The sequence below is a fragment of the Ziziphus jujuba genome, chromosome 8 (assembly GCF_031755915.1).
Source record: "Ziziphus jujuba cultivar Dongzao chromosome 8, ASM3175591v1".
Classification (NCBI taxonomy): domain Eukaryota; kingdom Viridiplantae; phylum Streptophyta; class Magnoliopsida; order Rosales; family Rhamnaceae; genus Ziziphus; species Ziziphus jujuba.
In genome coordinates this window covers 23,011,729-23,121,607 of record NC_083386.1, presented here as the reverse complement: position 1 = coordinate 23,121,607, position 109,879 = coordinate 23,011,729, and the positions used below count along the sequence as shown (strand labels likewise).

Genomic DNA, 109,879 nt, shown 5'->3' with positions numbered 1-109,879 from the left:
TTGATGATTTATAGGTAATTGAATAAAAAAAATATGCAGGATGAAAAAGATATAGATAATAATAATAAAACTTTCTGGTCTTGAAAAGAGCAAATATCTTGAAAAATGAGATGGTCATGTCAATCCCAATCTCCAGTATCCTCCATTGTTCGTTGGTTTTTTGCTTTCAATAAATAACATTTTATGCATTAAATTTTTTTTTTTAAAAAAAAAAAAATCAACCCTAATTCAGAATGAGAAATAAGCAAGAAGAGAATAAAAATATTTTAGTAAAATTAATTTTTATGGAACTGTATATAGTTATTTTAGAATTGTAAAAAGAATTTTTATTTGTAAGAGATATATAATTTTGAGATAGCATGAATTAGGGATATTTCAAGAATAAATAATATTGTATTAAGTAATTTTATATTTTTTTATACATTTAAGTAGTAGTATATAAAAAATAAAACTGTAAAAAGTCATTTTGGAATTGCAAAAAAAACCACTTATAAAAATTACAGGAATGTACAAAGTTTTTTTTTTTTTTTTTAATGGTGTAACTAGTGCTTCTCTAAAAATAATTATATAGAAAAAAAAAAAGACAGAGCTAGGATCAGGTTTTAAATATTCAAAAAAATTTCAATTTTTTTTTGAAATTTCTATTTTTTAAGTGGTTGAAAAAAAATTTAGGTTTTAAATAGAAATGAATAGAATTTCTATAATATTCATTGAAATTTTTGAAATTTTGCCAAAATTTCCATGAAAATTTTTATCAAAATATCTACATCAAATCCTTAACAATCTATAATATCCATCAAATTTCAAAAATTTTCATGAAAATTTTGGAAATATCTATAAAATTCTTAAAATGTTTTTTATAAAAATTCAAAAATATTATTAATGTTTAGTAAATTATTTTACCAAATTAATTTTAGTAATAGTTTTTTTAACCTTTTAATTATTTTTTAAGTAGTTAATAATATAAATAAAATTAAGTGAATTGAATTCAATAACTTTAATAAGTTATATTCATTAATAAAATATATATATATATATATATATATGCATGGTATACATTTTCTATAAGATGGATTCCTTAAAATCTTATGATTGTAAGTTAATAATTGATTATATAAGAATAAAAAATAATAACATAAAATAATAATATGTAAATATAATATTATGTAGAATTGATATTGGTAACATTTAAATTAATAACATTAAGCAAATAAAAAAAAAATGATATAATATATTATACTAAACATAAAAAACAATTATATTTAATACAAGATTCTTATAGTTGGCATATTTATAATTACATGAAAAATTATTAAGGAGATATATTTTTTAATAATTACTTTTCACATTTTATATTTCAAAACGAGAACAAAAAAGATACTAATAATTTTCAATTATCTAAGAATTCTATGAGTATTGAGATGATATTTATGAAATATAATGTAATTGTAATAATTGTTTTATCTTAATTAATAAATAATTTATCAAATATATATATATTGGTATATTTTTATCAACAATAGTTTATTGATGATCATTATCGCTTACTATTGATTAAATTGATTAAGATAAATATAATATCTATTCAATATTTTTACAATTTTTATAATTAATTTGATAATTGATTATTTAAATAAGTTGATGCTAAAGTTTTAACAAAAATTTATATTTTTTAAAATAAATTTTCATCATTTTTTGTATATTTTTATCAATATTTAATACTTTTCAATATTTTTATAGAAATTTTTATATTTTAAATATTTGATATTTTCACGCCATCAATATCAAAATTTTTGACAGAATACTGTAACTAACATGAGTTAGGCTAACTATTGTTTGATTTTTAAATATTAATTATGACATCTACAATTTTGACTTTTAACTATATCGTGTACATAGGACATATTGTTTATCTACTATAACAGCAAGTATATGTGTATAATATTTAAACTGGTGTACTCATGATAATAAATGACAGCTTCTTTTCAACTATTCAAGTTCATTATAATTTTGAACTTTGGCTATCATTAGGATCCCAAAAATAGATAGATTAAACCACATAATTTTTTTATTTATCTGATTTGAGATTTAGAAAATTGTAAAATTCATCAACGCAATTTTTAGCCTTTAATATTCCCCAAACTTAGGGTAAATTTGGTTGGAAGATGGTAATTCTTAAAAAATAAGGATTAATTTTTCTTATGAATAAAAAAAAAAGAAGGAATAGAATAGTTATTTGTATTTTTTAATTTGCTAACAATAACAAAAACTTAAAAAAAAAAAAGGCAAAAACATAGTGGAAAAACAAAAAACGAAATAATAGGAACGTGAAAAAAAAAATTCTAAAGTAGCATTTTTTTTTTATTCTTTGAATTTTGATAATACAAATTTTGAAATTTTCAAAAAAGGAATAGCAATCCCTTATTTTAAGAAATTGAAATTTATAAAAATAGATAAGTTTAATTTTAAAAATCTAACTAAATAAAAAAAATATGCCAATTTTAAAATGCATCTTGTTATCCACCGTTTAATATATAAACCAAATATGTTCTTAAAATTTAATATGCAAATGAAATATAATTATGTAATCTAATAATATATATATATATATATATTTATTTTGGGTCCGATCTTTGAAATACTAATGGCCTGTTTGGTCATATTTTCTGTTTTCAGTTTTTAAAATATTATTTTAAAAAAATAAAAATAAAAATAAACTGTTTTTATTTGTTTTTTGAAAATAAAGTTGTTTGGCCAGTGATGTTTAAAAATAGTTTTCAAAACTGAAAAAAAAAATAGAAAACATCATTTTAATGTTTGAAAATAGTTTCCAAAACTAAAAATAGGAAAATAGAAAACATCATTTTAATGTTTTTTCAATTTTTTTTTTTGGTTAATTTGTTTTCTAAAACTATTTATAAAAACTGATGGCCAAACAGGTAATTTTTTATTTTGGAAACAGTTTTCTGTTTCCAAAATAAAAAATTACCTGTAGAACAGAAAACTGTTATAAAATCTAATGGCCAAACAGGTCCTAAATATTGAATGTATGCTCTTTTTTTTTTTGGTAAGTATAATTATTTAATCTAATAATAGAATTTTTTTTCTTTATTCAGATTTAATCCGCTCACCTAAATTCACGCTTTAAGTGCTAAAGACTCCTAAACTGTCAAAGTGTTAGATTTCTTTACGATCTTTCCCCAAACAAATCTGTTTTGGCCACAATCCTAAAGAAAATTAATAATAATAAAACAACCATACAGCTATGATAGGTTTCTCTCTCATGCCAACGTGGCATGAAAAACTTGCTTTCGTAAGAAATTGCAACTTAAAGGGACCAATTGCTTAATGTTCTGATCGGTCGACATCGTACGCCCATTGTACTGGATCAATTCTTTTTCCATTTGAATCAGCGTTTGGGGGTAACTTTCCTGAACGGTTGCCCCAATCAAGGTGGTTTTTTAAAATTTCAAAATATTAATTTTAATTAATTCAAATACTTTCCATAAAAAAAATAATAATAATAATTCAAATACTCTTAAGACTTGTAATGCAAGGCAAACGCTGCCTATATAAAGGCATGTAATCTTTAGGGTTCTTCACTCGTTTTCCACAGCCAGTTGAGAGAAAAGCTGCCGACCCAAAGAAAAAAAAGAAAAGAAAAAGAAATTAATAATAAGGTTGCAGAGAAAAGCTTGGTTTCGTCGAGGCATTTTTATATAGCTTTCCTTTTTACACTGTTTTTCTTCCTAACAATTTTATTTTTCCTGAAACATTGTGATTGTTTGTTGTCGTAAATCTATTGCCAGTTTACATGTTTTCCTTTTCTTTTTTTGGTGAATACATGTTTTCTTTGTCTTCTTTCAACCTTTTTATGCTATTTATTATAAAATAGGTACCTATAAATAAATTTTTTTTTTTTACTGGTTTAGTTCGATCATACACTTTAAAATTTTACTGAAATTTAGGTCTTGTTTGATCAGGTTTTCTATTTTCAGTTGTTAAAATATTATTTTACAAATAAAAAATAGAAAATTGTTTTTATTTGTTTTATAAAAACAAAGAGTGTTGGTTAATGATATTTGAAAACAATTTTTAAAAAAAGGAAACCGAAAATATCATTTTAATATTTTTAAATTTTTTTTAATCTGTTTTTTAAAATTGTTTTTGAAAATTGATAGCCAAATGAGTTTATTTTTGTTTTGGAAACAGTTTTATAAAACAGAAAACGAGTGGGCAAACAGGCCTTTAGATTCTTTATTCATGTAATTTTGGTTCTAGACTTTTATATACTATTTTATTTTGTATTTACACAATGTTTATCATGAATTTGTCAAATTTTTTACAAACCCTTTTATTTTATTTTTTGGTAAGAGTTTGACAATTAACCAATTATCACTCTTTTAACTATATTTTTACTTTGAGTTAATTGTATTTTGGAATCATCAATTTTTAAATTTTTCTAATTTAGGTCCTTAATTTTTTGATTTAGCAATTTAGATATTTTATTTTTCAATTTGTTATAATTTTTATGAGATCAAGGTTTTTTTTTTTTTTTTTTTTTGTAAAACCCTAACCCATTATAGTTTTTTACTTGTTATCTCAGATTACTTGCTAACTTCGTTAGTCTGTAGAAAAAAGTAACCTTGTAAGTATACAAATAAGTAATAGGTTTTTCAATCTTATATCACAGACAAAGAAATCAGAAAGAAGTTTCTTTTCTTGGTCAAAGAATTACAATAATTTGGACCTTTCGTTGTAATTTAGACCATGTTTGATTTTTTATTATAGGGATTGTATTAATTTTTAAACTATAGTGTACAATATTAAGATTATTTTTAAAATTTTGCATTTTGATCCTCTTTATTAAAAAAAAAAAAAAAAAGGAAGATTGATGTAGGTCGCCTTATGAAATTTCAAATTAAAAAATTACTAAAAATGTAAATTTTAAAATTAATTTTAGGATTTAAAGTTTAGGGGTTTTGAAAATTGATACGGTTTTAATATAAGTTATATGAGATGGTTTTAATATAAGTTATATGAGATGACAGTTAAGCCTAAAATACAAAAGTATCAAGTTGCAACAAGTTAAAAAATCAAATTACAGAAAACTTACCAAGCAAGTCCACAAAAGGTAATTAATGTATGATAAAAGAATAATTTTATTTTTGGTTTTCTTTTTAAATGGCTGCTTTTTTTTATTTTTTTTGATTGATTACATGCCTCCAGGCATCCTTTGTTCTCCGATAGACTCAACCCAGCATAAGAATTTTCAATGCCTGCTTATGTATGGAAATATTTTTTTACTTTCCAAAAATCAAAATTTATTCCTTTTGATAAAAATAAGAAAAGAAAAAAGAAACTGTTTAGAATTGGATAGGCTTCTGAATGACTCACATCCAATCTGATGCCCCCTTATTTAATTTTTTTTTTTCCCTTGGCAGCGAACAGATTGGAACCGCCGTTTGAGGGACCCACTGACTCAGACAATCTGCACCTTTTGGTCATTGGCCGTTCATAGTTTTAACGCTTCATATAAATTCGTCTCTTTCTAGGAGAGTGAGAGTAAGAGCAGCTAGAGAGCGTCAAACTTTTGTCACCTTTTCGATCAAAATTTCTTCTCTCTCTATTTTGTTTTTGTTGCTTCGTATTCATCGATGTCCGTTGCATTTTCTTGGCACTGAAGCAAAGCAATCTCACTCTAAGATTTTGTGATCAGGTTTGCTCTTGCTCGCTTAGGTTTTTATTTTTATTTTTATCATATCTTGTTTAGTGTGTTAGTCTTTTAACTTTTTATAGTATCTAATTGGTCATTGATGAAAGTTTTATTTTATTTTTGATTTGTTGTTATTATTATTTTGATGTTGGGGGTTGTGGGGGAATCGAATCGGGATTATTGCTTGATGAAAGTTCTTTGAAGTTTCAGTTAAGTTTTATGCTTATTTTTGTTGAATTTATTTTATCAAAACTTGTATTTGGAGTGCCTCTTTCCTTTTCATTTGCTTAGATCTATTATTTTCCTTCCCTTTTTTTTTTTTTTTTTTTGGTTAGTTCTTTAAAATTATTTTAAGTCCCGTCTTTGCACATTTTGAATTCATGTTAGCTTCTAAATGATGATATTTCAATTCAAAGAAGAAAGAGATCATGAATTGCATCCAAAATTCAAGCGGCGGAAAGTTGCTACTGTCAGAAACTTTCCCATTGGTTGTGGAACACTTGCGAGCCAAATGCCTACAAGCAAAGGTGAAGATGATGATGGTGATGCTCCTTGTGCTGCCCCTCTGCCCCTCCTGTAAGGGAGAAATTCAATCTTCCATATCCCATGAGGCACAATTTTCCCACACATGCTATTGCCCCTGCAAGTAGTAAATTTAATCTTCTAGATCCAGATAGATTAAAAGATAATAGTAAAGGTGATGTTGTTCCTGTGAGACGCGATTTTCCTACCAATTGTGGAAACTTTGTTTCCCTTTCTTCAAGAAATGTATCTCCAAGCAATTTGGGGATGATAGAGAATCGTAAGCAGTCAAAGGCTTGTTTTAGCTTGGGGGAAGATGATGCTCGAAGAGTAGCTTCTCCATTGGTTATAAAAAAGGAAGTTAAGGACGTAGTTGTTAAGCAGAGATGCGAAATTTCGTATGTTTTGGATGATGAAGCTTTAAAAATGCGTGAGAATGTCATAAATGCATTGAATTTGTTCCAAGATATACAAACTGAGTTCTTGCATGAAATGATACCGAAGTCAAAAAAACAAGGTCAAGCACTTTGTAAGGTAAATTATAAAGTGACAAACGCTCTTCACAATATAGGGAAATGTGTTAATGTAAGTAAGCTATTAGGGCTTGTACCTGGAGTTAATGTCGGCGATCGGTTTCAGTGCAGGGCTGAGCTAAAAGTTATTGGCCTTCATCATGATTTCCATTTTGGTATTGATTATATGGAGATCGATGGAAAAATTTTGGCAACAAGCATTGTGGATGCTCATCGCTATGATAACGTTCTAAAATCTTCTAGAGTGTTGATTTATTCAGGTGAAGGTGGGAATCCTTCAATTACGGGGAAGCCACTCAAAGATCAAAAATTTGTAAAGGGTAACCTTGCATTAAAGAATAGCATGGAAGCTAGAACACCAGTGAGGGTCATTCTTACTAGCAAAATTTCAAAAAAATCTAACGTTGTGGGTACAAGTGGAAAGGAGATTGAGCGTATGATGTACATATATGATGGTTTGTACATTGTGGGTGAATATTGGAAAGAGAGAGGAAGATTTGGTAATCATGTTTATAAATTTAAAATGGTAAGAATCGACGAGCAACCACCATTTGATATGATTAAACAAGCGGTGTAACACCCCCTACCAAAAAATATACATGATTAAACAAGTTTGACTAAATTGACTAAGTTTAACCAAGTTTGACCAAGTGAACAATATATGGGTGCAAGTTGACCTTTTCAATAGCCAATATTTTTGGTTTAACTGAGGTACCATTGTGTAGATCTCGTCGATATGAGTTCATAGACTGGCGGCATGCCAAATTCTGAGTTACGAATAAAAAGTTATGGTTCTGAGAAGTTTTAAGCATAAGTTTTAAATCAGTGTCCAAACCAGTTCTCAGTTTTTATCTGTTAGTGACCCAAGACTTTATATAAGCCTAGGTAAGCATGTCAAATAGGAAACAAAGCCCAAAATACCCATTTCTTCTCCAAAACCCGAGAAATTCTCTTTTCAGACCCGTGGGTCCGAACTGGGTCGTTTTGACCTGTTTACCGTCGAACCGGGTCACCGCCGTTTTGCCTATTTTCGGCCAACCACCACTTACACGTGCTAGCCAACTAGAAACGTCACTTGAAGTCGAGCTCAGCTGTGAAATTTCACGGCAAGAAACGGTCGGACACGCCCAAATCGGGCCGGCGAAGTCCGCGGCGGCCAGCGAGGTGGGTTGCCAGATTTTCTCATTTCTTGGCCATTTCAAGCCAACCCATACACCTTTTCCACTATCTAAGACCCTTCTAAGCTCATTTCCGTGGTTATTTTGTCCAGATTCCTCACCGTTTGAAAGATCCGACAATGGAAAGTTCGGCCGATGCTTCAACAGCGTTTTCCGGCCATAGGAGGAAACTTTGGACCAAGGTGAGCATACTGATGAGTTCTTTGTCTCTTGGGATTTTTGTCAATATAAAGTTTGTGAATTTTGGACGTCGTTTGATAATTTTTCCATTTTTGGATCAATTAGTTAATTTTCGGATAAGTTGGGGACTGTGTTTGAACAAAATTGGTCAAATTAGTTAAAATTGGAGTTGAATTAGTGAAATTGGTATTATTAGGACCCATTAGGTGGTTCAATTTCGAAATATTAGGCTTCGGGTGAAAATCTCCAATTTTGGGTACTTGGTCCTAAGGACACTCAGTATAATTGGACTGTCCGGTATCCAATTTATGCAATTTTGTAGTACTATAAATCATTTTGAGACATTTGAGCTATACAAATGTCTCTGGTTTAGTTGTTTGGAGCCTAGAAATATTTTATTATATTACAAGCACTCGAGTTGAGCCTGGTGGCGATCCTGTAGAGGAGCAGCCGTGAGCATCTATAGTACTGTGAGTGGTTATTAGTTTTAAAAATATTTTGGGTATATAGTATAACATATATATGTGGTTTGACTATTTTACTTATATCTATCGTTTGAATTGAATGTTCATTCTATGGATGCATGAGGATCTGCTTTTACATATATATGTTATCATTTTATATGACTTTTGTCAATATTTTAAACATTTGGCAATTCTAATGAGTTCATGAATGAACTTATGGTAGTTAAATATTTTGGTATTTGAATTGATGTTTTAAATCACTTTGGAAATTAATCGATTTGAGAAGGCATATTGAAAATTATATGATTTTAAGCATGTTCAAATATTTTATAAATTTTTAGATGCTTAAAATCGATTTATGGTGAATATATTTCACTGTGGTATTTTCTTATCTTAGTAAGAAATCATGATTTGAAGTTTTTTTGAGATATTTAGACAAGCGGTTGAACGTGAATATTAAATTATGATTTATGATACAGTAAGATACTGTATTGGTTATTTTAAATTGATGTATCGTATAGTACCAGAGTTTGGTTTCGTATTATATTACAGTGCGCTGGGTTTACCACGGTGCTGTGAGATTGGTTTCATCCAACGGTTATCTATTATTACCATGGACTGTGAGGTAGGGTATATCCGACGGTTTATTATTATTACCACGGTGCCTTGAGGTTGGTATCATCCAACGGTTTATTATTGCCACGGACCGTGAGGTTGGGTACGTCCCGACGGTTAATCGATATTTCCACGACACCTTTCATATATTGAGGGTCGTGAGATGGGTGCCTTCCACGGGTTACAGATTGGTACATCGTTTGGTACATTGTGTACCTTTGAACATGTTGTTGATTTGCAAACATTGTGGTGATTTCTGCATTTTCATATTTATTTGATGGAACTGTATTTATTATATTTTATGCTTAAATATTTATATCTTGATTTGAGACATTTTATAATATTACAATGATTGTCCATTTTATATTTGAGCATCGGTTTTATGATATAGTAAATTGGGATACAAGTTTGGATTTTGTTAAATGATTTTTAAACGGGAAACTTTTCAAACGAATGGAACGAGAGGTCTTGAGAGAAAGATTTTTCAGAAACAAATTATTATTTTTCTATTATACTATGCCACTCACTGAGATTTCTTTATCTCACGTTTTATTGTTTTAAATTCGTTCCCTTAGGCCCAGACAGCTAGTAGCAGTCTACCTCGCTCACAGCTTATCGTTTTGTTCCTTCCACGACAGCAGCCGTATTTATCTTTCCTTTATCTACTATTATCTTCTGAATTTATGTATTACTTATTTGTACTCCTACACTTCGTTGATACTCTTAGAATACTCTGATTTTAGATATGAGACTCAGTAGAGACCATGGTACTTATGCGTGTAGCTATGGCCTGTAGTACAGTAGGCCGGTCGTAGACTTTACTCTGTTGTGGATTTATTTTTTTATTTTTTTATATACATATTGAGGTATCATTGTTATCGCTTGTGTTTGTTGTCCACGTTTTAAGATGAGGTTCCATTGGATATTCTCTAGGGATTGTCCAGTGGGACTTCACTAGGCGGGGCCACCCGGGAGAATCCTAAGAAGGTTTCCGGGACGGATCCTGTCAAGCGGTGTGGAAGGTAGACTGCTATTAACAGTCTGAATCTAGGAGAATGAATTTAAAATAGATAAAACGTGAGACAAGATATTCCAGTAAGTGGCATAATGTAATAGGAAAATAATACTTTATTTTCATAAATTTTTCTCTCAAAACCTCTTGCTTCACTCTTTTGAAAAGTTTTCTGTTTAAAAATCATTTCATAAAATCCAAATTTGAACCTAAATTCAATATAATAAAAATATAATAAAATTGATGTTCAAAGGTATAAAGTGAACGATCATTATAATATTATAAAATATCTTAATCAAGATATAAATATTGAGCATAAAAATATTATAAATACAATTTCACAAAATAATTATGAAAGTGCAGTAATATCCACAATATTGGAAAACCAATAATATACTGAGAACATAGACAATGTACCATACGATATACCAAAATCGTAAACCGTGGGATACACCCATCTCACCATCATTAATGTACGAAAGGTGTCGTGGAAATAGTAAACCATTGGATGTATCCAACTTTACGGTCCGTGGCAATAATAAACTGTCGGGATGAATCCAATCTCACGGCCCGTGGCAATAATAAACTATCTGTATGAACCCAGTCTCATAGCACGTGGCAATAATAAACAGTCAGGATGAACTCAGTCTCACGGCACCATGGCAAATCTTCATGCTATAATATAATACTGATCCAACATCCTGCTACTATATGATACATCAATTGAAAAAAATAAACAATACAGTATCCATAAACAATTTTATGAGACTATACTTTTTCATAACAATACTATGTCATAAATCATAATTTAATATTCGAACTTAACTGCTTATTTAAATATTTCAAAATTTTCAAATCATCATTTCATGCTAAAAATAAAAACACCACAATGAAATATATATCACCATAAAACAATTTTAAGCACATAAAATTATAAAATATTTGAACATGTTTAAAATCTCACAACATTATCATAACAATGAGCATCAACAATGCTTGTTGCCAAAATTTTTCCATCTATCTCAATATGATGAATACCAAAATGGAAATTATGATGAATGAAAAAAATTTTAGCTTTGCCCTACACCAAAACCAGTTACCAACCTCAACTCCAAGTACAAGCCTTAATGGATCATTTAGATAACACATTTCTCTATCTTCTTAAGAGCATTCGTTGTTTTATAATTTACTTTGCTAAATGCCTGACCTTGTGTTTTTGACTTCCAGTATTATTTTGCATGCAAAAACTCAGTTCATATATCTTGGAACAAATTCAATGTGTTTATGACTTTTTTAGTCATCTTTAAAGCTTCATCATCTAAAACATACAAAATTTCACGTATCTACCTAAAACTACCTCCTTAACTTCCTTATTCATAACAAGTGAGGAAAGAGCCACTCATTGAGCATCTTCCCCCAATTGAACACAAGCTTTTGTTTATTTGCTGGTCCAATCCAAATAAAGACAATCCAGATAGAAGCAGAGATCATTTGGATGAAAGACAATTCGAATATAAAGCAGAGACCATCTAGATGAAAGAAAATTGAAATTGAATGCATAAACCACTCCAAGGCAATTTGGATGGGAACAAAAGGCTAAAGTGTGTTAAGCCAAACAAGTTACAATGGCGATAGCGATGAAGATGCTGGACAAGAAAAGTCTCGGTACTTTCAATCTTGACAATGAAAGGAAAAATAAAAAAGTTAAAAAGACATTTACTTTCACTACGCAAAAATTGATATCTAATGACACTCACTTGGCGACGCTACGAAACAAACACGTCTGAAAAAACAAAACCGCGACTCTGAGATTAATGCGTCAGTAAAAATTCAATAAATATACGACGCACTACATACATTGTGCGTCGCCTGTTCTCTCCTCCCTTTTTTTTTAGTTCTTTTAATTAATATAATTTTAATTCAACAACAAATAACCCATAAAAATATTAGAGCAATATAACTGAGATTGTTTTTTTTTTTTTTTTTTGTTATATGTGCAATAGGCGACGCACCAATAAGATTGTGCGTCACCTGTTCTCTCTTTCTTTTTCTTTTTTTTTTAGATCTTTTAATCAATCTAATTTTATTTTAATACTAATAATTAGTAAATATATTAGTGCACCAAAACTGAGCTTTTTTATATATATATATAGTTAACAGACGACACACTCTTCACTTTTTTTTTTTTTGATATTTTAATCAATCTAATTTTATTTCAATAATAAATGACTAGTAAAAATATTAGTGCATCAAAACTTAGCTTTTTTTTGTTTTGTTATATATAGTTAATAGCCAACGCACTATTTAGATTGTGCATCGCCTGTTCTTTCCTCATCTTTTTTTTTTTTTTAGTCTTTCAATAATATAATTTTATTTCAACAAAAAATAACCAGTAAAAATATAAGAGCGCTAAAATTGAGCTTTTTTTTATTTTTATATATAGTTAAATGGTGACGCACTATTTAGATTGTGTGTCGCCTATTCTCTTTTTAAGTTTTTTTAATTCTTTTATTTTTATATAGTTAATAGGCGATGCACTATTTAGAATTTGCATCGTCTGTTATATTCTCACCCTTTTTTTTTTTAGTTCTTTTAATAAATCTAATTTTATTTCAATAACAAATAACCAGTAAAAATATTAAAAAGCCAAAACTGAGGTTTTTTATTTTTTTTATTTTTTTATATAGCTAACACGTGATGCGTCGTTTCGTCCTTTTTTTTTTTAATTTCTTTGTTTAAACATTTAGAAACCCATAAAAAAAAAAAATCAAAATAGGACATAACAAAAATTGAACCTAGACCTCCTACACTCTCAAGATATCACCATACCACCAGGCCAAATCACTTGGATGTACTAATACAACAAAAACTAGCTAATATAGTGTCAAGCGACGCATTATTTAAACAATGCATCGGCAAATAGATGAACAAGCGATGCATTCTTCGACAAATGCGTCGCATGTTCTTTTTTTTTTTTTCAATTTTTTTGTTTAAACATTTTTAAAAAAATAAAATAAAAATAGGGCCATAACAAGAATTGAACCCAAGTCCTCTTACACTTTTAAGAAATCACCATACCACCAGAATAAATGACTTGTATATACTAATACAATAAAAACTGATTAATATAGTGTTAGGCGACGCATTATTTAAAGAATGCGTCGCCAAATAGATGAACAGGCGACGCATTCTTCAACAAATGCGTCGCCTGTTCTTTTTTTTTTTTTTTCAATTTTTTTATTTAAGCATTTAAAAAATAAAATAAAATCAAAATAGGACCATAACAAGAATTGAACCCAGAACCTCCTACACTCTCAAGAAATCAGCACACCACAAGCCAAATAACTTGTATGTACTAATACAACAAAAACTGGTTAATATAGTGTTAGGCGCCGCATTATTTAAAGAATGCATCGCCAAATAGATGAACAGGCGACGCATTCTTCAACAAATGCATTGGATGTTCTTTTTTTTTTTTTTTTCAATTTTTTTGTTTAAACATTTAAAAAAATAAAATCAAAATAGGGCCATAACAAAAATTGAACCCAGTACCTCCTACACTCTCAAGAAACCACCACACCACCAAGCCAAATGACTTGTATGTACTAATACAACAAAAACTGGTTAATATAGTGTTAGACGATGCATTATTTAAAGAATGCATCGCCAAATATATGAACAGGCAATGCATTCTTCAACAAATGCGTCGCTTGTTCTTTTTTTTTTTCAATTTTTTTGTTTAAACATTTAAAAAAAATAAAATCAAAATAGGGTCATAACAAGAATTGAACTCAGGACTTCCTACACTCTCAAGAAATCACCACACCTGTCAGGACCCGTCCAGAATTCCTCCTCCGGAACCCTAGACAGCCCTGATCCCAGGGAAATACCACCGAACCTTCCAACGGAAAATCCGGCAGCACCTCCCCTAAGGGATTTACTTACCACAAATTTACCTGCACTGAAAACACACTTCAAAAATATCCCCTTATTCCTCCCACAAACTACAAATTGGTTCCACAAATTGCAGTACTTAAAAAAATAAATACAGTAATCCAGTGCAAAATAACTACAACAAGAGTGAAAGAAATATTACAACTGCAATAAAAGAATAACAGGGTACAGCACGACCTAAAACAGCGAGGAAGATCAAGTCCGCTCCGAGTGAACACCGACAACCTGGTACCTAGAGGAACGGAATTTAAGAGTGTGAGATGCTAATCATCTCAGTGAGCGACCCTACTACTATACCATATAATATCACAGTAATAAGTATAAATAATAATTATTTGGAAATAATATTTTCTCTCAAAACCCTTACAATTCTCTCAGTTGGAAAGGTTCCCCTTTTAAAACAATTTCACAAAACCCTTTATCCATATTCCCCGAAAACCAAGACATCAATTAAATACCAGAAGCGGTAACAATTATATTTTTAATTCCAATTCAGTTTCCAAACATTTTATTTTTAAAACACAGTTCTGAAAATCATTTGATGCACCCACTATATACCAGTGGCGCCAACAGTACCCAGCGTCCCAAGGTACCGCCAGACAGGAGGTTATAGAAAGAAACCGGCATACGGTCGCGTGGCGTCCCACTGCGCCGCTGCTAACCTGGTGTCCCGGCCAAAGGGGGGTGGCCGCCCTCTCCGATGGCATCCACAGGACACCTCATAATATCAACCGCGCGCTACTCACACCCACCTGCGCGCTAATCACATCACCTGCGCGCTAATCACACCCACCTGCGCGCTAATCACAACCGTGTGCACACTAACCATATCACATATACCATATCACATAATCAGAACACCAGTACGTGCACGGTGCATCTAAAAATTATAAAATCCATAAATTTAAATCATAAAACAAATTTCACATTTTTCATAAACATAGCGGGCATAATCCATCCGCTTGAACCGGGAAATTCTCCACAATTTCCTTATAATTAATACCATAAATCCCATGATTTTCAAATCCACCAACTCCCAAATCCATCAATTCAAATATCCACATTTTTTCCAAGCATAAATAATTTCTCGAAATATCATAATCAAATCCCATAATATTTTATGGGCATATTTCATAAAAATTGAAATCACCAACATAACCAAATATTTTCCTTGAAATATTTGAAAATCGAATCGTGCCCAATTTACCATTAAAACCACACCAATTTCAAAATCCTCAAACCATAAAATAATTCCACATGGCATAAATTGTAGAATTCGTATTTTCTTAAATCCAATAAATTCATAAATAATTCTACAATAAATCCAATAAATATTTGGCACATAGAAAATAAATTCCAAATATTTAATTCACACATAATATATTCATCAATTAAATTCCCCAAAATTAATTTGAAGGTGGGTCACTCACCTGGAGCACGCAATTAACCCATGATCCACTACGGGATCAATTCTACGACTCACCGGTGCTCCTAGAACAAAATTCACAGACAGTCAAATAAATTAATATTTTATTCGGGTAAATAATACCTGGTACCCGGGGGGTCAAAACACAAACGATATCTAGAATTTACGAGTTATATACCGAATCGAAGCTCGAGTGATGCTAATCACAGATCCGGTCTTAATTTTCGATGATCGTACCCGACGGGGTTTGAATTTCGTCGGGAAGCTTTTCGGGTTTCGGCTCCGCAATTCTCCCAAACCGTCGCGAATTGGCGGAAACGGAAGTCGGATTTGGGTTCAGGAGGTCGAACACTGCGGACTGGAGCTGGCCGGAATTTTTGAGGTACTCGCCGGAACAGTAATTTCCGGCGGGCTGCCACGTCACCGGCAACCGTCGCCGGAACAGTAATTTCCGACGGTGGCCGTTTGCTGTGAAATTTTGCAGATTTGTAGATCGTGAGGAGAGCAATCCAATGGGACCGACGGTGAGCAAAACGGAGGTCGGACGGCGGAGAAATCACCGTTTGAAGATTTTCGACCCCTCGCCGGAAAACGCTCCGATCCCGGCGCGTCGGTGGTCCGATGGCCGTGATTTTTGGTGGGTAGGCCGGACATGAGGAGAGGATGCTGGGTGTATGGCGCGTGTACTGTATACCGGCCGGAATAGTGCCGATTCGCGGTGGCCGGCGGTGGAGGGGAAAAATCGCCGCCAAACTTCGGACGTCCGATCCGGGCGCGTCCGGCGGCCGTTCGCCGTGAAATTTGGAGGTTTTGCCGGAAATGAGGTGGGCAAGCTTTCTGTCCGGCGCGTGTACAGTAACTCGGCCGGAACAGTGGAAAAATCCGGTGGCCGGCGGTGGCTCTCTCTCTCTCTTTCTCTCTCCTCTCTCTCTTTCTCTCTCTTCTCTCTCTTTCTCTCTCTTCCCCGAGTGTTTTAACAAATAAAACCCCTGCGTGACACTATTCATGCCACGTGGACCAATCAGAAACTGACACGTGGCGTTTCACTGTTCACGACCCAAAAACATTAAAATAATACGGTATCCGGTAAACTTCAAACGTCCATAACTTTTTAACCACAAGTCCGATTTAAGCGTGCCGCTAGTCTATGAACTCGTATCGACGAGTACTTTACAACCATACAAGAGTCAACTCACAATTACATCACAAGAAAAAGTCAACTCCCGGCACCTTTTAGACAGTTTACACTTCAACTTGTTTTGCCCATAACTTTCAAACCGTAGCTCCGTTTTCGACGTGCTACTAGTCTACGAACTCAGGGCGTCATGCACTTCGCCACGGTACCCTAGTCAACTCAAAATTCTCACCGAGTCAAAAAGTCAACTTTTGACCCCCTTCGGTCAACGGTCAACGGTCAACCTCGGTCAACCTGCACGGATTCCGGTGCGATTTGGGACGGGGTGTTACAACACCACCAGGCCAAATGTCTTGTATGTATTAATACAACAAAACTAGCTAATATAGTGTTAGGCGACGCATTATTTAAATAATGCATCGCCAAATAGATGAACAGGCAACGCATTCTTCGACAAATGTGTCGCTTTTTTTTTTTTAATTTTTTGTTTAAATATTTAAAAAAAAATAAAATCAAAATAGGATCATAACAAGAACTGAAGCTAGGACCTCCAATACTCTCAAGAAATCACCACACCACCAGACCAAATCACTTGGATGTAATAATACAACAAGAACTAGCTAATATAGTTTTAGGCGACGCAGTCTTTTAAGAAAGAGTCGCTAAATAGACTAAAAGGTAACGCATTTGTAAATAATTGCGTCGCCGTTTCACCCAACCAATTTTTAACTCTTTTTTCAATTTGAAAGTTATTTTTAGTAATTTTTTAGTTTTGCAAATATGCTTTTTTTTTTAATTTGTAGATGACCAATTAAAAACTTATTTAAAGATTATAAAGAAAAAAAAAACAATTTAATAGACTTTCAATTTTTAAAAACAAGTAAACTATCAATGACCACAAACACATGAACGTTAAGCTTATTTAAAATACTTATCTAGATAAATTGGTCAATAAATGCTTGTTGAATTAGAATTCTATATTCGGTACCCTATCTCAAATTAGGTCTTGAGATATTTTGTTCCTTGTCTATACACATATATGTATAACTGAGAAGAGCATTGACAAAATTATTTTCTATTTTTAGATCAATGGAATTTATGTTCATTGGATTGCTACATGAATATATTTGTAGATGAACAATTAAAAAATTATTTAAAGATTATAAAGAAAATATAAAAAAATGAAACAGGCGACTCTTTTTTACCATAATACATCGCTTGATCCCAAAATTTAAGAACAGAGACCCTTTTTGAAGAGAATGCATCGTCTGTTCTCTCAATTAAATAAAACCAAAAATTTTTAAAGACATGCAAATTTTATAAAGAATAAAGATGTACTTGAAAAACAGAAAAATAAACAGCAATTTTCGATATTTTGCTTCGCATTTTTAAAAAATATTTTCAGTTTTTATTTGTAGATGAAAAATAAAAAAATTAATCAAAGAAAAAAAAATGCAATTGGAAGAAAAGGTGCGTTCTTGCCATTTTTTGAACATGATTGGCATGTTTTAAAATTTTTACGTGCTCCTTTGGATCCATTTTTTTCTTTTTTAAAACTACATCAAGTACACTACCTAATCGATATTAGATTTAGAAGCAATCTAAGAGAGACTTGAAGAGTGAGATATTTCGGGTTTCATTTTTCATTTGTCTACATTGTCGTCGGTCGAGAAGCTGGATTTGTCTGTGTCACTCTCGTGATTTTTTGGTTTTCTTCTTTCTTTGTCTCCATCGTTTAGGTGAGTTTTTTTTTTTTTCTTAACATGAGGTGGGTTGTTTTTTTTTTTTTTTTTTCATTTTAACTGCTGATTAGGTTCGTTGGATTTTATTAATCTTGCTTTTGTAGAAATTATGTTTGTGATATTGCTTGACATTGTTTTTGCTAAGTTCAACAAGTATTTTATGTTGAAGATCAACTTGATTCAAGATGGTCTATTATTTTAACTTCATCACAACATCGTACTTTTGTTGAAGAAGATGTTCTTGGAGATACAAAGATGGCTCACAATCCATTTGTCATATAGTTGCCAAGTATCGATGAAAATGATAATGAGGATGAATGTGAGAGTGACTATGTTTGTAATGACTGTGAGGGGAGAAATGTGCATCGTCAAATCTTAAGAACAATGATAATATTCTTTAAATTTTCATTTACTAAATTACAAATTTAATAATGATTAATATTTTATTTATTTTGTATAAGTATTAATAACTTTTTTAATTTTTCTACATGCAGTATGAGGATGTAATATCGTCAATAAGAGGATGTCAACTTCCATCTCAATGAATATGCATTCATAGAAGTTTAATTAATATTAAATTTGTTATGAAAAATACAATAGCTTACAAATTATGTAAAATATGTCAATGAGATGATATTTAATTTATTTGATAATTAATTTGTTATGTCAAAATATTTATTTAAAATTTTTATAATCTATTTATTTTGGATGAAGCTAGTTTTCGTTTTTTTATATTTTAATTATTTTTATATTTTTACTATTTTAATCACTTTTCACAAAATTTAAAAAAATTTAAAAAAAAAAAAGAAAGGGCGACGCATTAACAAATAATGCGTTGCTAGAAGTGTCGATGTGTCGCTAAATAGGCGACTCTATTAAGGCGTCGCTAAATAGGCGATTTTACTAATGCATCGCTAAATAGTCAACTTTATTAATGTGTCGCTAAATAGTCAACTCTATTAATGTGTCGCTAAATAGGCGACTCTATTAATACGTCGCTAAATAGCCGACTCTATTAATGTATCGCTAAATAGTCACTTTATTAATGCGTCGCTAAATAGGCGACTCTACTAATGTGTTGCTAAATAGTCAACTCTATTAATGCGTCGCTAAATAGGCGACTCTATTAATGCGTCGCTAAATAGGCGACTCTATTAATGTGTCACTAAATAGTCAATTCTATTAATGCGTCGCTAAATAGGTGATTCTATTAATGCGTCGCTAAATAGGCGACTCTATTAATGTGTCGCTAAAAGTCAATATGTGTCGCTAAAAACTCAGATATAGGCGACTCTCATACTGCGTTACTTGTTGTCTTATGGATTTAGCAATAGGACGTTAGGCGACACCGTACGATACGTCGTTATTTATTTTGTGCGATGCATTTATTTCATCATTTATCAATGCGATTCTAATAGTGTTTTTTTTTTTCTTTTTTCTTGTTTCGAAATGGTAGGCACAACCCACCACTTTTACATTTCCTTGTTAAAATATATATACATAGTCTTATATTCATAAGACTTTTATCAATCAATTATATACTTCAGAATTTATTTTAATTTTTTATATATTTAAAGAATAAGATATAAAAATGTAAAAAAATATCATTTATAAACAATAAAATTTTCTACTTTAATTTTAGAGTTATTAATAGATGTTATATATTTTTAAATAAACATTACTTGCCTAAAACAAATTATAAGAATGTATAATAAAAAATATTGAACACATTTAAGTCGAAACTATTTTTACAGTTAAGTTGACAAATGCTCAATTTAATATTTGCAGTTTTTTTTTGTTTTTGTTTTTTTTGTTAGTTGACAATCTACCAATTATTAGCTTGCTGATAAAATTTCTTTACTTTAAAAAACTTTACTATGAGAAACTCCATAGGAAACGCTTTCATCAACTATAGGTGCCAAAAAAACGCTTAATCTGTTCAACTGCACAATTAACGGAAACTACTGGAATAGATAATATATAGCAGAATATTGAACTATTATTGCAATCCTCAAAAAAAGTATGAGAGCTTTAGGAAAAAAAAGAAAAATGAAATCAGAAATGTATAATAGCAGACGAAAAATTATCACTGTATTATGCTTTTGCAAGATCTGGGTGTTCTTTGTAGCAGAAAATAGATTTGCATTTCAAATTAATATGCCAACTTTGAATGGCAGATAGTTTTGTTTTAATATTCCATACAGCTCGATTCTTTAATTTGTAGTTAATTGAATACTTTACAGCTTTATAATATTCCCTAGACTCAATAATTTTTCTAAAGCAAGATATATGAAATCCAATTTCCTGGACAGATTATTTTATTGAATTGTAAGGTATAGTCTTCCAATTAACCAAGTACGCTTCAAAGTTGTTATTGAGGCGTTGAAATAGATCTTGTGGAGGAAATTTTTTTCCATACCTCAATAATGTTCATTTGTACTTTTCTCGGACTTTTTTCATTCTCTTTTCCTACCTTAACATCCGGGGCTTTTTTTTTCTTTCTTTCTTTATTATTATTATTTTTTTTGGGTGGGGTGTTGTGAAGCTGAATTCTTACAGCATCAATCTTTGACTAACACTGGCCTAAATACATAGCAATAAGTTTAAAGCTTCCTTTCTAGTTTAAAAATTTGCACATTAATCCTAAATTCAAAGGGAAGTTTATTCTAAAAATGAAAATGTAAAGGTAAATATATGCAAAAAATTTCAAACCATAAGGGACTTTTATGCGAAAAATGAAAATAGAAGGGTAAGTGTTCAAATGTTCCAAAATTATGAGGTAAGTTTACAAAATTATCCCTATATATATGTATGTATAATCATTTTTTTATCATGACCTTTATCATTAACCTTTAGATTTTTTCATATATTAAGATTTAAAGATGCTTAATGAACTATATAAAATTTGTAGAATACTAAAATCTTAAAAAAGCTAAATGAACCATATCTAACTTCATTTAAACCCCAACTGTATTTTTCAGTTTCACAAGCAATCCTAAAAGTTCATAAATAAAATCCTGATGACAAAACCATGTAAACATTCTAATAGAAGAATTCCTATCTATATTACATATTTATTAGCAAAAAGTTGATGGAATTCTATCCTCTTTCTTTTGCAAAATTTTTTTTAGGTAAGCTAATTTGGAACCATATATCATTTGCTGGAAAATATTCCACTCTGTGAATTCCCAATGATTTTCTTCTATTTATTTATTTTCTCTTTTGGTAAGAATAGCTTGAAAGATAGAAAAGCAGAACCGTGGAACTTCTATAATAAAAATATATATAGTAATTAATATTACATTGATATATAGAAGAAGTCCCTGTGTACCCACGAGAAAAAATGTTCTAATTCTTTGCAACATAGTAGATCGAGAAATAGAGTGATGCAAGGCAAACCTGTACATAGTACGTTAATATGGAATATACTAATAAAGGCTTTTATATATATATATATATATATATATATAGCCAACTTAAAATTATAAAATGCTTACACACCTATATGGTACTTATATAGATCATATGGCATTCTTCTTCAATATGATATGCAAACATGGAGTACATGTTCTTCTAGCCAGTACATCAACCATGGCGGTTTCTGTCCCCTGGAAACGGTCCTGAATGACCACCATGCCCTCCCTGACCACCACTTCCTCCACCAGAGCCACCACCACCTGAATTTCCTGAACCAGCTCCAGAACCGTACCCACCACCGCGTGCTCCACCACCTCCACTACCATACCCGTATCCAGACCCTGAACCAGACCCCGAACCAGACCCCGAACCGAACCCAAAACCCCAACCCCTGCCAAACCCGTCGGGGGACCGACCGGACCCAGAACCATAACCCCATCCACTTCCTGGGCTTGAACCCCATCCCCAATTGTAATCATAGTTTGGGCCATGGCCCGAACCAGTAGCACCAGTTGGTGAACCGGTTGCTGCATTAGGTTCCGAAGTCATTTCTTGAGGCTCAACCTTTGGTCCACCACTTCCGCCGCTGCCGACCCCAGCTTTGGAGGCCAAGCAAGTTGCTGAGATGAACAAGGTAAGAAATATAGTGAAATGAAGTATCTTGGACTTCATTTGCTTTTCCTTTTGGTATTTAATTTGTTTTGGTAAGGGCAAAAAAAAAAAAAAAAAAAAAAAAGTTGTAACAAGTTGCTTGTGACTTGGGGAAGAAACTTAGCACTTAGGACTTTTGGTGCAGGGCATGAATGTAGTGGAAGTGGTTATTTATAGTGGGAGGTTTTGAATTTGATGTGGATATGTATGAAAACCCGTGACAAATACTTTATAATAAAACTGGTGGCACATATTTACCCAAAAAATAAAACTGGTGGCACGTGTCGGGATTTGAGTGATAACATTAATATTAGAGAATTTTTACCCACAGTATCCACTACCACGCCAGATTTGCACCACCGCCTTTCTACTTTAACTAATTATCATTTCAATTTAATTGCATGTTTCCAAAGTATGGATATAAAATCTCTTCCCACCCCATTTAACCTTTTTTTTTTTTTAATATTTATTTTATAAGTAACACACTTCTTTTTGGCCCTTTCGAAATAATGTCACAATTGAGGGAATGGGTAGTAGTGGTGGTGGTGGTGGTGGTGGTGGTGGTGGTGGTGGTGGACCATTCAATCTTTCAATTGACGTGTTTTGGCTTGTCAAATAAATGTAAGCAATATATGTATGATTTGCTAATTTGATACGTGCATATTGGTATTTTTGTCATTAATCGTCCGAAAAAAGAAAATATTTACATTCTTATCGTATAAAAGTTATTGGAGCTATGTATATATCATATCCCATGCACATAAAGCTCTAATTTTATATATGAAAAGCTAAACAGATTTACATGTTTGATTTGGCTACAGCTTGCAATTGAAGTATGAATATTAGCCACGTATAGCATTATCTAAAACAATATGTTGATTTTCTAAATTTTCAATGCTGATATTTATTTATTTATTTTTTTATGCTACAATACCTTCTCTACAATAAAATGCTTTAAATAGTTATTTGATGTTGTATTTTCTTTCTTTTCATTTTTTTTTTTAAATCAAACCATAGAAACTGAAACCCATTATGCATCTATCCCATAAAATTTGATATATATAAGGTTTGGTATGATAGAGGATAACCGTCCACTCATATGAAATTATAATAATTGAACGGTGGTCATGAAATAATTGTGTTTACTATAATATTGTTATATATTTATATATATACACAGGGGAATATTCAATATATTAAGATATTTGATAAATAAATATCTTTTAACAAATTAGCTTAGTTTTTTATTAGGTACATTTAAAGGTGAATAAAATTTAAAAGTTATGAGTATTTATTTTCATAATTTATACATTATTAGATTTATACATTTAATAGCTAAGATGATATTTTACAAATATCTTGATATATAGAATTGGGCTTATATATATATATATATATATAGGAAAATTTTCAGGTGCAAATATCGATGTTAATATCACATAAAATATTACATGATACATCTAATAAGTAATATAATGTTTGATGTGTATCATAATTTTATTAAAATAAGAATATCTTAATAGAAAAAAAGATTATATATATATAACAGTATAGCATGGGATGTAGAATTTTAAATTTGTAATAAGTACTAGGAATGATAAATTAATTATTAATTAAAGTTCCATTTCCTTAATGATACTAGTCTTTGGGAAAACAAAACTTGGTTTGATCTCAAATTTTGGTAAGCATTATTTCTAGTGGTAGTAGGTTTTAAGTTTTACATCCATGATATGTAGCAATATAAGCATGGAAACCAAACAGCCCCATCTCAAAAGTGCTTTTTGGTGAGTGAGCAGCAAAAAGCAGGCTTTCTGGTAACTTGGTATTCTTTCTGCAGCTAAAAATAATTACTTTGACTTCCGCATTCTTGGGTGCGAACTTGAAATTCTCAATTTGGATGTTTTAAATCTCTTTACGAAAGCGACCTGATCCCGACACGTGCACATCTATGATCTTATTATTATTATTTATTATTTTTCTTTTGAAAATTTGTGATCTTAATATTTGGATGGCAACACGTACGGTTTTAGAGACACTTGGTGCTGGCGCATAAGGGCATGTTTGCATCCTTCATAAAAATATCTGACTTTGTGGGATGGACCATAACATTAATACCTTTGCTCGTTTTGGTAAAGCCAAATAGGCTATGATGAGATTTCATTGGTTTCTTGACACATGATATGGCATCCAAACTAGTTTCCTTCACATTATCTTCAAAGTTTTTTTTTTTTTTTTTTTTTTTTTCCTGTGACTGGATAAATACCATTGAGATATCAAACCCAATATCTATTCTTAGAAGAAGCTGAATGTCCAAGCATTCTATAATGTTCAACCATTTTGGAATGAAATTTGATATATTCAATCAATAAATTAGAAGTCCTTTTAGACATTCTCAATGATATAACCATTGTTTTCTTATTCCAATTTTTTTTATTTTGAATATGGAAAAAAAAAAAAATATATATATATATATATAGTCCTGCTATCATAGCCGATAACATCTATCAGTCATCCAACTTATATTAAATGCCTGCCGCTGAGAGTGGTTAGGATGCTTGGCAATGTAGAAAAAAATATCTAAAGGGTTACAAGGGTGGTTAAAAATAATATCTTTCTGAGCTTGGTTGGCCCTGTCAAGTGTTTGGCGGGCAGAATTCTGCTGACTTGCAAATAGCTCACATGCTTAAAGCTCAGTATTAGGACCCTCTCTTGTAATATTTGGACCCCAACTCCCAACTCCACTGTTCTCCAACACATCACTTTAGGGTACAAATGAGTTGTAGACTGGGCCAGTCTATATAGAGGCACAGTACCATTTGAGCCAATGCTGACAGTCAGCGTATGGAGCATTATCCAAATCAAGTTGCTCAACTTGAATCCTGTTGCATGAAAATCAACCCCCTACTAATGTATTTCCTGGCCCAAACCATGTGCATTTTGTTCCTGATATCTTTCACTTTCTTGGGTGAACAAAATGCCACAGTGTTTTGAAAGAGAGAGAGAGAGAGAGAGAGAGAGAGAGAGAGAGAAAGAGGAGCACATATTGTAAATCTGACAATTTCCAAGCCAAAAAACGGAGAAAAGTAAACTTTTTGTTTACAAGATATGTTTAAGATAACTCACGTAGTCATATTTGAATGTGCCACCTGATCTAAGACATCTTCCATGTGTTGATTTACTGCAGTTTCATCGATAAAATTAGTAGCAAATGGCATGCATCAAAAGTTTAGACATCCAAAATTGGGAAGATATTTCGGAAATTGGGATCTAAATTTTCATTCACATGCTTTTTTATTCGAAAACCACTAAGACTGGTAGTTACCCCGCCTAATTTTTAACCCAAATTTTGAAATCAAATAAATGATCTCTTCTTATATACTATTATTTATTTATCTCTTAAGAATAAAATGGGTAGAAGAAGTTACCAAATTATACCGAATTTAGACATATTATTATAATGTATAATACTAAATTATGATGATGTAAGAGATTTGATGATTGCTAAGTGTATAGAGGGTTTGTTCGCTTTTTGAGTTGCTTGTGTAGGTGTTTTTTGTTGGGGCATATGATCCAGCTGTTAACTAGAAAAACATGAAAGAATTTATAAAAATTTAATAGTGTGTGTGTGTATATATATATATATATATATTGGGTGGGTGTGTTCGTTCTCTTGTATTATTATACGAAGTAATAGTGGTTGTTACTATTATTATTTAGTCTTGGCGGGGACAAATCTAGTAGTATTTTTCTTTTTTGGCTAAATAAATCTAATAGTATTTATGTATTTAAGCAGTGCCAAGTTTGACAATTAGCTAGATTATTGGTGTATTTGCCCATAATAATATGATGATAATATGTGTCACATTTAGATAAGGGCTTGGTCCCCAAATACATTAACATTGGGCCAGTCACCGGTGTAGGATATGGGACAACAATTTTATGCCGCGTTGGAACCTTTGTCCTACTCTACAATCAAATTGAAGCCGAAGCCATATGTTAATTCCAATTGTGGACCCAAAGAAATGAAAAAAATCAATAATTCCAATTGAAACAAACCGTGTGGGACAAAGTCGCTCTCTGCCATCTGCCATTCAACCTGGGTGCGGTGTTTCGCTAACCTTATATATTTCAATATTGGAACCAGCTTACTTGTATAATCTTGGCCAAACACATGCGCCATTCATTTCATAAAATATAATTTGCCATCCCGCCGGTCCGTAGTGGCTATGTAAAATAAATAAATATATATAATTATACATATTATAATCAGGTTCAAAAATATTAGGATTGATATCATGATTTGCTTTTTTAAATATTAAATTATATTAAATATTGAGATTTAAAAAAATATTTAGTAATTATTGGATTCTATTAGGATTCATTCTTTCTAAATATAATCTTAATATATTATTAAATTCAAATTTTATTATTTTTAAATTTTAAATCTCAATTATTAATGTGATTAAAAAGTTAATTAAAAAAAGTCTGACATGAAAAATATCATGTTATCCTGGCATTAACCTTTGTTATGATGTCAGCCTTCTATATAGAATTTTAATTTAGTAGGCTATTTAGGTAATTTTATGATACATCATATCAAAATAGTATGATACTAAATAAAAGAAAAAAAAAAGCATAAAATTTTTATTTTTACTTTTTTCTATTTTAATACTTTCGACTTCCAGAATTTTACAATTTAAAATTTTATAACTTAACAATTTAGGCATTTTATTTTTCAATTTATTGCTTTTTGTGTCTTTTTAGCTTTTGATTAATAGGGTTTAACAAATATCTTACATGATTGTTTTTTAACTGTATTAAATTTTGAACTACAAAATACTAAAATGCAAATTATAAAAGTAGTTTTAAAACTTTGATATAATTTAATAGGAAAATTTTATTTAGACCCCTTCAATTTTGCCTTAGTTTATACTTAAATCACACACTTTTGGAAAATTATCACTTACCTTCCTTTAATTTTCTATATTTATTAAAACATATGCATATGTCAATTTTTACTAGCTAATGCTAAATGTTAATGGTCAAAATTATATTTTCATAATATTATTCAATTATAAAATATTAATTTTTAATTTTTATTTGACTTTTAACGGTTAGAACTGACAAACAAGTTTGTTTTGATTGATATAAATTACTAAAAGAAAGTTAATAATGATAATTTTTCAAAAAGTAGGGTCTGAATATAATTATGTTAAAATTAATGGGGCTTAAATGAAATTTGCTATGGTTCTATATTAGCTAGGCAACCTGCACCAATTTTTTTTAAAAACAAAATAAAAGTATTAAAGTACAAAATTCTAGAAATAGTTTTCATATTTTGTACTTTAGTATGTTCTAGTATGAAAATTAATATAATTTAATTAATACCAATGATGTCAAGTGAGAAGATTGTTGAACCTTGCAATCCAAAGTAAAATCAGGCTCAAACTAAATTGAAAAATTAAAAGCAAAATTATTAAATTGAAATATTAAAAGTATAAATTACAAAAACCTTTAAAGTCGAGGGCCGGTATCAAAGTGCAGTTAATCATATATTTTAACAATAAATGAGCTTCTCTTTTAGCAGTTACACGAAGACTTTATAAATTTATAAATATTGGAATGGTAGTTCATCATCTTCTATATTCATCATTGCATACCATTTTGTTAAGCATTGGTCCGGTAGTTCACAGCTAAAATTGTGACACTTTGAATGCGCCCATAAAATTTGTTTCATCAGAAAATAATGACATACAAGGTCGATATACCTTTCAGTTTTCAATAACAAAGAATGAAGATGTCAAACTTCTGATTGTTTACAAAGGCTTAAAACCTCCAAACAACGCATGCAATTAGCTAGAGATTTTTTGAATATTCAATCTATCAGAAAGTTTCCATATGTTTCACTAGGAAATAGATCAGAAATTGGGTCACACAAGTTGTCCCTTTCAAAATTGATCTCAATGGGGTGTGACTCATAGCAAGCATACACATCGGTATTCTGCCATTGAAACAATTGTTGGAAAGATCAAATTGGACAGCTATGGTTGGTTCTTAATTAGATTGGAAAATACTTATTTGAAATTCGCTAGAAGCGAGTCCTAAATCAGTTAACTTAGGAAAGGAAGAGAAACTAGAATCATTAGCACCTGCTTTGATTGCTAAATTGTTGTAGGAAAGGTCAAGAGAGTAAAAATTAATAAGGTATTGAATCATATCAGTAAAACTTAGCAATGTACACCGTTAATACACAAATCATTGCATTTGGAAATTCAAAAACTTTAACACTAAATTGATTATTAAAAAAGGTCATACATTTACAACGATAGAAGAGAAAACATATTTGAAGGGATATTTCCACTGAGATAATTATTTATTTATAAAAACATAGACAACGAGGTCTAGAATGGCTTCCCAGGGATTAGACCCTGTAAAGCTGTTTAGTGATAAATGATCGAAGATGAACAAATTGGTTGAATTTCCACCTATACAAGTTTTTTTTACCTAAGATAATTGAAATAAACATTAATGATGTCCCATTCCATTTTTTCAGTAGTTTTTGTTTATTTTATTTTATTTTATTTTTTGGTCTATATCTATACTCTGCAAAAAATTATGTTAGGGTTTTATATTTTTTGGCCATGACAAGTGTTATATATGTATTGGCATGTTGTGAGTGTTTCAAATTGCAACTGAGCTCTTAATTAGAAAGTAGAAACAAATCAAAACAAAAAAAAAAAAAAAGAAAAAAGAAAAAAGGGTGAAAGAGACGATTGTTTGTTATTTTTCTTGGTCTCAAACCCAACTCCCCTGCTTTCCCGTTTTCCTCTGGCCTTTAAACAATCTTACTAGTGTCACAAATTTTCTACCAAAAAACAGTTAGTAATGCATGATTTTTGGATGTCTTCGTCCTTTATTGGGTCTTAGAGGAGTATAATTCAATCCGCAACTTGTTAGCAATTTTTTTTTCCCTTTTGAATAACTGATTATGAACTTAAAAATACATTATTTACTTGTTTAGAAAATAAGAAAAGAAAAACAAACTATGCCAACCAAATACACCCTATAACTGATTATGAACTTAAAAATACATTATTTACTTGTTTAGAAAATAAGAAAAGAAAAACAACTATGCCAACCAAATACACCCTAACTAAACTTTTTTCAGAAGACGATAAGAGTTTTTCACCCCCAAAAAAAAAATCACGAAAACTATAAATGAAAATAGAGTATAATTTTATATAATTGTATATATTCATTCTTTCTCTAAGAATTCTTATTTTATGGAAGAATCTACTTTTTTGAATTACTCTTCTTCAATTTTATGCTTTTGCATCAATAATTCTTATTTTTATGAGAAACCTCTCTCTGCCTACCTCAAGAACAAGCCAATATCACATGGTAAAAGCAAGTAAACATTAATTTCTACTCCACCAATAAAACTATGGTATGAATACACACACACATTTATATATATATATATATATATATATATAAAGAAATTAAAAATAAAAAAATAAAAAACAACGACAACAACAACAGCAGTAGCAACAACAAAAACAACAACAACAACAACAACAACTACCATTGGCATTGCTTACCTTATTATACACAATTCACACAAGCGCTCATTCCTCCATATTGCCCTGCCACCCAACACCAATTCCCGAGCCTCTTATTTTTGAACTCTCATTTTCCCTGACAACCATTTTTTCAGAAGTTGTTTAGGCAAGACACTAAATACAATGTCCTCAACACCATCGAAGTAGCGTTTCCTTCATCTTCTGGAAAAAGCAAGTGGTCCTATCACGCTTCCAAACCCAACAATGTATCCAACTTCAGCACCTATCAATTCCCATTTAATCCCATTGCCAGAGTTTGAATGTCCATCTTCATCTGGTGTTTCTGGCTGCGTATCTTCCCCTTCATCTCCGCATTTTGGCGTCAAAGGAGGCCCGCATAATCCTTCATTACCTTCAAAACGATCAGCTGAAAACGTTTGAATTTGATTACCTTTCGGAATTCTTCCAACGAGTTGATTATATGACACATCCAGGAAAGAAAGGAAATTCAAGTTTGAAATTGATGCTGGAATTTCCCCATTCAGATGGTTCTTTGAGAGGTCTAAGGACTCTAGTTGATGCAAGTTGCCAAAAGATGATGGAATATGACCGGTGAGAGCATTATTGGACAAATTGAGTAGTAAGAGAGATTTGAGTAGTCCAAGCTCTTTTGGTATTTCGCCATGGAAGTTGTTGCTTGAAAAATCAATGGCGCAAAAATCCTTGAATATCTTCACCAGCTCCATTTCTAGACCTTTGTTGGTAACTGTCACTGTATCCTCATAATTATAACTGATGTAGCTTGGAGTAGTTTCACGAAAGTCAAAATTCGTGTCAACCATTGCATGCCATTTTGTTGTTAAGCACTTGCCTGGTAGTTCACCGCTGAAATTGTTAGAAGCTATATTCACAATTTGAATCACTGGCCAATTACCAATGCTGTCTGGACATGTAATGTGCCCATAGAATTTGTTTGCTTGCAGATCAAGGATACGCAAGCTGGATATATTTTTCAATAACACAGGAAAAGTGTCGAAAATTTGATTGTTCCCCAAGTTTAAAACCTCCAAAGCTCTGCAGTTCGCCAAAGATTTTGGAATCCTACCTGTAAGTAAGTTTCCATTAAGAGATAGTATCTGCAAGCTGCAATTGACAACAAGTGCGTCAGGAATTGGACCGCTCAATTTGTTACTTCGAAGATTGATCCCCTGAATATGACTCAGTGCAAGCATACATTGTGGTATTCTGCCACTTAAACTGTTGTTGGATAGATCAGCAAGTACCATGTTACTCGCTTTGCATACCGATTCGGGTATAACTCCTGTAAGGTTGTTGTTTGAGAGGGAGAGATAACGAGTACGAGAAAGGCAATTACCAATGTCAGATGGAATGGAGGATTTAAAAAAATTGTTAGACATGTCTAAGTAGGTAGGATATGGTGGTAGAATAGGTATTTTCCCATGAAGCTGGTTAAAACTTAGATCAAGGGTGTCAACATTGGAAAATGAATAAGGTTTTTGCATGCCTACCAGGTGATTATGTGAAAGATTCAGAAAGAAGTCAGAACCATTCCCAACTTTCCAAATCCAATTTGGTATCTCGCCATGAATTTGGTTGTTTGATAGGTCCAAATAAGACATGTTTCTTTGGTTCTTGATTTGATCAGGAAATAATCCAAGTTTGCAAGAAGCAAGTCTTAAATCAGCAAGAAATTTGGGAAGAGAAAAGGAATTAGAATTGCCAGTACTTGCATCGACTGATAAATTGGTGTAGGAAAGGTCAAGAGAAGAAAGAAGTTTAAGGTCTTGAATGATATTAAGTTGTATGGTACCATTGAACTTGTTGGAAGAAAGTGAGATATGTTTAATTTTTGTGAGTTTGAAGATTGACATGGGAAGAGAACCGTGTAGGTCGTTGCTACTCAAATCAATTGTTTTCAACATAGAAAAAGATGCATTTGGAAATTCAAGAACTTGACCGGTAAATTGGTTGTAGGAAAGGTCAATCATTTCCACTGAAGGAAGGGAAAACATAGATGAAGGAATATTTCCATTGAGGGAATTATTCCTTAAATCCACATTGACAAGTTCCAGAAAACCTTCCCAATGAGCCAATGGAATTCGGCCTGTGAAGCGGTTATGAGAAAGGTGTAAATCTGTCAAGTACTTCAACATATGAAAAGATGGAAGTGGACCAGTGAAGTTGTTAGATGATAAATCAAGATAAACAAGATTGGTGAGGTTTGTGATTGACTTTGGAAGTGATCCACTGAAACGACAATTGCCAACATCTAATTTTGTTAATTGGCCAAGGTTACCAATAGAAACAGGTAAACTCCCTCCGAAATTTGTGGAGGTAATCACCAAACTACGAAGTGTACTATTCGGGGGAAATTCTGGCAAAGAACCATCAAGTAATTCATTGTAGGATATGTCAAGAGTATTTAGTGTTGGTACCTGAAAGATCTCTTTGGGAAACATTCCATGCAAGGTGCAATCAACTGTCGAAAAGGATACCAAATTTGAGAAGTTTGCAAAAGATCTAGGAGATGGATCAGAAGACTTGTTGAAATCAAGTTGAATCCTTGAGAAGCATCGAAGATTAAGCTTGGCAAGCAACTTATCTGTATTGTCAGAAGGAGAACAATAACCGAAGCTCAAAACTTTAAGATTAGGCAATGAAGATGACAAGTCCTGAGCCCAATCATTCTCGACAGACAAAATATTTACACCATCAAGATATAGGTATTCGAGTTTGGTGAGGTTCTGAACCAGCATACTCAAATTTGAGCTCTCAAGTAGTTGCAAATACTCCGACGTAGATAAGTCAAGAGTAACCAATCTTGTGAGGTGTGATATCTCTTTTGGAATTTGCCCCACAAAGCCAGCATATGACAAGCGAAGATCCCTCAAATTTGTGAGGTTACCAATCACTGATGGAATGGTAGAGTTGAAATAATTATAGGACAAATCCAAGCTTTCGAGATACACGAGGTTGAAGAGGGTAGAATTCTCATCAATGCCGCCCGAGATTGCCTCGTCACGCAAATTGAGATCAATGACATGTCCCTCATGATCACAATTTACACCTGGCCAAGTACAACAATCGGAGCTTTCATTCCATTGCACCAAACTTGTGGACGATTCTGCGCCGAATACAAGAGAATGCTTGAGTTGAATCAGTAAAGATTGTTGATGGCTGAGACATTGGCCGGAGACAACAACAACATGGCTTAATAAGAAAGATGAGTAAATGGATAATGTTACCAACAAACGCCATATTGATACAATTTTGGATGGAATTGCCATTGTGGCTTTGAGATACAGATTCTGCTACTAAGTTCCAATAAATGTAAAGAACTAGTATGCTAGCTTATGCATTTCCGCTTCAACATTTGCGGCAAGAATACTTCATCTTAGTCAACTATATATATATATATATATATACTTTTCCACCTTTTCAAATATTCATCCTCCTACAAAACATGTGCTACGAAAACTTGATTTCTTTTCCTTTTTGTCGCTGCATTTTACTTTTTCAAAACTTTAAGAAAGTGAGAGAGTGACAGCTCAGTTATTTGCTTTTGAATTACTATTTTTTTTGAATTACTAAAAAAAAAAAAAAATTATGTATCTTAAGTTTGTCTTTTATATTTGAATTACTATAGTTATTATTATATTTTTGAATTACTAAAAACAAAAATTATGTATGTTAAGTTTGGCTTTTATATATTTTTTAATTAAGTTATATATGAGAATATTAAAATGAGAAAATCTTCTCTGGTTGATCAAGCAGGAGGTTTTTTTTTTTTTTTTTTTTTTTGGGAATGAAATTATGATCCACCATTTTTTACATCTTATTTGTTATGCCGAGTTGAATCACCGAGTCCAAGTCCTTGATGTGGACAATAACCACTTGACTTGGTTTCAATACTTCTCGCTTTGATCGAATTAATTAAAGACGACACCGTACCTCAGCAAACGACTTAAAAAGAAAAGTGTTTATCAAATAAAAATTCTAAATTAGTTATTTTAGACCATGGATATAATCAAATAGGAGACATATTTCTATTGTTGCAAAGGAATAAATTAATTGTCACATATATTTTTCTATTGTTGCAAAGGAATAAATTAATTATCACATATATTCTAGTATTACAAATTTACAAACATATTGAGAAGAGAACTACGTATTCCCACGTGAATCGATTATCTATATGACTTGTAGTATTCCAAGTTATAAAAGATAACTGCTTGCATAAAAAATGTTAGACAAAATCATTGCGCACATAGATATAAAAAATAAAAAATAAATAAACAAATGGAATTCTTAATTTTTTTTAAATATTATTGGAGCTGATTATCAAAAGAATAAAGGTATTACTAGAATTTTATTAACTAAGAGTTGAAGATAGAGCTGCAAAAAGGTTCTAACTCAACCAGTAAAAAAGAACAAATTGAGCTTAAATAAGAAATGAAGCTGGGAGTCGATTTTGAGCATTAAATTATATTGGTAAATAGTTTAAATTTATCGTTTATATATATTTATATAAAATTATATTAAAATTTTAAATATGTTGAATATTTATAATACATAAATAATACGTTTAATATTTTAAATTTTATAAACTTTTTAAATTAAACTTACTTTATAATAAAAATTTATAGAATAATGAAATTTATTATTTATTAATGTTAAATTTTTATTTAAAAAATAAATTTCAAATTTTTTTTAATGTATCAAGTCGAATTGAACCGACCTTTGAATCGAATTTAAACAAATAATTTCAAAATTGTATGAGCTAAACCAACTTAATTAAGTACTCTTAAAATTATGCTAAATGAAGCAGCTTGAAAATATCAATACTAGAATCATTTACACCTTTAGTTTATGGCCAACCTACCCAATTGGAGTTTTATATTTTCCAAGAATTTTGTAAGCCGTTGGTTGAAAATCTGAGTCGCAAAGCAAAGACAACGGTGGTGACGTTATTGGCAATTGGGCTAGGAAAAGGCAAATCACATGCCAAGATGTTTTGGTTGCAGACACAGTGTCAATGTTGAAGAGGAAAAACAACTCAATGAAGAATGCGTGCAGCGGAAAATCCGGAGGCCATTTCCATTAAAAAACGCAGCCAAAGAAAGCTTCAAGTCACCTTCCTGAAGGTCGAATAGATGTGGCTAAGAACTTCAAAGTCCTTAATTGTAGGGCTGGGCAAAACCCGACTCGGACCGACCAACCCGTCCGAACCGAATTATTTGGGTCGGGTTGGGTTGGTTTTTAACTGTTAAGCGGGTCGGTTCGGTTATATATGGATTGAACCCGTGGTTTTCGATTCGAGTTACGGGTGGGTAAAAAATTTACCCAACCCAAACCGAACCGACCCATATCTCAAAATAGTAAAAATAAAAAAATTTGGGCCGAAATCCATCATGAGGTCCAAACTGGCCCAAACCAAAAATAAAAAAAATTGGATTGAAAGTGAAGCTCATCATAAGGCCCAAACCGGCCTAAACCAAAAATAAAAAAATTTGGACCGAAGCCCATCAGAAAGCCCAACCCGGCCCAACCCGTGAACCCAACCCAAACCGAAAAATATTCATTCGGTTCGGTTCGGTTTGGGTTGAATGTAACGGTCGGTTCGGTTCGGTTTTGTACCCAACCCAAACCGAACCGATCGATTCGGTTTAAAAAAGTTCACAAAATCGAACCAAACCGAACCGAGCCCACCCCTACTTAATTGTTATGCTAAGTTGAATCAACTACTCCAAGTTGTTGATGTGTACAATAACCCCTTGACTATTTGTTAATTTCAGTACTCTCTTTTCAATCGAATTAAAGACACCGGACCCCAAGCCAACGACTTAAAAGGAAAAATGTTTTTGATCAAATAAAGAGTCTAAATTAATTTACAAACCATGGATATAGTCAAAATACGAGACATATTCTAGTATTGCAAAGGAATAATTTAATCTATACCGCCTTGTATGGCATCGAAAAAAAAAATTGCTTTAAAAAGTTGCGAATTATATATTAAACTTATTTTAATTATCCGTTTAATTAGTGGAAATTTAGTATAGAATACTTTTAGAAATTTTGAAAAGGCTCTAGAGGGCAAGAGTTTTAGATAGCAAATTATATCATATTTTGGAAACCTTCAAGAGTGCTTCAATCGGTGAAATTCACATATTTCTAATATTTTGAACCATATTTTTCTAAGAATTAATTAGAAAGTAGAATCGGAAATAAGAAAACTATTGTTCATGGTCAGACTTTCTAGGCTACGTTTGGAGCTAATAAAATGTAAAAGGGGAAAAATTATAAGGAAAACTAAAAGTAAAAAACACATGCCAAAATAAAAAATAAAGTTTTTATCCGATTTGGTGGAGAAAAATCATAAGTGGACAAAAATTCATAAATTTCGAAATAGCGTGGATCTGGTCCAATATTTAAGAGAAGGTAGGAAGAGAGAGAAATTGTTACAAGACGACGTCAGAAGGGGGGAAAGCAAAAAGACCCTTCAATGTATTGATCCAAAGTTAACGAGAACGAATTTCTTTCAATGTCATTGTCATTGTCATTGTCATTGTCTATTGTCGACCATGCTAATGAGAACGAATCGGCTCTCTCCCTTCATGGTGGTTTTACATGCTTCCTCGAGATCATCCCCTTTAAGCTATGTCTCCGTTTCCCTATTTCTTCCCTCGTCCTGAAATTCCTTGCTCATTTCGCCTTGGCTCTCTACCAAATCATTAACTTCTGGAGGGTTTTGCTTGGGCTTTAGATCCCCTCTGAACTTCACCAAATTACAATTACTCCCAAGATCGTTTCTAAATATTACTTTGTTCAAGAGAGTAATGATGAAAATTTTCGCTTCCAATTGAGCGCTTGTCCAAGTAAGAAGCTTTTTTCTGACACTTCTTCTTAGAGACAAGAGATGGCAGATGAAATTCTGAAAATGAAAATGTAAATAATGAAAATAAACATGTCATACAACCAAGTTAACGCGTTCTAAACATTATCAAGATAATGTTTATTTTTAGAAGTTTAATTAGACATATGGTGGGCGATAGGGGATGGCTCAAGTGGCAAAAAGCTGACGAATCTATCACATTTGTTTGTAGAAGTTGCAAGTTCGATTTCTAATAAGCTTTATCTGAACCTGATATGGATTCCACATGATGAATATTATGGAAGAGGACGATAGAGACAGTTGGGTGGTGGTAGGTTGGGCAATCTATGGACTCCTGCATAACTTTAAAGACATAACTACTAATGATCCATAATCCCTAAAGTCTGAATCGAGAATACTCAAAAAAAAAAAGCAAATATCCCTTTTCTTATGCATTGGAAGTCTCACTATTTATCATTTTTTTTTTCTTTGGAAAATTAATTTTGAATTTAAAAAATATTTGACATGTTTTCAAAGAAGCGAAAAAAGTATATGTATATAATATAAAAAAAAATTATGGTTTATATCATTTTACCTCCCAAACTATAACACCTTCCTAACTATTTCCCTTAAATATACAATTTATCACATTGCCTCCCAAATTATTGTTGTTGTATCTAGATATGATAAAATCTTACATCATATAAATGTATATGATATTTTATGAATTTCGATTTAGGATATTATATTGGAGGTATATATAAGTATTTTCTAATAAGATTTAATAAATTAAAAGATTAAAAACGATAATACATGGTAAATCTATTAAAAAATAATATTTTTGTAATTATATAATTTTTTTAATAATAAAAATATTTTGTTTATTATTTAAACATGTATTGAGTTTTTTAATTTAATTTTTAAAAGATCTAAAAACAAACAAATCTATTTGTTTGATAAAAAAAATCTATTTGCAAAATTTTAAAAAAAAAAATATTATTTTATTATCTAAAAAATCTAAGTCAAATTTAAATTTAAAAATTTCTATATATTTTTAATGATGTTCAATTTTTTTTTTTTTTCTGATTGTAATAACAATGTTCAAGTTGATTAAATTTCATAGGAGTATAACATAACCAGTTCTAGTTGTAACACTTTTGTCTAACCCAAGCATTTTTGAATCATGCATTTGATGAAATTAATTGTACACAACCTATACAACCTCGTTTGGAAACAGTTTTACAAATTATATTCCATATTTTTGCATTGCATATGATTAATTTGACTAAATTTATTAGAAAAAATTGCATGACTAGATTTAGACAAAAGTGATACCAAAAAAAATAGTTTAGAGGGGCAATGTGACAAATTTTAAACATTAAGGGGCAAAGTAAGAAACATCCCATGTTTTAGAGGGTAGAATGATATTAACCCAAAAAGCTTTCTATCAAAAGGCTTTATCGAGCACTTAAAAAAAAAAAAAAAAAAAAAAGTAAATATATAAGCATACATTTTTTTTTTCTTTTCCTTCGTGATATGGAAGAATATTTTTTTTTCGTATTACCTTTCTTTCATGTCATATTTTTGGTACGTCCCCTGCTTCTCGTTTAATAATTTTTTACGAGAAAAATGTCTGAAGCTCTTGCATATCTTGGCCGGCACAATGCAATTCATCTCACAATTTATTCATTTGGTTCTCACGACGGTTAGAGACCGTACAAAAAAACAAAATAAAATAGACCCAAAAAACAAATATATATTAACTATGCATTTGAAACCTTTTATTTACACCAATTTCAATTGAGTAACCCAATTTTTAATTAAATTGTCTCATGAATTTGGTTAGGACGTTATTAAAGATTACATTGAAAACTTACAGCAGCGTCCCAAACAAAAGTTAATTAAATATTAATTAAATCTTAATTTAATACTATTTTTAAATTTAATACTAATTTTAATAATAATAATTAAATTATATACTTTTTATATTATATAATTAATAATTATACAATTATTTAAATTATTTTAAAATATTAATTTATTTTAAAATGTAAAAGTTTTTGTTTTCAATTTAATTTATTTTTATTTATTTATTTATTTTTTTGGGTGCTAGAAAGGTGTGTTCTATAACCAAAACCTAGCCGAAGCTTACAAAAGGTGAGGTGGTTTAAAAACCACATTCCTAGGAAACAAAAGAGAAAAAAAGCACTAGGAAGAAGATTACTAGTTAAGGAACCTATACACCATTCCTAATGCACCAATTCCAAACAAAATGAGCTAAAAAATTTGTTTTCCCAGGACCAGCACAAAATCACTTCTTGGAACTTGTTCTTCAGCTGAGTGATGTCCTTGATTAGTCCCTCCACCAGCCAATGCAGCTTTTGCAAATCATTGTTATTCAAACTGAGAATGATTTTCCTAGTATCGGATTCGCACCAATATTGGACCAACCTTCCTCTGTAGCTTCTGTCAACCCTTGGAAGACACCAAATGCTTCATCTAGTTTTGGCTTGTCCGAATGGAACGGTATAGCCCAAATTTTTAAAACTGCTCCCTCTAATTTCTAGCAACTATGCCAACCATGCTTCTACCATTTTTTGAAGAGTTTAACCATAAATAATCTCTTAACCATCCCATCAAATAAGTGAAAAACTCATTAAATTGTGACACATTACCTGCCATAATGTGATGTGCTTCCAATGCCAATAAAAAAAATGACCCATCCAGTGGCATTTACCATCCAGAAAACCGCCAAATAAAATACATGCCAAGCCCAAATATCACAAGTACCACCCCATCCCGGGAAACTATAACCAAAATCCTTTTTATCTGGCATTAACCTGAAGCTAGTGCGTCTAAAGCCCCTTTTACTAAGATCAGTGTAGTTGTATTTTTGATTGCTGCGTTGTATTAATTATGATGAATTGCAGAGGAGCTTTGTGCAAATTGTCTTAATTTTCATGTTGATTTAACCATAGCGTCTCCATTTCCAAATTTTTTAATCGGGATCCTCAATTTTAGTTTGTAAAATTGTATTTTATTGATTTATTTTCTTGATTTACAATAAATAAACCGATAATCCGTCAACAGATTTTGTTTGGTTAATATTTTTGATTAAATATTTTCAATCAATATTTTGATTACTACAACATTACCACTTACGTTTTGTTGTATTTTAAAAATTTAAGTCAATAATATTTTTGAATTTACAGCAAGAGATTTAGTTTGCCAAAAATTTTACTTAAATTTATTTATATTCAAAATAAAACTAAAACAGAGCATTTCACTTAAAAAATTGAAAACAAACATCCTAAGTGAAATTGAAATTTAAATTGAAGCACTCAATTGAAAAATATATATAACACTACCTCTACCCTTATTTAATCTCCGGACAAATTTTTTGTTTGATCAATTAAGAAAAACAATTATAGTAGAGAAAAAAAATAATTAAAAAACAATATCAGTATAAATAAACCTATAAATTTTGGTTAATCTTCTACTTATTTGTTTCCTCTTCCAATAGAATCTGAAGCACTCATTCATAAATGCTTTTCCCCCCGAGGTTAACATGTAATTCATATCTAAGGCATATGATAATGAAGCAATTCACATCTTAAGTATACTTAACATGACAAACAATGACTAAACAGCTTCTACTAGGAGAAGCCGAGAATTACACTGTTTTCAAAGGTACTGTCAGCAACAACCAAGAAATGATAGCTTTAGATTGAAGATTATCATTAAAATGATTTATAAAAATATTACAATTTACGATATTAAAAAGCAAAAAATACGTTCACCATCATTGAAATGTCACGGTCTAATTAGTAATTAGAAAATGCAAAATCACAAACTCGTTACAAGGACTGCTCTTGTTTGTCCAGATAGATTAGACATCATAACTTGTAAACTCTAATAGATATCAACACTGGAATTAATATGAAAAAATATTGGTAAGATTACACAAAGCATAATATAGAGTCTGTTAAACCAACGCAGCAATTCAGAGCATTTCTCACAGTAAAACAAAAACCTTATAAGCATTCAGCTACCTAATATGCCTAATCAATTACCATCACCACGAGCGTTACCAAACACAAAGAATGTTGCATACAATTTCAAATTGTCTAAACTGTAAAAGTTCAAAAACATAAAAGTTAAAAACAAATATATAATATTAATCATCATCAGAACGGAAAGTTCTTCTCATCCACAGCAGGTGGAGCTGTGTAGGAAGGTGTCCTAAGATTATTCCTGATTTCATCCTATGATGATTCCAATTCCATATCACATTGACCATCACAAGTCAGAATTCAATAACAATAAGAGCATTTAAGCAACACCCTAAAGAACAAAAAGTAGCAATTTTTATACCCAAAAAAAGAAAATTTACCAAACAAATAAAATGAAACAACCAAGATTCAGAAGCAAATTCATTTGACATCAAAGGATACAATGTATCACTCAGATCAAGTGTTGGATTATTTGTAAAGCTTCATCCCAATCAACCAAAGTGTTAAAAACATATCAAACTCAAAAAAACATCAAAGAACAACAAAAAAATCAGGAATGAAATATTTTAAAGCAAAATTTAGCACAAAAAAATACAAAGTTTTGTGGGAAATCTATGGTTAACTCAGTAGTGGCGATATAAATATTTGGTTCGATTCTGCCAGCAATCTTCCTCAGCTTTTAATTCAGAAGAGGGAGCTTTGTAATCCTCATTGAAAAACCACAATTTCCCACAAAATTAAATTAAAAAAAGATTTTTTATGGACAATTTGAGGGGGAAAAAAAAAAAAGGGAATTTTTAGAAAGGAAGAAAAACAGGGAATAATCAATCTGAAGGTTCAATTGATTTTCTCAATCGAACAACTATTTTCTCAGTAATCGAACAGAAAATATAAAAATAAAAAAGTGATAGACAGAGCAGAAGAAAGAGATCGCTCAGTTCAGCGGGGTAGTCGACACGCAAAGTTCTCTTAGAAAGAGAAGCCTGCATTCCGGTCTGTTGAGCTTGAATTTCATGGAGTCATCACCGCGACCTCTTTCTACCCATTCCTATACAATACCATTAACACACTACTTGAATAGCTTCTACATCGAAAGGAAATTCGAAGTACAAACCCTAGAATCGTAAAGAAAATGGCGGAACTCATAGAAAGTAGGACGTCGGCCATGGATTTTATAGCAATTAAGCTAGGGTTTCGTATGGAGCTATAAACAAATACGGGCCAAGTTAATGACTGGGTACGGTGCTACCCACGGGTCAAATTTGTTTTGGGTCGATACTGGATACAATTACTACTTTCCAATCTGAAACCCAAACCACAAATAGCCCATGGGCTTTTTTATTATTATTAATATTATAGTCCCTGTTTCTTATTTCTATAAATTTTTTTCTTTTTAAATTTTTTTTGTTTGTGAATAAAACATTATTTTTTTATTAGATATTGGCGTACTCTTACAGTGAGTGGTATGTGTTGTGTTGATGAGGAGCCATCATATATGTGTATAATTTCATAAGCATAATTAAGCCTCTAATTTTATATAATATGGTTGAACTTGAACCTTTATTCTTTTATAATTCGAATTCTAAAAAAAGAAACACATATAATTCTTTTAAAAAAAGGTTATTGATACATACTACAGTGTTAGTGGTGAATAGTTGAGCCATGGAAGGCTCTGAACAATGAACTACATTTGCAAAGTATGCTTTTGTTAAGTTATGAAGAATGAGTTATTTATTTAATTATTTTTGGTAAATGAAGAATGAGTTATTTATGTTATGGAGTAAGCTTTTATTTATTTATTGTCATTTACCATAATAATTTTGTCTTTATCTTGGGATTTGGAACCTACGTTGTTATAATTTATCAACTACCAATCTTATTTGACGGAGTAAGCTTATATTTAGCACTACTTAAGCCTATACTAAATCTATGTTTAAGTTTATGGGGGAAAAAAAAAAATCCTATGTTTAAGTTCCTTTGCATCGTCCACTAAATGTCCTTCAGTCAAGAATAAAATATTATACTATTTCATGGAATAATTATGAATTGGATTGATTCGATTTAAATCTCACTTAAATTTCTTCTTCCTGCTGTTTATTATTATTGTTATTATTACATGTAAATCAATTACCTCTGTTTATTTTGTTTTATATACAACCATATCTATCCGATTTTAAGTATTTATCAAATTCGTTCCATTTTTAATCCATTCTCAATAAACAAAATCTATAATTAAATGAATAATAATAATAATAATAATAATAACAACAAAAAAAGAAAAAAAGGCTCCAATTGGAGTTAGGTTATCGACATTAAAAATTCAAACTTTTCTTCGATTTTGCTTAAGAAGGCCTCAGATATGATTATAATTTTTCATTATCCAAAAAAGCAGATAATCAAACAATGTAGGCAAATTAGTTTTGAAATCATCACAGGCCTCTTCTAGTCCAATTCCGAAAACAAAGAAAACAAAATGCACACAAACTCTTAAAGAACATTTTAATTTTCTATATATATATATAAACATAAATAAGCAATAGGGGTAAAAAAGTAATTTCTCAGAAGTGGCTGTAGATTTTTTTAGGTTCGATTCTGCCAGCAATCTTCCTCGACTTCATTTTCAGAAGAGGGAGCTTTTTCATCCTCATTGCAACAACTCTCAGTTTCCCCCAAAAAAACCACAAGACCAATTAGTTTGCTAACCATCACCCAGCGCAAAATAATGACTAATCCAACTAAAATTTTAAACAAGTCTTCATTTTTTAAAAAAATCCCCAATGATTTTCTTTCATTTTCTCGAGAATCAGACAGAAAGAAAAAATCAAAAAGAAAAAAAGAAGAAAAAAAAAAAGAAAGAAATCGCTGAAGTTAGCGTGTCGATCGAGAGGCAGAGATACTATAACCCTGCATTCCGGTCTGTTAAGTTTGAATTTCATAGAGTCATCACTGCAATCTCTTTCAAATAAAAAAAAAAAAAGGCAACGCTCTGGAGGAAAGAAGAAGATAGAAAACGAGCAAGGAAATAGCAACCAGCGCCGCTAAGGAAGCAGGGCTTGTGGCCGCTTATTTATAATCCAAAGCTGCCAAATTAGTTTTTAGGGTTTTGTAGGAACTCGAACAAATGTGGCTTTAGCAAGTTTATCATCGTTGGATTGTTTGAAATAGACTCCATGAGTTATTGATCAATCACGCCGACATATTTTTATTTTTTAATTTTTAAAAAAAACTCATAAAAAATGTACAAAAAATAAAAAATAAAAATCTGACTATTTTATATCTCAAACTTAATTGACGTCAATTTTTTTTAAAAAAAAAATAATAATAACAATAATAAAATTAATAAAAAAATTTCCATATAAAAAGAAAACCTTAATTGCGTAAAACAACTCCTGCACTTTGAAGAGACGGGGAGTATCAAAATGGTTCCTACAATTATTTTTTTAAGCAATGTCATCTTTACAATTTTATGAAAAATGTCAAGTACACTGCTACATATTTTTATTAACTTTTGACTGATTTTGTCACCCAGAAATAACGTCAAATTGACCAATTTATTGATAGCTAATATTTGAAAATTTTAAAATATTGTGAAAAAATGCAATTTTTTTTTTAGAATGGAAAAAGGATGAGTTGATTCAAAATAGATGGTGGAGCGAGTTTGAATAAAGTTAGGTCCAATACCCTAATAGAGATCAGTTTAACGATTTTTACCCTTTCATTTGGTATTATTTTTTTTTTTACTCTTTTAATTTTAATAATCACAAAATATCCTTATATCCAAATTAAATATATTTTTTTCTATTATTTTTTTCTTTTCTTCACCCGTTCTCTTCTCTTTCATCATCCTTATTCAAGAAGATCTTATTGTTGATAAGCTCAAAACTCATCTCCTTCATTGAATCGAAACATTGTCGGATTGTTCATCTTCTTTGTTGGAGTTGCATTTGATAAGCTTTGGACTTTCAGGAAGAAGAAGAACAAATCAGGGGTTGATGAAAACCGCCGTGGTTGATGAAAACCGCTATGAAGCTTGGCCACAAGTGCCCACTAGCTTTTCATTGTTTTTGGACAAGGATTTGCAGAGGAAAGAGTCGGTGGAATGGGTGAATATGATGTTGGGGAAGTTGTGGAAAGTGTATAGAGGTGGGATTAAGAATTGGATAAATGAGTTGCTTCAGCCTGTCATTGAAAATTAAAAACAATTATCTGATGTGCTTTTTTTTTTTTAAAAAAAAAAATAATTTTTGTTTTTTGTTTGTTTAAACAAATATAAAAGGATCTAAGTTTTTTTTTTTTTTTTTTTTGAAAACCAATGTGGAGTGGAATGGATGGATACTCAAGTTATTTTTTATTGTTTTAAAATTAAAATAAATATTAAAAAAAAAAATAGTAAATGAAATGGCAGATATATCAAGCTGATATTAAAAGGGGTATTGGACCAAATACTCCTTACTTTGTAAATCCAAAATTGCTAGTTTAAAATCTTTGACAAGTCCGAGCAACATCTGGTGACCGTTGCATGTGTACCCAGTATGCTAATAATCGTTGTAACGAAGGGAATTATGAAGGTGGTGTACCATAGTTTTAAAAACAAACTAATGGTATGATAATTCAAATAGTTTTTGGATCGAAAATAACCGGATGCTCATTTTTTATTTACCAATTCAAAATACGAAATTATATCTTTTCAGCAATGTTTTAAAAAGAAAGATGCACAAATCATTTAATCCAAAAAAACAAAAAAAAAAATTACAATCAAAATTCATACTCCATGATAATTTAGTATTGTCAAGCAAAATGTTAACGCTAACCTGGCCACAAAAATTAGGAAATAAATAAATAAATAAATAATACAGAAAAAGTAGGAAAGGTCACCTCAATCTCATGTATAAGTGGATAATAATGAGACACTCGATTGGAATTTATTGACAATACCCTCTAAAATTATTGTGTCGACCCAAGAACCAAAAAAAAAAAAAATCTTATCATAATTATATCAAATTATCCATAAAGAAAAAATTAAAAAAGAAATTGAAAAAAAGACCAAATTGGATTTTCTGTTGGAATCCAACAATATCAACTCCACCTCCACTCAATATTCCGTTTCATTTTTCATTTTTTTTTGTTTATAAAAACAACAAAATCAAACCAATAATAAACGTCCACGTAGGCAGCCGGCCGTTTGCCACCAATTCTTAGTTTATTACCGCCTAAAAACAAAGTGCGCCAATTAACAATTAGTTACTCATGACAGTCACACTTTTGTCTCCACTCTCTCACAGAAGAATCAGAGATTCAGAGTTTGGGCACTTTGTATTTTTACCAAACCCACAATCAGAGGGCACAGAAAAAAAAAATAAAATAAAAAACAGAAAGCTGTTTCTCAGCTTTTCCTGGAATCAGAATTCAGAGAGAGCGATGATTTGTTTGGGTCGGGTTTTGTCGATTTCATATCCAATAAACAATAGGTTGTATACTTGTAATTTTCATAGAACGAGCTACAGATTCGACGATGTAAGACCTAGATTGAGATCGAAATGGCGGTCCATGGCGTCGGAGCCTGAGTCATCATCTTCTTTCGCTTCTTCCATTGAATCCGATTCACCTGATATAAACGCTGCCGGGTACTCTCTCTATTTTACTCTTCTGCATGTTTGGTTGCTGACAATTTGGAGCAACTAAACAAATTATTTTATTTTATTTTTGCTGTTTTTTAAAAAAAAAAAAAAACTGTTTTTTATTTTTAATTTTGGTGATTTAGTTTGTAGTTTGATCATTTTTGGTATTCTTCATCAAGCTGTGTCTTCGTGTTGTTTAGAATTTTGAAACTTTACTTTATTAGAACAAATTATTAGGAGTTGCTATATATATATATATATATATATACACACTAAGTATCATTTGCTTTTTAAATTTTATATATTTATTCGTAATATATATATATATATATATATATATACACACACACTAAGTATCATTTGCTTTTTAAATTTTATATATTTATTCGTTTTAGTTTGTTGGCGATACCAACCTATAACCACAGTAAAAAATGTTTGGATTTTAAACTATTTTGCCAGATTTGAATAAACGAAGTAAGGCTGCTAGATTGTTTTCGTGCCAATCACGTTTGTAAACGATACTCAATCCATCTCTTATTCCCAAAAATTAGAGGATACTAACCTTTTCCATCCCTTTAGTTGTGGCACATTCCTGGAAAATCTAATAGAATAGAAGAGGAAAAAAAAAAAATGTTTTTTTTTTGATCGTTTTCGTAGAAACTTTTTTCTTCTTTCTGTCATCTTTTGGTATCATTGAAAGTGGAGAAGCAGAGAGAATAATAGGTGGAAAGGAAGATGACTCTTAGAAACAAGGTTTGTTACTCAGCTTGTAAATGTCACTATTAGTGTCAGACTGCAGTTTTCCAACAAAGCTTTTTTTTTTTTTTTTTTTTTTTTTTTTTTTTTTTTTCTTTGAATTGTTGAAATTACACTGGAAAAAAGCTTGTCTTGTTTCCTTGACAATGAAAACTTTATTAACGGATTGGTTAAGTTCGGAGAATGCTTATTAATAAAAGTAAGGTGTGGAAAATAGACTGTTTACATCTATCGTGTTTCCATCTGTAGATTCTGCATCATTGAGGGACCTGAAACGGTACAAGACTTTGCCAAAATGGAACTACAAGAAATTCAGGATAATATTCGAAGTCGAAGGAACAAGATCTTTTTGCATATGGAGGAGGTAGGCAAGTGGTACCATTTTATCAATCAGCATACACTACTTTGAAACTTAAACTTTTGTTTATTATTATTTTTAAAAGAGTGCATACACTACTTTGGTTGTCATTGCACTAGGCTTTGTTTTTCTCATTAGAAGTGTGTTTCATTTGCTGCATGATAATATTATCCACTAGCAGCTTGTCTAATTCCGCCATATTTATTATTCCTGATATGATAAATAGCCAACACAATATTTGGAAAGAAAGAAAAGAAGAATCTCACCGGTTCAAGAAGGCTCAATAGTATAAACAGAAATTTGAGTTTATACAGAATTCATTAAAAGAGCTTTGTTAGAAACAGTGCAAACACCTTGAAGCTTCTTATAGTTTACACTTATTTTCCAGCTAAGTTAACTAGCTTTTTTTCCTTTTTGTTCTCTTTCCGTCCCTTTAAATTCTTTTGGTCTTCTGGAGGTGCTTTCAATGAATGATTAGACCTTATATCAGGGTATTCTCTATCTCTAGGATATCTGAACTGATGAATTGAGATGCTTTCCTAGGATTAATAGCCTTTCTTTTTTATTTTGGCATTGTAATTATTTGTTGACTTCTACAAGTAGTTTGTGTTGGCATGTATAGTATTGAAGTATGAAGAATGGAATTTGCAATATACTTCTTGTAGATGGTTCCTGCTCCATCTTCGCTTTGTACTTTATAAAGAATGATACATAGTGCAAGATCTTTTATTAACTTTCACAGAGAAAAACGAATATTCTTTACTTACAGTATCTAATTGACAATGTCAAATTCTTTTTATTTTAATTTGATCCCCTTCATTAAGTGTAGGTTCGCAGGCTGAGGATACAACAGAGAATCAAAAGTGCTGAGCTTGGAATTTTTAAGGAAGAGCAAGAAAATGAACTTCCTAATTTTCCATCATTTATACCCTTCTTGCCCCCTTTGGTGAGCTCTCCCTCTGTAGAGTAGTATTCTCATAGTCAGGATACTCGGGAAATCTTCAGTAACTCTTCCATTTCATTTTTGCAGCCTATTTTTATGTTATTCTCATTCACTTCTTGATCATAGAATATGAGAAAAAATTCTTAATTTCTTCTTGAATAAGATGTCACATGCTGAATAATTGGTGCATTGCTTGCAGAGTTCAGCAAACCTTAAGCTGTATTATGCTACTTGTTTTTCTTTGATTGCGGGGATAATACTTTTTGGAGGCCTTCTTGCTCCCACTGTAAGTTGTTTTGCAATAATTCATTATGATTGGTTCTACCAATGATTGTTGAAATGTTATACCCTGTTTGTTTGTTAGATTACTGGTAAACAATATCTGGAAATATAATTATTTGAAAAAGGGATGTATATGTATATATATATATGTGTGTTTTTGGAAGATTATGTATTTTCAGAAACATTAATTCTATATTGTTTCTAAGCCTTCCTCCATCCCTCACTTCACATTCGTATTTCAGTTGGAGCTGAAGCTGGGACTAGGAGGCACATCATATGAAGACTTTATACGAAGTGTGCATCTGCCGATGCAGTTGAGGTACATCCCTTATCCAGATCTCTATTTGTCAGTTTGTCTACTTTCGAGATAGAATGTTTTGAATTAACTCCATCCATTGTTTTTATGCTTCATTTCAAAAGTTATATCATTTTACTGCACTGTATTTCGTCTGTCTCAGTTATTTTTTTTATTTTTTTTATTTTTGAGTTGATATAGTCGTAAAATTTATTACAAAAATTATTAGCCCAAGAAAAGAAAAGTTATTACAAAAATTTGAATACAGTAATGTTACATTGTTTTATTTGTTTGCATTTTGTTGTATTTGCATGAAGCTATCATTTTTTCTTCAACAACTAATATATTGCCACATTATATGGTATTCAAAAAATTTTGTACATATAGTTGTTACCTATGGCCTTACTCATTGATAAAACATTTAGATTCAAGTGTTCATAATCTTCTAAGGGAGTTTGATAGAATATCCTATATGATCTGTTCATAAATTATGTTTCTAGGTTTCATTTATTGACTTACGCTGTCAAAGTGCAGTCAGGTTGATCCGATAGTGGCATCGTTCTCTGGAGGAGCAGTTGGAGTGATTTCAGCACTAATGGTTGTTGAAATAAACAATGTAAAACAGCAGGAGCATAAAAGATGCAAATATTGTCTTGGAACTGGTATGAAATATGGATCATTTCACATATTTGGACTCTTGGCAGCTTCAATTCTTTTCTGCTACTATGTTTTATTCAATGCACTTTTATGCTCCTTTATGTTGCTAGAAGGATGGAAAGTAACTTTATATATTTCAAATATGAAGTTTCTTCTCTATTCCTTGACACGTTTTTAGATATTTCTCCTAGACTTTCAAGTGCCCCATTGAACCAACTTGATGTGCATATGCTAAATTAGTATCTAATAACTGATTAAAAGGAAAGAAAAGGGAAGGTGCCTTATAATTTAATCCAAAAATCAAATTCTATCAAATCCTCCTTACAAAATGAAAGTAGCGGGCAGGGAAAGGGAAAGAGTTTAGGGAAAAGGGAAGGACAAACCTGCTTGCACAGCACAGCTAAATAATGGGAAAAAAAAAAAAAAAAAAGAAAGACAAACAAAAGAAGACTCAAATTAAAGAAAGGTTTATTTATTATTATTATTATATTTTTTTCGACAAATTTCCAATATAAGATGTTCTAGTTTCAATATATGTTTCGATAAAGAAATAGAAGACATTTGCTGCGAGTTCCTATTATTGATTTTCGTTATTGAATAAATAATACTCTCGGTGCTCAGTGAACTAATTTTCGCTTTTGACTATGTTTATTTGTGCAGGATATCTTGCTTGTGCTCGCTGTTCAAACACAGGATCACTCGTTCTTATTGAACCAGCAATGTCAACAGTTAATGGTAGAGATCGGCCACTTTCATTGCCTAAAACTGAAAGGTGTTCAAATTGCTCAGGATCTGGAAAGGTTAGACATTTGAAATGTAGTTTTCAGTGATTGTTGCTTTAACTAAATTCCTTTGTTCCTGCTGCTACCTTGTGCTTGGGTCATTATTTGGTACTGGGGAGTATGTTCTTTGTGAGATTGGTGAATGGTACTTTTGTGATCACTGGGTATCAAGGAAGATGTGAAAAACAATTAGAAGATTAAATATGCTAACCGTTTGTTTTCAAAACCAATTTTTGTATACCAAATAATATGAAAAATATATTATTAGAGGTAAATGACAACTACTAGTGGATCAGTGAGAGAAAATAAAACAGTGGCACATCGTTTGATGTCTAAAAGTTAATAATGATGCATTTAGGATGATGAATCCTTGCCCATATGAGGTAACCAGTGGGTAGTTTTGTGAGTTGCCTTACTATAGAAGGGCATCAAGAAAGTTGGGTAATTAAAATGATCTCTATGAAGTTATAAACGAGTCAACTTCAAAGATTAATTGTTTTAATTAACGCCCTGTTCTTAACTTGGCAGGTTATGTGCCCCACATGCCTCTGTACCGGAATGGCAATGGCAAGCGAGCATGACCCTCGGATTGATCCATTTGACTAATAGCACACCGTCAGCATTAGTTGCCACTCTTGTACCTGTTGGAAAATACAATTTTTGCCTGCACACCTGACTCCATTTCATCAACCAAGTAAACTTTGTATATATTTAGAGCTGATATAATGCACGTTTCAATGTAATTAAGTCCAATAAGGGCCCCTATCCCCAATTCTGTGCATTTTCACTTCCTGGAGTTTCCAGGCATGGCGGTGGGTCTAGGATTGTGATTTTTACTACTGTTGCAATACATAGATACCATGGACTGAATCATGTTATAAAAAACTAATCAGCAGGTGTCCCTGCTAACCTAATATCTATGCTACTATCTTTGGACGGGTTTATAATTTTTGTATTTTGTAACAAAGAGGTAATTTGGACAAAAAAGAAAAAGAACAAAAAAAATGTTTCCCCTCTGCTAAAGTAATTATAATATTTGCTTGGGGCTAGCACTGGAGCGATTTTAAAATGGCTTGTAACTAGATAAAAGTGTTTTACCTGGTGTTCAGCAAATAACTTAACCCTCTTTTTGGTTGGAAAATCACCAATTTAGTGACTTTGGAAGAAGCATCTCTCATATCCATTTTCAAGAAATAGAAAAACACATCCATGGGTGGAGGTGTGTCTCTTTTTCATTTACCGTGTTGTCTTCGACTTAGTTTGGCACGAAAACAAGCCCTATAATCTCCAAAGGACTTGACATGGATTCCTACATTTTTGTCTTTCTTCCTGTAAAAGGCTAAGGAATTGAATGTACTACAAATAACTTCTCCAAGTAATCGCCAATAACCAGGCAGACCTCTCCACTCCGTCGTGCTCATGCATACTCCGTCCAAATTTGCAATACTCTCTTATCCTCAAAATTACCTCAGTTGAATACAGTCCCGAGTCATTCTCGCTACTACTTTTCAGTTATTGTTTTAATAAACTATATTTTTGAAAAGTAATTATTCTACAAATGATTATACAACTCATTTATTTTGTCTTTATATTTTAAGAGTAATATATCTGCTAAATCTTTTTTTGGAAGTAAACTATTGTTTTCATTAGCAACTTTATATTATTTACAATTACCAATAAATAGTAAAATTAGAGGTTTATTTCATTAATTCTGATAAAAAGAAAGACATGTGATTTTAGTAAAATCTATAAACAGGATTTCACTAATGTAGAAAGAAGAGGAGAGAGAGAGAGGGGGGGGGGGGGGGGGGGGTGTGGGGTGGGTGTGGGGTGGAAGTATCCATGTACAAGTCATTGACCAGGCCATCATCCATGAATTAATTCCATCTGAAAATACAACACTTGATGGAATTTTCATTTATCTGAAAATTTACATATTTTATACGTTTTATTACCAATCTTACACACAATACCATTGAATTTACAGCTAAAGAAACATTTCTGTATCGACCCTCCAACTGAAAGTCTTCTTTCCTCTTGAATTGCATTCTTCAAGGTATTACTGATGTCACCCGATGCCCAAGCCAACGATATATGAGGACGTGGATCCTGTAATGAACATTCAATATGGTAAACTTGCTTGGCTGAAGAGTAAGCAAAATTCATGCATAATCATTTTCCACAAATATGTGTGCGCATACAGAGCCTGGAACATACTCAGATGGTTAAGGAAGCGTATGTTATACTTTGTAAAGAAGAATAAATAACAAAACAAACCTTATAAAATTCAGGAAGATTGTGAAGTTTATAAACCTCATTGACAGCTTGAATCTGCTTCCTTATCTGCAATCAATTGAAGTCATGGAAGCCTCATATTTATTGCAATATTAAAGCACGGTTTATTGGAAATTTCTTGCTAAGTGAAAGATGTGTTTAGGCACAAAGCAAGGATGCTAGTATAGGAATTACACTTCCTACAGTATGTCACACTTGAAAACAAATCTGACAATTATTTGACTTTGTTAAACTCACTAAAGTACATTAAGTTGAAAACCTAATGAAGCAAAGTATCCATCCCATTCTCAATGGTGGTTGGATACTGATAATCATACATTCTTCAAAGAGCAGAAACAGATTTCATATTCGTGAATTGTAACACTAAATAACAGAGTAGTCTAGTGCTGAGATGTTCATACAATAGAATGTAAAAACATACGAAACAATGATAACGATAATTTTAGAGAAATCTATGCACCTTCCAATGCTAAACCAGAACAGCATAGAACCAATCAGATATGGACTTATTACACGTGTTAAAGAAGCACTTGTTATATGAACTATGGTTTAGCTGCTAAATGGGATTCCGACCACTCTATCCAATCACAAAAATACTAGACTGTAAATTCTTGTCCATAAATTTAGTGCCTCATGAACCTAGAGCTATTACATAGCTCACCTCAAACAAGCTGAACAGAGTTACTTGCATTTATAACCATCATATAATATAACTATAGTGATGGTGGAATAACAACATCCTAATACATACGTATATTGCCATTGGCATTAGAAATAGAGAACTTTAATCCCCAGAAAGACTGGTCTAATTAGCGAAAAGATGGTGAAGATCATGCAGAAAGAAAACTGAGCATACCTCAACCAAACCGGCAGCAACAACTTCCATTGATAGAAAAGTACGAGTGCAATCATCATTAACAAAAATCTCCCACTTACTAAAATCAATCCAATACCTGCTACATATAAGATAAATATATATAATGGGTCAGACATGGCTCTATTGCATTACTATTCTCAATGACGAAACTACAAAGCACAAAAATCTGACCGCCTCTGAAGCTGAAGCTTCTGCCGAAGCATGGTCACTACCGTGTCAATCTGGTGCAACCGGATTGGGACAGTTCGTCCCAAACTAATGTGCAATTCCCTTTCCAAGGCAACTTGTTCGAGCTTATCATCATCTTTGCAAAGAGCATCAAGTGGGACATCAACGTCAACCGCATAAAGACCAGGCACAACACGAGCAACTTTCTTCAAGAAAAGGGCCAACTCCTTCTTTGGCGCAGATGGTATAGAGACTATCTCCACATAGTTTTGAAAATGATCAAAGCGCGCAGTCATTAATTTGATAGATAAAGTACAAAATTTTAACCCAAATTCCCAATTGAACAGAATGTGCTCAATTCCATTGAAAATCAAACACGCCACAAAAACATATCCTAGAAGCAAAATCATATATTTTTTTGATAATTATGAAAGGGTCAAAACAGCAAAGTCATTACATTTGACAAAGAAAGATAGAAAATTTAACCCAAATGCTCAATTGCATAGCATGTTCAATTCCATTAAAAATCGAACATACCACAAAAACATATCCTTGAAGCAAAATCACTTTTTTAATTATTTATTAATAATTTAATCACCTGGGATGTAGACATGCAAAGCATAGTTCCCTTCAACATGAGGGAATGTCCTAAGTCTGCTGGACTGACCGCCATCAAAGTAATCCAGAGCTCCTTCACAGTCAAAACATCAAACACCTTAAGATTGGAGAATCTATACAAAGTCAGAGAATAAAAAATAGAAGTAGAATCATAAACCCTTTTAGCTTTAGTGAAATATATGTATGTATATATATATATATATATATATATATATATATATATATATGGAAAAGAGAAAACCCATCTCAGGGATTGGTAGTTACCGATAGAATTTGCGGGATTGAGAAGCGAAAGAGGAGGTGGAGGCAGAGGGCAGAACACCTCGGAGCTGGTGGAAGCTGGAGGTGGAGGAAGTGGAGACTCGGAGTCCGAGTCGGAGGATGTTTCGCCGTAAGAGGCTATCAGAGCCTCCATTCCTCTCTCTGAGAGTTTTCAGAGTATCCGAGTGTCACTCCAAATCTTACAATGCCGTTTTTGGATGACAGGTTGAATTACAGTAGCACCAAACACGGTCCTATTATATTTGATCAATTTTGTGTGTGTATATATATATATATATATTTTTTTTTTTTGGTACTATAAAAAATTAGCATAGACAACTCCATAATTTATTTTTGCTGTAATAATACTTATTTGTAAATGAATTTTCAATTTTACCAAAAAAAAAAAAAAAAAAAGAATTTTCAAATTTCTAAATTGAGCCTAGAAAAATGCACTAATGTCGATTACAATTTTGTTACTTATACTTTTCATAAACATGTGATAATTTCTTGGTAAAATTTCACTATGTGCAAAATGAGTAATAATGCAACACAAATAAAATATGGGAAGTTTGTTGTTTTATGTAATTGAAAAATATAAAAACACTTTTACAAACTTGATATCTTAATAAAAATGAGTTATTTTGAATTTTTTTCTTAAAAAATTAAAATAAAATAAATGAGCATCACAATGTACAAATATTTATAATTGCGTGCTAATGACTAATTTTCTATAGCCAAATAATGATGCGAAAGCCTTTTCTTAAAAAATAAAATTATAGAAACTCTAACCAAAATACTTAGAATTTTTTGGATCTTGGATTTTCGGTATTTGGTGGATTTTATATTTTCGGAGATCATTAAGTCATAGAATTCCATCTTTTCAATGGTCATTAGATTCCGACTAATCTGAATCAAGTTAAATTGGATCACGAAAATGTAAAACTCTCCTAGTGTCAATTTTTTCCATTTACAAAATTCGAATCCGAAATTTTACTTAAAAAAGAGAACAAGTGTGAGCCACCTGAACCAATTGGCGTTGGTTAAATACTACGAATTTTTTACTTGGTAATTAGTTATAAATATAAATTGTAAAATATGTTTTAAATTATTTCAAAGAAAGATGGGTGCAGCCGAATGGGCCGAAAAATGGACCTAAGGAGCCGAACGAGTGACAAAAAAGCCCATAAACAGGCCCATTATTTTGAAAAACCATATACAGGAGGGAAAAACCGGCAACGGCTTCATTTTTCATTCTACCACGTTTTGGCTTCTGCTGTTGTTAGGAAGACGTTGTCGTCGGAGAAGAATATCAGAAATGCAGAGCGGAGAGATCACGGCGGAGCAAAGAGCCAGAATCACCCACAATTTCAGAGCTGCCAAAGCCCTTCTTGCTCGAAAACGCCCTCGTCACGACGCCGTTTTATCCAATCGCTCCCTTACCTTTGCCAAGTTAGTTCCTTTTTCACTCTCTCTCTCAGTCTTTGTTCAGTTTCATGTTTTGGGTGTAACCATAAATTTTACAATTAAGAAGCAAATCATAAAAATTATTGCCCATTGATTTGGGGCGGGGTTTGTTGGTGAAAAATTTTTGATTGGTTTTTATGGGTTACCAGAATTCCGAATGAAAATGGAATGGAAACCCCATGTGATTTTAGCAGAATCAAAAGGGTTCCCCTTGCGGATATTTCAATGAACACGCCGCAATCCCCGTATACCGGGCACAAAACAATAGACCATGAAAAGCCCAGCTGCAATTCAGATTGTGGGACTTCAATTGTTAATGGGACAATGAGTGTTGCTGTAGAAAATGGATGTGCGTTGGACTATTCTTCTAGAACCCTCATCAAACAAGAAGAAAATTGTTCGCTTTTGACTCCTAGCGTTATAGACGATGATGATTTTGACGAGTCCATATTGAAAGAAATTGATGTTCTATGTGAGCAGAAATCTGCTGCAAAAGCAGAAAGTACGGATACACCAAACAGTGACTATCATGTTCAGATTCGGCATACAAATGATGACCCTAGTACTGGTTCGGAGCCTTTGATTGCAAGTGAGATGATAGAAAGTGTAGGGGTGTTGGACTTTGGAGATGGTGTTGAATGTGGAGCAGAGGATATGACTAATTCCCAGAGAATAAAGATTGCGAGCATGTCTCGGGAGTTCTCGAAATATATGCAGTCTCTCAATGACAGACAACGTGAAGCGGCCTGTAATGATACCTCGACACCTTTGATGATTGTTGCTGGTCCAGGAAGTGGAAAGGTCTCTCTTCCTTTTTTCCATTTTTGACTTTCTTTTCTTGTTTGTTTGTTTTAATATTCTTTGGATTGTTAGAGCTGAAGATTTTTGCAATAATTGTCAGACTTCCACAATGGTAGGACGTGTCCTCATGCTTCTCAGTGAGGTATGGCCTCTTATTCTTTTTGTTTTTTCTTTTGCTTTGGTTAAATGTGTTCGCTTTTGGTTTTTGTTTTTCCATTTTTATCCGTTCTAACTTTTAATATATGTCTACCTTTTATTTTAATTAATTAATTTTTTTCTTTCTTTTCCTCTTAAACATGTCAGGGCATTAGCCCGTCAAATGTTTTGGCAATGACTTTCACCACAGCTGCGGCCTCTGAGATGAGAGATCGTATTGGAGCAGTGGCCGGAAAATCAACTGCTAAAGAGCTTACAATCAGCACATTCCATTCATTTTCCTTGCAGCTTTGTCGATTGCATGCAGAGAAGTACTTACGTACCATCTGTTTTCTTTTAATTCCATTTTGTCCACAAATAACTATTGTTATTTCCCACCACTTGAAAACAGTAGTATTCAACTGGCTTTTGTTATCTAATAATATACAGAATTTGCATATGAAATTGTTTAAATTGATTTAGTATTTCATTACCACATGATTATAAAAGTTTAGGTTTTTGTTGTGGAAAATGTCAAATACCATTGGTTAGTGGAACAATTTTGTCAAGCATGACTAAAATGCTATGATATTTGGTTTCTTCAGTCGTAAAAACAATTTAGTAGTAAGCCTTGCTGAAATTTTAGTTTTCTCCATTACTATGAACACATACACGTAACAGGCATGTTGTGTGTTGTGTGTCAGCCTGATATCCTCTCGTATAAGCCTTTGACAAGGGTATTAGATGTTTTGAGTGGTATCAAATGATGGCATAGGTGGGGCTGTCCTATGCCACATAAAAACATTGCAACATTTCTGAAGGATGCCTTTTCTCCCTCTAATGATTTTCATGGGAAAAAGGTCCATGATAGTGAGCCACGTGTAATAATCTTTTTTAGTATTCTTTTAAGTTGGGTCAGTGTACAAGAAACAAATAGAGATGTAAATGGTGTTATACTTTTCTTAAATGTTTTGAAACCCTTCCAAATTTTCCTCATGAGATAGACAATTATCTCCAATGAGTGATGTGAAGAATGCCAAAATTGAAAGACATAGTAATATAATTCTATAGCAATGAGATTACTAGGGGACATGCAAGTAAACTGCAATGGATTTTGTTTTTGTTTTTGTTTCTTTGTTGTTGTTGTTGTTGTTGTGGGTTTTTTTTCCCCCTATCTAAATGTTCTTTGAACAAGTCTTATCTTTTCATGCTATGCCATTTGCTTAGGCGTTTACATTCTTTTCCACCTTAATTCTGATAAGTAACTTATCTTTTAGACTTGGGCGTACATCAGATTTCTTGATATATGGACATGGACAGCAGAGAAGAGCAGTCATAGAGGCTGTGCGGTTATTAGAAAATGAAAAGAGTAAGAAAAATCTTGACACTTATATATCTGCTGAAGAGTCAAATGGTATGACATCTCCACAACATTTTAAGGATATGTCAAAAAAATGGCAGAAGTTTGTAACCAAGGTCAGATATTTATTGTATTTTTCAAAAGTACTTCTATGTTTTTGGTTTCAGAACCTTGTATGTCATATATAAGAAAAATACATATATTTCCACACACCAGTCAATTACTCCTTTTAACTGATCAAAATTAACGTGGTTGGAAGCCAATATATGAGCATCCTGTAGAACTTGACTTGATGACTTATGAGCTGTTCTTGTTAGTGGTTATTTCTGTGGTTAAATTTTCAGTTCTAAGCATATTATTATTTACTTTGGCAAGTAAAGTAGATTGCTTACATATTCCGGTTCTATTAGTACCACTTCATATTGAATTTGATCATGACTTTTGAGCTGTATTTATTAAATTCTGGTTATATCTGTGTTTGAGATTTTAGTACTTCTAAAACATAAGCATAGTAGAATGCTATGGTAATAGTAAAGTAGATTATATGTATAAGGTGGATGGTTGATAAGACATTATTTGAGCTGCAAGCATGCCTAGTCTATACATACTAAATTTATGAACATGCAATTATTTTTTGCTTCAGTACATACATATTTCTTAAACTTAAAATAGTAAGTTCAAATGTCACCCTCTGCCTCTTTCTAGATCATGTAATTGATTTTATCCATTTCAGGCCAAAGCTTATGGAAAAACTCCAGCCGAATGTTGTAAATTGGGTGATGAAATAGGAGTAAGTTGGTCTGTAGCTATTTTAGACTTCTTTAGTCAGTTTTCTGTAGATCCTCACCGTTAACTCTTGATCTGAAACAGGCTGCTATTCTTAGGAACTACGATGACATTTTAAAATCTTGTAATGCTTTGGACTACCATGACTTAATTAGTTGTTCTGTGAAGCTTCTCACTGAGTTTCCTGAAGGTTTGTATCATTGAATTTAATTTTATTCATTACATGTCAGTCATGTTTTGACTATATTTTGCTCTTTCCAATAATAAGTATTCAAGGAGTCCCAGGATTCATGGAAAGCCATTGTAATAGATGAGTTTCAAGACACAAGTGCCATGCAGTACAAGCTTCTGAAGATTCTTGCATCTCACAACTGCATAACAATTGTTGGTGATGATGATCAGGTGTGTTATTATCTCTTTTCAAACTTCCGCATTAGGTATTCGATGAAGTGTTATTTGCTCCTTTCATCAGTTCAATGTCATTATTATGATCCAACTCTGTAGTTGTTCTAAGGTCTAATGACATGCATATATTCTACTACAGTCCATTTTCAGTTTCAATGGAGCTGACGTTTCTGGATTTGATTCATTTCGCAAAGACTTTTCAAATTACAAAGAGGTTTGCCTTGCCCTTAGAAGTGATACCTTTTGTCATCCGCCACACTTGATTATTATATATGCAATGTATTCATGAATTAAATATTTTAGAATGATTCCAGTGTGTTTATTTATAGTTATGATTGATTTAAATGTCTGAATTTTGATATACCTTTCTGATGCAGATCAGGCTAAATAAAAACTATCGCTCCACAAGGTATATTATTGAAGCTGCATCTTCTGTTATACAAAATAATATAAAGCGATGCCAAGTAAAGCATGTTGACACTGATAATTGTTCTGGATCAAAGGTTTTTACTTGCCACTCTTTATGTTTGTGAAGCAAATAAATACTGATGCTGATCCAATTCTAGCTGGTCAGTGACAAAATTTTAAATTGTTTTGGATGAGTCAATATAGATAATTATCAAGGAATGCCACAATGAGGATGCACAATGTGCTTTCATTATTGATAAAATCTTCGAAACCACTTCCTCTGGTTCAGCTGCTAAGTGTTCTTATGGAAACATTGCTATTCTTTACCGGAGGCAGGTTATGCTTACTAACCATAGTTAGCACTTAAATGATTTGAATAATTTGATTTTTATTGAGAAATTATTTGGCCTTTTGCATTACAGGTGTCGGGGAAAGTCTTCCAAACAGCCTTCCGAGAAAGGCAAATACCTTTTAACATTCATGGTGTGGCCTTTTATAGGAAAAAGGTTAGTACTTAATCTACACTGTATTAATTAGTCTTTGAATGTAATGCAAATGGTTGTTCCATTTCAATTTATCTCTGCCATACTAAGAATGTAATGCAATTTCAGTGTAGCATTAAGTAATAAATAGCATATGATGTGTAGTACATTACCCACCTTTCTTTATTTTTTATTTATTTTTAATTGTTATCATCAATCTTATATTAGATTGAAGTACTAGGCTCTTCACTGAGTTTAAAAGGGACCCAATCCAAATGCTCTTAAAACTATTTACTATGTTATCTTGGTATATATAGTTGAGCTAACTTCCTATCAACTTAAGTTTTCAAGAACAAGGGCAATTTTACATGATCTCATATTCTAATTATCTACATAGTACTGCGTTCAAATTGTATGTATTCTGTAATTTGTCTGGCTTACATGTGAGGAGCTGTATTACATAGTTGACCAAGTTTTTGAGAAAAATGACCACTTAATAAAGAAAATACCACGTTGGGAAGCAAAAATTATCAATTATGTTCTTTGGATCAAATACTAGTTGGTTTAGTTGTTACTTCTGTAATAATTCTTCCAGCAAGTGTGCCAAAAATGCTTAATTCTTTATTGCCTGCTGATTTGTTACTTGTCAAATGATAGGTAGTAAGAGCCATTATTGCAATGCTTAGGACAGCATTACCTGGTTGTGATGATGAACCATATCGTCAAGCATTCAAGGCTCTACTTCCTTTTGAGAAAGAGGAAAAGAAGAGGGTACATACCTGATTAGTTGTTCTTGTTTTACTTATCAGAAGGAATGTATTCATAGATCCTGTTAGCATAAGCACGTTGCTTCTTTTTATTATGGAGATATAGATACTTATTTTGAGGATAACCTGTACACATGTTCTACTATCTCAGGTAATTGAGCATATAGACAAAGTTTCAACTATTAGAAAATGCAGCTTTATGTCGGCTGCCTGTGACATCTTTAATGCAAAAGTTTCGGGTACCTTCAAGAGGTTCTGTCAGGAAACATCTTTACATTCCTTACCAATAAATACTCTGAGTTTATTCATATATCAACAAATTGTTCTATCATCAGCATGTTCAGGCTTATTTTAAATGATATTTGTTGTTCGTTTTGTTTCTCTTTTCTTTATCTATTTTAATCATTTACTGAGGCATGGTGTGTGTCATTGAAAATAGGAATCAGCTAACTCAAGGACGCAAGGTGTTGTTGACACTAGACATGATTTCAAAGATGGTACACAGGGTAAATATATTTCGTAGAACGAATAACTACTGACTTGACGACTCTTATTGGTGTAATGTAACTTTATATATTTCTGTTGAAAAAGAAATATAATGTAATTCTAAAGTGCCTATTGCTTGTTTTAATGATCTTGATCCGATCCCTGTTAGCAAATTGTTGCAACTGTGTTGTTCATGTAACTACTTAATTCTTTTAATATGTTATTTAAGTGATTTGACCTCTGCTAGACCAAGTATTTATATAGCTTCACATTCTCTCTTTTTTATACTAGAAATTTAACTGCCATTTTTATTGATTTCGGATATGAATTTCTTTAGCAATCTCACAATTAATGTTTATAGGAACAATCGATTTCAGCCGTCATTACCTCTGTGGCAAACATGGTACCTCAGGTTTGTCTTTGTTTTTAGAGTAAAAATATATATGTGGGGTTATTACTTTGTAACTTGGGAAGAAGATATTTTATATATTTTTGCAAAATGTTCTAGTTCCAGCTGATGTATTTATTGTTAAGTTCTCATACCATGTTTAGATACAATATATATGTGAATGTTAATTCCTTACCTTGAATTATGCAAATTTGAGTTACAAGTGATGTGGAGATGGTTTTGAAATGCAGTTACTAGCGAATTCTTTTATAGCATGCTCAAAATTGATAATGATGCATCTTTCTTTGAGGAATCTCTGTACTCTGTTCCCAGCTTATTTTGCTTCTTCTAGCATTGAACTTTCTAATGCCCTAACATGCTCAATGAGTACCTGCAAATTTCTTAGTTAAATATGTTTTATTATCAACGTTTCAATTGACTAAACTGTTTTCTATTTATTTTTTTGAGTAGGTTTTTAAAAAACATATATTTTTTAATCATCCAACTGTTTGTTTTCCTTCGGTGCCACACTTAAGAATATATTGAATGCAAGACTATGAGCCAGACTTGTACTGCATGTGTTTCGTCACATTATAAGAATAATCATATTAATTTCAGAGGTACCTTCTCGAGCAGCGGGCAGTTGTTGATGTTGATGGGAAAAAATTGCTGAATGAAGACAATGACATGAGATCTGTAAGTTAGGAAATTCATGCTAATGCTAATATTGCTTCACCATGATAGAACATGACATTATGTTTGGTTCCTTTTCAGTTTGTTGAGTATGTTTTTATAGTTAAGTTTCAGCACTTGCAAAGAAGCTTCTGTGGATGTGATATGATATTTTATGAGTGCAGGTTCTTCAATACCTATTGGATGATGTGTCTGATTTCTTATCAACTAAATATTTTGCGGTTGATGGGGAGACAAAAGTAGAAGAGAAAGGGTGTCTTAATGTGCTCAATGCTTTTGTGGATCACATATCTGAGCGGGAGAGAGAAAATTTTCGTTCCCGAAGGCAGGAGAATGAGAATTCAGTCACCTTGACTACCATTCATCAGGTTTTTTTTAGCCCTTTTGTTTTTATTATCCATTTAGTTTTGTTAATTTACTCAAACTTCATTTTGCCTTTCTCATTCTTTTTCATGCAGTCAAAAGGTTTGGAGTGGGACATTGTTTTTATTGTTAAGGTAATTGGTTGGTTCTAAATCTTCTTGTGCTTCTCTTCCTAATAATGAAATAAACCAATGAAATTATTAGTTTTATTATTTATTATCAATATATCATGGACAGGCAAATGATTCTGAAATTCCTTTGCTGCATGAGTTTAATAGTGTGGCAAAGGTAAATGGGACTTCAGTTGAGGTGGGTTTATTCTTCTTTAGAGAATTGTTCGTCGATTTTAGTTCCTTCTATATTTAGTTTATTCTATATTTTATCGTTTTAAAATTGTAGGAGGAACGTCGCCTTTTCTATGTTGCAATGACTCGTGCTCGAAGAAATCTTTTCATACTGTATGTTACAGCGGATTCAAATTTTCAGGTATCTACTTATCTTGACATTTTTATTATACATTATCATGTCATTTGTTCCTTTTTAAGAAAAACGACATTATTTATCAGATACTTCAACCTTCACGATTTCTGAAGGAAATTCCAGATCATGTTCGAGAGATTCAGGTGTGTCTCATTGGTTCAGTTTTTTGTTACCCTTGTTGTATGCCTTTTCAATTTGCATAACCATATCATCTAAGATTTAAAAGCCTTCTAGCCTACTGTACCATATCTAAAGTGCTAAACTAAACAAAGAACGAATGAAATTGACAACCAACTCATTTTCTCAATACGAATTCCTTAGAAACTGCAGTTTTGTACAAGGATCTGTTTCCTTTTTATCCATTCTAGAATCAACTTAAACTGTTGTCTGAATGAAGAGGAGGATGGTAGAATTTTTGAAGAAAATGGTAAATAATTTGGAATTTTCAATTACCCCATATACTCATTAGTATATTAAAATTTTTTCCTTAGTTTAAGATATCATAAGAACCATGAGCAATTTCTTGGAAATTTTTTCTAAAATTTTTAAATCTTACTCTAATCATTGTTATATCAGTCCACATGTTGGCATGAAATAGAGAGAATATTTGTTAAGTTTCAAGGCAATTTTTATGCTCATTCTGCACACTCGTCATAGACTAGTATTTTACATAGCATAAAGTGGACAAGCTGTTGCTGTTGACTTCTTTCTTTGTTTATTCAATTAAAGGTTTTCTCAAATTGCTGATGCTTCATTCTGTTATAAATAAATTGAATTGTTTATGTAGGCTGAACTGAATACACAAGATTTATTAGCCAATCCCGACCGTCCTAAAGGAGCTGCCCCGCTTACTGTTGATCGACCTGGGAAAATCCATTCTTCTGAATCAGACATGATTCCAAATGATTTATTCCTTAACAAAATTAATGAGCGTCCAATAGAGTTGATAGAACCAATGGAAGCAGGCAATGGAAATAATTTCTTAAAAAGGTTTTCCTTTTCAAATATGGCAGGCAGACTAATGTTATTAGCTTCAATGATTAAAATGTTATTTATTTTAAAGTTTGAACAGACTGTATTCTGCTGTTATTGTCTTTCAGATTTCGTGTAGAAGAGAGATCAATTATATCCCACGTGTTTCATCAGTGGGCTAAGAAGCAAGCATTTCAAGATCCAAAACGGCTGCTTGACAAGGTAATTGTTTTTAAGTTTTCAGATAATTGGATGTATTTATGGCTAATTTTTTATGTTTAAATTAACGCTAAAGGGAAAATTTGGTTTAATTAAATCCTCGGTTTAGCAATTTTTTTTCTTTGTTTGTATTATTTATTTATTTAATTTCTTTTTTATATCTGGTTAGTTTAGTAATTTGCTTTATGCATCTCTATATGTGATAAAGCATAGCTGTATACTTCTGAATACTTAATTAAAACTTTTAGAACCAGTTTTAGATTTCTTTTTTATTTTTGATAATTTTAGCCAATGAATTGGATATGTGATGCTTCATAGTTCTGACTTCTAACCAGTGACCACTATTTCATGTTCCTTTTTTTTTTTTTTTTTTGTTCTCTCTCTCTCTCTCTCTGACAGAACACTATTTCATGTTCTCTATTGTACTTTACAGATTGGCTTTATAATTGATGAACGCCTAAGACTCAAAAAGAACAAACACAAGGTTATTTACGAATCCCTTCACCTCTATGTTTTAAGCATGACTCACTGCCTGACAATTATATCCTTTGCTATTTTTGACACCTAATTAAGCTATTGTCTTAAATTTTCCTCTACTTGCGGAGGTTTAACCTTTGGAGAAAAACTGTCATAGCGTAAAATTGTACCAAATTGCCAAAGTATCTGCGTTGATTCATTTGATCAAAAGTAAGAAAAAAAATTGTCTGCTAGAAGTGTTGATTTGAACTTTTGCCTTCTAGAGTTATGCTAGGCGCCAAGGTGAAACTACATTTGGTTAATACTCTATGCTATTTGGTGCCCTCTTTTGGCTTGATTTTGGTCTTGAGATTTTACGTCTTGAGGATTAGTAATGTGGTCAAGTTACGCTTGCACCTCTTTTCAAATTCATTGATCCTCTCTCTCTCTCTCTCTCTCTCTCTATATATATATATATATATATATATATGGCTATGAAATCATGTACTAACTGCTTTTCTGTGACCCTACACAACTTCCAGGAAGTTTGGCTCATGCTAAAGTCTTGTTTGAAATGTGATGAAGCATTTCAGTATGCAGAATATGTAAGTACATTTTGATCTCTGTTACAATTTTTTAAAGCTCAGTGTTGCAAAATAGTGTTAAAAATTTATAAAAAATGGTTAAAACTTGTATTAGATAATTATCTGTCATATAATGCAGCTGAGAACTCATTTAATTGGACTGCCATTTGAAGCTTAAAATGTGTTAGAATACCTGCATATATTAGCATGTCCTAACTTTTTTTAGTGAACCATTCTTTCGAATAGGTATTGAGATGGGAAAAGATTCCTGCTGATAAGCGTGCTCATTTGATGCGGGAGAAACAGGTATTTTTTTCTGCATGTTTGGATGATTGCTATATATGATTACTTTCTCATACTCGGACAACATTCTTCTTCCTCTTCTTCTTAAATGGTGTTGACAAGGCTTGGCTTTCAATGAGCAAAAACATGTGTTTATATTAGTCAGTGAAAGTTCTACAGTAATAATATAGGAAATATTTCCTTTCTTGGTCTCCAATCCATCAAGTAAATTTACACATTGGCTTCACTCCTGTCAACTACCAGAAAGGTTGGCAGTCGGCACATATTACGGAAAGTTGGTGGAAACAAGCATGTTTGATGGAGTAACACTTTTCAGTTTGCTTGTTTGAACTTAATTGAGTCGATTTTTTTCGATATTTAGAAATGAATTAAACTCCCAAAAAATTTATTCCATGTGCGTGATTTAGCTTTGCATTGGTGAACATCTACATGGAAAACTGTACAGATTTTCATTTCTGTTCTGATGCACCATTGTTAATTTTATACTTGAAAAAATATTCGTTGTTTTATAAATCAAGTGACAGATCAATCTTGTTGTTTCTATTTGCTTATTTTATTATTTTTATTTGTTGAAAGTCCAAATCAATTTTCTGCTTTCAGGAGCACTTTCAGAAATTAAGGATCGAGAACTCAATGGGTTCATCAGCACCAACAAGCAAACAGGTATCCATTAAAACATGTTACCATGCTTTACAAATGATACTAGTTTTGATATAATGTATAGTAGTTATGAAACTTCATTGAAACATTTATCTTGTTGGTGAACAACAGATCTCTTATCTGCAAAATTTGGGATGCACTGTGACTCCAACTTCGCGTCTCCACGCTTCTCGTTTGATCGAGCAGTACAAGTCCTTGTGAGGTAATCATCATTAAAATGTCTGCATAAAATTTTCTACCTTAGGTAAACAAAGAAAAATAAGTCCAACTTTATCTTCTGTCCAACAAATCTAGTGCTCTAATTTGGTGGAGCTTTCACATGGCCGTACATGGTTGGGTATGTAAATTATATAATATAAATTATAGCTGTTTGTATATAAAATTTGTGATTTGATTATAGTTTGTAATCGTTTCAAAGAAACTATGCAAAAAAGCTGGCAGTAGACAAGCACATGCTAACTTTTTGCAATGGCTTTTGCAAATTAAAGAGAATATTTTCAACCTAAATTAACTTCATTAGGAACCAGGAAATAAGCCGCTATATGAACATTCATTAAGCACCCTTTCATTTGATCCCAAGTTCTCTAAAGTTAATATATATTCATATATACATACTGCCATGTGTGTGTGTATATATATACATATAAACTGTATAATATAAGAGATTATATATAAATTTGCAGGGTATGGTATATCAAACTCTTTGCTGTGAAAAAAAAAAAAAAAACTCAGTACTTTGCATTGAAGATTTGGAAGCTATGGATGGGAAATATATGAGAAGAGTTGGAGTTGTGATGATAACAATGGCGTTAAGTATACTCATGATAGCGTTGTGGAGTCTTCAATGTTTTCTTCCTCTCTGCTCGCTGGCTTGATAATTATCGAATTATCGGCCACCTCCTTATATACCAAAGAGTAGAATTTGCAATGAGGAGGCCTATACAATGCATGCAAGCAATTTGCGTGCGTTCCAAAACAATTTGATCTTTGTTTTTATAGTGTTCGTGATGAATGCTTGCTACGTGTATTTTAGTTATGTTGCTAATAGTAATGATGAATTCTACATATCAATAGCATCAACAATGGCTTTAGGAATTGCTACATTTTATTTGCTACATGTGAAATATAGACATTCATTCATTAAAAAAATAAAAAAATAAAAAGAAAGAAAAGGAAAAAAAAAACTCTAATGGGTCCAAAATAATATTTATCAGGAATATAAATTTTTTTACAAGGAAAAATATAAATATATAAGTATTATTAATTATTATTATTTAAGAAAAAAGATAAATATATACATTATTAATTATTTGGGATTTAAATAGAATTATTAAAGATATGTTGTAGAATAATGTTTATTAAATAGATATTAATGTTACATAAACTATAAGCCTTTTCAGTCTTTAGATCACATAGATTTTAATTTATAGAATCATTGGAGATATTCCAAAGTTATAAATTATATAGTTCGGTTTCCATCACAACATCCTTATGGAGTTAACAATCAAGAGTTAATGGGCGAACTCAAACATATTATTCTAAGAATACATGGTTATTTCAAAATATATGCATATTTTTAAAATGATATATTTGAATCTGCACATTAACTCTATTAGGATGTCCTGATGGGAAAGTTGCTCATCGATTGTATATCAATGGCATGCATCAATTGGAAATCCAATCGAATCTATATTTTCCATTCTATTTGATTCAAGTTGAAAAATAACCACGGAGAACATCAACTCACACTCACTGCCAATAAAATATTTGATTCCAAATCAAAGGCAAATCAACCAGGTTCTTCAAAATCTTAAAGAGTTAGACCTGTGATCTCTAAAATATGCTATTAACCTTATTCAGGTCCTTTATTTGCTCCATAATATTTATTATTCCAAAATTACAGTATTGGCCTTACTATTTATAATAATAATAAGTATATATTGGAAAATAGGTCATCCAAACAAATACCCTCATAATGTTAACCACCACTAGTTGAATCAAAATGAAACAAATTGACATTCGATGGTCTGAATTTTAACATTTTAAATTTGAAGGCCGAAAATTGCAACTTTTTCAAACTATAGCATATTGAATTGTAATAAACTTCTGAAAAAAAATTATCCTTGGCCAATTTAAAAAATGTCAAAAAATTTCCTTTTTTTTTTAAATTATAATAATAACAATAACTTGAAAAAATAATCGAAGAAACCTTTTTAACAATCAAATCTGTGCTTTCAGATGTGTGAGAAATCCTTTATGAGCCATTATAATTAATGACTAATTTAACATGTGTTAAAATAATAATAATAATAAGTTCGGTTAATTTATGAAGTATACCATAAGCTAAGAAATCGGGTTGCAGAACATAAAAATTTAACACAAGTGAACATGGTTAAAACATGACAAGTTGAGGGATACAAAATTACAGGCCTAACATAACTAGAGGAACGTTAAAACGATGCGCTTTATCCTCTTATTAAAACAACGTACCAAGATGCTACTCCCAGTATATTTATTTACAACGTCACACAATAATAAACAAAAATAAATATGTAAAAAATATAATAATCAACGAGAACAGCACTTTAACAAGTAGATCTGTGCTTGAGATGTGTAAGAAATCCTCTGGAAGCCATTATAAGTTTGCTAACGAGCTTGGCTATCAATGGGGACAAAGACGGCAAAGCTGAAGAGAATGCAGTGAGGAAGACTTTCAAGCTGTTAGGTGCCATGGAAGTAATTGCAACGTTGTATGTAAAATAGAGAGCCAAAACAGAGGCTCGAAACTCCCACAGTAAAGGGAAATTGCTTATGAGCACGGTGATCATATAAATAGAAACTGAGAATCCAATGGACTTAAAAACCATGAATAGTAAATATGTTGCTGGATGATATGAACCCACAATGGACCTTCCTGCTTCATGTGAAGGATTCCTTGGACCCTCATTTGACTCTCTGTCCTGCCAAACACCTCCTGAAGGGTTAAGCCCTGCTTGAAATGTTGCTGTTGTTACTAATACCGCTATTACTAACAGCGCTGTTTGAGCATCGCTTGGCGAATCTCTGCCCCTCTTGAACTTGAGGTAGTTCACCAAGTGTCTCACAGAGATCCGGTGTGGTTGGTGTTAAATAAATTAATAATTGTGGACTTAGCATAATCAATTATTCATTTATAGGATTTATTTATGCCATTAATAAGATTAATTTATTTTATTATTTTATAGTAGAATTTTTGGTCACACCTATAAGATTCTAGTTGATCTATTAGATTTGAAAACCAACTTTCTTTATAAGTACATTAACTTTTTCATATTTTTTCTAATTTTATTATATTATTAAATTATTAATATTTTGTGTGTATTAAAATTAATGGGTAAGTATGGTCTTGCAGAGATTATAAAAAAGATCTAGGACAAGCAAACATATATGCTATAATGTATTCTGAAATTAGGGTTGTTTTCGATTTTATAGGATTAAAAATTTAATTTATCAATAATTGCATTTGGAAGTTAGTAATTTGATATTTAATAAAATTTATTATGTATATTTAGATCCATAAATTCTAACAATAGGTATTAAAACATATGGTTAATATGTATAATAAATTTTTCTTGTGATCTATTGTTATATTAATTGTGATTCAGATGTGGCTATTGAATGATCTTTGTGATCCAAGTATATACATGGCCTTTTTGTTTTATTTTGTCTTCCCCGAGTGTACATGTATAATTGGAGAGTCCTGCGTTTATTTTCTTTGAATAAATCAATTGAGTTGTGCCTTAAAAAAAAAAAAAAAACAAACAAACGAAAAAATTGTGAAATATTCTGTTTTGCGAAACTGGTGGTTATTGGGTTTTAGATCAAATTTGTGCAAAATTTGTATAATTTTTGTATTAGTTCGATTTAAGACCTGGGTACGGTGGAAAATTCTTCTTTGTTGTGCTTTATATTGTTTATTATTTCTAATTGGATCTGAAAATCCTTATTAAAAAAAAAAATCCTAAATCCGAATAAAGCAAATTTTTGTTATTGATAATATTGAGACCTGGGCGATGTTTTATTGTGTTTTTCGGTTTGAATAGAGTGATTTAGACTCTTTAATTCGGTACAAAATCTTGTAAAAAATGAGTTGTTTGTGAAACCTGTGGTCGAAATGACTCTTGCTTGGGTGTTTATTTTTCTGGGATTTTTAGACCAAATTGAGTTGGGGAAACAATCTCCCAAGAACAAACGAATCCATCGACGCCTGTATTGTCGGAAATGGTGGCCGGAACAGCGAGATATCGCCCGATACACAAATCTGGTCGCGTGACCCGTCTGGATAGAAACCGAGTCTGATGAAGATGACCTGAACGACAGGTCGTTTGGTCCATTAGTGCTGACGTCATCATGCTGACATTAGCACGACGTGTCGTTCGCTGACGTCAGCAGCCGAAAAATTTAAATTTTTTTTTTTGGGTTTTATTTTGTTAATTTATATGTTGGTTATTTATTTATTTATCTATTGTTTAATATCATTGATAAAAAAAATAAAAATTGTTACTTATTTATTTATTTAATGGTGATTAATTCATTTGTGTATTTATTCTATTCCAATTTTCTTAAATTAAATTTACATGTCTATGTTTGAAAATTTGGATTGTGTTAGCTTGTCCTAAAAAGGCTTTGTGCCTAGTTGGTATAGTAATATGGGATTTTAGGTACTTACTTATCATGAGATTTATTTTGTTTGCATTATGTGTACCAATGTAATGTATGGTGGCATAGTGGATGACATATTTTATGTTTGCCTATTTCATGAAATTGCCAAATGTTGTTCTCTCCTATTTATTAACCAGGGACTATACGGGTAACTAGGCTACCCTATTGACAGTTTTAGTTGCTTCGTATGACATCTAGAATGGCAGTGGAAGTTAATTGAATGCCATGAATCGCAGGTTCTGAGTTACTCTGTCGGTTATTCAGTTCAATGCATTTGATTGTAGTTATTTGGTTGACTGTCCCTGGTCCACGAAAGGATATCTTTAGTGCTACAAAAACCCTAGCAATATTGATATTTCATATTTTGTATTCAAGGACTGGAAAATAGTTATTGTTTTACATATATTAGATGTTTTATTGTGTTTACTATTTTCACAGTTAGTAGCACCCCGAATGTTTTGCCTATAACTACCATGATAAAATTTGATGGGACAAATTATCAGAAGTGGAAGAAGACTTTAGTTAAGAATTTGACATTCATGAAATTAGATTTGGCCTTGGAGATAGATCGACTAGAGATACCAATTGATGAGAGTAGTATAGCAATTAGGAAACTTTATGAGGATTGGAAGCATTCTAATAAGTGTTGCATGATGATGATGGAGAATTATATGGATGAAGCTATATATGGTAGTATTCCTAAGATTGACACTGCAAAGGAATTTATTGAGGAGATAGGAAAGAAATTTATCAAGTTTGATATGAACGAGAAACATCATTATTTGGACCTTTTGAATAATACTAAGTATGATGATGCTTTTCAGATAGGAGAAATGAAAGAGTATTTCAATGGAAGGTGTGACTACTGCAATAAAGTTAGACACAAGAAGATAAAGTGTTGGAATTTAAAGGGAAAGCAAGAGAAGAAAGATAATATTTTAATGATTGAGACCAATATTATTGATGTGCCTATGAATTCATGGTGGTTAGATACTAGAGTAACAATTCATGTTACTAATTTATTGCAGAAGATGATAAGGCAAAGGGGGCTAACCAATCTTTTGCAGCATGTTTATATGGGAGATATCTCAAGAGAGAAGGTGGATATCATGGGAACAGTCAAGTTGAAGCTTGCCACTGGATATGTTTTAGAATTATAAGAAGTTTCCTATGTACCCTCAATTAGGAGGAACTTATTATTTATTTCTCTTTTGGATAGTCAAGGTTATAGTTTCTTGTTTGGACATAACAAAGTTGAAGTGTATAAGGATGGTAAAATCGTTGGTTTTGGAACTTTATGTGGCAATTTATATACACTTGATTTATTTAATAATGGTCTCAGTTATTCTGTTGTTACCCCTATTGTTACTTCCAAACGTCCAAGAGTTAATGATAATTTCTTGATGTTATGGCATAAGTGTTTGGAACATACTTCTAGGCACAAAATGGAAAGATTAGTGAAGGATGGAATACTTTCCAATCTTGATTTTTCAGAGTTGTTGATTTGTGTTGAATATCTAAAAGAGAAATTAACTTTTAAGGTTAGAAACGATAAGATAGCAATGTGTGGAGATGTTTTGGAATTAATCCATACCGATATATGTGGACCTTTTACACCAACTGCTTTGGGTGGTTATAGGTATTTTATTACCTTTATTGATGATTTTTCTCGTTATGGATATGTTGAACTTATCCGTGAGAAGTCGGATTCTTTAGTTGCTTTTAAGGAGTTTAAGGTAAAGATGAAACTTCAAAAGAATAAGAAAATAAAAGCTGTGAGGTCTGATAGAGGTGGTGAATTTTATGACAGATATGATGAGACTAGACGGAACCCAGGGCTTTTTGCAATATATTTACGTGAGTGTGGTATTGATGCGCAATATACTATGCCTGGTACTCCTTAGTAGAATGGCATAGCCGAGAGGAGAAATCGTACTTTGTTAGATATGGTGCGATTTATGTTGGCAAATTCTAGTTTGCCAGATTACTTGTGGGAAGAGGCTTTAAGGATGGCGGCTTATATTTGGAATCAAGTTTCAGGTAAATCCGTTCCTAAGATTCCTTTTGAGTTGTAGTCAGGACAAAAGCCTAATTTGCACCATTTTCGAATATGGGATTGCAAAGCTAAAATAAGGATTTATAAGCCCCAAATTAAGAAGTTGGATTCTAAAACTATAAGTGGATATTTTGTTGGCTATTGTATAGGATCTAGGAGTTCAAGATTTTTTTATCCATCTCACATCATTAGAATTGTGGAATCAGACAGGGCTGTTTATTTTGAAGATGATTTTGGGTTTGATGATAGTAATGGTACAAAAGGAGCCTCAATCTAGAGCATTCTTCGTATTGTTGTTCTTGATAGAGATATTATTAATTCAATAGTTGATGAATCAGTAGTCGGTCAAGATGAACCAATTATTGAAGGGCAGGATATTCCAGTTATTACAGATACTGATGTGACTTTGAGAAGGTCACAAAGGACGAAGAGATCAGCTATTCTTGATGAGTATGAGGTTTACTTGCAGGAGCATAATTTTGATATAAGTGATGATTTAAATCTAGTCACTTATGAGGAGGCTATAAGCAGCTCACACTCAAATTTTTAGTTGGATGCAATGAAAGATGAAATGAAATCCATGGCATTAAATGGTGTTTGAGATTTGGTTGAGTTACCAGAGGATAGCAAGCCTATAGAGTGTAAATGGGTCTTTAAGACTAAAAGAGACTCTAATGGTAGACTCTAATGGTTAAGTGGAGATGTATAAGGCTAGACTTGTAGCCAAAGGGTTTAGCCAGAAGGAATATATTGATTATACAGAGACATTTTCTCCAGTATCCACAAAGGATTCTTTTAGAATCATTATGGCGATTGTGGCACTTTATGACCAGGAGTTGTATCAGATGGATGTCAGAACTACTTTTCTGAATGGTGATTTGTATGAGGATGTATATATGGTTCAACCAGTTGGGTTCCAGCAAACAGGGAATGAAAATTTGATTTGTAAGCTTAAGAAGTCTATTTATGGTCTTAAACAGGCTTCGAGGCAATGGTATCTCAAGTTTGATAAGGTTGTCATAAAAAATGGCTTTAAGGAGGATGTTGTGATAGATGCATATATATGAAGGTCAATGGGAGCAGTTTTATATTACTGGTGTTGGATGTTGATGACATACTCTTAGCTACCAATGACACTGACTTGTTGGTTGAGACAAAGCAGATGTTGTGCAACCATTTTGATATGATAGATCTTGGAGAGGCTTCTTTTGTTTTGGGCATCAAGATTGTTCGAGATAGGATTAATTATGTATTGCAATTATCTCAAAGAGCCTATAGTGATAGAATACTTAAGAGTTTGATATGCATAATTGTTCTCCTGAAAATGTACCAGTCACGAAGGGTGAAAGGTTTTTTAGGGATCAGTGTCCCAAGAATGGTAGAGAAAGGATGACAATGAAAAATGTTCACTATTCTTCAGTAGTGGATAGTTTAATATATGCTCAAGTTTGTACACGGCCTGATATAGCTTTTGCTGTGGGTGTGCTTGGTAGATTTATGAGTAATCCTGGTCCTATTCATTACCAAGCAGTTAAGAAGGTCTTTAGGTATCTTCAAGGTACTAAATATCATATGTTGACATATCGACGCACCAACTCCCTTGATGTAGTTGGTTATAGTGATGCTGTATCTTGGCGGAGTGCCAAGCAGGCAGTGACAACATCCTCGACTATGGAGGCAGAGTATGTGGTGTGTTATGACGCTACTTGTCATGCAGTTTGGCTTCGGAATTTTATTCCTGATTTGGGAGTGGTTGACTCCATTAAGAGGTCTATTATGATATATTGTGACAATACTGTAGTAGTATCTTTCTCCAATAATTTAAAAGGTACCCCTGGTGCAAGGTACATTGATGTAAAGTATTTTGTGGTAAATGAGAAAGTTAAAGAAGGTCTCATTACTGTTGTTCACACGCCTACTTACAGCATGGTAGCAGATCCATTGACCAAGGCTTTACTAGTAGGCATATTTGAGGAGCATGTGTCTCGTATGGGATAGTTAGGCAGCTGAGATTGCTTAGATTAGTGAGAGTTTGTTATAATTTCTGCAGTAATATCCATGTTGAGTATTATTTATTTCTTTGAGTATTTTGATACATTGATGTATGTGGATCATTCTTTATTTATGAGAAGATTTGTTATACATATTATTGCTCCTTATGTTTATATGCTTGTTGAGACTATTAGTTTATGTATATGTGTATGTTGATCCGTAGGTGTCATGGTGAGTCGTTACTATCTAGTTTGGGTATATTGTTGTATTCGATCGATACACAATGTGCTCGAATGAAATGGTATTTGTGTATTGGAGGATTGCACATGGTTAGGTAAATCTCTACTACATAGACTGAGTTTATGGCATGCAAAGTGCTCAGTTGAAATTGTATCATGTTTTGGAAGATTTACTGAGAGAATCTCTACTATCTAGTCTAGTATATTGTTGTGCCCTGTCGGTATGCTATATATTTAGGTGAAATGGTATTATGGTTTGGGAGATTTGATCGTAAGTGAGTTTGGATTATATATATGATGATGATTATGCAGTCTAAGTGGGAGAATGTTAAATAAATTAATATTTATGGACTTAGCATAATTAATTATTCCCTTACAGAGCCTATTTATACCAGTAATGAGACTGACTTATTTTATTACTTTGTAGAGGGGCCCTTGGTCATATACTCTCTATAAGATTTCAGTTGGCCCATTGGACTGGAAGATCAACTCTCTTTATAAGCCCATCGACTTATCCATATTTTTTCTAGTATTATTATATTATTAAATTATTAGTATTTTGTGTGTTAAAATTAATGGGTAAGTGTGATTTGCAGAGACTATAAAAATGGTCTAGGGCAAACAAACATATATGCTATACTGTATTATGAAATTAGGGTTTTCAGATATCTGAGAGTGGTTTGAGAGTAGTATATCCATAATCACTACTTTACGTTGTTTTCTATTTTGCAGGATTAAAGATTTAATTTATCAATGCCTGTGTTTAGAAGTTAGTAATTTGATGTTTAGTAAAATTTATTATGTATGTTTAGATCCATAAATTCTAATAGTTGGACCATTTGCTGTTGATGGGGTTTGAATATTGTTATTAGTGATTTCATATGTAGGTGTAGTTGAGAGGCTCATGATCATGTCTCTTGCTCTCCTAGCTTCTGCATTGCGAAGAATCTCTTCGATTTCTCTGTCTCCTGCTTCGCTTGCGAAAATTAGTAGAACGTCAAGGGCTGTTAGACCACTCTTGTTTACAGCATTTACTTCCAATGGCAATGGATTAGTTCCAGGGTAGCTGATTAACCATTCTACAACCTGTGAAAATGTTATTTTTCAATAATACATTTGGGGAATATAATATTAATTTACACCAATAGTATGATAATGATCATGATCATCTTTTGTTTGTCATAACCTATTGTTCTGTCATTTGGCAAATTTTAATTGGCAAGAACAGTGCATTGATTGATTTTTCTGTCTGCTTTTGACTTTGTGGTAGCCTAAGGACATTCTAGGGGGGGAAAAAAAAGAAAAATAAATAACTAAATAAATCTTCTTCTAGTTCGGTTGGATGTTGACCAAATTTTTTGATAGCCTCAATATTATTAATTTTATTACTATAAGTTTGCAAGCAATATAAAAATAATTCAGTCATCATCATTCTATTAGCTTAATTGGACCGTCCTTGTCTAAAGTATCAATAATTTAGAAACAGGTAAAAGTTGAATTGCCAAATAGTTTTCTTGATATACACGAAACAAAATGCATTCCTCAGATATAGTTTTTAATTAATTAGTTCAATCTCTGAGATGTTAAAAAAAAAAAATAAAATAAAAAAAAAGTAAAAGTGATGAGATTTTCCTTGCGTGGCGTTGTTTTCTCCATGCAGCAGGGTGAAGAATTGAATTGCCATGTTCATCTTTCATATCTAAGATCTCATCCTTCTTCATTTCTCTGACCCATGTCACCATGAAATTGATTGCCTGGAATTGGCTGTTCTTAACAGCAAGATGCAAAGCAGTTTCATTTTGCACTGTCACAACTTCAATGCTCTCTGGACAAGCTAATAGCATTTCTTCAATTGTGTCTACCTTCCCTCTGCTAGCTGCATAATGAAGAGCTGTCCATCTATTTCTTCCCTCTAACTGGCAGAGTTTCCGGTCAACTTTCATAAACTCCCTCACTATCTCCAAATTACCAATAGCAGCTGCTATATGGATGGGGCTAAAACCATCTTGATTCACTTGTTTGGCAAAATCCGGTCTGAATCTTATAATCCCCTTAACAAACTCAACATGTCCGGCGGTGGAAGCAATGTCTAAGGGATTGAAGCCTTGTGAAGAAAGTTCAATTGTGTGAAGTATGAAGGGATTCTCAGCAAGCAGTTGGTGCAAAATTTGGATATTTCCTGTTTGAGCAGCCTCAAATAGCCTGTTACCCATTTCTATTGGGATAGTTTCAGATCTTTTCACCTAAATATGGTTGACCCTGTTCTCATATGTAATTAATGAGAATTTGAATTCATATATTGGAACATGATCATGAAAGTCTTCCTGTTTTTGAATATGTCAACATTAATTAATCAACTACAAGGCTTTCCAAGACAAGTACGCAACTAATTAAATATCATATTGTCCATTTGTTAATTGAAATAGAATACTTGACAGAATGTTCAACAGCCAAAAACAAGGCATAAACACTGATATGCAATATACATACACACACATACACAGACACATAAACATACAAAGTACTTCGGGTAATATTATAGTTCCAGAGCTTGGTTCTCAAATGCATCTCTGCTTTAGAATAGTCTTTTCCTGATGGTCCTTAAAAATAGCCTAACCAACCTAATTACCAATGGCATGGCACCTGGCAAAGCTGATGAAAATGCAATGAGGAAGGCCTTTAAGCTTTTTGGTGCCATGAAAGTAATTGCAGTGTTATAAGTAAAGTAGAGAGCACAGATACAGACTTGGAACTCCCACTCTAGAGGAAAATTACTTATGAGGATGCTGATAACAAAAAGAGACACTGAGAACCCAATACAGTTTGGAACCATTATCAAGAGATATGCAGCTGAACTATAAGATCCCATAATGGACCTCCCTGCTAAATGTGCTGGTTTGTTGGGAGGCCCAGTCAAGTCTGTTTCCTGCCAAACACCTCCTGGAGGGTTGAGTCCAGCTTGAAATGTTGCTGTTGCCACCAATACTGCTATAACTAGAAGTGCAGTTCGAGCATCGCTTGGAGAATCTCTGCCCCTTCTGAACTTGAAGTACTTCACCAAATCACCTGAGAAAAAATTTGATATTCTCCAGCCATCATTTACCGCGGTTCGATTGTCAGCAACAGTGACAGGTACAGCAGGGTGAGCTGTATCATTTGCTCTCCTACCTCCAGCATGCCTTAGGATGTCCTCAATTTCTCTATCACCTGCTTCACTTGGGAATATGAGTAGAATATCAAGAGCAGTCAGACCGCTCTGGTTTACAGCATTTACGAATCCATCTCTTGCGTTAGCTGCAGTATTGCCAAGTACCCATTCTATAACCTGTCACATTTTTTATTTTTTAAACTTTTTTGAAACAAAAATAAAGAACCTAGTTTTCACAACCAGTCCAAGAATAGTAAAAAAATTTGTTTAAAAAAAATCAGATTATACTTGCCTGGCGGTGTTTTCTCCATGTTGCAAGGTGAAGAATTGAATTTCCAAGTTCATCCTTCATGTTCAAAATCTCATCCTTTTTCATTCCTGTGATCCAATTGATCATGAAATGAATTGCTTTAAATTGGCTGTTCTTAACTGCAAGGTGCAAAGCAGTTTCTTTGTGCACATTCACATCTTCAATACTTTCAGGACAAGCTAATAGCATTTCTCGAATGATGTCTACCCTCCCTCTGCTTGCTGCATAATGAAGAGCTGTCCATTGGTTCCTTCCTTCTAATCTGCAGAGTTCTTGGTCAACTTTCAGCAGCTCCTTCACAATCTCCAAATGGCCTATAGCAGAAGCCAAGTGAATGGGGCTAAAACCATCCTGATTTACTTCTTTGGCAAAACTGGGTTTCAACCTTACCATCTCCTTAACAAATTCAACATGGCCTGCTGTAGAAGCAATGTGTAGAGGATTTTCGTTTGAAGTTAGAGCGACGGTATGGAGTATAGAGGAGCTTTGTGCTAGCAGGTGGTGTAACAAATTGATATTTCCAGTTTCAGCTGCCTGGAAAAGCCTCATATCCATCTTAGTGAAACAGGAAGATTTTCAGGTTCTTTTTCTTCCGAATTCCGAACTCTCAGAATTATAAGTCTGTTTGACCAAATATTCATATGAGTTATGACAGTTTAGGAAATTTACTGGAAGAACCTGAAAGTCTTTTTGTTTCTAATATAATTAAATTTAATCAGTAGGCTAGCTTTCTGCTGGAGAAATTAACATTCTTAGAATTCAACTCTTAACCGTTTATTAATTGAATAACTTATCAATCGGTATATTATATGTAACTAGATATTTTTATATACGGTTTTTCTTTCTTGTTCCGTCTCTGGGCCCAACTTATATATATATTTTTATTTTGCCTCCCCTTGTATTCTAATTCCAGTTTTGTTTATTCTTCATTAATAGAAAATTTGATGGACCTACATTACATGATTATTTCACTAAATAATAAGGATCGAAGATGTTACTTTATAAAAAATTATTATTGTATTACAGGTTGACTAACATATATAATTATATTGAAAACATTATAAACATTAATACTATAATATTCAAAAATAATTACAAGGTCATTTTTTAATTCAAAAAAAAAAAAAAATCTTACTATCTAAAATCAAAATGTGTGAGGCAGAGACTTTGTATTATTGGATGTTAGAATTTTAGTTGAATATCACATTTTTTTCAAAGAAGAAATAAAAGATAAAGGGCATAATTTTTGCATCCCCAATTACTTAAAGTGGCTCTGTGCTTCGGATATATGACAAGTCCTCTAATCATCTTTACGAGTAGCCTAATCAGCCAGGCTATCCATGGCATTACAGCTGGTAAAACAGACAAAACCAAAACGAGGAACAGCTCAATGCCCTTTGGTGCAATGAAGATCATTGCAATCTCGTATGTACTGTAGATTGCACCAACACAGATTTGAAATTTCAACTGCATTGGAAAGTTGCTTATGAGGACATAAATCATGTAAAGTGACACTGAAAACCCAATGGAATTGAAAACCACAAAACCAAGAAATAGTTTTGAACTGTAAGAACCCAAAATGGACTTTCCTGCCAAGTATGCTGCTGCTGATTGAGTTGTGGAAGTCCCATTTAAGTCTTTGTCCTGCCAAATGCCTCCTGGATGGTTAAGTCCAACTTGAAATGTTACTGTTGTTACTAATACTGAATACTGCTATAGCTGGTAGTGCATTACGAGCATTGCTTGTTGAATCTCTGCACTTGAAGCAATCTTCCAATTTTTTTAGATGGAAATCTGATTGTTTATTGGATCATTTACTTGGTTTCAATTATTGTCAGGTTCTAATGGAGTTGGAGGTACAGCAGGGAGATCTATGTCTTTTGCTCTCTTACCTCCTGTGTTTCGAAGGATCTCCTCGATTTCTCTATCCCCTGCTTCACTTGGGAAACTGAGCAGAACATCAAGTGCTGTCAGATCACTATGGTTAACAGCATATACTAAGAACCCGTTCGATGCATTAGTTCTCGTACCAACTAAGAATTCTACAATCTGCAGTGTGATTAAATATACTAACAATTTCCATTACTGTTTAATGAGTGAAAGAACAAGACAATAATGTATTCTGTTTCTCATTGCTTCAATAGAATCAGCAACCTACCATTGTAAACATTGTCAGGCATAAGAAAACAAAAACAGAGAAAAAAGAAGAAGAAAAGGAAGAAGCTGGCGGTCTTTTGCCCATATTGCTAGGTGAAGACTTGAATTTCCAAGTTCATCCTTCACATTAAATATCTCATCCATCTTCATTTCTCTGATCGATTTCAGCAAGAAATTGACTGCATCAAATCGGCTGTTCTTAATAGCAAGGCACAAAGCGGTTTCTTTCTGAACATTCACACTTTGATACTCCCTGGACAAGCTAAAACCATTTGATACTCTCTGAACATTCAGAACTTCACCACCTCCAGGTTCCCAGTGGCAGAAGCCAAGTGCAGGAGGCTAAAACCATGTTGATTAACTTCTTTGGCAAAACTTGGTCTCAACCTTATCATCTACTTAACAACGTTGACATGGCCAGCGGTAGAAGCAATGTGCAAGGGATTGTCTTCTGAAGTTAGCGCAGCTGTTTGAAGTATTAAGGGATGTTCTGCAAGCAGTTGGTGTAAAAATTTGACATTTCCAGTTTGAGCAGCCTGTTGAGAGCCTCACATCCAGTCTATTATTCAGATATTTTTAAGATGTTTTCACATAATATGAGGTTGATCAAATACTCATATGGTATAGGTTTGGGTGATGAGAGCTAGGAATTCACTGAAAAAACAAGTTGACACTAGAGTGTAATATCTTTGTTGCTTAGCATAAGCTTATTAACCTTGGTGAAGGGGTCAAAGCTTTTATATGTTTTATCAATTTTGTACTGACCGGCCATGACACAGAGTTATCTAAAACTGCATTGGTATTGTAGGGCAAACCTGACGATGAAAACAGAGCGATGTATTCTAAGAGCATATTATTCCATTCCACAATAGAACACTTAACTTTTATCATGTTCCATTTCTATAATGCGTTTATTACAGCAAAAAATACAAACCATGATGGCTAGTTACATAAACATACAAACTTATTATTGCTTGTAATTCCAAAGCGGGCTCGAAAGAATTTTTGATTCAGGTATGTCAAAACTGGTCTGACTTTCATTACAAGTCTCCGGACCAACTTGGCTATAAATGGTACCAACATTGGAAAGACTATTGAAAACACCATGAGGGGAAAAGTCATACACTTGGGTGCCATGAAAGTGATTGCAGTGGTGTATGTAAAATGGAGAGCAATTATACAAACTTCAAACTCCCACCGGTGAGGAAAACTGCATATGAGGATGCTTGTCATAGATAGACACCGCAAATCCAGTAGTGTTGAAAAGCATAAAAAACAGATACATAACTGAATCATAAGAACCCAAAATGGATCTCCCTGCTTTATGTGGTAATCCACTTGTACTTGTGTCCTGCCAAACAGTGCCTGGAGGGTTGAGTCCAGCTTGAAATGTTGCTGTTGTTACTAACACTGCTATTACTAACAGCGCGGTTCGAGCGTCGCTTGGTGAATCTCTGCCCCTTTTGAACTTGAAATAGTTCACCAAATTATCTGAAGAGAGATCTTATGGGGTTGGATCACCTGCTTGGTTATTATCAGATTTTTCAAATGGAGGTACACTAGAATGGCTCATGATGATATCTTTTGCTCTCTTAGCTCCTGCATTCCGAAGAATCTCCTCCATTTCTCTGTCTCCTGCTTCGCTTGGGAATATCAGTAGAATATCAAGAGCAGTCAGACCACTCTTGTTTACAGCGTTTACCAATCCACCTATAGCATTAGCTCCACTATAGCTGAGTATCCATTCCACAATCTGTAAAAGTTTTATCTTTTATTCTTTTGATTAGTAAAATATTAAAGTTGATCATAGTTTCTTTCTTAAACTTTCAAAACTCAAGTTCTTTCATTTTATACTAAAATACAGATATATACATACACACATATATACATATATGATGAATATTGTACTTGCCTGGCGGTGTTTTCTCCATACTGCAAGGTGAAGAACGGAATTGTCAAGTTCATCCTTCATATTCAGGACCTCATCTTTCTTAAATTCTCTGACCCACTTCACCTTCAAGTTTGTTGCTTCAAATTGGCTGTTCTTCACAGCAAGGTGCAAAGCTGTTTCTTTCTGCACATTCACATCTTGAATACTCTCAGGACAAGCTAATAGCATTTCTTGAATGATGTCTACCCTCCCTCTGCTTGCTGCATAATGGAGAGGAGTCCATTTGTTTCTTCCTTCTAAACGGCACAGTATGGGGTCAACTTTCGGCAGCTCCTTCACAACCTCAAAGTGCCCAATTGCAGAGGCTAAGTGCAAGGGACTAAAACCATCCTGATTTATCTCTTTGGAAGAACCGGGTTTCAACCTTAAAATCTCCTTGACAAAGTCAACATGGCCGGCTATGGAAGAGACATGTAGAGGATTTTCTTGTGAAGTTAGGGCAATGGTATGGAGTATATAGGGATTTTCAGCTAGTAAGCAGTGTAAAAATTTGATATTTCCAGTCTGAGCAGCCTCAAACAGCCTTGTGTCCATTTTAGAGGGGAAACTAGAATGGCCAAAGGAAAAACAGAGAGGTTGATTAAATTATTCATACGGGAGCAGGAATGCGTGATAATTGTTGAGAGCTTGATTTACAAGAACTAGATAAGTGTACCTGTTTTGACTACCACTTTTGATTATTCATACATTGAGACTGACTGTTAGGCCTCTTCCCATTTAAAAGAAAGTCAATAACTCAATTAAATACCATAACAAAATCACTACCTATTCTAGGAATGGCAAATCGGGTTGGATTTTCGAAATACCCGACCCAATCAGATATTTAATAATTTTATATCCGATTTGGGTTCGGCTCGGGTATACCGACCCATACCCAGATGTGTATGTATGAAAATGCTTATTTTGGGTGTATTTTATTATGTTCAAATCTGGATCGGGTTGGGCCGGGATGGATAATCCAGTGGGTTGGGAGAGGTAGATAGAACCTGATAAGTAAAAAAATCAGATCGAATTTCTACTGAAATGGGTCATAATCAGGTTGGATCGAGTTTATTCGAATTCAGGTAAGCTCCATGGTATTATCATTCCTATCTTGCAATTATTATAAGTTCGAATTATCCAATCCTCAATATAATAATAATAATAATAATAATTATTGTTGGGCAACTATTTATCAATCTAATAACTTATCTAGAGCATATTATTATGCCAATAAGAGAATAATATATATTTACACACAAAAATTAGCTTCTATTATTCCAACTTCTCTAATGATCATCTATATATAGCCTATATTTTCTGTGAAACCAAAAATTTTTAGGAACGAATGAGAAACGCGGCTCTTGGCAGGCTTGAAAAATAGCCAAAACTATAGTAGAACAGTTTGCCATCTCCATTACGCATGTTTACTGTATTGCCATATCAATTTCATACCGTGTGCATACATATTTGTAAATAGTGTAGACCAAATAACGGTGCTTCATATGAGTGGATGAAATTTATTAAATATTCTAAAAGGAAAAACTATTCATTAATTGAGCTGCAAAGGTGAACAAATTCATTGTTGATAATTCTTAAGAGCACTACATTTGTCTATGAAGTTTTGACATATGTCAAACAATAAAACATAGTAAACATACAGACTTGTAGTGGCAGCTCAAGTGACAGAGCACCCACAATTCACGCTGTGGTGCGGGTTCGAGCCTGGGATGAGGGGTGCCTGGGGGATAGCCACACCAGCAAACAAAATAATAATAATAATAAAAATAAAATAAAATAGTAAACATAATGCCATGCGATACATCAAAACTAGGTACAAATACTGACACAAATAGTTCTAGTACCAGAACAATTCTGAAACTGTGTTCAAATGATTCTGTATTCCAGATATCTCAGAAATCCTCTTGAGTAACTTTGCAAGTCTTACAAACAACTTGAAAACATGCGGTACCAAAAATGGAAAAACTATGGAAAACACAGTGAGAGGGAGCGACATGTTCGTCGGGGCCATGTAAGTTATGGCGGTGACGTAAGTAAAGTTGATGGCAACTATACAGACTTGAAACTCCCACTGGAATGGAAAATTGCTAATGAGGATAGCTATCATATAAATGGACACTGAGAAACCAATAGTGTTGAAAAGCATAAAAAGTAGATATGTAACTGAAGCGTAAGAACCCAAAATGGACCTCCCTGCATCATGTGATGGATTTCCGGTACTACCATCTAACTTTGTGTCCTGCCAAACACCGCCTGGAGGGTTGAGTCCAGCCTGAAATGTTGCTGTTGCTACTAATACCGCTATTACTAATAGCGCGGTTCGAGCATCGCTTGGAGAATCTCTGCCCCTCTTGAACTTGAAGTAGTTCACCAAATTGTCTGCACAGAGATCTGATGTGGTTGGACCATTTGCTGCTGATGGGGTTTGAATATTGTTATTAGTGATTTCATATGGAGGTGTAGTTGAGAGGCTCATGATCATATCTCTTGCTCTCCTAGCTCCTGCATTGCGAAGAATCTCTTCGATTTCTCTGTCTCCGGCTTCGCTTGTGAAAATTAGTAGAACGTCAAGTGCTGTTAGACCACTCTTGTTTACAGCATTTACTTCCAATGGCAATGGATTAGTTCCAGGATTGCTGATTAACCATTCTACAACCTGTGAAAATGTTATTTTTCAATAATACAACTGGGGAATATAATATTAATTTAGACCAGTAGTATGATAATGATCATGATCATCTTTTGTTTGTCATAACCTATTGTTCTGTCATTTGGCAAATTTTAATTGGCAAGAACAGTGCATTGATTGACTTTTCTGTCGGTTTTTGACTTTGTCGTAGCCTAAGGACATTCTAGGGGGGGGGGGGGGGGGGATAATAAATAAATAAATCTTCTTCTAGTTCAGTTGGAAGTTGACCAAATTTGTTGATCGCCTCAATATCAGTAATTTTATTACTATAAGTTTGCTAGCAATATAAAAATAATTCAGTCATCATCATTCTATAACTTAATTGGACCGTCCTTGTCTAAAGTATAAATAATTTAGAAACAGGTAAAAGTTGAATTGCCAGATAGTTTTCTTGATCTACACGAAACAAAATGCATTCCTCAGATACAGTCTTTAATTAGTTAGTTCAATCTCTGACATGTTCAAAAAAATTAAAAATAAATGAGAAGTAATAAGATTTTCCTTGCCTGGCGTTGTTTTCTCCATGTAGCAAGGTGAAGAATTGAATTGCCATGTTCATCTTTCATATCTAAGATCTCATCCTTCTTCATTTCTCTGACCCATGTCACCATGAAATTGATTGCCTGGAATTGGCAGTTCTTAACAGCAAGATGCAAAGCAGTTTCATTTTGCACTGTCACATCTTCAATGCTCTCTGGACAAGCTAATAGCATTTCTTGAATCGTGTCTACCTTCCCTCTGCTAGCTGCATAATGAAGAGCTGTCCATCTATTTCTTCCCTCTAACCGGCAGAGTTTCTGGTCAACTTTCATAAACTCCCTCACTATCTCCAAATTACCAAGAGCAGCTGCTATATGGATGGGGCTAAAACCATCCTGATTCACTTGTTTGGCGAAATCCGGTCTCAATCTTATAATCTCCTTAACAAACTCAACATGTCCGGCGGTTGAAGCAATGTCTAAGGGATTGAAGCCTTGTGAAGAAAGTTCAATTGTGTGAAGTATGAAGGGATTCTCAGCAAGCAGTTGGTGCAAAATTTGGATATTTCCGGTTTGAGCAGCCACGAATAGCCTGTTATCCATTTCTATTGGGATAATTTCAGATCTTTTCACATAAAATGTGGTTGGCCTCTATTCTCGTATGTAATTAATGAGAACTTGGATTCATATATTGGAACATGATCAGGAAAGTCTTCCTGTTTTTGAATATGTCAACATTAATTAATCAACTACAAGGCTTTCCAAGACAAGTACGCAACTAATTAAATATCATATTGTTCATTTGTTAATTGAAATAGAATACTTGACAGAATATTAAATATGTTAATCATTTCGATACTGTTCAAACAGCCAAATACAAGGCATAAACACTGATATCCAATATACATGCACACACAAACATGGACACATAAACATACACACTACTTCTGGTAATTTAATACTTCTGCTTTAGAATAGTTTTTTCCTGATGGTCCTTAAAAGTAGCCTAACCAACCTAATTAGCAATGGCATGGCACATGGCAAAGCTGATGAAAATACAGCAAGGAAGCTATTTAAGCTTTCTGGTGCCATGAAAGTAATTCCAGTGTTATAACTAAATTAGAGGGCACAGATACAGACTTGAAACTCCCACTGGAAAGGAAAATTGCTTATGAGGATGCTGATAACGAAAAGAGACACTGAGAACCCAATACAGTTTGGAACCATTATCATGAGATATGCAATTGAACTATAAGATCCCATAATGGACCTCCCTGCTAAATGTGCTGGTTTTTTGGGAGCCCCAGTTAAGTCTGTGTCCTGCCAAACACCGCCTGGAGGGTTGAGTCCAGCTTGAAATGTCGCTGTTGCCACCAATACTGCAATAACTAGAAGTGCAGTTCGAGCATCGCTTGGAGAATCTCTGCCCCTTCTGAACTTGAAGTACTTCACCAAATCACCTGAGAAAAAATTTGATATTCTCCAGCCATCATTTACCGGGGTTCGATTGTCAGTAGTGGTGACAGATACAGCAGGGTGAGCTATATCATTTGCTCTCCTACCTCCAGCATGCCTTAGGATGTCCTCAATTTCTCTATCACCGGCTTCATTGGGAATATGAGTAGAATATCAAGAGCAGTCAGACCGCTCTGGTTTACAGCATTTACCAATCCATCTCTTGCATTAGCGGCGGTATTGCCAAGTACCCATTCTATAACCTGTCACATTTTTTGTTTTTCAAACCTTTTTTGAAAGAAAAATAAAGAACCTAGTTTTCACAACCAGTCCAAGAATAGTAAAAAAAATTTGTTTAAAAAAATCAGATTATACTTGCCTGGCGGTGTTTTCTCCATGTTGCAAGGTGAAGAATTGAATTTCCAAGTTCATCCTTCATGTTCAAAATCTCATCCTTTTTCATTCCTGTGATCCAATTGATCATGAAATGAATTGCTTTAAATTGGCTGTTCTTAACTGCAAGGTGCAAAGCAGTTTCTTCATGCACATTCACATCTTGAATACTTTCAGGACAAGCTAATAGCATTTCTCTAATGATGTCTACCCTCCCTCTGCTTGCTGCATAATGAAGAGCTGTCCATTGGTTCCTTCCTTCTAATCTGCAGAGTTCTCGGTCAACTTTCAGCAGCTCCTTCACAATCTCCAAATGGCCGATAGCAGAAGCCAAGTGAATGGGGCTAAAACCATCCTGATTTACTTCTTTGGCAAAACCTGGTTTCAACCTTATCATCTCCTTAACAAATTCAACATGGCCTGCTGTAGATGCAATGTGTAGAGGATTTTCATTTGAAGCTAGAGCGATGGTATGGAGTATAGAGGAACTTTGTGCTAGCAGGTGGTGTAACAAATTGATATTTCCAGTTTCAGCTGCCTGGAAAAGCCTCATATCCATCTTAGTGAAACAGGAAGATTTTCAGGTTCTTTTTCTACTGAATTCCAAACTCTCAGAATATAAGTCAGTTTAACCAAATAGTCATATGAGTTATGAGAGTTTAGGAAATTTACTGGAAGAACCTGAAAGTCTTTTTGTTTCTAATATAATTAAACTTAATCAGTAGGCCAGCTTTCAGCTAGAGAAATTAACATGGTTAGAATTCAACTCTTAACCATTTATTAATTGAATTAACCATTTATTAATTGAATAACTTATCAATCGGTATATTATATGTAACTAGATATTTTTATATATGGTTTTTCATTCTTGTTACGTCTCTGCCCCAACTTATATTTTTATTTTGCTTCCCTTATATTATAATTCCAGTTTTGTTTATTCTTATTTAATAAAAAATTTGATAGACTTACATTACATGATTATTTCACTAAATGAGGATCGAAGATGTTATTTTATAAATTTTTTTTTTTTTTTTTTTTGTTTGCTGGAAAGGGATAGTTTTATAAACCAAAAAAGCCACAGATACAACCTGCAGAGAGATAGAAAAGCTAAGAAAGAAAAATCAAGAACAAACAAAATAGAAGCAAGAAAAATCAAGAAATGGACTGTTTGGATAACAAGAAAACCAGAGAGAAAGTTCGGGAACCAAAGAAGTACTTTTGCATTTCTGTTATTTACGTAAAAGTTAATGAAAATACAATAACAAACTTGTATTTATATACTTGTCTAACATTAACAGCTTTTACACAATATGATTGGTTAATATCCATATCACATGGATTGATGAGCTGTCAAAGCTTCTAACAGAAAATAGATGAGCTGTCATAACTACATGTGAGAGTTGGTTGAGCTGGCAGTAGTATTCTGGAAGTATCTCTAACAGCCCCCGTAAACAAAAGGCTGTTGTAATGAGAAGACAACTTTTGTTTGTTGTAATGAAAAGAGAGGTTAAGCCTTGGCAGAATTATGTGGAACTTGAATTACCCTTAACGTTGATCTGAGAAATTGAAAACAAGCTGATCCCAAAGGTTTAGTAAAGATGTCTGCAACTTGTTCTGCTGTAGGAACATATATGATTTCAAGAAGTTTTCTTAAAACTCTTTCTCTAACATAATGCACATCTATTTCAATGTGTTTTGTACGAAAGTGATAGATTGGATTGTAAGCTAGAGCTATTGCTCCCATATTGTCTGACCAATTGAAGTTTGTAAACTCAATTGAAGTTCTTTAGACAGCTCTGATACCCAACTCAGCTTAGTAGAGATATTTGCTAAAGCACGATATTCTGCCTCTGTGCTTGAGCGAACAGCTACTGATTGCTTCTTTGAGCTCCAAAAGACCAAGTTTGGACCAAGAAAAATACAAAAACCACTGCATGATCTTCTGTCATTTGGACAACTTGCCCAATCACTATCTGTGAAGCCATGAAAAACAAGCTTTTGTTGATCAGGAATGGCTAGATGAAGACCACAGTGAATTGTTCCATTAAGATATCGTAGTAGTCTCTTGCCTGCTTCCCAGTGACTTTTTTTTTGGAGAATGAACAAATTGACACAATTTATTCACAGAAAATGTTATTTCAAGTCTTGTAATAGTGAGATATTGTAAAGCACCCACTATACTTCTATATTCTTCAGGATTAGTTAGTATATCTCCTTCATGACAAGAAAGTTGTTTACCAGGATTCATTGGAGTAGAATAGCTTATGACAGCAAGCATCTTGGTTTTACTCAACAAGTCTCTGATATATTTTGTTTGAGAAAGATACATTCCAGAAGCATTTCTTTGAACTTCAATCCTTAAGAAATAGTGTAAGTTCCCAAGATCTTTCAAAGAGAAATCTTTATTTAAGCAGCATACCAATTCAGTAATATAGCTAATGCTGAAGCCGGTGATGAGTATATCATCAACATATATTAAAAACATAATATGCACACTCGAAGTCTTCAAAATGAATAGTGATGTGTCAGCAAGTGAACTAATGAATCCTCTTTGTAGCAAAGCAGTTCTTAGTTTATCAAACCAAGCTCGAGGAGCTTGCTTGAGTCCATAAAGAGCCTTATGTAGTTTATAGACATGTGTAGGGAAAAGAGAGTTGATGTAACCTTCTGGTTGTTTCATATACACATCCTTAAATAAATCTCCATTCAAGAATGCATTGTTGAAATCAATTTGCTTGATAGGCCAATTATAGCAAGAGCTAGAGTGAGAATCACTCGAACAGTTGTAGGCTTTATCACAGGATTGAATGTTTTGAAGAAATCAAAACCTGATTGTTGATGAAAAATCCTTTGCAACTAGTCTTATTTTATGCTTTTGTACAGACCCATTTGCATTATATTTGATTCGAAAAATCCACTTGTTTCCAACAAGATTCATTTTGGGTGTGATAGGCACTAGGCTCCAGGTTTTGTTCCTTTGCAAGGCTTCATATTCATTATCCATAACAGCCTTCCATTCAAGAAGTTGAATAGCTTGTTTAACTGATTTTGGCAACTTTTGATCATCAGGAATCTGTATTTTTGATTTGTTTGAGGTAAGATCTTCACTTGAGTTGCCTTGGAGTTGAGTGAAGAAAGTTTTAGCTTTACAAATACCACTTTTTGATCGCATCTGCATAGGATGACTATTTTGAGGAGCAGACAAAGTGACAGATGGTATTTGAGAGTAATCTGATACTGATGTAGGAAGAGCTGGATTTTCAACATCTGAAACTTTTGTGGTTGAGACAAAATCTGCAGGTTGTTCTTCAACAATTTCCAAAATAGATCTGTTGTCAACTTCTGTAGCATGAATATCAGCTGGAGACAAGATTGGATTCTCAGCTGAACTTAAGTCATTATTAACAATGGTTGCTGCAGGCAGTGAAGAAAATATCAATATCGATGGAAATGACAAGGGTATGATTTTATGGAAATATCGATGGAAATGTCGATATCGATGGAAATATTGATAAAGTTACGGAAAATGTAAATTTTTAATTTAGAATACAAATTTTTATAGATGAGATAATTAATATAGTAAAATGATATAAAAATACAATAATTAGAATACAATAATTATAAAATATTCTATAAATATTACAAATTATTTATAAGTGAATAAACTATAAAGTTAATTAGCACCAAAATATAGAAAATTTAAAAGATAATAGTAAGATACAAGAAATTCTCAAATATAATCCCTAATACATTATTAATACCAAAAAGAATTCCTTGGTTCTTCAAATTGATGATCATATCTTGATGTTTCATGTGTACAACAATAGGCATTCCAACTCATCATATTAGAGAAATTTTCCATGTAATTGTGGATGTGCCAAGTATATCTTTCTCTATCAATCCCAACCAATTGTCTAAGTGGAGGGTAATGTGGATTTATCCAATGAGGAGTATAACATTCATTTTGAGACATGGGATGATTGAAGATATCAACATCATAATCACTGTGAGGATTATGTGATCTCATTTGACCAATTGGATACACAATTGGAAATTTCAAAATTTCCATATTGAGAACTAACTTGTGTATTTAAACTCATTGCATCCAAAGAGTTAGAAAGATAATCTTCATCATGGAAATGCCATAGTGCCTTCTTGAACCAGTGCCTGCTGTTCGAGCCCCATGATCAAAATCCTGTGTTGCATGTGTATATTGATCTTCACCAGTAAATGGGCTTAATGGTTGTTGGCTTGGTTCTTAATAGTATGTTCCACTCCCACCTCCACCTATATTATATTATCCTCCTCTATTACCACCATAACCATTATCTCCATCATTATTATCATCATCATCATCATCTTCATCCTCATATTCATTTGGTTAAGAATAACCACCACCAAATGTTTCTACATGATGACTAAATCGTCTAGTTTGCTATACATCAAAACTAGGTACAAATACTGACACAAATAGATCTAGTAACAGAACAATTCTGAAACTGTGTTCAAATGATTCTGTATTCCAGATATCTAAGAAATCCTCTTGTGTAACTTTGCAAGTCTTACAAACAACTTGAATACATGTGGTACCAAAAATGGAAAAACTATGGAAAACACAGAGAGAGGGAGCGGCATGTTCCTCGGGGCCATGTAAGTTATGGCAGTGATGTAAGTAAAGTTGATGGAAACTATACAGACTTGAAACTCCCACTGGAATGGAAAATTGCTAATGAGGATAGCTATCATATAAATGGAAACTGAGAAACCAATAGTGTTGAAAAGCATAAAAAGTAGATATGTAACTAAAGCGTAAGAACCCAAAATGGACCTCCCTGCATCATGTGATGGATTTCCATGACTACCATCTAACTTTGTGTCCTGCCAAACACCTCCTGGAGGGTTGAGTCCAGCCTGTAATGTTGCTGTTGTTACTAATACTGCTATTACTAACAGCGCAGTTCGAGCATCGCTTGGACAATCTCTGCCTCTTTTGAATTTGAAATACTCCACCAAATTATTTGCACAGAGATCTGTTGTTGTGGTTGAATTGTTTTCAAATGAAGGTATAGAAGACATGCTCATATCTCTTGCTTTCCTGCCTCCTGCAGTCTTTAGGATCTCCTTAATTTTTCTGTCGCCGGCTTCACTTTGGAAGATTAGTGGAACATCAAGGGCTGTCAGACCAATCTGGTTCACAACGTTTACCAACTCAACTATTGCATTAGCTCCTCCAGTATAGCCGTCTAGTATCCATTCTACAACCTGTGGCATTGTATTTTTTAACTATAGTTTAACTTCTAAACTTTCAAATTCTAAAGTATAGAAAAGATATAATTTATCTTCTATTCTATTTCCATATTAACTCTGAGAAATAGTTCCATCATAGTCCGCTTATATGTAACCATCCAAATATACAGAAAGATCAAGTTTTCGATTGCTTATTAAACAAAAAAAATATGTCTTCATTAGTCAAATATGGTTCAACATAGGAAAAATAAAATAAAAATTGATGAAGATTAAACTTGCCTGGCGGTGTTTTCTACATGGTGCAAGATGAAGAATAGAATTGCCAAGTTCATTTTCATATTAAAGATTTCATCTTTCTTCATTTCTTTGACCCATTTGACCATGAAATGAATTGCTTTAAATTGGCTGTTCTTGACAGCAAGGTGCAAAGTAGTTTCTTTTTGCACATTCACATCTTCAATGCTCTCAGGACAAGCTAATAGCATTTCTCTAATGATGTCTGCCCTTCCTCTGCTAGCTACATAATGTAGAGCTGTCCATCTATTCCTTCCCTCTAAACAACAGAGTTTCGGATTAAGTTTTAGCAGCTCTTTCACAATCTCGAAGTGCCCAATTGCAGATGCCAAATGCAAGGGCTAAAACCATCCTGATTTACTTCTTCGGCAAAACTGGGTTTCAACCTTAAAATCTCCTTGACAAACTTAACATAACCAGCAGTGGAAGTCATGTGTAACGGATTCTGTTCAGAGTTTAGAGCATTGGCATTAAGTATGCAATGATTTTTAGCAAGCAAGTGTTGCAAGAAATTGATATTTCCAACCAGCCTGAGCAGCTTCTAACAGCCTTCTATCCATCATCCTAATAGGTAAACCTTAAGGCACTTTCACATTAAATCAGGTTTTTGACTAAATGTTCTAATCGTATAGGTATGCTTGATGACTGATGAGAGCTTGGTTTACAATTAAGAACCAGAGAGTCTTTCATTTAATTATTTCTTATTATTATGTTTTTTTTATACATTTAAGTAGTTGACTTCAAATGTAGATTGCTTTCAGCTGGTTGGAACAAAAAGGATTTGACACGTAACAGTTTAAATATCATAATTGTTGCCGAGCAACCATTTATCAATCCATTTCTACCAAAATATATGTAAGTATAAATATATAAATTATGCCTAAAATGAAAATAATATTCTAACTACTATATTATCCATCTATATCTGTGAAAGAAAAAGATTTAGGACATTAAGTGGGAAACGCGGTTTTTATTTTATACATATTAGCTTCTATTATCCAAAATGAGAATAATATGCTAACTTCTATATTATCCATCTATATATGTGAAAGCAAAAGATTTAGGACACTAGTGAGAACTGAGAAACATGGATTTTATTTATACATGTTTATGAGGTTTAGAGAAAGTATGGTGCAAGGCTTAATTCGTATTATTAATTTGTGGTGACTATTTATACAAAATACATTGAAGTGAGTATGGAAATAAATCAACAGATATGGTAAGTACAATATGACAGTATATTACAATTTACATATGAGTATTTAAGTCCCTTACATGCCCCCGCAAGATGGAGGCGCCATCGAAGACTCCAATCTTGGAGCGAAGAGATAAGAATGTAGAGCAAGGTAGTGGTTTGGTGAAGAGATCAGCAAGTTGATCCGCATAAGAGACATGAGATACACGAAGTGAACCACCCATAACTTGATCACGAACAAAATGAAAATCAATTGAAATATGCTTCATTTTGGAGTGGAACACCGGATTCGAACACAGATAAGTTGCACCAATATTATCACAATAAATAGTAGGAGATGGAGTACAAAGTATGCCAAGTTCAGAAAGAAGAGATTTCACCCAACATAACTCAGCAGCAGTAGAAGCAACAAATCGATATTCAGCTTCCGTTGTTTCGTAGATTTCCAGGAAATGGGATTGGAGCCAAGAAAGACAAGATAAGCACTGGTGGAGGTTCGATCATCTTTATTTCCCACCCAGTCAGCATCAGAGAAGGCATGCAAAGAAAGGGGAGAATTTTTTCGAAGAAACAAACCATGAGTGATGGTACCTTTTAAATAGCGAAGTACTCATTTTACGACACTCCAATGAACAGAGGTAGGCTTGTGCATGAACTATGATAATTTATTTACAATGAAAGTAATGTCAGGTCGAGTAAAAGATAAGTATTGTAAACTACCAACAACCTGACGGTACTCAGTTGCACTTGGAAGATTAGAGCCATCAAGTAGAGATAAAGATAAACCAGTGGCAGCAGGAGTGTGGACCGGTTTAGAAGTAAACATGTTGGTGCGGCATAAAAGATCATGAATGTACTGCTGTTGGGATAAGAACAAACCATTATGTCTATGAGTGACTTCCACACCAAGAAAATATCGGGGCTCACCAAGATTCTTAAGAGAAAACATTGTACCCAATTGAGAAATAATAGAATCAACCATATGTGAAGAGCTGCCAGTAACAATAAGATCATCCACATAAATCAATATAACCACTAGAACACCAGGATTGGAAAGTAGAAATAACGAAGCCTTAGATTTGGAGTTAACAAATCCAAGAGAGTATAAAAAGGCTCGGAGTTCATGATACCAAGCACGTGGAGCCTGTTTGAGCCCATATATAGCTTTGTGAAGCTTGCAAACATAATGTGGCTGCATTTCATCCACAAAGCCAGGAGGTTGAGACATATACACTGTTTTAGATAGATGGCCATGAAGAAAGGCGTTATTGACATCCAGGTGTCGAAGTGGCCAATTGCGAGATAGAGCCAAACAAAGAACAATCCGCACAGTAGTGTGTTTAACAACTGGACTGAAAGTATCATAATAATTTAAACCCGGACGTTGATGAAAGGCCTTTGCAACCAGGCGAGCCTTATATCTCTCAATACTACCATCGGACTTTCGCTTAGTACAAAAAACCCATTTACAACCAACAATATTCTGGTGAGGTGATGGAGGCACGAGAGTCCAAGTACCATTCTTAAGCAAGGCATTATATTCTTCACTCATGGCAGTCTGCTAGTGAGGAATTTTTAATGCTTGAGTAACAGTGGTAGGCTCTATAGAATCCATACGTGAAGAAGAAAGAGTAGCAGAAAAGAATTTTGGATTTGGTTTAAATATTTTATTTTTGGAACGGGTAATAATACCAGAAGGAGGTAGAGTAGAGGAAGAAGTGTGAGAATTGCCTGATGGATTGGCAACCAAAGTAGTGGATGAGGGAGAGGGCACGATTGGTGGAGGCAAAGTAGCAAACGGCAGTTCATGTGAATGGGCATTCGAAGGGGAGAACAAGGAAGGGGAACTAGGATTTGTAGGCAGAATAGATGTGGGTGGCAGAGCTGACGAAGCAGTGGGTGAAGACATGGATGGTATTTTTATAAAGGAAGGAAAAAATGCAGAAGGGGAAGAGAAGGTTGATAGTTGAGAACAACTGGAGCTATCAGAAGTAGAACAGATGAGAGAGGTGTAGGGAAATGAGGACTCCATGAAGACAACATGACGGGAGTAGTATAATCGAGAAGCGGTAGGATCAAAGCACTTATAGGCACTTTGATTAGAAGAATAACCCAAGAAGATACATGGTAGAGATTTAGAGTCTAATTTATGTGAGAAATAAGGTCGTAGCCAAGGATAGCATAAACAACCAAATACCTTTACTTTAGAGTAATTGGGAAGATAGCCAAATAATTTTTCAAAAGAAGAAGCCATAGATAAAAGTGGTGTAGGGAGGCGCTTAATGAGATATGTAGCTGTCTGGAAAGCAAAGGACCAAAAGGACAATGGAAGATTAGCTTTATGTAAAAGAGTAAGTCCAGTTTCAACAATATGACGATGACGGCGTTTGGAAACACCATTATGTTGTGGAGTATATGGGGGTGTTAGAAAATGAGAAATGCCAGAATTTTCAAAATAAGATTTCAGTTTAAGGAATTCACTGCCATAATCAGAATAAAATGATTTAATTTTTTTATCGAAGAACTTTTCAACTACAGCACGAAATTTAGGAAAAATAATAGAGACGTCGGATTTTTGTTTAATTGGATAAAACCACATGTATTTGGTGTAATGATCAACAAAAAGGAGATAATAGCGGAAACCATCATGGGATAGAAGTGGAGAAAGACCCTAAACATCCGAATATATTAATTCTAAAGGAGAAGAACTACAAAGAGTATTAGTATGGAATGGCAACGTATGCATTTTATTGCAATGACAAGAATTACAAGAGAAAACATGAGTGTTAGGTAACATAGGTAGTTGGCACTTGGAAATTAAATGACGAAGGACTTTGGAAGAGGGATGTCCTAATCTATTATGCCAGTATTGAATGGGAACTTTGACAGCACTGAAATCTGAAGGAGAATGAGAGGGAATGGATGCATTAGGAGGCCATTCGTAGATGCCATCTTTACTCTTGCCTTCCAATAGACGTGCCCCTGTACGAAGATCCTTCACATAAAAGGAGGAAGGTAAAAATTCAATAGAAATATTATTAGATGAACATAATTGAGAAACATATAATAAATTCTTTTGCATGGCAAGAACACATAAGATAGGAGAAAGCAAAAATTTTTTGGTCAAGGAGGGAAGTTCAGTAGAGCCAATGTGAGTGATAGGATGTCTGTTACCATCACCAGTCATAATATCGTCTGTGCCATCAAATTCAGAGTGCAAGGAGAGATTGGAAAGATTAGAGGTGATGTGGTGGGGCGCACCAGAATCAACAAGCCAAGAGGAGTCCAGTTTGGTAGACGAAGCCACATAGTTAGCCCGTGGACCAATAGTGGGAGTAGATATGGGAGAGGAATAAGCATCAAGCAAAGAAGGAGCACCGGATTGGCTAGCATTCAACCATGGAACAAGAGCAAGTTACTTACGACATCGGCGTGCATCATGACCGGGTATGGAGCAAAACTGACAAATAAGTCTACTGCCAGAATTAGTCCGTGTGAAATTATTACCATAGGTGATAGGGAAGGACCCAAGGCCATTAGAGGGAGGGAATGGCCTTTGAGAATAGTTGGTGGCAGTAATAGAAGATTGGCTTCCATAACCAGAGATAGAATAACCGCGTGATGAGGATCCAGACCGAGTAATGATGTGAGCAGTTATTGGAGTGGAAAGATCACTAGTGGAAGAAGAAGATCATTTTAACAGATCTTCAAAATCAGCAAGCTTGTCGTGTAGCTCTTTGAAGGAGATAGTGTCATCGTGAGCGCGAATTGCAGCAGCAATTTCTTTATATTTGGAGCCTAGGCCAACAAGAACATAAAAATATAATCTCATTATCACGAAGGGGAACTCTTGCTAGAGCGAAAGCATCCACCTGTTGTTGTATGTTTTGCATATAGGAAGAGATAGATTGAGAGTCTTTTGTACATTTATGAAGATTTTCACGAAGCCCCATGATCCTACCACGAGAGGGTTTGGCATACATGTGAGCCAATTTGATCCAAGTCTCATAGAAGGTTTTGGCAGATGAAACAAAGGAAGCAATGGCAGGAGTGAGGAAGCAAACAAAGAACTTTGAAGGAGTTGATCTTGGCGAAGAGTGTAGAACTGATCGAGAGACAGAGGAGAGGTAAAATCAGTTGGGCAAATTTTTGAACCATCTACGTAGGCCATAAGATTGTAGCCGATGAGCAAGGAGAGCCATTGAGAGTGCCATAAGGGATAATTAGAGGCAGAGAGTTTAATTAGGGCCTGGGCAGCAACATTGATACTAATTAGAGCATTATCAGGGGGAACAGAGAAGAAGAAAGAGTTAAACCTGGAGAGGGATTTGTGACAGAGGAAACATCACCAACCATGAGAATGACAGTGAAGGTATAGAAAAGAAAAAGGAAAGAAAAGAAAGATTTAGGGTTTGCTTGTTTAAGCGTGAGTCTCTGATACCATATGAGGTTTAGAGAAAGTATGATGCAAAGGCTTAATTCGTATTATTAATCTGTGGCAACTATTTATACAGAATACATTGAAGTGAGTATGGAAATAAATCAACAGATATGGTAAGTACAATATGATAGTATATTACAATTTACATATGAGTATTTGAGTCCCTTATAATGTTAACATATAGTTAGACCAAATAATGGGCCTTTATATGAGCATATGAAATTTTATTAAATCTATGTAAGGAAGAATTCAAACTCTTCAATAATTGAGCTTCAATCTATTTCTTCAAATTTTATATGTGCCTCAAATTCTTAAGTTCAAAATTATACAAGAATGATATATAAAAGAATGAGCTGGCCCAGTGAATTGCATTCCTTGAAAATGTAGGAAAACAAAATTAAGTAATTGGGTTGTGTCCCACTTGTCCTTTTTTCTGCCTGTGGTTTACAGCCCTGGTATCGACTCAAGATTGTATTTCTTAGACGGTGAAGCTTTTGTATCTGGAGTCTCTTGCATTTTTGGTTTTTTCATGGCATCAAGTGTAACACCCCGTCCCGAACCATGTCAGAATTTTTGCACGTTGACCGAGGTTGACCGTTGACCAACTGGGTCAAAAGTTGACTTTTTGTTCCAGTTGAAATTTCTAGTTGACCGTGGTACTGTGGCGAAGTACATGATGCCCCGAGTTCGTAGATTGGTAGCACGTAAAAAACGGAGCTACGGTTTGAAAGTTATGGGCAAAACAAGTCGAGGTGCAAACTGTGCAAAAGGTGCTGGGAGTTGACTTTTTATCGTTGTATAATTTTGTTTTGACTTTTGTATGGTTGTAAAGTACTCATCGATACGAGTTCATAGACTAGCGGCACGCTTAATTTGGACATCTGGTTAAAAAGTTATGGACGTGTGATGTTTGCCAGATACCGTAATATTTTATTATATCTGGCTTAAGTGCACAATGACGCCACATGTCGACACCTGATTGGTCCACGTGGGTGAACAGTATCGCCAACGATGGCTTTTATTTGGCAAAAACGACGAGGGAGGAGAAAGAAAGAGAGAGAGGAGAGAGAGAGAGAGAGAGAGAGAGAGAGAGAATTGTCGGCCATCGGAGTTGTCAAATTTTCCGGCCGATTCTTGCTACACGCGCCTGCCAGACGGGAGCACCTCCTCATTCCACGGCCAACCGACCGGCGACGCGCCCGGATCGAGGCTTTTTCCGGCGGCGGCGCCGAATCCTTCAACCGCCGAGATCTCCACATTCCGGCCTCCGTTCTTGTCACTGCTGGTACCGTTGGAACCCTCTCCCTTCAAGCTAAAAAACCTCCAAAAATCACGGCCATCAACCGCCGCACGCGCTGGTGGCGGCGACGATTGCCGGTGACCGTGACGGCTCACCGGAGAACTCCTTGTTCCGGCGAGTGCCCAGTCCCGTCTCCGATCCCTCTCCACTAATTCCGACCTCCGAATCCAAATCCGGCATCCTTTTCCTCCAATTCGCGACGGTTTGGGAGAATCGAAGAGTTGAATCCCAAAAGCTTTTCGACGAGATTCCGGCCACCTCGGGTCCGATCTCCGGGAAGTGAGACCGGATTTGTAATCCTCGTCACTCAAGCTTCGATTCGGTATATTACTCATAATTTTTGGTTGTCGTTTGTGTTCGCTCCCCGGATACTCATTTGGGTGTTACCCGATTAAAATATTAATATATTTGGTTTGGTGTACTATGGATGTTTTAGGTGCACGTGTGGGTAGTGGAGTTGATCCTGCGGATGATCTTGGTTGATATACATGCTTAAGGTGAGTGACCCACCTTTAAAAATATTTTGGGGCAATTAATTATATTTAATTGGTGTTTAATTGATATTTGGAATTTTGCTTATGTGGTGCAATTTAATTATAATTGTGGAAAATTATTATTTTATTGTGATTTAATTTTATTTATTATGCATGAGCAAGGTATTTTCAGTAATAAATTGTATGTGATTTTAATATTATTTTTTTGGGCATAATTGGTTTAAATATTTTAAGAAAATATTTGTTTAATTGGTGGTTTAAATTTTATAATTATGCCCGTGGAATATTATTTGCTGGACCTCGTGTTACGAGAAAAATTATTTTTATATTGTTATCGATGGTTTCGTACCGGTTATGTTAAAGGAAAATATGTGGGATGGTAAATTTGAAAACTGGCATATTTCCCACGGTGATTTTGGAAAATCAGTACGGTTATAATTAATTTAGTAATTATTTTAGACGCACTTATACAGTATTGGTGTTCCGGTGTATATGTGGTTAGCGCGCAAGTTATTATGTCTCCCATGAGTTGCCATTGGACCGAGGGCAGGCAAGTTTTATATAGTGCACATAGCCGCCCCCCTCCTTGGCCGGGATGACGGTTTTAGCAGCGGTACTATCGGGACACCGAAGTGTCGTATGCAAGTTTCTCTCTTTAATCTCCCCGCCAGTCGGTGCTCGGGACGCTGGGTATCGGAGGGCATCACTGGTATATGGTGTGGTGCGTCAACTATAAATTTTCGGATGGAAATTTTAAACCCCAAAGTGTTCAAAAATTATTTATTATATTTTATTACATTTTATTTATATTTGGGGTATTTATCTATTGTTTATTAAATTGTTTGATCCTTTGGTTTTCGGGAAATACGAATATCGGATTTTGTGAAAATATTTTAAAAAGGGAACATTTCCAACGGAGTGAATAGTGAGGGTTTTGAGAGAAAGTATTACTTTCAAATGTTTATTATTTATTTATCTATTTAATTGTTGGTACTAATTAATTTCCTTTATCTGTTATACTATTAATATTAAAAGTGTTCAGTAGATAGGGTCAATCACTGAGATGATTAGCATCTCATGTTTTTAAATTCATTTCCCTTAGGTGCAAGGGGTGGTAGACGTTCTTCCGGAGCGAACCAAATCTCCGCCGCTATCGTAGTTCGAGAAGTTACCTTTGTCTTCATTTATTTCAATTGTATTACTTCTTTCATCCCTGTTGTATTCTATGCTTAATAGTACTTCATGAAGCTCTGTATACTGTCCTGGACACTTATGTATTAATTATGCACTGGATTACTGTTATTCATTTGAAGTGCTGTAAATTTGTGGAATCAATTTGTAGTATTGTGGGAGGAATAAGGGGATGAATATAGAAGTGTGTTTTCAGTGCAGGAAATTTGTGGTAAGTCCAACCCTTAGGGGAGGTTCTGCTGGATTTTCTATTGGAGGGTCCGGTAGGGTTTCCCTGGAATCAGGGCTTGTCTAGGGTTCCGGCAAGGAATTTTGGACGGGTCCTGACATCAAGGGTTTGCAAATATGTGTAGGAAGCTGTCCGACTTGAAGGAGTGCCAGGGTTACTAATTCTACTAGCAAGAAAATGACGAATCAGACCTCAGAGGAATGGAGCCATGGTGTCTGGTTCATACTTCAAGTAATACATAATTCCTCCCACACATAAATTAAACAAGAATACCTGCATGTTTGAAAAGCATTGATTTAGATTCCAAACATGTAGGTTTAAAAGGTATTTGATTTAAATACAGAAATAACAAGAAATAAATACCTCTACATTTTTAATATTTGGAAGTAGGTGGCGATTAACTAAGATATACCACAAAGAATCACCTGCTCGGGGCAGAACATAAAGAGCAAGTTCAACACATCTGCTCTTTTTCTCTAGTAGTACTGAAAGGGCAGATATTTCTCCTGCGATCCAATATACAAGCTTGTGGTCTTTTGGTGAAACTTTTCTATGCAAACATATCAAATCCTAGAATCATGGAGGAAAACTTTCTCAGCAAAGGTGACAACTATGGAAACTCTACCAGATAGATACCTACATTTTTTTTAACTTTTCAGTTTGCTTGTTTGAACTTCATTGAGTCGATTTCAATATTTAGAAATGAATCAAACTCCCAAAAAATTCATTCCATGTGCATGATTAAGCTTTGCATTAGTAAATATCTACATGGAAAACTGTACAGATTTTCATTTATGTTCTGATGCACCATTGTTAATTTTATACTTGAAAAAAGATTAATTGTTTTATAATGCAAGTGACAGGTCAATCTTGTTGTTTCTATTTGCTCATTTTATTATTTTTATTTGTTGAAAGTCCAAATCAATTTTCTGCTTTCAGGAGCACTTTTAGAAATTAAGGATCGAGAACTCAATGGGTTCATCAGCACCAACAAGCAAACAAGTATCCATTAAAACATGTTACCATGCTTTACAAATGATGCTAGTTTTGATATAAATGTATAGTAGTTATGAAACTTCATTGAAACATTTATCTTATTGGTTAACAACAGATCTCTTATTTGTAAAATTTAGGATGCACTGTGACTCCAACTTCGGGTCTCCACTCTTCTCATTTGGTTAAGCAGTACAAGTCCTTGTGAGGTAATCATTATTAAAATTTCTGCATAAAATTTTCTACCTTAGGTAAACAAAGAAAAATAAGTCCACCTTTATCTTCTATCCAAAAAATCTAGTGCTCTAATTTGGTGGAGCTTTCTCATGGCCGAACATGGTCGAGTATGTAAATTATATAGTATAAATTATAGTTGTTTGTATATAAAATTTGTGATATGATTATAGTTTGTTATCGTTTTAAAGAAACTATACAAAAAAGCTGGCAGTAGACAAGCACACACTAACATTTTGCAATGGCTTTTGCAGATTAAAGAGAATAGTTTCAATATTTTCAACCTAAATTAACTTCATTAGGAATCAGGTAGTAAGCCGCTATATGAACATTCATTGAGCAGCCTTTCATTCGAATCACAAGTTCTCTAAGGTTAATATATATTCTTATATACATACTGCCTTGTGTATATATATATAAACTGTATAATATATGAGATTATATATACAAGATTATATATAAATTTGCAGGGTATGGTATATCAAACTCTTTGCTGTGAACAAAAAAAAAAAAAAAAAAATCAGTTCTTTGCATTGAAGATTTGGAAGCTATGGATGGGAAAGATATGACAAGAGTTGGAGTTGTGATGATAATATTGTTGTTGAGTATACTCGTGATAGCGTTGTGGAGTCTTCAATGTTTTCTTCCTCTCTGTTCACTGGCTTGATAATTATCAAATTATTGGCCACCTCCTTATATACCAAAAAGTAGAATTTGCAATGAGGAGGCCTATTGTTTGGGCCATATTATTAATTTTCCAAATTAATATTTTAATATATTGAAATATTTTTATTGGGAGATTAATTAAGAAGCTTTATTCCCACAATGATTGGAGATTAAGTGTATGAATTGAAATTTTGAAGTTGGAATGTTGAAAAAGAAAAAAAAAAAAGGTCTTACACTGGAAGTGTGTGAAACAACTCAAAGTTCTCTACATATATAAATAGGAGCTTCATTGGCTTTGAGAAGGACCTTTACACACCTGTACGAACGACTACAAGTATATAGATTAATTAGTTTATTCTTTTTAGAATTTACTTTCTCTAGTTTATTGTTCTTAGTTGTTTTCTAGTTGAAATTTTATTTTTAAAAGTCCTTTAATCATTAAGACAATTGGATCTTGTTAGATTATTTTTGTTCTCCAATAATCAATACAATCATCTAAGGAGTTTGATTCAATTGGCACATATTTTTCTTTTATTTTCTTTGAACTTTTACAGGTTTAAAGTGGCACACCCACAAATTTAGGAGACGACAAATTGTTGGAAATTTTCTGACTTTGTTCCAACATATCTTTTTGGCAAGCCTAGTGGGACCACATAATTTTTCAACCGAAGACAATGGTTCAGACTTGATCAAGATCTCTGGAGTCCGACACCCGTAACAACAACAAAGAGGAAGAAGCTGGCAAGACTTTCGACTCGGCAGAGATGTCCACCAAGGAATTGATTGGTGAGCTATCCCGAGATCTGAAGGAAGGTCAAAGGAAGATGGAAACATATCATGAGGCCTAGCAAAGAATGTTGGAAGGCATTATGGATTTGTTGCGTCAATAATTGCAAGTTACTCAAGCCTCGTCGAGTGGTGCAAGGCCATTTACTGGCTAAGAAGAATAGGTGCAAGCCTTTTCGGTCGTGCCTGAAGGCAACACGTCAAGATCTGATACACCAACTGTTTTGGTGAGAACAAACGGAAATGAAGGAAGGATAGTCTTGCCAGAACAACAACCTTATATTCCCCCACCAGCTCGAAACTTAATTCATGGTGGACGAGTAACTCAAAACTAAGGCTAGAACGTTAGAAATGGTCGGGAAGAACAGATTGTACTGGCCCCTCAGGCCGTACCACATGTAGTACGGGATTTTTAAGCCACACCTTATGGCACGTAGGCCCTTCAGGCCGCAAATAATGTTAATGGAGGAAGAGCAGACTTTCAGCCCCATGTTTTCCCACATGTCCGAAATCAAGGTCATGGTGGGGGGCATGCTGAACAATTTGGCCAAAACTTTCTGTATGACCAAAATTAAGACCATCACCACCATTCCGACTACCATGGCCCTGCATGGAGGCACGGGCATAATGTCCAGAACTGTTCATCACCATGGAATGGATAGGGAGGCCGTTGAGACCATAATCCAGGAGATGATCAGTCCTGCATTCAATAGAGTTGGTCGACCATCCTACATAAGGCCTTACCCCGAGACCATTGATCGGATAGAATTTCCAAGGGGATTCAGATTCCCTGAATTCACCTTGTTTTTGGGTGAAGAGAATCAGTCTACTATGAAGCACATAGGCCGCTTCACTATCCAGTACGGAGAAGCTGTGGCCAATGAATTTTTAAAGCTCCATTTGTTTGCTAACTCTTTGACAGGTTCTGCTTTCTCGTGGTACATCAACCTGTAACCAAACTCGATCCATACGTGGCAAGAATTAAGGCAGAAATTCCATGGGCAATTCTATAGGATTGAGCCAAAGATCTCTATGGTTGATTTGTCTCGTTTACATCAAATGGATGGAGAATCGATAGAGAATGTTATTGCCCAGTTCCAGAGAGTAAGGATCAGATGTCACTTGGATATATCAGAAAGAAAGTTTGTCAAGCTAGCCCAGAGCGGAACAAGCTACGAGCTTCAGAAAAATTTGAGGGGACAAAGTTTCACGATTTGTTCGAGTTAATCTCTCAAGCATCCAGATACGAAAGTATTTTGAGGGAAGAGTATTAGAGGAAGAACTCATCTCAGGGATCATACTATAGAGATCCAAATATGGATATTTATTCGGTCGAAGCTAAATACCAAGGAATAGAAGATGTCTTCGTCGAAATCAATGCCGTTGAGGTAGTAGCCACTAGGCCATATGTATGCAAAGCTCTAGCTAGACCAAAAAGGAAGTAGAGGATTCCTCAATTGGTCATGGATATGAAAAAGAATCGGCTCGAGCCGAAGAAGGTTTACAGTTTTGATATCTCTAAAGCTGACCAAATTTTTGACCATCTATTGGCTGACAAGGTAATTAAATTACATGACAGCCATGTTTTACCCACAGCTGAAGAAACTAAAAAGAAACCATATTGCAAGTGGCATGGTATGTGGATACATCAAAATGTGCACTATGTGGTGTTCCGAAATGCAATACAAGCTTTAATTGATAAGGGCACCTTGAAGTTCCTAGAGAAAGGAAAGGATGTAATGGAGGTTGATAGCAATCATTTCCCATCAGCCGAAGTGGATATGGTTTCGGCCAACATTTTTGAGTTGAGCTAACCTAGAGTCAAGGTCAATCTAGGACAACCCTCATCTGATAGAGTCTGGATAAGGGAGAACAGACCAAGAAAGGAGTATTCAGCCAAAAAGGCTAAACCATCTGCTCAGGTGCTTTGTACATGTTGCAAGCATGAAGTTGATGATGGGAAGAAGCAACCTATAGAGATGTGTGAGCAGAATGTGATAAAGTTGCCACCAGAGAATTATGGGCCTCATAGTCCAAAGTCAGTGTTCCAACGCCTAAGATCGAAGGTGCGAGATGGGTATTGGAAGCTGAACCATCAACACCAAGGGGGGTAATTTGACTCCAAGCTTTAGGTTACATTTTTTAAAGATAATCGAACAAGATTGGTTTCTCATAAAATTGAGAAGCCAAGGACATTCCAGCCACCAATTACAGAAATAGGTCAGTGATACCGTGCGGAATATAAGCATTATCAGCCACTCATCAGGACTTAGAAGAGGTAGATGCAACGACAACATGCTACGACTAGAAGATTAGCGGAAGAATAAAAAGCGCAGTAGAAGGCTGCTAAAAAAAGGCCAATGACAATATTAACTCGGCCTGAAAATAAGAAAGATGATAATATATTGAAGGAATTGGAGTCGAACCTTTGTGGTACAGAAGATAGGCCGGAGGGTCTGAAGAAGATGGTCGAAGTTACGGCTAAAAAGGCCATTGCCTCATCAGGAGCTTGCCCTTTTGGAGTGAAGAAGCAATCTTTGGTATGGGTTAGGAAACAAAGTGCTGAAGTTATCCCATGCATAAAAAATCTGGATGATAACCTTATGAAAGAAGACATGATTGATTCTTCAACCAATATGAAGTTGAAAGTCAAATTTGGAACCATGTATGAAATGACGTATAACATGGTCGTTGTCTTGCCATTAGCATTTAAAGCTCATCCTAACCAGGTAAGTGTGATGGCAGGGGATGTTGTGGAAGACAAAGATTTCAAGGTAGAGATTGTAAAGGACACTGAGACTTTAAGGAAGGAGTTAGATCATTCTCGGCCTCAAGAGATGATTTTGAAGAAGCCCACAGAAAGAATGGCACAACATTTGAAGCCATTCTATATTAATACTCATTTTGATGGCATACCTGTAAATAGGATTTTGGTAGACAATGGAGCCACGGTGAATATTTTGCCTGCTTCCATGTTGGCTAAGTTATCCAAAAGCGAACATGATCTTATCCTTACCGAGTTGACAGTTAGCAACTTCCAAGGAGGAGTTACAAAGGCAAAGGTTATTCTTCCTATGGAGATTACTTTGGGGGGCAAGTCTATCATGACAACATTTTTTTATCATGGAATCCAAATCTAGCTACAATGCTTTACTTGGTCGTGATTGGATCCATGCAAGTTTGTGTGTGCTGTCATCCCTGCATCAAGCTTTGTGGTTTTGGAATGGCGAGGAGGTTGAAGTGGTTTAGGCTAATAGTCGACCCTTCTTAGTTAGTGCTAATGCAGTTGAAGCTTGGTACTATGAGGATGAAGTCAACCTAGTCCAATTTTTTGGTAATGACATGCAAGGCTGCCCTGCAGGGGTCACGGCCTGGCAAGATATCAAAGGGCTACACAAGGTAGCAAAAGAGCATGGGGATGAGCTGGCTTGACCGACAGTACCCCAAATATAAGAGATTAGCATAAATAGTTCTTAATGAATATACGCCAAAAAGAGGAAGAAAAGATGGTGGCAGTTCAAACCACCATTAGGAAGTTAATGGCGTATATGGTAGAAAAGAAGTTGGAAATTAATTCGGCTGTGGACTTGGCCGAATGTATTATGGAGGATGATTCCGGTGTTAATGATAAGTCGATCTTCGATGAGATTCAATTGGCACCAATTAAGATGGACGACTCCAAGGCTGAGGTTCAAAATCCACTAAGAGAAGTAAACTTAGGCACTGATGAGGATTCTCGGCCAACATTTGTAAGCGGCTTATTGGAAGCTGATTTATGAGACAAAATTATTGAACTTCTGAAGGAGTTCAAAGATTGTTTTGCATGGGATTACCATGAGATGCTTGGCTTGGATAGAAAATTGGTAGAACATCGTTTGCCAATCAAGGAAGAATTTCGGCCACATAAACAACCACTGAGGAAAATGTCACTAGAAGTTACACTTAAGGTGAAAGAAGAAATTGAGAGGTTGGTTAAGGCCGGCTTCATCAGGACAACTCGATATGTAGAGTGGTTATCTAATGTAGTCCCAGTGGTGAAGAAGAATGGAAAGTTAAGAGTGTGTATTGATTTTCATAATTTGAATTTTGCTACACCCAAAGA

General features: G+C 33.5%; 11 protein-coding genes, 1 long non-coding RNA gene and 7 other non-coding genes across 20 annotated transcripts; 3 read left to right on the top strand and 16 right to left on the bottom strand.

Annotated features, from left to right (window-relative positions):
• Positions 1-6,322: 6,322 nt before the first annotated feature.
• On the top strand, positions 6,323-7,348 carry LOC112490976 (YDG domain-containing protein At5g47150). The gene has a single exon (XM_048470486.2). The coding sequence runs from the start codon at positions 6,323-6,325 to the stop codon at positions 7,346-7,348; it is 1,026 nt and encodes a 341-aa protein (XP_048326443.2).
• Positions 7,349-21,743: 14,395 nt separating this feature from the next.
• On the bottom strand, positions 21,744-22,663 carry LOC107414072 (glycine-rich cell wall structural protein 1.0). The gene has a single exon (XM_016022170.4). It carries the CDS (start codon positions 22,564-22,566, stop codon positions 22,063-22,065), a length of 504 nt encoding a protein of 167 aa, XP_015877656.3. The 5' UTR covers positions 22,567-22,663; the 3' UTR covers positions 21,744-22,062.
• A 7,659-nt stretch (positions 22,664-30,322) lies between these two features.
• On the bottom strand, positions 30,323-33,415 carry LOC107414054 (receptor like protein 23-like). Its single transcript, XM_048470812.2, has one exon. It carries the CDS (start codon positions 33,413-33,415, stop codon positions 30,323-30,325), a length of 3,093 nt encoding a protein of 1,030 aa, XP_048326769.2.
• A 5,691-nt stretch (positions 33,416-39,106) lies between these two features.
• Positions 39,107-42,283, bottom strand: LOC125421412 (uncharacterized). The gene is made up of 2 exons (XR_007239751.2): positions 39,737-42,283; positions 39,107-39,498 (listed from the first exon to the last, which is right to left on the bottom strand). It is a non-coding gene; the product is annotated as an uncharacterized LOC125421412 (long non-coding RNA).
• LOC112491137 (small nucleolar RNA snoR31/Z110/Z27) lies at positions 41,180-41,274 on the bottom strand. Its single transcript, XR_003055443.1, has one exon. It is a non-coding gene; the product is annotated as a small nucleolar RNA snoR31/Z110/Z27 (small nucleolar RNA).
• On the bottom strand, positions 41,415-41,507 carry LOC112491145 (small nucleolar RNA snoR31). Its single transcript, XR_003055450.1, has one exon. It is a non-coding gene; the product is annotated as a small nucleolar RNA snoR31 (small nucleolar RNA).
• Positions 41,632-41,734, bottom strand: LOC112491125 (small nucleolar RNA R30/Z108). The gene has a single exon (XR_003055431.2). It is a non-coding gene; the product is annotated as a small nucleolar RNA R30/Z108 (small nucleolar RNA).
• Positions 41,941-42,045, bottom strand: LOC112491139 (small nucleolar RNA Z107/R87). The gene has a single exon (XR_003055445.1). It is a non-coding gene; the product is annotated as a small nucleolar RNA Z107/R87 (small nucleolar RNA).
• A 1,075-nt stretch (positions 42,284-43,358) lies between the features above and the next one.
• Positions 43,359-43,452, bottom strand: LOC112491136 (small nucleolar RNA SNORD34). Its single transcript, XR_003055442.1, has one exon. It is a non-coding gene; the product is annotated as a small nucleolar RNA SNORD34 (small nucleolar RNA).
• Positions 43,453-43,566: 114 nt separating this feature from the next.
• Positions 43,567-43,670, bottom strand: LOC125421697 (small nucleolar RNA R30/Z108). The gene has a single exon (XR_007240008.2). It is a non-coding gene; the product is annotated as a small nucleolar RNA R30/Z108 (small nucleolar RNA).
• Positions 43,671-43,869: 199 nt separating this feature from the next.
• On the bottom strand, positions 43,870-43,966 carry LOC125421705 (small nucleolar RNA Z107/R87). The gene has a single exon (XR_007240016.2). It is a non-coding gene; the product is annotated as a small nucleolar RNA Z107/R87 (small nucleolar RNA).
• Positions 43,967-46,263: 2,297 nt separating this feature from the next.
• Positions 46,264-51,617, top strand: LOC107414065 (protein ORANGE-GREEN, chloroplastic). Of its 2 annotated transcripts, XM_025071840.3 has the most exons (9): positions 46,264-46,636; positions 47,288-47,383; positions 47,636-47,750; positions 48,574-48,690; positions 48,887-48,973; positions 49,212-49,288; positions 49,799-49,926; positions 50,582-50,721; positions 51,232-51,617. In XM_025071840.3, exons 3-9 carry the CDS (start codon positions 47,682-47,684, stop codon positions 51,307-51,309), a joined length of 696 nt encoding a protein of 231 aa, XP_024927608.1. In that variant the 5' UTR covers positions 46,264-46,636; positions 47,288-47,383; positions 47,636-47,681; the 3' UTR covers positions 51,310-51,617. The 2 variants fall into 2 exon arrangements, with proteins under 2 accessions (XP_024927608.1, XP_015877648.2); XM_016022162.4 differs by lacking the exon at positions 47,288-47,383 and having other exon boundaries at positions 46,265-46,636.
• A 959-nt stretch (positions 51,618-52,576) lies between these two features.
• LOC107414068 (uncharacterized) lies at positions 52,577-55,181 on the bottom strand. The gene is made up of 6 exons (XM_016022166.4): positions 54,926-55,181; positions 54,642-54,734; positions 54,047-54,296; positions 53,855-53,951; positions 52,981-53,046; positions 52,577-52,812 (listed from the first exon to the last, which is right to left on the bottom strand). Exons 1-6 carry the CDS (start codon positions 55,074-55,076, stop codon positions 52,618-52,620), a joined length of 852 nt encoding a protein of 283 aa, XP_015877652.2. The 5' UTR covers positions 55,077-55,181; the 3' UTR covers positions 52,577-52,617.
• Positions 55,182-56,187: 1,006 nt separating this feature from the next.
• On the top strand, positions 56,188-68,321 carry LOC107414069 (ATP-dependent DNA helicase SRS2-like protein At4g25120). The gene is made up of 30 exons (XM_048469504.2): positions 56,188-56,374; positions 56,539-57,190; positions 57,291-57,332; positions 57,494-57,657; positions 58,603-58,801; positions 59,419-59,475; positions 59,556-59,661; positions 59,740-59,873; positions 60,016-60,090; positions 60,254-60,379; positions 60,489-60,620; positions 60,707-60,790; positions 61,424-61,537; positions 61,685-61,785; positions 61,973-62,039; positions 62,381-62,431; positions 63,026-63,103; positions 63,265-63,468; positions 63,559-63,597; positions 63,701-63,772; positions 63,863-63,949; positions 64,030-64,086; positions 64,731-64,933; positions 65,044-65,137; positions 65,568-65,618; positions 66,133-66,195; positions 66,421-66,480; positions 67,078-67,140; positions 67,249-67,339; positions 67,821-68,321. The coding sequence occupies exons 1-29, from the start codon at positions 56,241-56,243 to the stop codon at positions 67,336-67,338; spliced, it is 3,399 nt and encodes a 1,132-aa protein (XP_048325461.2). The 5' UTR covers positions 56,188-56,240; the 3' UTR covers position 67,339; positions 67,821-68,321.
• A 9,324-nt stretch (positions 68,322-77,645) lies between these two features.
• LOC107414055 (ankyrin repeat-containing protein BDA1-like) lies at positions 77,646-78,352 on the bottom strand. Its single transcript, XM_016022151.3, has one exon. The coding sequence runs from the start codon at positions 78,336-78,338 to the stop codon at positions 77,709-77,711; it is 630 nt and encodes a 209-aa protein (XP_015877637.3). The 5' UTR covers positions 78,339-78,352; the 3' UTR covers positions 77,646-77,708.
• A 348-nt stretch (positions 78,353-78,700) lies between these two features.
• Positions 78,701-80,275, bottom strand: LOC112491015 (ankyrin repeat-containing protein BDA1-like). The gene is made up of 2 exons (XM_048470810.2): positions 79,566-80,275; positions 78,701-79,450 (listed from the first exon to the last, which is right to left on the bottom strand). Exons 1-2 carry the CDS (start codon positions 80,136-80,138, stop codon positions 78,701-78,703), a joined length of 1,323 nt encoding a protein of 440 aa, XP_048326767.2. The 5' UTR covers positions 80,139-80,275.
• Positions 80,276-82,556: 2,281 nt separating this feature from the next.
• Positions 82,557-84,392, bottom strand: LOC107414071 (ankyrin repeat-containing protein BDA1-like). The gene is made up of 2 exons (XM_016022169.4): positions 83,653-84,392; positions 82,557-83,493 (listed from the first exon to the last, which is right to left on the bottom strand). The coding sequence occupies exons 1-2, from the start codon at positions 84,223-84,225 to the stop codon at positions 83,245-83,247; spliced, it is 822 nt and encodes a 273-aa protein (XP_015877655.1). The 5' UTR covers positions 84,226-84,392; the 3' UTR covers positions 82,557-83,244.
• Positions 84,393-85,021: 629 nt separating this feature from the next.
• LOC107414056 (ankyrin repeat-containing protein BDA1-like) lies at positions 85,022-87,503 on the bottom strand. Its single transcript, XM_048470809.2, has 2 exons — positions 86,887-87,503; positions 85,022-86,347 (listed from the first exon to the last, which is right to left on the bottom strand). Exons 1-2 carry the CDS (start codon positions 87,460-87,462, stop codon positions 85,529-85,531), a joined length of 1,395 nt encoding a protein of 464 aa, XP_048326766.2. The 5' UTR covers positions 87,463-87,503; the 3' UTR covers positions 85,022-85,528.
• Positions 87,504-87,928: 425 nt separating this feature from the next.
• Positions 87,929-89,373, bottom strand: LOC107414057 (ankyrin repeat-containing protein BDA1-like). Its single transcript, XM_060819864.1, has 3 exons — positions 88,694-89,373; positions 88,505-88,577; positions 87,929-88,463 (listed from the first exon to the last, which is right to left on the bottom strand). Exons 1-3 carry the CDS (start codon positions 89,264-89,266, stop codon positions 87,979-87,981), a joined length of 1,131 nt encoding a protein of 376 aa, XP_060675847.1. The 5' UTR covers positions 89,267-89,373; the 3' UTR covers positions 87,929-87,978.
• Between the last annotated feature and the right edge of the window lie 20,506 nt (positions 89,374-109,879).

What these genes read in the sequence shown, in the direction of transcription:
- LOC112490976 (XM_048470486.2), top strand. Translation starts at nt 6,323, where the DNA reads ATGAGGCACAATTTTCCCACACATGCTATTGCCCCTGCAAGTAGTAAA.
- LOC107414072 (XM_016022170.4), bottom strand. Translation starts at nt 22,566, where the DNA reads ATGAAGTCCAAGATACTTCATTTCACTATATTTCTTACCTTGTTCATC.
- LOC107414054 (XM_048470812.2), bottom strand. Translation starts at nt 33,415, where the DNA reads ATGGCAATTCCATCCAAAATTGTATCAATATGGCGTTTGTTGGTAACA.
- LOC107414065 (XM_016022162.4), top strand. Translation starts at nt 46,431, where the DNA reads ATGATTTGTTTGGGTCGGGTTTTGTCGATTTCATATCCAATAAACAAT. An exon ending in CATCTGCCGATGCAGTTGAG is followed by an intron (nt 49,289 to 49,798) that starts GTACATCCCTTA and finishes GTCAAAGTGCAG; the next exon opens with TCAGGTTGATCCGATAGTGG. An exon ending in ATTGCTCAGGATCTGGAAAG is followed by an intron (nt 50,722 to 51,231) that starts GTTAGACATTTG and finishes TTAACTTGGCAG; the next exon opens with GTTATGTGCCCCACATGCCT.
- LOC107414068 (XM_016022166.4), bottom strand. Translation starts at nt 55,076, where the DNA reads ATGGAGGCTCTGATAGCCTCTTACGGCGAAACATCCTCCGACTCGGAC. An exon ending in CAATCCCGCAAATTCTATCG is followed by an intron (nt 54,735 to 54,925) that starts GTAACTACCAAT and finishes TTGACTGTGAAG; the next exon opens with GAGCTCTGGATTACTTTGAT. An exon ending in ATCTTCCTGAATTTTATAAG is followed by an intron (nt 52,813 to 52,980) that starts GTTTGTTTTGTT and finishes TGTTCATTACAG; the next exon opens with GATCCACGTCCTCATATATC.
- LOC107414069 (XM_048469504.2), top strand. Translation starts at nt 56,241, where the DNA reads ATGCAGAGCGGAGAGATCACGGCGGAGCAAAGAGCCAGAATCACCCAC. An exon ending in CAGCGGATTCAAATTTTCAG is followed by an intron (nt 63,950 to 64,029) that starts GTATCTACTTAT and finishes ATTATTTATCAG; the next exon opens with ATACTTCAACCTTCACGATT. An exon ending in ATTTGATGCGGGAGAAACAG is followed by an intron (nt 66,481 to 67,077) that starts GTATTTTTTTCT and finishes TTCTGCTTTCAG; the next exon opens with GAGCACTTTCAGAAATTAAG.
- LOC107414055 (XM_016022151.3), bottom strand. Translation starts at nt 78,338, where the DNA reads ATGGGTAACAGGCTATTTGAGGCTGCTCAAACAGGAAATATCCAAATT.
- LOC112491015 (XM_048470810.2), bottom strand. Translation starts at nt 80,138, where the DNA reads ATGGATATGAGGCTTTTCCAGGCAGCTGAAACTGGAAATATCAATTTG. An exon ending in CATGGAGAAAACACCGCCAG is followed by an intron (nt 79,451 to 79,565) that starts GCAAGTATAATC and finishes AAAATGTGACAG; the next exon opens with GTTATAGAATGGGTACTTGG.
- LOC107414071 (XM_016022169.4), bottom strand. Translation starts at nt 84,225, where the DNA reads ATGGACACAAGGCTGTTTGAGGCTGCTCAGACTGGAAATATCAAATTT. An exon ending in TATGGAGAAAACACCGCCAG is followed by an intron (nt 83,494 to 83,652) that starts GCAAGTACAATA and finishes AAACTTTTACAG; the next exon opens with ATTGTGGAATGGATACTCAG.
- LOC107414056 (XM_048470809.2), bottom strand. Translation starts at nt 87,462, where the DNA reads ATGGATAACAGGCTATTCGTGGCTGCTCAAACCGGAAATATCCAAATT. An exon ending in CATGGAGAAAACAACGCCAG is followed by an intron (nt 86,348 to 86,886) that starts GCAAGGAAAATC and finishes ACATTTTCACAG; the next exon opens with GTTGTAGAATGGTTAATCAG.
- LOC107414057 (XM_060819864.1), bottom strand. Translation starts at nt 89,266, where the DNA reads ATGGATATGAGGCTTTTCCAGGCAGCTGAAACTGGAAATATCAATTTG. An exon ending in CATGGAGAAAACACCGCCAG is followed by an intron (nt 88,578 to 88,693) that starts GCAAGTATAATC and finishes AAAATGTGACAG; the next exon opens with GTTATAGAATGGGTACTTGG. An exon ending in AAATGCTGTAAACCAGAGCG is followed by an intron (nt 88,464 to 88,504) that starts GTCTGACTGCTC and finishes TTCCCAATGAAG; the next exon opens with CCGGTGATAGAGAAATTGAG.